Here is a 144179-nt window from a genome sequence, read left to right as displayed (position 1 = left end):
CTGGCACTCCCTTCCTTTCTTCCCCACCACGACCACGTACCCGAGCTTCCTGCCCGCCCGGCCGAGCTGCTCCAGCGTCTGCTCCGGCGATGCCGTCGTCACGAACCGCTTCTCCTTGCTCCTCCTGCTCTCGCCGAACATCCCGGACAGATCGAGCCACTGCGACGTGGATATGATGTCGAACGCGTTCACTGACGGCGCCCGGAACGCCAGCGCGCGCTCCGGCTGGCTGTCGAGGAGGCCGTCAAGGTGAGAGTCGAGGCTGAGGGAGCGCTTGACGAACCATGGGTGCGTCCCCGCCAGAGCCTCTACGGCGACGCGGGTTTCCGGGTTCGGGTCGAGCAGGCGGTGCAGCAGTCGGCTCGTTGGCGGGGACACCCACGGCGGAACCACGTACTGCCGGCGGCACGCCTTCCGGCACATATCGGGGATATTAGCGTCGTCGAAGGGCAGGCGGCCGGCGACGAGGACGAAGAGCGTGACTCCGCAGGACCACGCGTCGGCCTTGGCGCCGTCGTATGCCTTGTTGCAGAGCACCTCCGGCGCGGCGTAGGCCGCCGTGCCGCAGGCGGTGTGGAGGCGGCCGTCCTCCCGGAACGAGTCTGGGAGCGCCGAGAGGCCGAAGTCGGAGACCTTGAGGTTGCCGGCGCCGTCGAGGAGGAGGTTCTGCGGCTTCAGGTCGCGGTGCGTCACGCCGCGCGCGTGGCAGTGGGCGAGCGCCACCGTGAGCTGCACGAACACGCGCCGCGCGGCCTTCTCCGAAAACCGGTGGCTTGGCAGAGCGGCGAGCCTGGACTGAAGGTCGCCGCGGGGGGCGAGCTCCATGACGAGGTAGATGCTGGCGCGAGTGGCGAGCACCTCGTGGAGGCGGAGCACTCCCGGGTGGCGAAGCCGGCGCATGGCCTCCACCTCCTGGAGCACGCGAGGCGCCATGCCCTCCGTGCCCATCACCTCCGCCTTGTCGATCACCTTCACCGCCACAGGCTCGCCGCCGGTAACCGTGTGCGCGAGATAGACCTTGGCGAACGTGCCGCGGCCGAGCAGACGCCCGAGCTCGTACTTGCCCAGCAGCGGCGTGCCCCTGCTCTTCTTGCTCGTGCCGTTCATGGCGTACGCCCACACGCAGAGGGGCACGTACGTGCAGCTTAGCTCGAAATCTAAGAACACCTCAAGGTTTGCTACGAAGTAACAAATGTATGTTTGTGGGTGTAGTAGCATTAGGTGACGGTGTTGGGTTTTATATGGCTGAGTGAGTTGGCTGGCTGTGTAGTTGTTTAGATAACGACTAGGGTTTATGGCTTTGTTAACCATGGTTAATTCTAGAGTAAAATACACCACAAGTCCTAAAACTATTCGGAGGGTGTCAAGCTAGTCCTCATACTATTTAAAAAATGAGATCTATTGGATCTAGCACCCAGGACATATTTTTATAAAAGAAGCCCACCCGGGTGAGATCGCGGAAATTCGCTCCCGACGGGAGTCGAACCCCAATCTGCAAGGAAGCGCCACTACACCCTTGCCACTAGGCTACTGGCCAGTCCTCATACTATGAAAATGCATATTGGGGTCCTAAAAGTTTTCTAACTGTGTCACCCCATAGTCCTTTCCGTGTTGCATCAGCGTTGACTGCACCGGCTTCTTTTTGCACAATACCCTCCCCCAAATAAAAGGTTATCTCTCTTATCTTTTTCTTTTTAAGAATCAAAGGTTTTCTCTTCTAATTTTGTGGTCATCCCCTTGCACACATCTTCTCCCTTGCCTTCCTCTCCACCTTTGACGGCCACACAGTCCACCTCGGCGCCCAAGTGTTGTAACCATCCTGACGTCTACCTTCGCTACCCAGGTAGGACCGTTTTGCTAGGGACAAAGTGGGGTCCAGACTTCTACGTCGAGGTGGAAGAAGGAGGAATGAGGATGGAGCACGTCTGCTGATTGCTGCCATCGCCGTCCTGTCGCGTATGCCGCCGTCGCCGCGGCCTTCGGGGAAGATAGTCGCCGCCGCGTGGGAAGGGGGTCTGGTGTCGTCGTGTGGGAGAGCAGAATTGGCTGCGACTGGATCGTGCGAGATAATCAGGGAAATGGGATGGCTAGACGACATCCGCGTGAATTTTGAGCAAAGTGGAGGGTCACAAAGTGAGATGACAGGCTTTGGGGGGGTTTGGGAGTGATGGTCGCGCTTCATCCTTGATTTGATCATCCAGGATCTGATCCTCCTCGAGTTAATCTTCCGGGCTCCAATCCTCATTGAGTTCGTCCCTCTGGACGGAGTCGACGGATATTTGGCGTAGATTCATGTCGTCTCCTTGGGACGGCGAGGTTAGGGATTCTCACCATGTGTGTGCTATGGCTAGATCTATTGCGAAACTCACCAAATCGATTCAAGGGTTGAATTGTGACGTTTGCAGCTCCAGTGAACTGGCACTTTGGGGTACATGCATGAAGGCTCCCCCGCTGTCATCGACTAGGTCAGGCCAGCTCTGATAAGGGAGTGGTGGCGGTGGCATGCCAGTGACTTGTTCTAGCGGCGGTAGTGATCGTTCAATGGTCTAGAGACCTTGATGAATTTGTTTATTATGTTTTGAATGTTTTGTACTTCTGGTGAACTTTCATAACTGATGTGGTTCATTTTCACAAATAAATCGTCAACAATATACAAAGTTCAAACAAACTTACACAAAATCAAACCATAGAAAAAGGTCTACAACTGCCCTCTTAACTAGAGTACCAATGTCACACCAGAACAAAATCTATTATCACACAGTGAGCAAGCAAGATTATCAATATATAAAAAGCACAGTGGTCCTTCTCCCACGATCCAGAGACCTCAATCTAGTCACTGAGGTTATAGAAGAAGTTATACATTACAAAAGCTTCCCAAAATGGTTGCGGCAAAAACCCTAACCGCCTGATAACCACAAGTATAGGGGTTGTTTGTAGCCTTTTTTGGTAAGTATGTCGAACCCAACGAGGAGTTAAAGATATAATTAAATATCATGTTCTCTACACACACCAACATTTGCTTTACCTAGAAACAAGTAATAGAACTAGAAGTACTCTGTAGATGTAGTGGGATAAGTTTGCAAGATAATAAAGAATGTGAAAATAGAAGTTAGGTGATGTTTTAACAAAAGAGCAATTAAATTAGAATAGAGAGTGTGGAAAAGTGGTGGTAGGATTTGCGAGATTGTCCTAGGCAATTGATAACAAGATCGGTAATCACCATTGCAATTTTATATGAGGGAGAGGCATGAGCTAACATACTTTTCGTACTTGGATCATATGAACTTATGACTGGACCTCTAGCAAGCATCTGCAACTACTAGATATCATTAAGGTAAACCCAACCATAGCATTAAGTAACAAGTCCCCTTTACTCCCATACGCAACAACCCCCTTACTCGGGTTTAAGTTTCTGTCACTCTCGCAACCCACTATAAGCGAATCATGAACGTATTGCAACATCCTACAATGGGAATCCGGCACATGTGCGCGGCACGAAAGGCACCATAGGACAACACCAAAAATAAAAGACGCAACTCAAACCAATCAAGTTCATCAATCAACCCATAGGACAAAATAAATCTACTTAAACATCATAGGACGGCTACACATCATTAGAGAATAATATATAGCATAAAGCACAATGTTCAAGTAGTGGATACAGTGGTTGCAGCAGAGTGGACCGCTGATAATACATGAGGGAAGGTGATGGAGGTGTTGAGGAAGATGGTGGAGTTACTGGAGTAGATCGCTGCCACGATGGTTCCCCTGGCGGGCGCTCCGGTGCCACCGGGAGAGAGGGGGAGAGATCCCCCTCCTTCTTCTTCTTCCTTGGCCTCCTCGCTAGATGGGAGGAGGGTTTCCCCTGTAGCCCTTGGTTGCCATGGCTCTCGGAGGGCAGGAGGCCCTCCGGGACTGGATCTCTCTCTGTTCTCTTCTATTTCGCGTTCATGTTTTCTGGCCTTTCACCGTTTCTTATATTCCCGGAGATCCGTAACTCCGATTGAGCTGAAATTTTAACACGATTTTTATCCGGATAGTAGCTTCCTTGCGAACGAAGGACGCCTCCAACCAACTTATGGGGTGGCCACAAGCCTGACCGGTGTGCCCTAGGGTAGGGGCCGCGCCGTGTGAGCTTGTGGGCCCCTCGAGCATCATGTCGAGTTGATTTTTTTCCCAAAAATCACATATATTCCAAAAATATCCGTGAAATTTTATCGCGTTTGGACTTCGTTTGATATGGATTTTCTGCGAAATAAAAAACATGCAACAAACAGGAACTGGCACTGTGCACTGGATCAGTATGTTAGTCCAAGAAAATCATATAAATTGTTGCCAAAAGTATGTGAAAGTTGTAAAATATGTTGGGAACGTTGCATGGAAAACAAAAAAATTCTACGCACACGCAATGATCTATCTATGGAGATGCATAGCAACGAGGGGGAGAGTGTGTGTATGTACCCTCGTAGACCGTAAGCGGAAGCATTTAACAACGCGGTTGATGTAGTCGAACTTCTTCTAGCTCCGACCGATCAAGTACCGAACGTACGGCACCTTCAAGTTCTGCACATGTTCAGCTAAGTGACGTCCCTCGCCTTCTTGATCCAGGGGCGCACCAGCCCCTGGTGGCTGGTGCATTTCCCCTCTTGGCCCATTAGGCCCATATCTTTTGCCGGGGGTACCCGGAACCCCTTCCGGTGACCCGATATGTACCTGGTACCCTCTGGAACACTTCCGGTGTCCGAATACTATCGTCCTATATATCAATCTTTACCTTTCAACCATTTCGAGACTCCTCGTCATGTCCGTGATCTCATCCGGGACTCCGAACAACATTCGGTCACCAAATCACATAACTCATATAATACAATATCGTCATCGAACGTTAAGCGTGCGGACCCTACGGGTTCGAGAACTATGTAGACATGACCGAGACACCTCTCTGGTCAATAACCAATAGCGGAACCTGGATGCCCATATTGGCTCCTACATATTCTAGGAAGATCTTTATCGGTCGAACCGTTATGACAACATACGTTATTCCCTTTGTCTATCGGTATGTTACTTGCCCGAGATTCGAACGTCGGTATCTTCATACCTAGTTCGATCTTGTTCCGGTAAGTCTCTTTACTCGTTCCGTAATACATCAACTTGTGATTAACTCCTTAGTCGTTTGCTTGCAAGCTTATGATGTGTATTACCGAGAGGGCCCAGAGATACCTCTGCGATACTCGGAGTGACAAATCCTAATCTCGATCTATGCCAACTCAACAAACACCTACGGAGATACCTGTAGAGCATCTTTATAATCACCCAGTTACGTTGTGGTGTTTGATAGCACACAAGGCATTCCTCCGGCATCCGGGAGTTGCATAATATCATAGTCGAAGGAATATGTATTTGACATGAAGAAAGGAGTAGCAATAAAACTGAACGATCATAATGCTAAGCTAACAGATGGGTCTTGTCCATCACATCATTCTCCTAATGATGTGATCCCGTTATCAAATGACAACTAATGTCCATGGTTAGGAAACCTTAACCATCTTTGATCAATGAGCTATTTAAGTAGAGGCTCACTAGGGACATGGTGTTTGTTTATATATTCACACATATATTTAGGTTTCCGATCAATACAATTCTAGCATGAATAATAAACCTTTATCATGAATAAGGAAATATAAAATAACAACTTTATTATTGCCTCTAGGGCATATTTCCTTCAAAATAATGGCATGAAACAATCAAAAACTATAGATACGACTGAGACGTATCACCGCCCTTCCTAGTCGGCAAGACAACCCGGACCGTCGGATCGACCCATCTAGCTTATTCCTAGTGGTTCGCATGGCAAGGCACGGGCGAAGCGGCACATGCCAAGTTTCGGCCCATACGTCATTTCATTAGGCTGAATATGACATATATGTTCTTCTTATATTATTTTTAGGTGATGACTTTGCTAAAAGGTGCCTGAGGTTCGGTCGATTTCCGGGCGGGACCCTAGTAGACCAATATTTTTGTGAGGAAGCTCTCAAGGTCGGAGAATCTTGCGGGAAAGCCCCTGCACATCCTGAGAATAATTAAGGAACATGGGGCGCACATGCTTTTTGTAGAAAACCCACTGAATATCACCAATGTAGAAGAAAAAGTCCTTGGGAGCCCTGAAATCTTAGGGATTTTTATATCTGTGCCCCTGGTTCCTTAGCTCTACTCATTCACCCCTACGCTCTTAACTTTTGCTCACTTTTCCCCACTCCCTTGTCCGAAACCCTCATAAATGGTCACAACGGAGGATGCCGTCGAGTCAAACCATTGACCGTTAACTTTGACGAGTGGGGCCGCGCTGGACTCCGTCGCCCGTTGGACCTGACGAGTGGGGTCACATTAAGACACGTCAGATGATCTTGTCTAAGGGATCCCCTTGTCTGAACCTCGATCCACTATAGCACCACGCCGCTCTGCCCCCTCCGCCGCTGTCATGCCCTCCAACCACTAACCCCATTTCGCCTCCGCCGTCGTCGTGCCCTCTGCCAGATCTACCCCCACATCCCCCTGGATTTAGTAGCGATGTCGCGGGAGCAGGTTCTCAAGCCCATCGACCATGGAGAGGATTGGGTCAAATCGGCGGCGGATAATTCATGTATTACACCTAGGTAAGCGTTGTTTCCCCTCTAACTGATTTGCTCATTCATAAATTCGGCCCTATTTGACAGCTAGTCGCATGAATCGATCAAATTTTGCTGAATTGTTCCCAACCTAACTGTAATTTTCCCTATTTGAATCAAATAGGATTGATCCTGCGCTTGCTTTCCGGTTGGCGGTTAGGATGGAAGTTAGTGTGATGCGCGGTAGAAAACCACATATGATCACTGGATTTTTCTATCCAAAGGTGGTAGAAACAAGTATGTCGTTCAAAGATTTGCTGTCGGCGCTCCAAAATTCTTCATATGGGTGGAGCCCTGCCAGTGTTGTTGAACTGAAATTTTTCAGCAGTACCAAGCAAAAATTTCTCCCACTAACTTGCGATGAGCATCTTGGATTGCTCTTTACTTTGAATGCTGAAAGACGCTTCGGTAAAATCCTTATCGAGGTGCTTCAGCCACGCAATGAACGTGACAAGGGGAAGGTTGTTGAGAAATCTTCTGTCTCTGCTAATAGCGAGCGCCCCGGCACACCTTGTAGGTCAAAACCAAGCAAAGCTAGTGGTTCTGAAAGTCACAATATGTTTGCTGCCGCTTCTCCTGTCGCTGTTGCAACCATGTAGAGCAAGATGCAGAGCCAGACGAAGAGGTGCCTCGAAATGATGATGAGGATGAGAATATGTTCCCTGATCTTGTTGATATTGTCAGTAAACCAGCAATGGAAGGTGAATATCAGGAGGAACCTATCAGCCGTGCTAGATTTGATGACACTGACGATGAAGAGAGGCAGGAGAACATCGACAGCCTAGTTTTATATGAATATGATGGTGAGGACATTCCAACAATTGAGTGGAACAGGGAAGATCCTCAGCTAGCTATCGGCAGCATATTCCAGTCGATGCTGGACTGTCGTAATGCAGTGTCTACATATTGCATTATCACTAAAAATACATATGTGATTGATAGGAGTGAGCTAACAAGGTTCACTGTTCATTGCCCATATGATAGGTGTAGATGGAGGTTGCATGCATCACATATGTTGAGGAGAAAGTTCATTCAGGTTTGTGTATTTCAGTTTATACTGATTCATTTTATTTTCAGATCATTGTGTAATGTTTTCTAACAATATCCCTATTTTGTTTGGGTCCCATTTTGTTTCAGATAAATAAGAACCCACACCTGCACACTTGTCCACCTGGAGGGGGAGGGGTGAAGGCTAAAACAAAGCTAGCAATGACTAGGTGGGTGGCAGATACAATTTTGGATTGGTTGAGAGAAACACCAACACTTGGTCCAACAGCACTCCATGGGAAGCTATTTGAGAAGTACAAGATTGATATACCTTACATGAGGATTTTCTAGGCTAAGGAAATGGCTCTTGACAGGATTAATGGTCCTTGGAATGAGAGCTTTCAGTTGCTCTACACATCTAAATCTGAAGTGGAAGCTGCTAGTCCAGGGAGTGTTGTAGAGATTGACAAGCATACAGTTACATACAAAATAAAAGGGAAGTCATTTCAGAAGGAGTGCTTCATGAAGGAAATATGCCCTAGAGGCAATAATAAAGTTGTTATTTATATTTCCTTATATCATGATAAATGTTTATTATTCATGCTAGAATTGTATTAACCGGAAACTTAGTACATGTGTGAATACATAGACAAAACTGAGTGTCCCTAGTATGCCTCTACTTGACTAGCTCGTTAATCAAAGATGGTTAAGTTTCCTGACCATAGACATGTGTTGTCATTTGATGAATGGGATCACATCATTAGAGAATGATGTGATGGACAAGACCATCCGTTAGCTTAGCATAATGATCGTTTAGTTTTATTGCTATTGCTTTCTTCATGACTTATACATATTCCTCTAACTATGAGATTATGCAACTCCCGAATACCGGAGGAACACCTTGTGTGCTATCAAATGTCACAACGTAACTGGGTGATTATAAAGATGCTCCTCAGGTGTCTCCGAAGGTGTTTGTTGGGTTGGCATAGATCGAGATTAGGATTTGTCACTCCGTGTATCGGAGAGGTATCTCTGGGGCCTCTCGGTATGCACATCACTATAAGCCTTGCAAGCAATGTGACTAATGAGTTAGTTACGGGATGATGCATTACGGAACAAGTAAAGAGACTTGCCGGTAACGAGATTGAACTAGGTATGAGGATACCGACGATCAAATCTCGGGCAAGTAACATACCGATGACAAAGGGAATGACGTATGTTGTTATGCGGTTTGACCGATAAAGATCTTCGTAGAATATGTAGGAACAAATATGAGCATCCAGGTTCCGCTATTGGTTATTGACCGGAGATGTGTCTCGGTCATGTCTACATAGTTCTCGAACCCGTAGGGTCCGCACGCTTAACGTTCGATGACGATTTGTATTATGAGTTGTGTGTTTTGGTGACCGAAGTTTGTTTGGAGTCCTGGATGAGATCATGGACATGACGAGGAGTCTCGAAATAGTCGAGAGGTAAAGATTCATATATTGGAAGGTAGTATTCGGACATCGGAATGGTTCTGAGTGATTCGGGTATTTTTCCGGAGTAGCGAGGGGTTACTGGAACCCCCCGGGGAAGTGTTGGGCCTTAATGGGCCTAAGGGAGAGAGAGGCAAGCCCGCGGGGGGATGGCGCGCGCCCCCTTCCTAGGGAGTCCGAATAGGACAAGGAGCAGGGGGCGCGGCCCCCCTTTCCCTTTCCCTCTCCCTCTCCTTCCTTTTCCGTCCGGTGGAAGAAAGGTAAAGGGGGGGGAATCCTACTAGGAGTGGAGTCCTAGTAGGACTCCCCCCTTGGCGTGCCCCTCCTGCCCGCCGGCCTCCTCCTCCCCTCCTTTATATACGGGGGCGGGGGGCACCCCAAAGGCACATCAATTGTTCTCTTAGCCCTATGTGGTGCCCCCTCCACAGTTTACGCCCCCGGTCATAGCGTCATAGTGCTTAGGCGAAGCCCTGCGCGGATAAAATTACCATCACCGTCATCACACCGTCGTGCTGACGGAACTCTCCCTCGACTCTCTGCTGGATCAAGAGTTCGAGGGACGTCATCAAGCTGAACGTGTGCTGAACACGGAGGTGTCGTGCATTCGGTGCTTCGATCGGTTGGATTGTGAAGACGTTCGACTACATCAACCGCGTTGACCTGATGCTTTCGCTTTCGGTCTACGAGGGTACATGGACACACTCTCCCCCTCTCGTTGCTATGCATCTCCTAGATAGATCTTGCGTGATCGTAGGATTTTTTTTTGAAATTGCATGCTATGTTCCCCAACACTTTAGGAGGGCTTTTGTTTGTTTCAAGGCTTGTTGGCAGTGGTTTCTTGATGGTTGTAGGCCTTATTTGGCTGTTGATGCAACTGCTTTGAATGGAATGTGGAGAGACAACTAGTGGCAGCTTCTGCAGTTGATGGACACAACTGGCTATTCCCAGTTGCATTTGGTGTGGTGGAAGCAGAGTCTGAGGAAAGTTGGGTCTGGTTTCTGCAGCAGTTGTGCAACCTTATAGGTACACCCCCAGGTTTAGCTATACACACAGATGATTGCAAGGGTTTGGAGACTGTAGTGGAAATTGTATTCCCTGGAGTGGAGCATAGGGAATGTATGCGACACCTAGCACAGAATTTCAGAAACAAATTCAAAGGTAAAGTTTATGATGAGAACTTAAGGCCAGCATCATACACATGCAGTGAGAGGAAGCATGAGCATCATTTGAGAGTGTTGTATGCTCACAATCCTCTAGTGAAGGAGTACCTAGATCCACATCATGGAAAGTTGTGGTCAAGAAGCAGATTCAATGAAATATGCAAAGTAGACTATGTGACCAGTAACCTGGCAGAGTGTTTTAATGCAAAGATCAAGTCATTGAAAGGGCTTCTGATATGGAAAATATTTGATAAGATTCGGCAGATGATCATGATAAAGATGGCTCTTCACAAAAGAATTGCAGAAACAGAATATGTTGGCCATCTTATGCTCCCATCTCTTATTAAGGCATTGCATGCCAAGGCAAGAGGACTGAACATCAAATGCATTCGAGCGGAGACACACGAGGCTGAGGTAACATATACTGACAGTAAAAATAGGGAATGGAGATATCTAGTTAACCTAGCAACTAGGGAATGCAGTTGTATGCAATGGCAGCTCCGTGGGAAGCCATGCATACATGCCCTACATCTGATGGCTGTTATAGGTGGTGAAGATGGTGAAATTGATCAATACATCTCTGAATATTTTTCTGTTGCCAAATTCATGGATGCTTATGCTTCCAATGTGCCTGCACTTTTGGGAAAAGACCAATGGAACATAGTAGATCCAGGGTTCAAACTACATTCTCATGTACCGACTAGACCACCAGGAAGACCAAGGAAGAACAGGATCAGAAGAGGTGAAGAGGGTCGTGTAAAAAGACAGCATAAGTGCAAAAATGTGGAACCCTAGGGCACATTGCTAGGAAATGTACCAATCCAGTGGATGATTCATTTGGAGAAGAGGAACAATGGGCAGCAACAAATGCAGAGGAGAAAGCAGCACTAGAGCAGATTGAAGCTAATACAGAGGAGAATGAAGTAGCAAAGCAGATTGCAGCTAATTCAGAGGAGAATGAAGCAACTGAATTAGCACTGCCGGTAGCTTGGTATGTGTGCAACAACCTTCCCTTTTTATGCATTTCTTCTCTTTCTACCGATTGCTTATAATCTTTTTTGTGTTTGGCCTAGCTCTAGGAAAATTAGAGGAAAAGGAGAGAAAAGGCCAAGAGAGAAAGAATTAAAATATGAAGCCATGGCTTATGAAGGTTTTGAACCCCGTCAACTGGCCGGTGCAAGTTCTCCGTCAGCACCTCGACAGCCACCACCTGAAGTGAAGATCAGAAGGAAGAAGAAAAAGGTGGATATCCCACCTAGGGAAACCAGGAGTAAGGCTGTTAAGCCGTCTCGGAACACAAGGAGTAAGGCAAAGATGTGAACTTCGAACGGTGAATGCAAGTTGTAAACTTTGAACTTTAAGGATTTGTACAAAGGTTTATCCCGCCAATTTGAACAACCGTGAAAAATTGTAAGGTTTAATAATGCTATTCGTATTTGATGTGAAATTTCAGACAAACTTTGAATTTTAGGCAGAATTTGAATTTTAGGCAAAAATTGAATTGGAACCAACACTTGAACTCCGACCTGTAGTGTGTTGTTGCAATATTTGCTGAACTATTGTAAATGTTAGGTGATCAATCCGATCTCTTTTGCATGGTAAAACTTATAGTCATGGGAAATGTGCTCCAAATGTGCTCCGAAGCTAGGGTAAACTGCCCCATTTGTAATCAATTATTTTTTGGACTACTCTAAATGAGCCAAATATTTTTTTATTAACACCTATTCAACCTATATAGTGTAGATTCGAAGTCTCACTATTTATTAAATTAATCTTCATATTTTTACATTTTATGAAAATAATGTGATTTAATAGAAAACCATCAAAAACACGTTTAAAATATGAAAAGGGAAAACTAAGTTCAGATCCTTCTTATTCACTTTGAAATGAAGCTTTGGTGATTCTTTTGATTTTTTTTAATTTTTCAAAAAACCTACCTCCTTTCCTTGAACTCTTTGCAACGTTGTACGTGATAGCTCATATGTGAAGGTTTTTTCATTAAAATGTCCATAGAACAAGTTTATGATTTTTTGTTGTTAACATGTCACATAAGACAACATTGTGCGCAGGTTTTATATTTTTTGATTTTTTTAAATTAATGGTGCTCATTTAACCACGATCATGTGTGGCACCCCGGCTCAGAGCAACCGGTTTACCCTGCATTTCCAGCCCAGAGATCGAGTCTTCTGGCAATAGACAACAACATGGTACAGAAATAACCGCTTTATTGATACTAGCGGGATACATAGGTCTGATATTACATCGAGATGTGAGGCCAAGCGGCACACACGGTGCTGCTGGACAGTATGTACATTATTTAATGAACATGGTTGGGGCCTCGATCACACGAAACTACGCGGCAGCGGAAGAACGACGTAGCGGAACTCCATAGCACAGGGACACCGACGTGGACACGGCCTAGACACGAGATGCGCTCCGATGCGAATCGACTTGCCTGAAAGCTGGCATAACATGCCAGGTCAGTACATTGAATGTACTTGCAAGCTCACAACAAACATAAGCACGATGACAGACAATATCATGATAATTAATCAAGTTAAATTAATGCAAGAAATACTACAGATGCAATGCAGCCAAACGGTGCACCGAGTCACGCGGACTCGCTTACCAGACGGTTACCTCGTAACCAAACGGTGACCACACCGGGGTCACACTTGAAACCAAAAATCCATGAACACCTCGAGTGTTCAAGGTTCACCACGAAACAATGCATCACAACAATCGCTTAGTTTGCAATATTAATTATAAACGTTGATCCATGGTGTGACTTACTCCCGAGTCTTGCCCATAACCGACGGCGCGGCTATCGATAGATTAAATACACTCTGCAGAGGTAGCACTTTACCCACACTACGGAATACCTAGCCTCGCACTCCCATTCGGGTGGAGCAAAATATTCCGACGAAACCCTTCCGTTGTCATGCACTCTCCCGGCCACTCTGACCATCTCCCTCTCAGGACTAGGTCTTGGGTGGCCCGTGTCTACCAAAGACACCAACGGCCACCGTCGTGGCAAAACGGTCCCAAACAGGGACAAGGTACCATAAAAACAAAAACGAGCACACAAGGTTATGTCTGCCTACCGGGCCAGGGTATGCATGCCCATAACCTTCCCTCGCGGGAGGCACCGGTGAGAGGCACAACAAAGGACCGAATCAAGACCTTCCCATTAGGTAAATGTGGTCGCACTGAATTAAAAACCCGATTCAGTGGCACCATGATGTGATCAACATCATATTCAAGTTGAACTTAATCAGGTTTAACTTTGATAAAAACTTTTTATCAAAAACATGATATGAAAAATAATAATTTTCATGCAACTACTCGTCATGCAAAGCAAACAACTCATGTTCATGGATCAAACTTAACCACATAATTACCTTGCAACACTAAAGATCAAAATTCTCTGGTTATAACTCATTTTTATCAGCAAGCAACATTTTTATTAGTTCTTTATTTAAATGAAAATATCACTTAGTAAAATTACTACCATTAATTTCCATAGCAATATGCATAGTGCAAAATCTTACTCTACTTAACCAAACAAGTTCATGGATGCAACCAGTAACTAAAACAAGCATTTCTAACAGAATAAAGTAACTAATAATTTGCCAAAATTATTTACCCATTTTAAATGCAAATAAGAACTCATATTCAAGTAGAAAATCATAGATATTGAAATAACACCATCCAAATGTTGGTGTGGCTTGCCTTAGTGTAGAGGAGGATCACACCCCTCTTGGTTTGCTTCAAGACAAGCTTCTCCTTCTGAAAAATAATTTAAAACCACAAAAATAAATGTCAAAACACATTTTGAAAATCACCAGAAATTCTAGACAGCAAGGAAAAATCCACCTTTTGGTGTGCTGCTGGAGCTTTCTGTAACAAAGACAATGCAAAACGAACCAACTCATTTGGACTTTTGGTTTAGAAATGGTGGCTGGTCAAAGTTTAGTCAAATTTCTGAATTAAATTTGAATAAACAGAAAATCCTGGGGGGTGACGTCGAAGACGTAAAACGGGAGTGCGCCTCCACTCGTACCGCTTCGGGCGCGAGTGGTGATGCTGACACTCGGCCCCACCAGTCAGGAGAGAGGGGGGATCGAGATCAGAGGGGAGGCGGCGGTTCGCCGGAGCTCACGCCAGCGACGAGGGGGTTTGGGGCTAGGCTAGAGGGATAGATTGGAAGCGGGGCTCGCGGCGCACCTGCCCGTACCCGTGGCTTGGCGAGAGGTGGACGGAGCAGCTCGGGGTTGAGCTCGCAAGCTTCGGTGGCGGACGGGGTTCGCCGGAGAGGTTGAAGACGGCGGCTAGAGGCAGCTCCGAGGGCTTGGCGGCCTCCAAGCAGCACCAACAGACCACCAAGGCCCTGCCCAAGCAGTTGCTTGAGCTCGAGAGGACCTGGAGAGCGGGAGCTGGCCTGCGGGGATCGCCGGAGTCCTCGGGTCGGGGCGACGGCCAGAGGCCTGCCTGACCGAACTGCGGTCGTTCTACGTGTTCGTGGTGGTTGTGTGGAGTGGTGCGTGGCCAGGATTCGAGTCGGGGTGGCTTTATATAGCCGGAGCAAGAGGGGGAACGTGTCGCCGCCGGAGTGTTTTGGACACGCGGCGAACGTTGACGAGAAGCTCCAAAGCGAGGGGGCAAGGTGTTGCGTCGACTCAGGGGCTTGCCCACGCTTGCGGACGCGCACAGGAGGCGGTTGGGGTAGCAGACAAGCACACGCGCGCACTGTGGCGTTTTGGCCGCGACGTGCCAGTGCTTGCTGCGGTGGCTCCAGCGTCGGCGAGCGCCAGGGAGGGGTCAAGCTTGATGAGTTGAGGGTTGTGGCGCGGTGCGGCAGTCGGAGGCGAGCGCTGGAACGAGCACGCGCGAAACAGAGAGCAAGGCGCCAGCCAGAGCGCGTCGAGACGCTGCCAGGCGCCATGTCCTCGCGCGGTCACCAAGCTGGCATGGTCAAAACGACGGCCAGGAGTGGCCAAACCTTGTCTACGCGCTCGACCGTGCAGTGTTACGTCTAGGAGAGGTGATGGATCATACCCAGGCCGACCTGACGTGACTCTACCAAGCTGGCAAGTTTCTGGTCAGAAACTTGGTCGCCAAGTTTGGCCACCTTCTAGAAGGCCATTAGGGCTAATCTCCTGGGGTTTAGGGTTTCTTAGGAAGGTGTTTAAGCTCAAGAAAACTCAAGGCCAAAAGCTCAAGGAAAAATGCACTTGCTGTACAAAGTGCATTTCTGGTCCAGAAGTGAAAATATTTTCTACAGAAAAAATATTACAAAAAGTGATGCAATATTTTTGCATGGGAAGGTGTGCCGGGGTCCTAAGAATATTCATGAATTATCTCAGATTTTTCTGAGCAAGAAAAATTGAGGTTGCTTTGGAGCACAAGTTCTGAAGTGAGTTTGAGAGAGGGAAATGAATATTTTTCTTTTAGGAAAAATATTCATTTGATTATTTTGGGAATTTGTTGGAAGAATAATGTAGATATGTCACTTGGGTGAAAGCCAAGTATATGCCCAAGTGACAAGTCCATATGAAGTGATTCAAAAACCAAGTCAAATCAGGGCAAAAACCACGGTGAAAACCAAGTCTGGAAAAAGAGAGAAGGCAAAATCCAGGCTGTCACAAACCTCCCCCACTTAGGATGAATCTCGTCCTCGAGATTCGGTTGCTTGGGAAAACCATTCTGGGTATGCAGTCCTTAAAAATTCCTCTCTTTCCCAGGTTGCTTCTTCTTCGGTGTGATGCTCCCACTGAACCTTGTAAAACCTTATCTCTTTGCTGCGAGTGACCCTTTCTGTCTGATCCAATATTCTGATTGGCTTTTCCTCATAAGTCAAATCCTTAGCCAATTCTACTTCTGCCATATCAGTCCTTTTCTCCGAAGGCGAGATACATTTCCTTAGCTGTGAGATGTGAAACACGTTGTGTACTTCTGATAATTCTGGTGGCAATTCCAACTGGTAGGCAACTGTTCCGACTCTGGCCATGACGGGGAATGGACCGATATATCTGGGTGCCAATTTTCCTCGGGTCTGAAACCTCTTGACTCCTTTCATAGGGGTGACTCGGAGATATACGTACTCTCCGGGTTCGAAGCTGATCTGACAATGTTTGGCATCATAGTAGCTCTTCTGTCGGGATTTGGCCAGTTGCAGTCTATCCCGGATTTCCTTGACTTGCTTCTCTGCTTCAAGCATTAAATCAGTCCCGAAAATACGGTTGTCTCCGGTTTGAGACCAATTCAATGGGGTGTGGCATTTACGGCCATACAGGGCTTCATAGGGTGACATCTTCAAGCTGGCCTGGAAACTGTTGTTGTAGGAAAACTCGGCGTAAGGTAGACAGTCTTCCCACTTGGTTCCTTGGGCTAATGTACATTCCCGGAGCATATCTTCGAGTATTTGATTTACTCGCTCAGTCTGTCCATCTATCTGAGGATGATAAGCCGTGTTGTACTTCAGAGCGGTCCCCAAGGCTTGATGTAGTCGGGACCAAAATGCGGATGTGAATAGAGATCCCCTGTCGGAGGTGATAGTCTTGGGTACTCCATGCAGACTGACGATTCTTGATACATACAGCTGTGCAAGTTGATTTGCATGGTATGTGGTCCGGATGGGCAGGAAGTGTGCCACCTTGGTTAGGGTGTCCACTATGACCCATATCGCGTCGTTTCCTCGATGAGACCTTGGTAATCCGGTGATGAAATCCATGCAAATGTCGTCCCATTTCCATTGGGATACCGGCAGAGGCTGGAGGAGTCCGGCGGGTTTTTGATGTTCCGCCTTCACCTTATTGCACATGTCGCAACAAGCCACAAAGTATGCGATATTGCGGCGGCGGAACTCCCGATCTATTCTGTTCCCCGAAGGTTTTAGGGTATATGGATATATATATAGGCGGAAGAAGTACGTCAGGGGAGCCACGAGGGGCCCATGAGGGTGGAGGGCGCGCCCCCTGCCTCGTGCCTTCCTCGTTGCTTTCTTGACGTGGACTCCAAGTCTCCTGGGTTGCTTTCCTTCCAAAAAGAACTTCTCCAGAAGGTTTCATTCCGTTTCGACTCCGTTTGATATTCCTTTTCTTCGAAACTCTGAAATAGGCAAAAAAACAGCAATTCTGGGCTGGGCCTCCGGTTAATAGGTTAGTCCCAAAAATAATATAGAAGTGAATAATAAAGCCCAATAATGTCCAAAACAGAAGATAATATAGCATGGAGCAATAAAAAATTATAGATACGTTGGAGACGTATCAAGCATCCCCAAGCTTAATTCCTGCTCGTCCTCGAGTAGGTAAATGATAAAAACAGAATTTTTGATGTGGAGTGCTACTTGGCATAATTTCAATGTAATTCTTCTTAATTGTGATATGAATATTCAGATCCGAAAGATTCAAGATAAAAGTTCATATTGACATAAAAATAATAATACTTCAAGCATACTAACTAAGCAATTATGTCTTCTCAAAATAACATGGCCAAAGAAAGTTATCCCTACAAAATCATATAGTCTGGCTATGCTCTATCTTCACCACACAAAATATTTAAATCATGTACAACCCTGATGACAAGCCAAGCAATTGTTTCATACTTTTGACATTTTCAAACTTTTTCAATCTTCACGCAATACATGAGCATGAGCCATGGACATAGCACTATATGTGGAATAGAATGGTGGTTGTGGAGAAGACAAAAAGGAGAAGATAGTCTCACATCAACTAGGCGTATCAACGGGCTATGGAGATGCCCATCAATAGATATCAATGCGAGTGAGTAGGGATTGCCATGCAACGGATGCACTAGAGCTATAAGTATATGAAAGCTCAACAAAAGAAACTAAGTGGGTGTGCATCCAACTTGCTTGCTCACGAAGACCTAGGGCATTTTGAGGAAGCCCATCATTGGAATATAAAAAGCCAAGTTCTATAATGAAAAATTCCCACTAGTATATGAAAGTGACAAAATGAGAGACTCTCTATTATGAAGATCATGGTGCTACTTTGAAGCACAAGTGTGGTAAAAAGGATAGTAACATTGTCCCTTCTCTCTTTTTCTCTCATATTTTTTTTATTTGGGCCTTTTCTCTCTTTTTTATGGCCTCTTCTTTTTTTTAGTCCGGAGTCTCATCCCGACTTGTCGGGGAATCATAGTCTCCATCATCCTTTCCTCACTTGGGACAATGCTCTAAAAATGATGATCATCACACTTTTATTTTCTTACAACTCAACAATTACAACTCAATACTTAGAACAGAATATGACTCTATGTGAATGCCTCCGGCAGTGTACCGGGATATGCAATGAATCAAGTGTGACATGTATGAAAGAATTATGAACGGTGGCTTTGCCACAAATACAATGTCAACTACATGATCATGCAACGCAATATGACAATGATGGAGCGTGTCATAGTAAATGGAATGGTGGAAAGTTGCATGGAAATATATCTCGGAATGGCTATGGAAATGCCATGATAGGTAGGTATGGTGGCTGTTTTGAGGAAGGTATATGATACCGGCGAAAAGTGCATGGTATTAGAGAGGCTAGCAATGGTGGAAGGAAGAAAGTGCGTATAATCCATGGACTCAACATTAGTCATAAAGAACTCATATACTTATTGCAAAAATCTACAAGTTATCAAACCAAAGTATTACGCGCATGCTCCTAGGGGGATAGATTGGTAGGAAAAGACCATCGCTCGTCCCCGACCGCCACTCATAAGGAAGACAATCAATAAATAAATCATGCTCCGACTTCATCACATAATGGTTCACCATACGTGCATGGTACGGGAATCACAAACTTTAACACAAGTATTTCTGAAATTCACAACTACCCAACTAGCATGACTCTAATATTACTACCTCCATATCTCAAAACAATCATCAAGCATCAAACTTCTCTTAGTATTCAACACACTCATAAGAAAGTTTTTACTAGTCTTGAATACCTAGCATATTAGGATTAAGCAAATTACCATGCTATTTAAGACTCTCAAAATAATATAAGTGAAGCATGAGAGTTCATCTATTTCTTCAAAATAAAACCACCATTGTGCTCTAAAAGGATATAAGTGAAGCACTAGAGCAAATGACAAACTACTCCGAAAGATATAAGTGAAGATCAATGAGTAGTCGAATAATTATACAACTATGTGAAGACTCTACCATTTAATAATTTCAGATATTAGTATTTTATTCAAACAGCAAGCAGAGCTAAAGAAAATAAAATGACGCTCCAAGCGAAACACATATCATGTGGTGAATAAAAATATAGCTCCAAGCAAAGTTACCGATGGAAGTAGACGAAAGAGGGGATGCCTTCCGGGGCATCCCCAAGCTTAGGCTCTTGGATATCCTTGAATATTACCTTGGGGTGCTTTGGGCATCCCCAAGCTTAGGATCTTGCCACTCCTTATTCCATAGTCCATCGAATCTTTACCCAAAACTTGAAAACTTCACAACACAAAACTTAACAGAAAATCTCGTGAGCTCCGTTAGCGAAAGAATACAAAACACCACTTCATGGTACTGTAATGAACTAATTATTTATTTATATTGGTGTTAAATCTACTGTATTCCAACTTCTCTATGGTTTATAAACTATTTTACTAGCCATAGATTCATCAAAATAAGCAAATAACACAAAGAAAACAGAATCTGTCAAAAACAGAACAGTCTGTAGTAATCTGTAACTAACGCAAACTTCTGGAACTCCAAAAGTTCTAAAATAAATTGGTGGACCTGAGGAATTTGTCTAGTAATCATCTGCAAAAAGAATCAACTAAATAGCGCTCTCCAGTAAAAGGTTTTAGCTAATCTCGTGAGCGCTAAAGTTTCTGTTTTTTACAGCATGATCATAAAGACTTCACCCAAAGGTTCTACTTGGCACAAACACTAATTAAAACATAAAACCACATCTAAACAGAAGCTAGATGGATTATTTATTCCTAAACAGAACCAAAAAGCAAGAAACTAAAATAAAATTGGGTTGCCTCCCAAACAAGCGCTAACGTTTAACGCCCCTAGCTAGGCATGATGATTTCAATAATGCTCACATAAAAGATAAGAGTTGAAACATAAAGAGAGCATCATGAAACACATGGAAAGCACATTTAAGTATAACCCATTTCCTATGCATAGGGATTTTGTGAGCAAACAACTTATGGGAACAATAATCAACTAGCATAGGAAGGCAAAACAAGCATAACTTCAAAACTTGAAGGACATAGAGAGGAAACTTGATATTATTGCAATTCCTACAAGCATATATTCCTCCCTCATAATAATTTTCAGTAGCATCATGAATGAATTCAACAATATAACCAGCACCTAAAGCATTCTTTTCATGATCTACAAGCATAGAAATATTACTACTCTCCACATAAGCAAATTTATTCTCATCAATAGTAGTGGGAGCAAACTCAACAAAATAACTATCATGTGAAGCATAATACAATTGAAAATTGAAATCATGATGACAAGTTTCATGGTTATCTTTATTCTTTATAGCATACGTGTCATCACAATAATCATCATAAATAGGAGGCATGCTTTCATCATAATAAATTTTCTCATCGAAATTTGGGGGACTAAAAATATCATCTTCATTAAACATAGCATCCCCAAGCTTGTGGCTTTGCATATCATTAGCATCATGGGTATTCAAGGAATTCATACTAACAACATTGCAATCATGCTCATTATTCACATATTTTATGCCTAGCATTCTATGTAATTATTCTTCTAGTACTTGAGCACAATTTTCCTTCCATCATTTTCACGAAAGATATTAAAAAGATGAAGCATATGAGGCACCCTTAATTCCATTTTTTTGTAGTTTTATTTTATAATATAAACTAGTGATAAAACAAGAAACAAAAAGATTCGATCGCAAGATCTAAAGATATACCTTCAAGCACTCACCTCCCCGGCAACAGTGCCAGAAACTGCTTGATGTCTACTACACAACCTTCTTCTTGTAGACGTTGTTGGGCCTCCAAGTGCAGAGGTTTGTAGGACAGTAGCAAATTTCGCTCAAGTGGATGACCTAAGGTTTATCAATCCGTGGGAGGCGTAGGATGAAGATGGTCTCTCTCAAGCAACCCTGCAACCAAATAACAAAGAGTCTCTTGTGTCCCCAACACACCCAATACAATGGTAAATTGTATAGGTGCATTAGTTCGGCGAAGAGATGGTGATACAAGTGCAATATGGATAGTAGATATGGATTTTTGTAATCTGAAAATATAAAAAGCAAGGTAAAAAGCGATAAAAGTGAGCGTAAACGGTATTGCAATGCTAGGAAACAAGGCCTAGGGTTCATACTTTCACTAGTGCAAGTTCTCTCAACAATAATAACATAATTGGATCATATAACTATCCCTCAACATGCAACAAAGAGTCACTCCAAAGTCACTAATAGAGGAGAAAAAACGAAGAGATTATGGTAGGGTACGAAACCACCTCAAAGTTATTCTTTCCAATCAATCCGTTGGGCTATTCCTATAAGTGTCACAAACAGCCCTAGAGGTCGTACTAGAATAACACCTTAAGACACAAATCAACCAAAACCCTAATGTCACCTAGATACTCCATTGTCACCTCAAGTATCCATGGGTATGATTATACGATATGCATCACACAATCTCAGAGTCATCTATTCAACCAACACAAAGAACTTCAAAGAGTGCCCCAAAGTTTCTACCGGAGAATCAAGACGAAAACGTGTGCCAACCCCTATGCATAGGTTCATGGGCGGAACCCGCAAGTTGATCACCAAAACATACATCAAGTGAATCACGTGATATCCCATTGTCACCACAGATACGGACGGCAAGACATACATCAAGTGTTCTCAAATCATTAAAGACTCAATCCGATAAAATTACTTCAAAGGGAAAACTCAATCCATTACAAGAGAGTAGAGGGGGAGAAGCAACATAAGATCCAACTATAGTACCAAAGCTCGCGATACATCAAGATCGTGCCAAATCAAGAACACGAGAGAGAGAGAGATCAAACACATAGCTACTGGTACATACCCTCAGCCTCGAGGGTGAACTACTCCCTCCTCGTCATGGAGAGCGCCGGGATGATGAACATGGCCACCCGTGAGGGTTCCCCCCTCTAGCAGGGTGCCGGAACAGGGTCCCGATTGGTTTTTGGTGGCTACCGAGGCTTGCGGCGGCGGAACTCCCGATCTATTCTGTTCCCCGAAGGTTTTAGGGTGTATGGATATATATAGTCGGAAGAAGTACGTCAGGGGAGCCACGAGGGGCCCACAAGGGTGGAGGGCGCGCCCCCTGCCTCGTGCCTTCCTCATTGCTTTCTTGACGTGGACTCCAAGTCTCCCGGGTTGCTTTCCTTCCAAAAATAACTTCTCCAGAAGGTTTCATTCCGTTTCGACTCCGTTTGATATTCCTTTTCTTCGAAACTCTGAAATAGGCAAAAAAAAACAGCAATTCTGGGCTAGGCCTCCAGTTAATAGGTTAGTCCCAAAAATAATATAAAAGTGAATAATAAAGCCCAATAATGTCCAAAACAGAAGATAATATAGCATGGAGCAATAAAAAATTATAGATACGTTGGAGACGTATCAGATATCTTTCTTCATTCCATCCCACCAAAATATCTGGCGAAGGTCCTCATACATTTTGGTACCACCGGGGTGAATTGAGTATGGTGCTTCATGTGCTTCTGCCAATATTTTCTTCTTCAGACTTTCTTGGTTGGGTACGCAAAGTCTTCCTCGGAACCTTAGCGAACCTTGCTGATCCATAGAGAAATCCGGTGCACGCCCTTGGTGCACCTTCTGAACATATATTTGTAACACCTTATCCTCCGCCTGGGCACTGCGGATTTCTTCTTCGAGAGTAGGGGCAACTTCCAATATATTGGTAAGACGGGCGTCGGTGATCACCAAGTTTAGCTGCATGATTTCTTCATAAAGCTCCGGAGGTAAGGAATCCATTAGAGCATTAAGGTTGGCTGGTTTGCGGCTGAGGGCGTCAGCCACCACATTAGCTTTTCCCGGGTGATAATTTATTCCGAGGTCGTAGTCCTTAACCAACTCGAGCCATCTTCGTTGTCGAAGGTTCAAGTCGGGCTGAGTGAATATATACTTGAGACTTTTATGGTCGGTGAATATCTGGCACTTCTTTCCAATCAGATAATGTCTCCAGATTTTCAAAGCGTGCACCACTGCGGCCAATTCCAAATCATGAGTAGGATAGTTTCCTTCATGTTGGCGCAGTTGGCGAGATGCATAGGCCACCACTTTGCCATCTTGCATGAGTACACACCCCAGTCCTTTTCTGGAGGCGTCGCAGTAAACATCAAAACTGCGGTAGATGTCTGGAAGAGTTAATGTGGGTGCCGATGTCAGCCTGGTTTTTAACTCATTGAAGCTCCGTTCGCAGTCCTCAGTCCATACGAACTTCTTGTCCTTCTTGAGGAGCTCAGTCATTGTCTTGGCGATCTTGGAAAATCCTTCGATAAAACGGCGATAATATCGGGCCAGTCCAAGGAAACTCCGGATTTCTGAGACGGTGGTGGGTGCGGACCAATCAAGTACATCTTTTACCTTGCTTGGGTCCACCGAGATTCCTTCTGCCGAGAGGATATGTCCAAGGAATCCCACTTGCTGGAGCCAAAACTCACATTTGCTGAATTTGGCATAAAGTTGATGATCGCAAAGCCTTTGCAGAACTGCTCGAAGATGCTCCTTATGCTCGTCCTTGCTCTTGGAGTAAATGAGGATGTCGTCAATGAACACCACCACGAATTTGTCCAAGAAGTCCATAAACACCTTGTTCATCATATGCATAAAGAATGCAGGAGCGTTGATGAGGCCGAAGGACATAACGGTGTATTCGTAAAGACCGTACCGAGTGGTGAACGCGGTCTTAGGAATATCTTCCTTCTTTATCTTGAGTTGATGATATCCCGTCCTCAAATCAATCTTTGAGAATACTTTGGCCCCACTGAGTTGATCAAACAGATCATCAATCCTCGGCAGTGGATACTTGTTTTTAATGGTGACGTCATTCAGCTGTCGGTAGTCTACGCACATTCGTAGACTGCCATCCTTTTTGTCCACGAAGATTGCTGGTGATCCCCATGGTGAAGATCTTGGACGAATGTATCCTTTTTGCAGCATCTCATCCAGTTATTTCTTCAATTCCACCAATTTTGAGGAGGGCATCCGATAATATTTCTTATGTATCGGGGTGGTTCCAGGCACTAGGTCAATGGCAAACTCCAATTCTCGGTCTGGTGGCATGCCGGGCAATTCTTCAGGAAATACATCTGGATACTCACTGACCACTGGGATTAATTCCACCTCTTCTGCCATTGCTGCGAAAACCATATCTTTCGTGGGGATGCCCTTGCGGGCATAAAAACTGGTAGTGCGACCTTCCATATTTTTCAGGGTAACTTCTCTGGTCGCACAGTTGATGCAGACTTGGTATTGGGTTAACCAATTCATGCCCAGAATGACATCCAATTTGTTGGAATCGATGATTATCAGCGATGTTGGAAACTTGACGCCCTTGATGTCAATCTCCAAATTTCGGCAGACGAGATTGCTTCTGAGTAGGGATCCCGGGGATTGTACCAGCATGTGTTTTCCCAAAATCGAGCAAGGAAAATTGTTTTGGGAAGCAAAACTCCGCGAAATAAAAGAGTGGGAAGCCCAGAGTCAAATAAAATTATGGCGGGTATGTTGTTAACGAGAAACGTACCAATGACGACTTCCGGGTCCTCTTGGGCTTCGTCTGCAGAGATGTGATGAACTTGCCCTTGGAATATATTGGGGGCGGAATACTGCTCCATGTAGTTGACTTGCGGCTGATATGGAGCTACGTGCTTGGTGTTCTTGGGACAATGTCGTGCGTAGTGTCCGGTTTGACTACAGCTGAAACACGAATTGTTGCGCTGACAATCGTCGCGCACCGGGCTGGTCACGACATTCTTGACTTGTGTAGTAGTCTTGTTGACATTTTGCTGCCAATTGGGTTTGTACTCCACCTGAGTCTGTTGCCAAGTACAAGCCTTTTGCACTGGTTGCATATCCTTCTTTGGCTCGAATTTGCGCTTGTGGTCATTAGTAGCTGGCTTGTTGTCGTGCAGGATCTTGTGTTCCCTCTTGGAAATGAGGGCCTTGTTCACCAGGGTCAGGAAGTCCGGGAAGTCAAACATACTGAGAGTGCACCTGAGATGCTGATTTAGGCCTCGAAGGAACCGGTCGATCTTCCGCTCTTCGGTGGCCACATCATGGAGAGAATAGCGGGCCAGATGGTTGAATTTATTCAGGTACTCGGCGACGGTCATGCTTCCTTGAGTGAGAGCAAGAAATTCGCGTTGCTTGATCTTCATGACTCCGGTGGGAATATGATATTTGCGGAAATGATCCTTGAATTTTGTCCAAGTAATTTCCTCGTCGGCAGGCCATATTGCTTTGGCATTATCCCACCATATAGCGGCAGCTCCTTCGAGATAATGCGTTGCGAAGGGAACCTTGTCTCCTTCGTCTGTGCGAGCAATTTCCAGTTTTCTCTCAATAGTCCTTAGCCAGTCGTCGGCGTCCAAAGGATCAGTAGCATGGCTGAAACTAGGAGGCTTGGTTCGCTGAAAATCTGACAGCTTGGAATGATGGCCATTCTGGTTTCCATTCTGCCCAACCATAACTTGTACACTTTTCAGTATTTCCAGCAGATTGTTGCTCCTTCTTTCTTCAAACATTCGCAAGATCTGCTCGGTGGAAGGCGGTTGTGGCGGTGGAGGCGGAGGTGGCTGGTATGGCTCAGGGGAATGTCCTGCCTGTCTTGCGGAACGACGGACAGGGACATCCTCACCAGCTTGACTGCTGCTGCCTCCACGCGGCATCCTATTTTTTGTTTTCCCAATACATAGCAACCATGATGAGAAAATTCCAAAATGGGGGAAAACCAATGACAAATCCCGAAAGAAAACAGTGAATGAAAACCAAGTCGAATAAAAGAGTCCAACATAATTATACATAGTCCCAATATGAAAGTAAACATCGCAATGGGTCTACTACCCTCGTACATGAAACTACGCATCATGATAAGTGCGATTACAGCCATACATCATGCTCATGACTACCACGATACTCTAACGGTCTACTGCTTGGATGGTGCTGCTGCAGGCTCGTCTCCTGAGCCGGACCTAGATCCTGAACTGATAGTCGAGATCTCCGGGGGAAGAGAGGTACGCTGGCGCTGCCTCAAGGGCTCTCCCTCAGGGGCAGGTGGGGGATGGGATATAAGCATAGGAGCGGCAGGAGTAGCGACAAGAGAAGACCATGCAGCAGGAGCGCTGCGAGGGTTCACCGTCAGAGGGTTAACGGTACCCTGCGAGGTCGTCGGAGGAACGGAGGTGGGAGGAGCAGAAGTTTAGATGACAGCTGGAAGAGGGTTCCTTATACGAGCAGCAGCGAGAGCACGTGAGAGCTCCCGAGCTAACTCGTAGTTAAGGAGATAACTAGCGGTGATGTAGCGTGCAAGGTGGCTAGTGGGACGATTGCATGCCAGATTAATCAAAGGAAAGCGGATACGCCCATTCTCGTGCAGAGATGGGTAGTAGAAAAGACCAGGGTGGGTGTGCATGCGAACCTCATTGTAGCGCAAGTCTACAAGAGCCTCGATAGCAGCAAACTGAACCGCCTGAGATGGCGTAGAAGCAAGACCACCCTTAGACGAACGAGTGTAAGCGCCGGATGGGGAACTGTGGTGTAGAGTGACCTCAGCATAATACTCATACAATGCACCGGCCAGATGCTCGCGATACACCCGATACTCTGGATCAGCACCCTCTGGATAGAGTCGTCGCCACACGTTCTGAAGCAGGTGCGGCGATGTGCATGGAGCTGGCTCAGGATGGTACAAGATCGGTACTGGTGCCATCTACACTCACAAACCATACGGTTAGTAATAACAACAATTAAACATGCATGCAATGCAACAACCAATTTCTATGACTACCGGCACTCAAACGAAGCTATCTACCGTTTTGCTGACGCACTACCGGTCTAGCGTGTCCTACAATCAGCTTGGCTCTGATACCAAGCATTGTGGCACCCCGGCTCAGAGCAACCAGTTTACCCTGCATTTCCAGCCCAGAGATTGAATCTTCTGGCAATACACAACAACATGGTACAGAAATAACTGCTTTATTGATACTAGCGGAATACATAGGTCTGATATTACATCGAGATTCGAGGCCAAGCGGCACACACGGTGCTGCTGGACAGTATGTACATTATTTAATGAACATGGTTAGGGCCTCGATCACACGAAACTACGCGGCAGCGGAAGAACGACGTAGCGGAACTCCATAGCACAGGGACACCGACGTGGACACGGTCTAGACACGAGATGCGCTCCGATGTGAATCGATTTGCCTGAAAGCTGGCATAACATGCCAGGTTAGTACATTGAATGTACTTGCAAGCTCACAACAAACATAAGCACGATGACAGACAATATCATGATAATTAATCAAGTTAAATTAATGCAATAAATACTATAGATGCAATGCAGCCAAACGGTGCACCGAGTCACGCGGACTTGCTTACCAGACGGTTACCTCGTAACCAAACGGTGACCACACCGGGGTCACACCTGAAACCAAAAATCCATGAACACCTCGAGCGTTCAAGGTTCACCACGAAATAATGCATCACAACAATCACTTAGTTTGCAATATTAATTATAAACGTTGATCCATGGTGTGACTTACTCCCGAGTCTTGCCCATAACCGAGGGCGCGGCTATCGATAGATTAAATACACTCTGCAGAGGTAGCGCACTTTACCCACACTACGGAATACCTGGCCTCGCACTCCCATTCGGGTGGAGCAAAATATTCCGACGAAACCCTTCCTTTGTCATGCACTCTCCCCGGCCACTCCGACTATCTCCCTCTCAGGGCTAGGTCTTGGGCGGCCCCGTGTCTACCAAAGACACCAACGGCCACCGTCGTTGCAAAACGGTCCCAAACGGGGACAAGGTACCATAAAAAAAACGAGCACACAAGGTTATGTCTGCCTACCGGGCCAGGGTATGCATGCCCATAACCTTCCCTCGCGGGAGGCACCGGTGAGAGCCACAACAAAGGACCGAATCAAGACCTTCCCATTAGGTAAATGTGGTCGCACTGAATTAAAAACCCGATTCAGTGGCACCATGATGTGATCAACATCATATTCAAGTTGAACTTAATCAGGTTTAACTTTGATAAAAACTTTTTATCAAAAACATGATATGAAAAATAATAATTTTCATGCAACTACTCGTCATGCAAAGCAAACAACTCATGTTCATGGATCAAACTTAACCACATAATTACCTTGCAACACTAAAGATCAAAATTCTTTGGTTATAACTCATTTTTATCAGCAAGCAACATTTTTATTAGTTCTTTATTTAAATGAAAATATCACTTAGTAAAATTACTACCATTAATTTCCATAGCAATATGCATAGTGCAAAATCTTACTCTACTTAACCAAACAAGTTCATGGCATGCAACCAGTAACTAAAACAAGCATTTCTAACAGAATAAAGTAACTAATAATTTACCAAAATTATTTACCCATTTTAAATGCAAATAAGAACTCATATTCAAGTAGAAAATCATAGATATTGAAATAACACCATCCAAATGCTGGTGTGGCTTGCCTTAGTGTAGAGGAGGATCACACCCCTCTTGGTTTGCTTCAAGACAAGCTTCTCCTTCTGAAAAATAATTTAAAACCACAAAAATAAATGTCAAAACACATTTTGAAAATCACCAGAAATTCTAGACAGCAAGGAAAAATCCACCTTTTGGTGTGCTGCTGGAGCTTTCTGTAACAAAGACAATGCAAAACGAACCAACTCATTTGGACTTTTGGTTTAGAAATGGTGGCTGGTCAAAGTTTAGTCAAATTTCTGAATTAAATTTGAATAAACAGAAAATCCTAGGGGGTGACGTCGAAGACGTAAAACGGGAGTGCGCCTCCACTCGTACCGCTTCGGGCGCGAGTGGTGATGCTAACACTCGGCCCCACCAGTCAGGAGAGAGAGGGGGGATCGAGATCAGAGGGGAGGCGGCGCTTCGCCGGAGATCACGCCAGCGACGAGGGGGTTTGGGGCTAGGCTAGAGGGATAGATTGGAAGCGGGGCTCGCGGCGCACCTGCCCGTACCCGTGGCTTGGCGAGAGGTGGACGGAGCAGCTCGGGGTTGAGCTCGCAAGCTTCGGTGGCGGACGGGGTTCGCCGGAGAGGTTGAAGACGGTGGCTAGAGGCAGCTCCGAGGGCTTGGCGGCCTCCAAGCAGAACCAACAGACCACCAAGGCCCTGCCCAAGCAGTTGCCTGAGCTCGAGAGGCCCTGGAGAGCGGCAGCTGGCCTGCGGGGATCGCCGGAGTCCTCGGGTTAGGGCGACGGCCAGAGGCCTGCCCGACCGAACTGCGGTCATTCTACGTGTTCGTGGTGGTTGTGTGGAGTGGTGCGTGGCCAGGATTCGAGTCGGGGTGGCTTTGTATAGCCGGAGCAAGAGGGGGGAACGTGTCGCCGCCGGAGCGTTCTGGACACGCAGCGAACATCGACGAGAAGCTCCAACGCGAGGGGGCAAGTGTTGGGGAACGTAATAATTTCAAACAAATTCCTACGCACACACAGGATCATGGTGATGCATAGCAACGAGAGGGGAGAGTGTTATCCACGTACCCTCGTAGACCGAAAGCGGAAGCGTTAGCACAACGCGGTTGATGTAGTCGTACGTCTTCACGATCCGACCGATCCAAGTACCGAACGTACGGCACCTCCGAGTTCAGCACACGTTCAGCTCGATGACTTCCCGCAAACTCTGATCCAGCAAAGCTTCACGCGAGAGTTCCGTCAGCACGACGGCGTGGTGACGGTGATGATGTTGCTACCGACGCAGGGCTTCGCCTAAGCACCGCTATGATATGACCGAGGTGGAATATAGTGGAGGGGGGCACCGCACACGGCTAAGAGATCAAGAGATCAATTGTTGTGTCTATGTGGTGCCCCTGGCCACGTATATAAAAGAGTGGAGGAGGGGGAGAGGGCCGACCCCTATGGCGTGCCCTGGAGGAGGCCTACTCCCACCGGGAGCAGGATTCCCCCCTTCCAAGTAGTAGGAGTAGGAGTCAAGGAAAGAGAAGAGCCCCTCCCCCTAGTCCAATTCGGACTAGGCCTTGGGGGGCGCAGCCTCTCTTCTCTCTTTCCCCTAAAGCCTAATAAGGCCCATATACTCCCCGGCGAATTCCCGTAACTCTCCGGTACTCCGAAAAATACCCGAATCACTCGGAACCTTTCCGATGTCCGAATATAGTCGTCCAATATATCGATCTTTACGTCTCAACCATTTCGAGACTCCACGTCATGTCCCCGATCTCATCCGGGACTCCGAACTACCTTCGGTACATCAAAACACATAAACTCATAATACAAATCGTCACCGAACGTTAAGCGTGCGGACCCTACGGGTTCGAGAACTATGTAGACATGACCGAGACACGTCTCCGGTCAATAACCAATAGCGGAACCTGGATGCTCATATTGGCTCCTACATATTCTACGAAGATCTTTATCGGTCAAACCGCATAACAACATACGTTGTTCCCTTTGTCATCGGTATGTTACTTGCCCGAGATTCGATCGTCGGTATCTCAATACCTAGTTCAATCTCGTTACCGGCAAGTTTCTTTACTCGTTCCGTAATGCATCATCCCACAACTAACTCATTAGTCACATTGCTTGCAAGGCTTATAGTGATGTGCATTACCGAGAGGGCCCAGAGATACCTCTCCGACAATTGGAGTGACAAATCCTAATCTCGAAATACGCCAACCCAACAAGTACCTTCGGAGACACCTGTAGAGTACCTTTATAATCACCCAGTTACGTTGTGCGTTTGGTAGCACACAAAGTGTTCCTCCGGTAAATGGGAGTTGCATAATCTCATAGTCATAGGAACATGTATAAGTCATGAAGAAAGCAATAGCAACATACTAAACGATCAAGTGCTAAGCTAACGGAATGGGTCAAGTCAATCACATCATTCTCCTAATGATGTGATCCCGTTAATCAAATGACAACTCATGTCTATGGCTAGGAAACATAACCATCTTTGATCAACGAGCTAGTCAAGTAAAGGCATACTAGTGACACTCTGTTTGTCTATGTATTCACACATGTATTATGTTTCCGGTTAATACAATTCTAGCATGAATAATAAACATTTATCATGATATAAGGAAATAAATAATAACTTTATTATTGCCTCTAGGGCATATTTCCTTCAGTCTCCCACTTGCACTAGAGTCGATAATCTAGTTCACATCGCCATGTGATTTAACATCAATAGTTCACATCTTTATGTGGTTAACACCCATAGTTCACATCGATATCTGACCAACACCCAAAGGGTTTACTAGTCAGTAATCTAGTTCACATCGCTATGTGATTAACACCCAAAGAGTACTAAGGTGTGATCATGTTTTGCTTGTGAGATAATTTTAGTCAACGGGTCTGTCACATTCAGATCCGTAAGTATTTTGCAAATTCTATGTCTACAATGCTCTGGACAGAGCTACTCTAGCTAATAGCTCCCACTTTCAATATGTATCCAGATTGAGACTTAGAGTCATCTGGATCAGTGTCAAAAACTTGCATCGACGTAACCCTTTACGACGAACCTTTTGTCACCTCCATAATCGAGAAACATATCCTTATTCCACTAAGGATAATTTTGACCGCTGTCCAGTGATCTACTCCTAGCTCACTATTGTACTCCCTTACCAAACTCAGTGGTAGGGTATACAATAGATCGGGTACACAATATGGCATACTTTGTAGAACCTATGGCTGAGGCATAGGGAATGACTTTCATTCTCTTTCTATCTTCTGTCGTGGTCGGGCTTTGAGTCTTACTCAATTTCACACATCGTAACACAGGCAAGAACTATTTCTTTGACTGTTCCATTTTGAACTACTTCAAAATCTTGTCAAGGTATGTACTCATTGAAAAAACTTATCAAGCATCTTGATCTATCTCTATAGATCTTGATGCTCAATATGTAAGCAGCTTCACCGAGGTCTTTCTTTGAAAAAACTCCTTTCGAATACTCCTTTATGCTTTCCAGAAAATTCTACATTATTTCTGATCAACAATATGTCATTCACATATACTTAGCAGAAATGATGTAGTGCTCCCACTCACTTTCTTGTAAATACAGGCTTCACCGCAAGTCTGTATAAAACTATATGCTTTTATCAACTCATCAAAGCGTATATTCCAACTCCGAGATGCTTGCACCAGTCCATAGATGGATCGCTGGAGCTTGCACATTTTGTTAGCACTTTTAGGATCGACAAAACTTTCTGGTTGCATCATATACAACTCTTCTTTAAGAAATTCATTAAGGAATGTAGTTTTGATATCCATTTGCCAGATTTCATAAAATGTGGCAATTTGCTAACATGATTCGGACAGACTTAAGCATCGCTACGAGTGAGAAAATCTCATCGTAGTCAACACCTTGAACTTTGTCAAAAACCTTTTCCGACAACTCTAGCTTTGTAGATAGTAACACTACTATCAACGTCCGTCTTCCTCTTGAAGATCCATTTATTTTCTATGGCTTGCCGATCATCGGGCAAGTCAACCAAAGTCCACACTTTGTTCTCATACATGGATCCCATCTCAGATTTCATGGCCTCAAGCCATTTCGCGGAATCTGTGCTCATCATCGCTTCCTCATAGTTCGTAGGTTCGTCATGGTCAAGTAACATGACCTCCAGAACAGGATTACCGTACCACTCTGGTGCGGACCTCACTCTGGTTGACCTACAAGGTTCGGTAGTAACTTGATCTGAAGATACATGATCATCATCATTAGCTTCCTCACTAATTGGTGTAGGAGTCACAGGAACAGATTTCTATGATGAACTACTTTCCAATAAGGGAGCAGGTATAGCTACCTCATCAAGTTCTACTTTCCTCCCACTCACTTCTTTCGAGAGAAACTCCTTCTCTAGAAAGGATCCATTTTTAGCAACGAATGTCTTGCCTTCGGATCTGTGATAGAAGGTGTACCCAACAGCCTCCTTTGGGTATCCTATGAAGACACATTTTTCCGATTTGGGTTTGAGCTTATCAGGATGAAACTTTTTCACATAAGTATCGCAACCAAAAACTTTAAGAAACGACAACTTTGGTTTCTTGCCAAACCACAGTTCATATAGTGTCGTCTCAACGGATTTAGATGGTGCCCTATTTAACGTGAATGCAGCTGTCTCTAATGCATAACCCCAAAATGATAGTGGTAAGAAACATCATAGATTGCACTATATCCAATAAAGTACAGTTATGACGTTCGGACACACCATTATGCTGTGGTGTTCCAGGTGGCGTGAGTTGCGAAAACTATTCCGCATTGTTTCAAATGAAGACCAAACTCGTAACTCAAATATTCTCCTCCACGATCAGATCATAGAAACTTTATTTTCTTGTTACGATGATTTTCCACTTCACTCTGAAATTATATGAACTTTTCAAATGTTTCAGACTTATATTTCATCAAGTAGATATACCCATATCTGCTCAAATCATCTGTGAAGGTCAGAAAATAACGATACCCGCCGCGAGCCTCAACGCTTATCGAATCGCATACATCAGTATGTATTATTTCCAACAAGTCAGTTTCTCGCTCCATTGTTCCGGAGAACGGAGTCTTAGTCATCTTGCCCATAAGGCATGGTTCGCAAGCATCAAGTGATTCATAATCAAGTGATTCCAAAAGCCCATCAGCATGGAGTTTCTTTATGCGCTTTACACCAATATGACCTAAACGGCAGTGACACAAATAAGTTGCACTATCATTATTAACTTTGCATCTTTTGGCTTCAATATTATGAATATGTGTATCACTACGATCGAGATCCAACAAACCATTTTCATTGGGTGTATGACCATAGAAGGTTTTATTCATGTAAGCAGAACAACAATTATTCTCTTAAATGAATAACCGTATTGCACTAAACATGATCAAATCATATTCATGCTCAACGCAAACACCAAATAACACTTATTTAGGTTCAACACTAATCCCGAAAGTATAGGGAGTGTGCGATGATGATCATATCAATCTTGGAACCACTTCCAACACACATCGTCACTACACCCTTAACTAGTCTCTGTTCATTCTACAACTCCTGTTTCGAGTTACTAATCTTAGCAACTGAACTAGTATCAAATACTAAGGGGTTGCTATAAACACTAGTAAAGTACACATCAATAACATGTATATCAAATATACCTTTGTTCACTATGCCATCCTTCTTATCCGCCAAGTATCTAGGGCAGTTCCACTTCTGGTGACCAGTCCCTTTGCAGTAGAAGCACTTAGTCTCAGGCTTAGGTCCAGACTTGGGCTTCTTCACTTGAGCAGCAACTCGCTTGCCGTTCTTCTTGAAGTTCCCCTTCTTCCCTTTGCCCTTTTCTTGAAACTAGTGGTCTTGTCAACCATCAACCCTTGATGTTTTTCTTGATTTCTACCTTCGTCGATTTCAGCATCACGAAGAGCTTGGGAATCGTTTCCGTTATCCCTTGCATATTATAGTTCATCACGAAGTTCTAGTAACTTGGTGATAGTGACTAGAGAACTCTGTCAATCACTATCTTATCTGGAAGATTAAATCCCACTTGATTCAAGTGATTGTAGTACTCAGGCATTCTGAGCACATGCTCACTAGCTGAGCAATTCTCCTCCATCTTGTAGGCAAAGTACTGTCAGAGGTCTCATACCTCTCGACACGGGCATGAGTATGAAATACCAATTTCAACTCTTGGAACATCTTATATGCTCTGTGGCGTTCAAAACATTTTTGAAGTCCTGGTTCTAAGCCGTAAAGCATGGTGCACTAAACTATCAAGTAGTTATCATACCGAGCTTTGTCAAACGTTCATAACGTCTGCATCTGCTCCTGCAATAGGTCTGTCACCTAGCGGTGCATCGAGGACATAATTCTTCTGTGCAGCAATGAAGATAATCCTCAGATCACGGATCCAATCCGCATCATTGCTACTAACATCTTTCAACTTAGTTTTCTCTAGGAACATATCAAAAATAAAACAAGGGAGCTACACGCGAGCTATTGATCTACAACATAGATATTCTAATACTACCAGGACTAAGATCATGATAAATTAAAGTTCAATTAATCATATTACTTAAGAACTCCCACTTAGATAGACATCTCTCTAATCATCTAAGTGATCACGTGATCCAAATCAACTAAACCATAACCGATCATCACATGAAATGGAGTAGTTTTGAATGGTGAACATCACTATGTTGATCATATCTACTATATGATTCACGCTCGACCTTTCGGTCTCAGTGTTCCGAGGCCATATCTGCATATGCTAGGCTCGTCAAGTTTAACCCGAGTATTCTGCATGTGCAAAACTGGCTTGCACCGTTGTAGATGAACGTAGAGCTTATCACACTCGATCATCACATGGTGTCTCGGCACGACGAACTTTGGCAATGGTGCATACTCAGGGAGAACACTTTTTATCTTGAAATTTAGTGAGAGATCATCTTATAATGCTACCATCAATCAAAGCAGAATAAGATGCATAAAGGATAAACATCACATGCAATCAATATAAGTGATATGATATGGCCATCATCATCTTGTGCTTGTGATCTCCATCTCCGAAGCACTGTCATGATCACCATCATCACCGGTGCGACACCTTGATCTCCATCGTAGCATCGTTGTCGTCTCGCCAACTATTGCTTCTATGACTATTGCTACCGCTTAGTGATAAAGTAAAGCAATTACAGGGCGATTGCATTGCATACAATGAACCGACAACCATATCGCTCCCGCCAGTTGCCGATAACTCGGTTACAAAACATGATCATCTCATACAATAAAATATAGCATCATGCCTTGACCATATCACATCACAACATGCCCTGCAAAAACAAGTTAGACGTCCTCTACTTTGTTGTTGCAAGTTTTACATGGCTGCTATGGGCTGAGCAAGAACCGTTCTTACCTACGCATCAAAACCACAACGATTCGTCAAGTTAGTGTTGTTTTAACCTTCTCAAGGACCGGACATAGCCACACTTGGTTCAACTAAAGTTGGAGAAACTGACACCCGCCAGCCACCTGTGTGCAAAGCACGTCGGTAGAACCAGTCTCGCGTAAGCGTACGCGTAATGTCGGTCCGGGCCGCTTCATCCAACAATACCGCCGAACCAAAGTATGACATGCTGGTAAACAGTATGACTTGTATCGCCCACAACTCACTTGTGTTCTACTCGTGCATAAACATCTACACATAAAACCAGGCTCTGATACCACTGTTGGGGAACGTAGTAATTTAAAAAAAATTCCTACGCACACACAGGATCATGGTGATGCATAGCAACGAGAGGGGAGAGTGTTGTCCACGTACCCTCGTAGACCAAAAGCGGAAGCGTTAGCACAACGCAGTTGATATAGTCGTACGTCTTCACGATCCGACCGATCCAAGTACCGAACGTACGGCACCTCCGAGTTCAGCACACGTTCAGCTTGATGACATCCCGCGAACTCCGATCCAGCAGAGCTTCACGGGATAGTTCTGTCAGCACGACAGCGTGGTGACGGTGATGATGTTGCTACTGACGCAGGGCTTCGCCTAAGCACCGCTACGAGATGAACGAGGTGGAATATAGTGGAGGGCGGCACCGCACATGGCTAAGAGATCAAGAGATCAATTGTTGTGTCTATGGGGTGCCCCCTAGCCACGTATATAAAAGAGTGGAGGAGGGGGGAGAGGGCCGGCCCCTATGGCGCGCCCTGGAGGAGTCCTACTCCCACTGGGAGTAGGATCCCCCCCCCTTCCAAGTAGTAGGAGTAGGAGTCAAGGAAAGGGAAGAGAGAAGAGAAGGAAGGAGGGGGCGCAGCCCCTCCCCCTAGTCCAATTCGGACTAGGCCTTGGGGGGCGCGCAACCTCTCTTCTCTCTTTCCCCTAAAGCCCAATAAGGCCCATATACTCCCCGGCGAATTCCCGTAACTCTCCGGTACTCCGAAAAATACCCGAATTACTTGGAACCTTTCCGATGTCCGAATATAGTTGTCCAATATATCGATCTTTACGTCTCGACCATTTCGAGACTCCTCTTCATGTCCCCAATCTCATCCGGGACTCCGAACTACCTTCGGTACATCAACACACATAAACTCATAATACAAATCGTCACGAATGTTAAGCGTGCGGACCCTATGGGTTCGAGAACTATGTAGACATGACCGAGACACGTCTCCCGTCAATAACCAATAGCGGAACCTGGATGCTCATATTGGCTCCTACATATTCTACGAAGATCTTTATCGGTCAAACCGCATAACAACATACGTTGTTCCCTTTGTCATCGGTATGTTACTTGCCCGAGATTCGATTGTCGGTATCTCAATACCTAGTTCAATCTCGTTACCGGCAAGTTTCTTTACTCGTTCCGTAATGCATCATCACGCAACTAACTCATTAGTCACATTGCTTGCAAGGCTTATAGTGATGTGCATTACCAAGAGGGCCCAGAGATACCTCTCCGACAATTGGAGTGACAAATCCTAATCTCGAAATACGCCAACCCAACAAGTACCTTCGGAGACACCTGTAGAGTACCTTTATAATCACCAAGTTACGTTGTGCGTTTGGTAGCACACAAAGTGTTCCTCTGGTAAACGGGAGTTGCATAATCTCATAGTCATAGGAACATGTATAAGTCATGAAGAAAGCAATAGCAACATACTAAACGATCAAGTGTTAAGCTAACGGAATGGGTCAAGTCAATCACATCATTCTCCTAATGATGTGATCCCGTTAATCAAATGACAACTCATGTCTATGGCTAGGAAACATAACCATCTTTGATCAACGAGCTAGTCAAGTACAGGCATACTAGTGACACTCTGTTTATCTATGTATTCACACATGTACCATGTTTCCGGTTAATACAATTCTAGCATGAATAATAAACATTTATCATGATATAAGGAAATAAATAATAACTTTATTATTGCCTCTAGGGCATATTTCCTTCAGCAAGGTGATCTGTCGACTCAGGGGCTTGCCCACGCTTGCGGACGCGCACAGGAGGCGGTTGGGGAAGCAGACAAGCACACGCGCGCACTGTGGCGTTTTGGCCGCGACGTGCCAGTGCTTGCTGCGGCGGCTCCGGCGTCGACGAGCGCCAGGGAGGGGTCAAGCTTGATGAGTCGAGGGTTTTGGCACGGTGCGGCAGTCGGAGGCGAGAGCTGGAACAAGCACGCGCGAAACAGAGAGCAAGGCGCCAGCCAGAGCGCGTCGAGACGCTGCCAGGCGTCGTGTCCTCGCGCGGTCACCAAACTGGCATGGTCAAAACGACAGCCAGGAGCGGCCAAACCTTGTCTATGCGCTCGACCGTGCAGCGTTACGTCTAGGAGAGGTGATGGATCATACCCAGGCCGACCTGACGTGACTCTACCAAGCTGGCAAGTTTCTGGTCAGAAACTTGGTCGCCAAGTTTGGCCACCTTCTAGAAGGCCATTAGGGCTAATATCCTGGGGTTTAGAGTTTCTTAGGAAGGTGTTTAAGCTCAAGAAAACTCAAGGCCAAAAGCTCAAGGAAAAATGCACTTGCTGTACAAAGTGCATTTCTGGTCCAGAAGTGAAAAGATTTTCTACAGCAAAAATATTACAAAAAGTGATGCAATATTTTTGCATGGGAAGGTGTGCCAGGGTCCTAAGAATATTCATGAATTATCTCAGATTTTTCTGAGCAAGAAAAACTGAGGTTGCTTTGGAGCACAAGTTCTGAAGTGAGTTTCAGAGAGGGAAATGAATATTTTTCTTTTAGGAAAAATATTCATTTGATTATTTTGGGATTTGTTGGAAGAATAATGTATATAGGTCACTTGGGTGAAAGCCAAGGATATGCCCAAGTGACAATTCCATATGAAGTGATTCAAAAACCATGTCAAATCAGGGCAAAAACCACGGTGAAAACCAAGTCCGGAAAAAGAGAGAAGGCAAGTCCGAAAAAAGAGAGAAGGCAAAATTCAGGCTGTCACATCATGCCAGCTAGATTTTTTTTAAATGACCGTAGACCAAGTTTAGTATTTTTCCTCGGTAGTGTGTCTTATAAAACCACAATTCGCGAAGGTTTCATATTTTTTGGATTTTTTTTAAATTAGTTATGCTCAGTCAAACACTAGATAACCCCGTTGACCAACTCAAAACCCCTCTAAACCCCGCGGGGTTTCGCCTAACCCTAGCTCTGAACATCAGCCGTCTGATCATACCCAAGCGCCCAGCGACAGCCCTCAGATATGGTCTTCTAGAAGGAATTCTGAGGCCAGGCTGTGTGCAGGCTCCGCGCCGTTGGATCACCAGGATGGCTCCGCATCGTTGGATCCTTTGGCGATCCGCGAGAGGCAATCCGCGAGACGTTGGTTGTGCTCGCCCACCATTGCCTCCCCTATCTTCTTCTTCTGCGGCGACCAGAGGAGCCACTCGTCTGCTTCTTCTTCTCCGGCGACTAGATATGTCGAGCTCCACTTCAGCCTCCCGCCCCTCGTGGCCCCAGTATGGTCCAGTGCCCATGGAGCGATGCCCTGACTGCCCATGCACCGTGCCACTGAAAAGGTTGACTTCGAGGGAGGACAAGAATGGCAACTTTGGGCGCGAGTTCGTGAAATGCGAGAGCAAGCCAGAGGGGCAGGTTAGATCTCATGATTTTTCTTTGACCCTTTCTTTTTCTCTTTGCTTCTAATTCTTTTTTGTGGATCTGAGATTTAGGGTTCATGATTTCGTTTCAGATCGTGAAGAAATGCACACATTTTGAATGGATGGATGACTACGTTCAGAGGCTTCAATGGGAGGGCTTGCTTCAATTCAATGGGGCCGCAACCTGGGAGGTCAATCTGCCGTCAGCCACTCGGAATTTGGTCTCTAAAAGTGCTGCTCCGACAGTTGGGGATGAGGATCTGAAGGGGGAATTAAAGAAGATGAACAAGAACTTGAGGCAGATGATTCAGTTGAACAAGCAGGCGAATCTGATAGCTTTAGGATTTTATTTTTGTATAGTTGCTCTAGGATTTGCTTACGTGCTGGTCATCACTCGTTAGAGATGTTACTTGTGTCATGTCATGTGTTCTATGATTTGCTGAAGGGTTTGTGGATCATGTGCTCTCTATCTCTATCTCCATATCTGAATCTCTGTAGGTGTTAGTTTTTGACACTTTCAGTTTCGTCAGACAACACCGAGTGCAAGAGAAAAAAAACGTAGTTATTGGGCCCAAAATGAAACCAAGCTCTGGTTGGGCCGTCGCATTGCGTTGACTGTCGAAAGCCCACAAAGATTAAAGAGGCCTAGAAAAATAGTGCATGCGATGGCTCTGTTTTTCGTCTATTTTTTTGGCTTAATTGTTTTGATTGCACCTACAGAGATTGAGTGCATGTTTGTTACATTACAAGAATAGGTTACATCGTTTGAAATTACACAACAATTGATATTGCCACCAAGAGCCACCAACAAGTAAACAATGGGCTACCCTTCAAAAATTATTTCCCAAACTATTTTCATCCCGCCAAATGGCCACAAACTATTCAAAAATTAGCTTCTTTTTGTTCATACAATATAGGTATCCTACAATATATATGGGCACCAATAATTCAAAAAGTTTAGCTTCTTCCTCTTATTTTCAACATCAACATGGCTCATCTTTCCAGCTTTAATTTCCTTTTTGACACCTCAACTAGTCCATTAGCGGCCCGTGCCAAAACTTGGAACCAATAAAACCTATAATATAAGGGCCAACATTAATTTCATCATGCCAAATGGCCACAAACTATTCAAAAATTACCTTGCTTTTGTTCATACAATATATGGAATAGGGCCACCAACAATTCAAAAAAATAGCTTTTCTCCTTCTTCTTTTCAACATCAACATGGCTCATTTTTCTAGCTTTAGTTTCCTTTTTGACGTATCAACTAGTCCATTATCCACGCGTGCGAAAACTTGATCCCAAAATATAAGGGCCTACTATAAATGGGCCATTTAAACTTGACCTACACAACATGAATATAACAAGACGAATGGGCTACCCTCCAACAATTTTTACAAGGCTAACCCCAAAACTTGCTGGTTTTCTTTGAGGGGTACCCTTTCATTGATTGATTTAGCAGAAGGGCTCGTCTACGGCACGATATCCATCTAGTGATATCTCACGTCAAATAAGATAGAAATAGCAAGCAAAACACAGATAACCAACGACATATCAAATAAGGATAGCAAGCATAACATAGTTCTTAGGGGATAACACGATAGAGATAACATGATAGAGAGGTACCAGACCTATGCTTCAGCCATAGGCTCTATCATGTATGCAATGTTGTGTACCAGACCTGATGTGTGCCTTGCTATTAGTTTAGCAGGGAGGTACCAAAGTAATCCAGGAGTGGATCACTGGACAGCGGTCAAGAACATCCTGAAATACCTGAAAAGGACTAAGGATATGTTTCGCGTTTATGGAGGTGACAAAGAGCTCATCCTAAATGGTTACGTCGATGCAAGCTTTGACACTGATCCGGATGATTCAAAATCGCAAACCGGATACGTGTTTATATTGAACGGTCGAGCTGTCAATTGGTACAGTTCTAAACAAAGCGTCGTGGCGGGATCTACGTGTGAAGCGGAGTACATAGCTGCTTCGGAAGCAGCAAATGAAGGAGTCTGGATGAAGGAGTTCATATCCGATCTAGGTGTCATACCTAGTGCATCGGGTCCAATGAAAATAATTTGTGACAATACTGGTGCAATTGCCTTGGCAAAGGAATCCAGATTTCACAAGAGAACCAAGCACATCAAGAGACGCTTCAATTCCATCCGGGACCAAGCCCAGATGGGAGACATAGAGATTTGCAAGATACATACAGATCTGCATGTTGCAGACCCGTTGACTAAGCCTCTTCCATGAGCAAAACATGATCAGCACCAAGACTCCATGGGTGTTAGAATCATTACTGTGTAATCTAGATTATTGACTCTAGTGCAAGTGGGAGACTGAAGGAAATATGCCCTAGAGGCAATAATAAAGTTATTATTTATTTCCTCATATCGTGATAAATGTTTATTATTCATGCTAGAATTGTATTAACCGAAAACATAATAGGATTTGTCACTCCGATAAATGAGTTGGCGTATTTCGAGATTAGGATTTGTCACTCCGATTGTCAGAGAGGTATCTCTGGGCCCTCTCGGTAATACACATCACTATAAGCCTTGCAAGCAATGTGACTAATGAGTTAGTTACAGGATGATGCATTACATAACGAGTAAAGAGACTTTCCGGTAACGAGATTGAACTAGGTATTGAGATACCGACGATCAAATCTCGGGCAAGTAACATACCGATGACAAAGGGAACAACGCATGTTGTTATGCGGTTTGACCGATAAAGATCTTCATAGAATATGTGGGAACCAATATGAGCATCCAGGTTCTGCTATTGGTTATTGACCGGAAACGTGTCTCGGTCATGTCTACATAGTTCTCGAACCCGTAGGGTCCGCACGCTTAAAGTTTGGTGACGGTCGGTATTATGAGTTTTTGTGTTTTGATGTACCGAAGGTAGTTTGGAGTACCGGATATGATCACGGACATGACGAGGAGTCTCGAAATGGTCGAGACATAAAGATCGATATATTGGACGGCTATATTCAGACATCGGAAGTGTTCCGGGTGGTTTCGGAGAAAACCGGAGTGCCGGAGGGTTACCGGAAACCCCCCCCCCCCCCGGGAGAAATAGTGGGCCTTATGGGCCTTAGTGGAGAGAGAGAGGGCTGGCCTAGGGCAGGCCGCGCGCCCCTCCCCATCTGGTCCACATTGGACTAGGAGAGGGGGGCGGCGCCCCCTTTCCTTCTCCCTCTCCCCCTTCCTTTCCCCCTCCTAGTAGGAGTAGGAAAGAGGGGAGTCCTACTCCTACTAGGAGGAGGACTCCTCCTCCTGGCGCGCCCTACAGGGCCGGTCGACCTCCCCCTTGCTCCTTTATATACGGGGGCAGGGGGCACCTCTAGACTCACAAGTTGATCTGTTGATCTCTCTTAGCCGTGTGCGGTGCCCCCTCCACCATATTCCACCTCGGTCATGTCATAGCGGTGCTTAGGCAAAGCCCTGCGTCAGTAGCAACATCATCACCGTCATCACGCCGTCGTGCTGACGGAACTCTCCCATGAAGCTCTACTGGATCGGAGTTCGCGGGACGTCATCGAGCTGAACGTGTGCTGAACTCGGAGGTGCCGTACGTTCGGTACTTGGATCGGTCGGATCATGAAGACGTACGACTACATCAACCGCGTTGTGCTAACGCTTCCGCTTTCGGTCTACGAGGGTACGTGGACAACACTCTCCCCTCTCGTTGCTATGCATCGCCATGATCTTGCGTGTGCATAGGAATTTTTTTTGAAATTACTACGTTTCCCAACAGTGGTATCAGAGCTAGGTTTATGCGTAGATGTTATATGCACGAGTAGAACACAAGTGAGTTGTGGGCGATACAAGTCATACTGCTTACCAGCATGTCATACTTTGGTTCGGCGATATTGTTGGATGAAGCGGCCCGGACCTACATTACGCGTACGCTTACGTGAGACTGGTTCTACCGACGTGCTTTGCACACAGGTGGCTGGCGGGTGTCTGTTTCTCCAACTTTAGTTGAACCGAGTGTGGCTACGCCCGGTCCTTGTGAAGGTTAAAACATCACTAACTTGATGAAATATCGTTGTGGTTTTGATGCGTAGGTAAGAACGGTTCTTGCTAAGCCCATAGCAGCCACGTAAAACTTGCAACAACAAAGTAGAGGACGTCTAACTTGTTTTTGCAGGGCATGCTGTGATGTGATATGGTCAAGACATGATGCTAAATTTTATTGTATGAGATGATCATGTTTTGTAACCGAGTTATCAACAACTGGCAGGAGCCATATGGTTGTCGCTTTATTGTATGCAATGCAATCGCCCTGTAATTGTTTTACTTTATCACTAAGCAGTAGCGATAGTCGTAGAAGCAATAGTTGGTGAGACGACAACGATGCTATGATGGAGATCAAGGTGTCGCGCCGGTGACGATGGTGATCATGACGGTGCTTTGGAGATGGAGATCAAAGGCACAAGATGATGATGGCCATATCATATCACTTATATTGATTGCATGTGATGTTTATCTTTTATGCATCTTATTTTGCTTAGATCGACGGTAGCATTATAAAATGATCTCTCACTAAATTTCAAGGTATAAGTGTTCTCCCTGAGTATGCACCGTTGCTAGAGTTCTTCGTGCTGAGACACCACGTGATGACCGGGTGTGATAAGCTCTATGTTCACATACAACGGGTGCAAGCCAGTTTTGCACACGCAGAATACTCGGGTTAAACTTGACGAGCCTAGCATATACAGATATGGCCTCGGAACACTGGAGACCGAAAGGTCGAGCGTGAATCATATAGTAGATATGATCAACATAGTGATGTTCACCATTGAAAACTACTCCATCTCATGTGATGATCGGACATGGTTTAGTTGATTTGGATCACGTGATCACTTAGATGATTAGAGGGATGTCTATCTAAGTGGGAGTTCTTAAGTAATATGATTAATTGAACTTTAATTTATCATGAACTTAGTACCTGATAGTATTTTGCATGTCTATGTTGTTGTAGATAGATGCCCGTGCTGTTGTTCCGTTGAATTTTAATGCGTTCCTTGAGAAAGCAAAGTTGAAAGATGATGGTAGCAATTACACGGACTGCACAGAAGAATTACGTCCTGGAAGAACCGCTGGGTGCCAGGCCTGCTGCAGATGCAACTAACGACGTTAAGAACGTCTGGCAGAGCAAAGCTGATGACTACTCGATAGTTCAGTGTGCCATGCTTTACGGCTTAGAACCGGGACTTCAACGACGTTTTGAACATCATGGAGCATATGAGATGTTCCAGGAGTTGAAGTTAATATTTCAAGCAAATGCCCAGATTGAGAGATATGAAGTCTCCAATAAGTTCTATAGCTGTAAGATGGAGGAGAATAGTTCTGACAGTGAACATATACTCAAAATGTCTGGGTATAACAATCACTTGATTCAGTTGGGAGTTAATCTTCCGAATAATAGTGTCATTGACAGAATTCTTCAATCACTGCCACCAAGCTACAAGAGCTTCGTGATGAACTATAATATGCAAGGGATTGATAAGACAATTCCCGAGCTCTTCGCAATGCTAAAAGCGCGGAGGTAGAAATCAAGAAGGAGCATCAAGTGTTGATGGTCAACAAGACCACCAGTTTCAAGAAAAAGGGTAAAGGGAAGAAGAAGGGGAACTTCAAGAAGAACGGCAAACAAGTTGCTGCTCAGGAGAAGAAACCCAAGTCTGGACCTAAGCCTGAGACTGAGTGCTTCTACTGCAAGCAGACTGGTCACTGGAAGCGGAACTGCCCCAAGTATTTGGCGGATAAGAAGGATGGCAAGGTGAACAAAGGTATATGTGATATACATGTTATTGATGTGTACCTTACTAATGCTCGCAGTAGCACCTGGGTATTTGATATTGGTTCTGTTGCTAATATTTGCAACTCGAAACAGGGGCTAAGGATTAAGCGAAGATTGGCTAAGGACGAGGTGACGATGTGCGTGGGAAATGGTTCCAGAGTCAATGTGATCGCTGTCGGCACGCTACCTCTACATCTACCTTCGGGATTAGTTTTAGACCTAAATAATTATTATTTGGTGCCAGCGTTGAGCATGAACATTATATCTGGATATTGTTTGATGCGAGACGGTTATTCATTTAAATCAGAGAATAATGGTTGTTCTATTTATATGAGTAATATCTTTTATGGTCATGCACCCTTGAAGAGTGGTCTATTTATATTGAATCTCGATAGTAGTGATACACATATTCATAATATTGAAGCCAAAAGATGCAGAGTTGATAATGATAGTGCAACTTATTTGTGGCACTGCCGTTTAGGTCATATTAGTGTAAAGCGCATGAAGAAACTCCATACTGATGGACTTTTGGAATCACTTGGTACTTGCGAACCATGCCTCATGGGCAAGATGACTAAAACGCCGTTCTCCGGAACAATGAAGCGAGCAACAGATTTGTTGGAGATCATACATACTGATGTATGTGGTCCGATGAATATTGAAGCTCGCGGCGGGTATCGTTATTTTCTTACCTTCATAGATGATTTGAGCATATATGGTTATATCTACTTAATGAAACATAAATCTGAAACATTTGAAAATTTCAAAGAATTTCAGAGTGAAGTGGAAAATCATCGTAACAAGAAAATAAAATTTCTACGATCTGATCGTGGAGGAGAATATTTGAGTTACGAGTTTGGTCTTCATTTGAAACAATGCGGAATAGTTTCGCAACTCACGCCACCCGGAACACCACAACGTAATGGTGTGTCCGAACGTCATAATCGTACTTTACTAGATATGGTGCAATCTATGATGTCTCTTACTGATTTACCGCTATCGTTTTGGGGTTATGCTTTAGAGATGGCTGCATTCACGTTAAATAGGGCACCATCGAAATCCGTTGAGACGATGCCTTATGAATTGTGGTTTGGCAAGAAACCAAAGTTGTCGTTTCTTAAAGTTTGGGGCTGCGATGCTTATGTGAAAAAGCTTCAACCTGATACGCTCGAACCCAAATCGGAGAAATGTGTCTTCATAGGATACCCAAAGGAAACTATTGGGTACACCTTCTATGACAGATCCGAAGGCAAGACATTTGTTGCTAAGAATGGATCCTTTCTAGACAAGGAGTTTCTCTCAAAAGAAGTGAGTGGGAGGAAAGTAGAACTTGATGAGGTAACTATACCTGCTCCCTTATTGGAAAGTAATTCATCACAGAAACCGGTTCCTGTGACATCTACACCAATTAGTGAGGAAGCTAATGATATTGATCATGAAACTTCAGATCAAGTTACTACCGAACCTCGTAGGTCAACCAGAGTAAGATCCGCACCAGAGTGGTACGGTAATCCTATTCTGGAGGTCATGTTACTTGACCAAGGCGAACCTACGAACTGTGAAGAAGCGATGGTGAGCCCAGATTCCGCAAAATGGCTTGAGGCCATGAAATCTGAGATGGGATCCATGTATGAGAACAAAGTGTGGACTTTGGTTGACTTGCCCAATGATCGGCAAGCCGTTGAGAATAAATGGATCTTCAAGAAGAAGACTGACGCTGACAGTAATGTTACTGTTTACAAAGCTCGACTTGTTGCAAAAGGTTTTCGACAAGTTCAAGGGGTTGACTATGATGAGACTTTCTCACCCGTAGCGATGCTTAAGTCTGTCCAAATCATGTTAGCAATTGCCGCATTTTTTGATTATGAAATTTGGCAAATGGATGTCAAAACTACATTCCTGAATGGATTTCTGGAAGAAGAGTTGTATATGATGCAACCAGAAGGTTTTGTCGATGCAAAGGGAGCTAACAAAGTGTGCAAGCTCCAGCGATCCATTTATGGACTGGTGCAAGCCTCTCGGAGTTGGAATAAACGTTTTGATAGTGTGATCAAAGCATATGGTTTTATACAGACTTTTGGAGAAGCCTGTATTTACAAGAAAGTGAGTGGGAACTCTGTAGCATTTCTAATATTATATGTGGATGACATATTGCTGATTAGAAATGATATAGAATTTCTGGATAGCATAAAAGGATATTTGAATAAGAGTTTTTCAATGAAAGACCTCGGTGAAGCTGCTTATATATTGGGCATCAAGATCTATAGAGATAGATCAAGACGCTTAATTGGACTTTCACAAAGCACATACCTTGACAAAGTTTTGAAGAAGTTCAAAATGGATCAAGCAAAGAAAGGGTTCTTGCCTGTGTTACAAGGTGTGAAGTAGATAGAGAGAAAATGAAAGATGTTCCCTATGCTTCAGCCATAGGCTCTATCATGTATGCAATGCTGTGTACCAGACCTGATGTGTGCCTTGCTATTAGTTTAGCAGGGAGGTACCAAAGTAATCCAGGAGTGGATCACTGGACAGCGGTCAAGAACATCCTAAAATACCTGAAAAGGACTAAGGATATGTTTCTCGTTTATGGAGGTGACAAAGAGCTCATCGTAAATGGTTAAATCGATGCAAGCTTTCACACTGATCCGGACGATTCAAAATCGCAAACCGGTTACGTGTTTATATTGAACGGTGGAGCTGTCAGTTGGTGTAGTTCTAAACAAAGCGTCATGGCGGGATCTACGTGTGATGCGGAGTACATAGCTGCTTCGGAAGCAGCGAATGAAGGAGTCTGGATGAAGGAGTTCATATCCGATCTAGGTGTCATACCTAGTGCATCGAGTCCAATGAAAATATTTTGTGACAATACTGGTGCAATTGCCTTGGCAAAGGAATCCAGATTTCACAAGAGAACCAAGCACATCAAGAGACGCTTCAATTCCATCCGGGACCAAGTCCAGGTGGGAGACATAGAGATTTGCAAGATACATACGGATCTGAATGTTGCAGACCCGTTGACTAAGCCTCTTCCACGAGCAAAACATGATCAGCACCAAGACTCCATGGGTGTTAGAATCATTACTGTGTATAATCTAGATTATTGACTCTAGTGCAAGTGGGAGACTGAAGGAAATATGCCCTAGAGGCAATAATAAAGTTATTATTTATTTCCTCATATCATGATAAATGTTTATTATTCATGCTAGAATTGTATTAACCGGAAACATAATACATGTGTGAATACATAGACAAACATAGTGTCACTAGTATGCCTCTACTTGACTAGCTCGTTGATCAAAGATGGTTTAGTTTCCTAACCATAGACATGAGTTGTCATTTGATTAACGAGATCACATCATTAGGAGAATGATGTGATTGACTTGACCCATTCCGTTAGCTTAGCACTTGATCGTTTAGTATGTTGCTATTGCTTTCTTCATGACTTATACATGTTCCTATGACTATGAGATTATGCAACTCCCGTTTACTGGAGGAACACTTTGTGTGCTACCAAACATCACAACGTAACTGGGTGATTATAAAGGTGCTCTACAGGTGTCTCCGAAGGTACTTGTTGAGTTGGCGTATTTCGAGATTAGGATTTGTCACTCCGATTGTCAGAGAGGTATCTCTGGGCCCTCTCGGTAATACACATCACTATAAGCCTTGCAAGCAATGTGACTAATGAGTTAGTTACAGGATGATGCATTACATAACGAGTAAAGAGACTTTCCGGTAACGAGATTGAACTAGGTATTGAGATACCGACGATCAAATCTCGGGCAAGTAACATACCGATGACAAAGGGAACAACGTATGTTGTTATGCGGTTTGACCGATAAAGATCTTCGTAGAATATGTGGGAACCAATATGAGCATCCAAGTTCCGCTATTGATTATTGACCGGAAACGTGTCTCGGTCATGTCTACATAGTTCTCGAACCCGTAGGGTCCGCACGCTTAAAGTTTGGTGACGATCGGTATTATGAGTTTTTGTGTTTTGATATACCGAAGGTAGTTCGGAGTCCCGGATATGATCACGAACATGACGGGGAGTCTCGAAATGGTCGAGACGTAAAGATCGATATATTGGACGGCTATATTCAGACACCGGAAGTGTTCCGGGTGGTTTCGGAGAAAACGGGAGTGCCGGAGGGTTACCGGAACCCCCCCCCCCCCCCCGGGGAGAAATAGTGGTCCTTATGGGCCTTAGTGGAGAGAGAGAGGGCTGGCCTAGGGTAGGCCACGCGCCCCTCCCCCTCTGGTCCGAATTGGACTAGGAGAGGGGGGGGCGGCGCCCCCCTTTCCTTCTCCCTCTCCCCCTTCCTTTCCCCCTCCTAGTAGGAGTAGGAAAGAGGGGAGTCCTACTCCTACTAGGAGGAGGACTCCTCCTCCTGGCGCGCCCTACAGGGCTGTCCGGCCTCCCCCCTTGCTCCTTTATATACAGGGGCAGGGGGCACCTCTAGACACACAAGTTGATCTGTTGATCTCTCTTAGCCGTGTGCGGTGCCCCCCTCCACCATATTCCACCTCGGTCATATCGTAGCGGTGCTTAGGCGAAGCCCTGCGTCGGTAGCAACATCATCACCGTCATCACGCTGTCGTGCTGACGGAACTCTACCGTGAAGCTCTGCTGGATCGGAGTTCGCGGGACGTCATCGAGCTGAACGTGTGCTGAACTCGGAGGTGCCGTACATTCGGTACTTGGATCGGTCGGATCGTGAAGACATACGACTACATCAACCGCGTTGTGCTAACGCTTCCGCTTTCGGTCTACGAGGGTACGTGGACAATACTCTCCCCTCTCGTTGCTATGCATCACCATGATCTTGCGTGTGCGTAGGAATTTTTTTGGAATTACTATGTTCCCCAATAGTAGCCCGCACCGAGGAACCGCTGGGCAAACTCCTTTCCACCCCTCCAGCGTGAGAACGCCCACACGCGGAGCGTCGTCTCCACGACGACATCGGCGGGATACCGCCTCTCCGGCACGGTCGGTGGGAGCTCGAAGGTGGGGCCGTTGTACTGCATCCTCGGTTGGCTTTGAGAGTGCTCTGGATTTGGGTGAAGAAGAGAAGGGAGCGGCGCAAATGGATGTGTGAAGAATAGGTGGTGGGGTGGGTGGCTTAAATAGAGAAAGGGGAAGGGAAGGGGAGTGGCACCGGCCGCGCTTTGGATTTGCTACGTTCAAACGAGCGGCGTCGATCGATATGCCACTTTAATTGCCACGTTGAATACATGCGAGTGGATCGAAAAGTCTGAAATGATGCTCTACATCGAGGAGACAAGCGTGCGAGATGAGACGAACCAGTGGCAGCGACCGTCCCTGTGTCCGTGGCAGCTCGCGTGCAGAAAAAGGCCGGTCAACGTCCGTGGCGGCTCGCGTGCAGAAAGAGGCCGGCCAGCGCATCGTGGCGGCGGGCATCAGCGCATGTAGGCAGGCTAGTTACGTGCATGCATATAAGGCTATCTGGACAGGTTGTGCATGCATAGCAGGCTCATGTCGTTGTGGCGCGCGCAGGGCCCAACAGTCTAACCACGGCCCAACAGGCGAACAGCGGCACCGTCTGACGTGGCCCCAATTGTCAGGTCCAACGGGCGACACAGTCCAGCGCAGCCCCACTCGTCAGAGTTAACGGTCAAAGCACTGACCCGACGGCATCCACCGTTTGTGACCATTTCTGAGGGTTTCAGACAAGAGAGTGGGGAAAAGTGAGCAAAAGTTAAGAACGTGGCGATGAATGAGTATGGCTAAGGAAGCAGGGCACAGATATAAAAATCCCAAAATCTTATTAGCACCCCAAAAAATTGATAATTGAAGAAAGGCCAACATATCCTTAAAAACTCCCTGCAAAATGGTAGAATTTTTCTAAAAAGGAAGGAAGCTCCACAAAAACTTCATGTTAAAAATACATCCTACCACCCGGGGGTAGTTGTCCTCATGTCTCATATACTATCATGTGGTAGTATATATACTACTTTATCATTTTAAGTATGTTCATATCCTATATTTAAGATATTTCAAAGTAAGCTATACGGAAAAAAAATGCATGTGAGTCCATATTTTTCTGTATATTTTGAAAACACCTTCATATTTGTATGTATAAAATAATATACTAAAATAATAGTACATACTACCCAAAAGATAGGATATATGCTGACCAAATATTCTTATATGCTACGTACTACACGTACATACTCTCGATTTTGACAGACTACATAGAAAACTCACATGAGGATAACTACCAAATGACCGAAAAAATGAGAGAAAAATATCTACCACCTCATAAAAATGTGGGGATATTCCAAATCCCATTCAAATAAAAATCATGAAAAACAAAAACGACAAGTAACGGTACAGCCTAACTGGGTTGGCCCATGATAGCAAAGCCTGTGCGCCATCCCGACAATCTTCGCTCTGCGAGGAGTGGGGACACTATTAGAGATGAGACCCCCAATTCGACGCAGAGAGCATCAAATAGCAGGGTTGATGCACAGAAGTGTTTGGGCAGGCTGGCCCACTACACGTTGTCAAGAGCTCTAGCGATTTTCTTTCGCTTCAGTTTCCTCTTTGGTTTTTCTAGATGGTTTTCTTACCAAACAATCTTATTGATTTGTTCGATTAATTTTTCATTATTTCCAAGATAAAACTGTGCGTGAATTTCTAAAAACACTTGTGCATTTAAAAAATGTTCAGACAATATAAAAATGAATTTTCAGAAGAAACAAAAACAATATTTTAAAAATAACGTTTTAAATGTGTTCATCTATTCCAATAAAATGTTTCACACATTTTTAAAAAATCATGAAATTAGAAGTATTCACAAATTGTAAAATACCAATAGCAAATGTTCTCGAGCTTTAAAAAATGTTCATCCATTCAAAAAATATTTTCAATAATTTTAGTAGATGTTATAAAAACTTTTAAAAAATCATGAACTCAAAATATTCATGCATTTAAAAAATGTTCTCAACATTGTAGAAATGTTCACGTAACCCAAAAATAATTATGTGTAAAAAAATAAAAGATCTGTTTCAAAAAGTTTTAACTGCTTAGAAAAATGCTAACAAATTTAAACAAAAGCATACGAAAATTAAACATTTATAAAATAAAAATAAATGTAAAACAAAGAAATAAAATAAACTAGTGAGAAAACCAATAAAAAATCGATGAGCAGTAACGTTATCATACGATCTGGGAAATTTTGCCCATCGGTCGCTCCTACTGGGCCTGGGTCATGACGCAACTCTCTGTGCGTACCCTTTGATGCAGGGGTGAGGCTATACCTCGCGTGTAGCGAGGTGAACGTCGCGCTCGCTTATAATACACAGCTCACTGCTTATTAGCCGGGCCTATTCCAGCGACAGCAGCATCCTGTTTCGTTATTTCGCAAAACAAATTACTTGAATTTTCAAAAGCGTTCATCCCGCGTTTAAAAATATTCATGCAGTGTAAAAAAATGTTCATACCACTTCTAAAATTATTTACTACCATCCAAAAAGGTCATGTATTTAAAAATGTTCAGGCGTTTCAAAAGATGATCACGCCATTTTTATAAAAATGTTTATACAATGTAAAAAAATTGTGTAATTTTAAAAAAGATTTGTATGATTCAAAAAGAGTTCCTACATGTGTTTAAAAAATTTCTTATGTTAATAAAACGTACAAAAATCATGTAATTTATAAAAATATTTCATACCTTCAAGAAAGGTTCAAGGTGTATTTGAAAAATGTTTAGCATGTATTCAAAAAATGTTCAAAAACATTTATTTGAAAATTTGTCATCATAAATTTGAAAAAAATACATGTATACAAAAGTTGTACCACGTGTATTAAAAAAGACATGTATCGGAAAAGAAAAAAAGAAAAGGGAAAAAAAGAGAAATGTTTTTTCTGCAAACATGCAAGTTTTTTTGCGAGAAACTTCCAATCTATTCATCAATTGGTAGTACAAAGAACACCAGAAGTAAAAATTACATCCATGTTCGTAGACCACCTAGCGACGACTATCAGCACTGGAGCGAGCCGACGTGCGCCTCCGTCATCGCCCCTCCATCATCAGAGCGAGGCAAACCTTGTTGTAGTAGACAATCAGAAAGTCGTCGCGCTAAGGCCCCATAAGACCAGCACACCAGAACAACAACCACCATTAATTAAGATAAGCGTGGATCGAAAGAATCCAACCTGCAGCCACTGTTAATTAAGATAAGCATGGATCGAAAGAATCCAACCTGCAGACATGCGGACGTAGACGAATGAACACTGAATCCAAACGGATCCACCGAAGACAAACTCCAACCGAATCCCGTGAGATCCGCTAGAGAAACACCTCCACACACCCACTGACGATGCTAGAAGCACCACCGGAATGAAAGCTAGGCGGGGAGAACCTTATTCTAACTTCAGAAAGTCGTCGCAGTCTCGTCTTCTTGAGCATGGCACAAATCCTAACAAAACTGAGCAAAGCACCTAAAAACGGAGCCCTCCTGCCGGCAAGGGGCGGGATCCACCGCGCCTATATGTTCCTAGGACCGTAGGAGATGAGGCGGACCAGCAGCAGCACTGGCGAGTCGGACGAACGAAGGGTTACACACGTCCTCTTGCCTCTGTACTCTAGTTGACCAGCAAACATGCAATCTTTATTATGTCGTCACAATATTTCCAGGGAAGAAAATAAAATCACCAGATTGGCCTAGGTAAGCATCTCTTAGAGCCTAAGATAGCCATCTTTGTGGCCGAAGTTAACCGAAACTAACACTCTGGGAATCGCTCCGCTCCACAACTTCACTCCTGAAGCGAGCGGAACTGTAGTTGAAAATCACGCAGCTGCAGTTTCCTCGCTCCGCAGATTCCGGGAGTTGGTGGATTGACGAACAAGGCATAAGACAAGCCCACCCAAACGTGATTGTTCCTTGTTTGCGAGCTAGAGTTCCAAATCAGCTTCTATGTTCCCCTAAAAAAATCAATTTCTATGTTCTGAGTACACGTGGGCATATCTCTGGCCGAGCTGGGCTTCGAGCCACGCTAAAAAAAGCCCCGTGCTGAAAACCTAGGCCCGAACCTGGCCCGGTCTGGTAGGAGCTAGGGCCCTACCGGATCTAGGGCGTAGGTTGTAGGGGAAGGAGGGGGAAGGGCAAGGGCTGGTGCGCGGCGGCCGGCGGCGTGGCGCCGTCCTTGCGACGAGAGCAGCGGCGGCGAAGGCAGGAGGCGGCTAGGGTTTAGGTCTCCCGGCTCCCTAAGGGAAGCCGAGCAAATATTGATTGCTTCTTACTTGATTATATTGATACATCTCCTCTCCTTATATAGAGAGGTTTACTTGACTCCTAAGCAAACGATCCTAATATGATAAGATAATTGGGCTAAGCCCCTAATTAAGATACTTGGGCCATAACCCACTGGGCTAAGCCCCTATGCCGGTCATAACACTTCTCCCCGCCTGCACAAATAGCTCGTCCTCGAGCTGTAAGGTGGGGAAGCGCTTGCTGAACTCCTCGAGGTGATCAACCAGCGTCAAACACCTTCGCGACTGCTGGGGCGGCAAGGTCGGCGGCGACGGCGTCCTCCGGAATGTAGTCTGCAACCTCCAGGTAGAAGAGTCGCGGGCAGGCGTGGCCGGGCGTGTAGGGCTCGTCGCAGTTGAAGCACAACCCTTGGCGGCGACGCTCGAGTAGCTCGGCCGAGGTGAGCCGGCGAAACGGGCGCGCCGCGGTCGCGGCGAGGGGTGTCGCGGAAGCCTGAACAGTCCGACCCGGAGCGGGATCTGGCCAGGTTAGCGACCCAGTGGCCCGGGACGGTGACTCCTGCTGGACGGCCACCGCGCGGCGCTCGAACGCGCGGGCGTAGTACATGGCCGTCTGGATATCCTGGGGTCCCTGAAGCTCGACGTCCACGCGGATGTGATCCGGAAGTCCGCCGACAAAGAGGTCGGCCCGCTGCTGCGCCATCACGCCCGACGCGTGGCATGCCAAGACCTGGAAACGGCCGGCGAAGTCCTAAACCGTGGAGGTGAAGGGAAGGCGTCCTAGCTCCGCCAGGCGGCTCCCGCGGATCGAGGGCCCAAAACGAAGTAGGCAGAGCTCGCGGAAGCGCTCCCAAGGGGGCATGCTGCCCTCGTCCTGCTCGAGGGCGTAGTACCAGGTCTGGGCTGCACCGCGGAGGTGGTAGGATGCCAGCCAAGTGCGCTCCGACGCGAGCGTGCGCTGTCCACGGAAAAACTGCTCACACTGGTTGAGCCAGTTAAGCGGGTCCTCCGTGCCGTCATAAGTGGCGAAGTCGATCTTGGCGAACCATGGCGGCGTTTGGGTCGGCGCGCCATGGCCGGCCGGCTCGGCGGTGCGGAGCAGTGATGATGACGGCGCCCGGTCAACGGTGGGGAGACCGTCATAGGCCCCCGCGGAGCCGGACGAGGCCCCAGACTGCAGCGTGGGTACCGGTGGGTCCCCGGCCTCCGTGTAAACTGGCGGTGGCGACGTCCCGGTTAGCCAGGTCGGGATCTGGGACGGTGACGGTGGAAACCGGACCTGCTGGATCGGGAGGCCTCCCGGTGTGGACTGGCCTAGTCCGGAGCTGGGCGGCGGCGGTGGAAGCTGGACCGGCACGGGCAGCGCGGTCGGCGCGGCTGGGGCCGGCGCGGGCCAGTGCAGCCACTGCGGCGCTGGGGCGGGCGCGGAAGGCGCGGATGGCGCCGCGAGAATCGGCCCGGGCCACTGTGGCCAGGACGGCACTGGGGCGGGCGGCGGCTGGAACGACGGATGGGCCCCGGCGATCACCGCGGGTACCGAGTACCAGGGCAGGTGCAGCAGGGGCGGAGGCGGCCCGCTGGGGTGCCCCGCCTGGAATGGCGGCAGCGGTGGCCCGCCCATTGCAGGCACGCCCTGGGACGGCCACGGCAGCGCGGGGTGGCCGTAGGCGGCGGTAGTCGCAGCCGGCGGAGGTGCGGGCGGCCCGGCCAGGTACAGATGGATGCCCTAGACGGCCGTCACGAGATCCCGTAAGATGCTGGTGACTTCTTCCGGCGTGAAAACGGCGGTTGTCGGCGCAGCGGAGGTGACCGGGGCCGGCGGCGTGGGGGAACCAGCGGTGGTGACGGTGACCGGGGCCGGGGGCGGTGGGGAACCGGCGGTGGGGAACCGGCGGTGGTCAGCGGTGCGGTGGTGATGATTGGCAGCGGCGGCGTTGGCGTTGACGAAGACATGATCGAGCCCGAGTCTCTGGATACCAAATTGGTAGGAGCTAGGGCCCTACCGGATCTAGGGTGTAGGTTGTAGGGGAAGGAGGGGGAAGGGCGACGGCTGGTGCGCGGCGGCCGGCGGCGTGGCGCCGTTCTTGCGACGGGAGCAGCGGCGCCGAAGGCAGGAGGCGGCTAGGGTTTAGGTCTCCCGGCTCCCTAAGAAAAGCCGAGCAAATATTGATTGCTTCTTACTTGATTAGATTGATACATCTCCTCTCCTTATATAGAGAGGTTTACTTGACTCCTAAGCAAATGATCCTAATATGATAAGATAATTGGGCTAAGCCCCTAATTAAGATACTTGGGCCATAACCCACTGGGCTAAGCCCCTATGCCGGTCATAACACGGTCCGACTGTCGGGCCTACTAAAATCAGGCCTGAGCCCAGAAAAACCCGACATGGCACGGTCGGCCCGGCCCGACCACATCTAAAATCTTTTTTTGCAAGCCCGAGCCCGGCCCGATCTATCCGTCGGGCTCAATTTTCAGGCATGAGCCCGGCCCGATGGCACGCTCGGGCTCAGCCCGGACCGGGATTTTCGGGCCAGACTGCCCATGGCCAGGTATAGTTCTGAGTATGAATGTAACTAGTAAACATGCCCGTGCGTTGCAATGGGAAAAAATCACACTCGTAACACTACTCAAGAGTCAAGATCCACGTGGCCCACATCCTCTATTTCAAACTGATGCCCCACCCGTGTAATTGCTCATCCTCCTTCCACCTTCGTCAGTGGCTGCGGTGTCAGCACCTGATCACAATGCGCCCGAACATGGTCAGTGCCAAGGCGACAAGTTCAGACACCGCACGACACACATGTCGTTGAACCACACCAACGCAATGGAATATTTAAATCTTTAAAACTATAATCTCATTGAGCTAGACATGAGGGCCAACCTCCGTGAGCTACACCCTGCACCTGGTCCATATATACACCGCCCCTCATTCCGTCCTCTCGCTTTTGACTTAATGTTGCAGACTTGTTTCATTGGACCATCCTCATGTATCCCTTACGGAAATGTCTTGTGCTTCACAATTGAGTAAACACCACATTCCGAGTCCTCCTCCTTGTACCTCAGACCACTATGGACGATTACATCTCGCCACCGAGCAGCAGGAGAGGTCGACGGTGAGGGAACCCTTCCGAGCCGCCACCCTCGATCCACATCTAGCTACTCGTTCCCATCCGGTTCGTCACCAACCCAATCAGCAGCAATGATAATAGCAAAATGGTTAAAATGTTGAAAGCAGTAAATCTGAGGGCTGTAGAGGTGGACGGTGAGGGCTAGCCATTTCCTCGCTTTCGATTCCGACTTGATGTGGGTAGTATTGTATGTTCACACTGATAACGTAAACATGATCAATTCATGTACATGACAAAAACTCAAGGACTTGCATTACAGTTTTAGGAACTTGGAAATAGAAGAAAATAAAAATAAGATAAATAAAATGGTCGGGAATAGAGAGAGAACCAACTTTTCTTCGGTCATTCATTCTGTGTACGTGTGGATCTACATGTGTGTCGCATATCTCGTTTATGGCGGCAATAATTGCTTCGGGTGCTTGCCTGAAGATTAGAGAAAGCGGCTCAATGATAAACGGATAATGCCACATTGCAGTCTTGTATGCTGATGTGCGTGGCCCATGAATACATTCTTGTGGAAATCATTATTGGGTTCCATTATGGTCCTGGGGAATTTCACAGCAAACAAGTATGAATGACAGGCAGTGTAAAGCAGATGGTTTTTTTAAGAAAAAGGATACAGTCGTATGGAATAATATCGATGCAGAGAACAAAAAAAATACTCCTTGGAATAATCAACAATATAGTGAATGTAGGAGTATTTAGGAGAACAACTAATGCAAACTGCACAATATGTGATAAGTGTGTACATCAGAGCAGGATAATCAGCAGAGATGGAAAGTATAGCATAGACAATAACGTGAGAAAGGGCTAGACAAATAGTTGACAATAGCATAGACATTTTTTTGCTGTCTCACTCTTTGTTTCAGTCACTGCTGCTACTTGGTCCAAATAGTTTACATGATTGCTGACAGTTTTCAAATTATATAAACAAAAGAAGAAAAGGGCTAGAATGTACATAAGGCAGACTGCATAATATGTATGAAAAGATACATAAAGAAAAATTATTCAAGAGAATATAAATTGGTATCTCTGGTCAACAACAGAAATATTTGACAGGACTCTAAAATGGGCTGAAAGCACTCATAGGATATGTATGAGAAAATTTGTCGAAGTATATCTATAGTGCTTTTAGGCCTATATGTTCATTAGTACAGTACAGTATAGTTTGGTCAAGTTAGGATCATGACATGGATGATATTGTCACAAAAAAGAAAGGAACAGAGAAAGAAAAGGCCAAGAACTTTCTATTACCTTGTAATTATGTGTGCTGCCTTTGTTATTTGATCCAAAGACTGTATATGAATGCTCACAATTTCAGAACTGCGTGGAAAATAAAGAAAATGAAAGATGTTCAGAATCCGTATCAGTCAACTATTTGCAGCTGATGGCTTGGAAAAAGAAGAGGTGTATAAAGAAAGATGCAAGAAAATGCAAAAGGAAAGGAGATCCGTGGCTATCAGTTTGTAAGCTCATATAACAAAATAAAGTAAACAGATAAACTGGATCCATGGTTAGCCAATATATGTAGCCAAAGATCTGAAAAACCAGTACCTTTGATCTATTGTAGCATCAGTGGCGCTTGCTCGGAGCGCAGAACAGTGTGCTCTGGTTCATAGAAGATATCCATGAAAGAGTTAGAAAAACCTGGAACAACTTGGCTAATACAGATAGTAAGACGGTAACTATGGTAGTAGATGGATAGGTGTAGCCAGCCACATATATGTCTATAGATTGACAGGTGCAAATGGGCTCAATCTGAAAGTCGTGTAAAGAGACCATCCAAAGAAATTAAGGAAACAGCCATGAGAATAAGAAAGAGAGCCACCAAAATCCATAACCTGAATTTTTTATGCAGCGCTGAGAGACGTGAACTATTGGACCATTCTAACCAAAAGTTACTTAAGCAAACTTTGCAACCGAATGAAGCTGCTGTACTGAAACTTTGAACATCTGCACTTCGGCCACAACAGGTTCTCTTGCAACAAATAAGAATTCCAATTATTTAATAGAATGTGATACAAAATAGAAGAGGTAAAAAGACCTATGTTGCAAAATGAGGAAGATTACCACTGTAAGAATCCCAACTAATTAAAATTATATTAGGGAAGATATGTGTTGTAAAATGAGGAAGATATATATTCTGCCTTGCTGGGCCAATACCTTGTAATTTCATAGTGCAACAAAATTGTCACAAAGAGATGCCGTAACTGAAAAGGAGTAGCCCATACAATAGCTACTTCGAAAATCTTGACTAAGCCCCAGGCTTGTGCCATAAAGGACAACATTATAACATCTCACATCCTCAAAGCAAGTGCACCTGTGACTACCATGAGTAACATCCAATGGGAAAAAGCTCACCAGACGTACATGGTAGATACAACCAATTCGACCACCTAATTTTTGTTTCCTCCGCCTTCTAGTCCATACTCTGGAACTATCCCAGGTCCACTCCGTAGGGTAATTAGTGTTCTTATAGCGAGTATGTTCAGAGGACCGTAGAGAAAAACAGGTTCATATTGATTGACTGATTAATTGACTCTGTACAGCCCCTCACAAATTATACACAAACAAGATCGACAAAATCCGGAGCCGACCCTCAAGTAAGCTAGCTAGGTTCTGGGCTTAGTTCTGAAGTGCATAGTACTGTGCTACATCACATTACAGGGAGACGATGATACCAGCAGGAGGAAATTGAGTATCCTGAACTGTAACAGAACAGCTCCAAGACCACAAACCGTCGATACATCAAGATCTTTATTTTACCATCTCTAAATAAATCTCTGAACACACAAAAAGCTTTGAGATATTTATGTTAGCCTGTCTAAATTACAGATTTATTTGAGTAATAAAAAGAAGAGCACAAAAAGGAAAGAAGACAAGGATAAATATCAGCACATTCACAAGAAGCTAGGAGTAGTATGGATTGACATATAGGTAGGTCTAGCCAACATAAATTCTGATAAACTTACTCATCTCCTCCCAAATATATGTGAAGACTTCAGGACAAGGCAACATGATTTAAAAGACAGCAGTGCATATCACACACATACATATATATAAGCTATGAGGGCAGCAATACATGATTTTACTGACCTATTCCAGACCTATTCTCGGCTTGGATTTAGACTAAGAATTTAGAGAGAATATGACTCTGAGTAGGAAGAAGCCATGAGGGAAAAAAAATGTTGCCTCCAGTCTAGTAAGTAATTCTTAATCCAAATTTACTGATTGGATGACCTTAATAGATGTAAATCTCAATAAAATACACTGAATAACAGATGACACAGGCACACAGCACAAACGGAACCAAGGGAAACTCGGTTTTTTCTGACAATTAAGGGTAGCATGTTGTGTAAGAAAACAGACAATCAGATCCTCTTGGCTACAGCACAAACAAATTCATTCCAATTTGTTAATCAAGGCAAAACCTGCGGGAACCTGAACATTTTTTCAGTTACAAATATATTTAGGTGCATAAGAGATACTAAAACTGCGAATTGTGTAGGGTAATTAGTCTTACGAATCACTCGGGGAAAAAAGTCTTAAGATCACTTGCCAACATTAGAATGATAAAAATCATGCCGGATGGAGAGCTGTGACTATATAGAGGGCAGTGTGTCATGATTTTTGGATATGATCATTTGCTCAAGACGCAGCCCCTCAGAAATATCCCTTGTGGCTATGTCCTACATCACAATTCAGATCACAAGAAAAGACGGACTGAAAAATGTCAGCTTATTGATATTGATATAATTCGTTGAGCAAACAGCAAAGTACATATATACCTACAGTACAAAATCAAGTACTGTCCATAATCTCAGTCAGGCTAAACTAAAGTCGTATTAACAGAAATTCTAACTTCTTCCATTAATTTTTGCAAAACATAAATCTATTTGGACTCAAAATCATGAAACAGCAGAACTGTTAGAGAACAGAATCAGAGACAGAGCCAGGGGACAAAAACAGTATGTAAAACAGGGGATTCCATCCAGTGAATATCAAGGGGATACATACCTCTGGTGTAGCCGAGGCAGGCGAAATTGGACGGTTGGACGGATGTTCTTGTTCCTCCGGCGAACTCGGCACTTGTTCCTCCGGCGAACTTGGTGCCGACATTGGACGTTTCGTCAAAAATTGCAATTTGGACTGGCTTTGATGGAGCTTATGGTCCAAGGACACAACCTGATGGAGATTCGGGCCGAGGACCCCTCCTTCTTATAGCAAGCAACTGAAATCTGGGTCGGGCACTCCACTGCTTGGTGTTGGACAAGGATACGGCCTTCAATTGTCCATCCAAATCACGAAACGGGAGCAGTGAGTGGTGGTGGCAGAGGAGCTGATGGCATGCGGCTCGTGCAGCTGCTGGTCGCCTGCGCCGAGGCGGTGGTGTGCCGCGACCGCGCCCAGGCCGCTGCGCTGCTGCGTGAGCTGCAGGTCGGCGCGCCCGTGCACAGCACGGCGTTCCAGCGTGTCGCGTCGTGCTCGTGCAGGGCCTGGCGGACAGGCTGGCCCTGGCGCACCCGCCGGCGTTGGGTCCGGCCAGCATGGCGTTCTGCCTCCCGCGGTCGTCGTGCCTCGATGGGGCGCTCGCCGTGGCGTACGAGCTGTGCCCGCCCCTCAATCTGAACTGCTCCGCCGCGCTGCCCCACAATCTCTCTTACTCCGCCGCGCCGCGCCGCCCCTCAACCTCTCCTGCTCCGCCGCGCCGCGCCGCCCCTCACCTTCTCCTGCTCCCCCGCGGCAAGAAAGGAAGAAGGAGCGTCTGGATAAGACGCAGGGGTTTGTTCGTAAAAAGCGAACCGTTTTTACACATGTAGAAGAGGGACTGCTGGTTGTATTACTGAAAAACACAAGGGGGTTTTAGCAAAAGCGAGACGACGGTGAGCACGCGGGCAGAAGCGATAAACGATTTATTATTATTAGGGAAAGATTACACGTGTTTCTACAAAAAAACGCCACAGGATGCTCTGTATATAAAAAAAAAGGCGCCACAGGAGCACCGAGGCGATCGGCTGGTGGTCCATCGCCGCCATCTCTCGGTGGCCGGATCCTCCCTCGCGGCGGCGCTGGCACGTGCTTGGCTCCTAACCAGCGGTCTCATTGTCTCATCCATCGTCGTTGCTTAGTTCCCCTGTTTTTTTTTTCTGTTCGAACTTCCAACGCTGAACCAAGCATCCAATTCATTGTCTAGTAGCAGGAACGGAGTAGCGGGCTGGTGGCAAGTTGAAGCAACGATCGATCACCAGAGGCGCGTGGATCGGCCCAGGTAGAACGCACAGGTACGCATACGATCTAGTGGTATGGTGTGGATTCGTTTCTCGCGCGGACGCCTCCGAGGTGTTCGATGGAATGCCTCTGCTGCGGCTTCTTCTCAACTTCGTGGGCTCCTTGTGATCGATTCATATCAAATTGGTGCTTGAGTATACTCGTATCTCGCGGCCTCTAATCAAGCAGGATGATAATTTTTTTTGTTTGGTTGCTGAGAAGGCAATGTCTGCTGACAACTGATACACATTTGTTGAATCCCACACCTGGGTCCTTCCATTTCTTACAATAACACGGTTGGTAGTAGTCTGGTACAATATCTCAAATGCAAATTAGTTCTTCCCCTTTTTGTTATGTTTGACAAATCTTTGCCTTGCCTCAGAAATAGAAACGTTTGAACTGCTAAGTTCTGGGCCACAAAAAAACCCGTAACATGTTGTATACACAATTTGAGATGAATGTGCAAATGTCATAATTTATTCTCTCTTTGCCTTTTTGCCGGTAGGTTACAACCTTTGTATACAACTACGCATACTAAGCAAGGCAAAGAGTTGGCCAAACTAGGAGTTTAACAGCGATTGCATACTTACTGCTAACAAACACTTACGAGGTATAATTTCCCTAACATGAATATTATATGGTAAAAAAATGTCCATCGCATGTACTGCAGTTTCACCACGTACGCGTAAAATCTGTCCATCCTCTGTTGTTCAGTCAGGGAGGCTGTTTATGAGGTCACCGCCTTCCTCTGCATATCTTTTCGGCACTTGATACTGAGAAAACTGAAGCTATTTTCAGATTGATGAATCCACTGAGCATCTCTCTAGATCTCATATGTCATACCCACCCGCAGCAGCCTGTTATGAGGGACGCATGTGATCTTCTCTGGTTGCCTGAAGTTCTTCCTCATGAAATTGTAGGCGTAGTCAACTATTATTTTCTTCACTAATCCGGCATTTTGCTCTGCAACCACGTTAGTCTCTCCTAGCAGATGGACAACACCATCATCCATCCCTCTCTGAATAAACTCTATCTCATCCATGCACCTGTTTGGTGGACAAGTAGTGGTTCCATCTGAAAACCTTTTCGGCGACCTTGCATCTTGAACATCAACAGAAGGCTCCATTTTATCTCCTGATTCTTCGATCGCGTTATCTTCCCCTGCAAGGGAATGACTGCTTTCGCTGTAGAATGATTCTTGATGGATGAATTGCTTCAAGTGCCCAATGAGCAAGTTCTCGAACTCTCTTGGACCTTCTACTTTATTGTTGTAACCATAGCGCACCACACATCGGAATACCCTGTATTCTCTTGGCTCCACATACCGAAAGAGGAACCGTTCATTTGTTTCTATATTGCTGATTGGTAAGTACTTTATTGAGATGATCACAAGAACTGAATGGATGGACGGTACTTTTTCTACCAAATGAGGGAGTATGGGTGGGATTCCTTGCACAAGCTCTGAGTACAGAACGCCTATTCCCGGAAACCGAGGAAGGTTTCGCTTCGTTGCCAACTCTGCCACGTAGTTGTTTGACACTTTGTTCTTGAGCTCATATTTGTACCGGTGAACATGAACATAGTGCCATGTGCCCATTATAAGCATCAAAATTGCTGCGAAACCTAGTGGCAAGTAGCCACCTTCTTTAAATTTGTAGAACGCAGACGATAAGTACGTGAGCTCTGCACCACCAAATATTATTGGAAAGAGTGCAATCCATATCAGGCTTGTCTTCCATATCATGGCCATGACCAGTGTGACTAGAAGTGTTGTTATGAACATCACAAAGACGACAGCAATACCTGCAAATACAACAAATATTTTAATAACATACAACTGATACTTTATTACTGAAAATAAAAAACTGGATTTTTATTGTTGCGTCTTTGATTTTATAAGAATAAGTTAAAAGGTCACAATGTCATTGAAATTTAGAAGGATGGAGTAACCTGGTATATTTTTATCAAATTGTTATGCTATGCAGACATTGTCATATCTTACCTAGAAACTAGATAACTGCTGAATTCATAATGTTCATAAGATGATTTCACTCTTTCTGGTTTTGCAGCTTAAGAAGTAACACTAATAGCATATCAGTGAGTAACATACTGCTTGCCAAAATCTAGTCAGACAGTGAAGGGCGACCATCATGGTAAGAGCAACTTCAGTGCATCTGTGTTTTTTATTTGAAGTTGCGCAACATAGGACTACTTACAAAAATTTATAAAGGGGTCAGGTAAAACCAAGAGAAATTTCATGAAGCAGGTGCTTAAGGGAATAACAGAAGCATTATCTATCTCGGTCATATAGCTGAAATGATCCTTAGGTAATGAATTATTTATTCCTTTCTTTATATAGAGTAAAGGCATTCCTTACCATATGCATTGCCGATCTTGTCTGTAGTTTGGAAAATAGCTGTCACAGCTACACATAAGATCATTAATGCATAGTTGATCTCGGGGATGTAGACCTGCCCATGAAACTTATTTGAAGTGTGGGTGACACGAACGCGTGGAAAGCATCCAAGAATTTGGGACTGGGCAATGATTGCGAAGGCACCAGATATCATAGCCTGGCTTGCAATTATAGCAGCCGCCACGGCCACCACAAATGTTGGCCAATATAATGGTCCTGATAACAAAAATGTGACTTCACTGTTAAATGCTAATCTTTCAGTGCCTAACTCGTGCCATTTCTTAGCTGGTCCTTTTATATACTCACCTGGGATCGATTTGTAGAATGTATCTGCAACGTGTTCAGGGTAGATGCGAAGATACGCAGCTTGCCCCATGTAAGCCAGCAGCACTGATGGGAGTAGAACTACGGAGAAGCCAATCTGTAGTGTGATATCTTTTTATATTAAAAAGTGAGTAAATTGAGAAGCATGAATAGGTGATAATAATTTTATTAATCAAGAAAAGTAGTTTTTCACGGTACTGTTTGATATAGCTCAAAAAAGATTTATTTTCCCTTCTCTATGTTCATGCATTCAAAATAAAAAATAATGAAAAAGTAAGTATGCCGTTGAGTTGCCTGATTACCTGAATTGCTCTCACATTGAAGTGACCAAGATCAGCAAACATTGCTTCGGTTCCTACACAATATCCATTTCAAAACATTGGAGTAAAGAAGAGACTTCTATTCTTGTTTTCATGATCAATATGTGGCTATATTCCCACGATACTGGGGTGTATTGCGAAGTTATTCATGGGATAAAAATACCTGTGATGCATAAAACAACACCTCCAAGTGAAATCCAGCCCTCCTTCCCGTTTCTTTGGAAATAGTCTATGATGTATTTTGGGTTGAATGCTTTTAGAATTCCAGTGTCATGCTTGATCACATTATAAATTCCAATACCAGCAATTAAGATGAACCATGTCAAGATTACTGGTCCAAATGTGTAACCAACTTTGTCTGTGCCTAACCGTTGAACAAGAAAGAGCGCAATCAGAGTGCCGATCGCAATGCCAGCAATCTGTCCTGTTGATGAGATCAAAAGAGTCAAATAAAATGCCAACATAACATAGTGACATGGATGTGACTTTCTCTGCAAAACAGCGAGATGTGCCTTAATGGCTGGTATACCTTGAGTTAAGGAGTTTGCTGATTGCTTGATTCCACCGACTGCACTAAGCACTGCAACAAAGTAAAATACAAAAAGAATAGCTAGGCAGAAAGCAATCATGCTTTTAAACATATTATAGTGCAAATGGGACATTTTTATTATTTAGTGGCACAATAAGATGCTTTCATGCTATTCTGAATAGTAAATTCCCTCTTTAACCAAATGATAATTATTTAGCATGCGCATAGTTCATAAAATAGTTGTGGATATTATTTCTTCAAAAGTTCATGATATGAGCCTCCACGGACATGATCATGCCTAACTCACCGCCAAGTTCTCAGAAGGACAAAGATGCTACAAATGGACCAATGACACGTGTGAAGGCTATCCAACACAAGGTGCTCCCTTTCCTTGGTGAATGCACTCCTAGAGTTGATAATTGGTTACTGCATAATGTGTGTACTCTATGTGTGCTTAGGGCCGGTCGAATGACTTGGACTGTAAAGGCGCGGGGTCAAACAAGAAGCAAAGGAGAAATAAGTTGGCCTAGAGAAACCAAACATTCCGGACCCCCAACCGAGCAGAGCCCCAGTCTGGATAGTTCGCATACCTGGACAATCCAACCCCCCAACCCTGACTATCCAGTCATACCTAGATGCACCAAAATGGGCTAAGGCCCATGCATACCGTTTTGACCCAAAACTAGTAGTTATGACCTAGTGGCTATAAATACCCCATTCTCCTCTCCATCTCGGACAAACAAATGTGATTAGACATTGGAGCCTTGTGCCTCTTTTCCAAGATCTCCCCATGTGGAGATGATCATGACAAGACCTCCCAGTGTATAGATGAGATCCAACTTGTTAACCCCTTATCCTGGATTTGATTGGATTGATGGACTGGCCAAGTGGATTTGGTTCCAATTTATGAGTTTTTTTGTTTGAGTTTTCTTTCCCAAAGACTTTTACATTTGGTGGTTGTTGTTGGGTGGTTTTTCTTAAGTTTGTTTGGCTAGTTGCCCCCAATTCGTGAAGATTGAGAACCCTCTCATATCAGTTCATGTGTTAACTATCCTTCGCTTGCATGTTATTTTATACGCACTCAAGCGAGATGACCTCGAGGGAGAAAGTAAGCTCACCTGAAATACATGGAGTTAGCACACCATCACCAATAACCATTGAAGTTGCTAGAATAGTCACTAGGAAAAGTATGATCTTCAGTTTTGGGCTGTTTTCCATCTTTTCCTTTATCCAATGAGCCCGCTTGACACTATTCAAAGGGGACTCTAACTTGTAGTGGGTGACCGTTGCATCTTCAACCTGTTGATTGGGTATCAAGCTAATCCTAGCATACCGAGATATCAAGGAATAAAGTGCAAATGTTCCACCTGCAAGGTTGTGAATTCATGAGACATGTTTTACTCTCACATGAATTTTTTTTTTTGCGTGTATATAGTATCTAATTGCTTGTCACGTATTTTGGATTTTCTTGCATGGAATTAAGTGCTTAACGCTCACAACCCTATCATTTTTAATGATTCTTAGGTACTCTATAACATGTTGTCTAAAAACAATATGCAGTGGGATTGTGTGAATATTTATGTTTATTTTGATATATTTTTTAATGTTTGCTCCTATGGTTCTTCTTGGTAATTCACTTCCAAATATTTTTTTTTAATAGGAACACTCGTTGTAACAAAGTCACAATCTTTCGTAGTTCTTAAAATCTTGTGTGTAATCATACAAGTTGTGTTGAGAAGATAAATGGGAGATATTTACTCACCATCACCATTGTCATTAGCTCTCAAGACAATGAAACAATATTTCATCAACGGAAGGAGAGCCAGAGTGTAAATAATCAGGGACGTGACACCAAGGAGGTCGTTTGTATCTTTGATCCCACCAGTAAAGGTGCTAGAAAACACATAGAGCGGTGAAGTTCCCATGTCCCCGTAGACAACACCTAGGCTCTGGAAGGCCAAGTGCAGTGTCGTCGCCCAGCCAACCTGCTTTGCAGTAAAAAAAAGTTGAAGAAAATCCGAACTTGCAAAATATTATACGTGTTCATCTTAAGGAAAGCAGCTATCGTTGTCAAGGTGTTTTTCTTATCAGATCGTCGCCATGGTGGTTGATGCACAGATAGCAGTTGCATTGTTATTGTCGCCGTGTTAAAAAAGTTCATGCATTTTAAAAGAAGTTCATAGACTTGAAAAAACTTGTTCATGCACGTATGGATATATGTACATATTTTCAAAAAGAAGTAAGTAAATAAAAACATACAAGAAAATAGTAAAACATAAAAATGCAAAAAAGAAAACAAAAAGGACATGAGAAAGTGAAGAAGAAAAATAAAAAGACAAAAATGAACACATATAAGATACTCCCTCCATTCCATAATTCTTGGTGTGGTTAATGGAGGGAATAGAATAGAAAACAACAGAAAAACGTGTACATGGCCCAGCCCATCCTCATGCACTTCAGCTAAGTGACCGCTATTCTCGCTTGGGGAGTGATAAGTATCAGTTCTGGCATTCATGAATTTGAAGAGAACTGATCATGAATCTGAAAAAATGTTCACAAATTTGAATTTGTTCATAAATCAAAAGTTGTTCATAAATTGCAACATGTTCATACATGTTAAAAGAAAAAAAAAACTGAAGAAAAAACTTCAGTAGAAAACTGAGAAGCCGGTAGAAAATAGAGAAAGGGAAAAAATTCGATGAAGCCTTCCTAAAACTGCCAGAAAGGTTCCCAAAACCGACCCCCAACCCTCGACCGCTTTAGAAAATGGTTTCATAAAACCACTAATGGCATGGCCTACTATAAGCGAACCGTGGGCAAGCGCTACGCTTAACAGTTGCTATAAGCGAAATATAGCATCGGCGATTCTTGCTTAAGGTTGAGAATGGGATTTTCCCCTTCCAATAGGTCGCAAGGAGCAGGAGAAGGAAACAGAAAGAGCAACCAAAGGAAATGGCGACACCATTCTATAGATCGCCTGGTTTTTGTTGGGTTTTTTAGAGGAATCGGATGGAACGGTGGGGCAAGGGGGCTGGTATTTTTCCTTTCGGGAGAAACCAAGTCTACGGGCTATGCGACATTTGATTTGCTAGGATCAAGGATGGGAGTACGACTTGGGAGCAGGCAAGCCGCGTCCAGCCCTCCCATGTCCCATCCCCTCGGCTGAGAAAAACTCCACCAAAACTCTCTTTATGCGACAATGGCGCACATATGTTGTGTCACTTGTCATCACCGAAGCAGCTTGTGAGTAACTTTGCAAGTGGTGCCACTTTACTAGTGATTTTGTTTTCTTTTTCCCATGGATTTAGTAGCCAAAGGGATTTCGGCTCATGTGGAAGCCCTTCCAGCCCAATAAATTACGAAGAGGCATCGGAGGCGACTTAGGATTTTCCATAAGATACATTGGACTTTTTGAAAAATTCGAGAAGACCCAAGAGTTTTTGCAAATAAGTGAGGTTCATGAATTGAGAAATTTTTAGAAATTTAAAAATTATTCATGAAGTAAAAAAAATGTTCACAAAGTTTATTTTGTAAAATGTTCATAATATGTTCATGGATTTTTAAAACACTTGCAATTTTTAGAAGTGTTCATAAGTGAAAAAATATATTTTTTATGTATTAAAAAGTGGAAATATCAAAAAATAGAAAATGAAAGAACAAAATAGAAAAATAAGTAAGGTGAACGGATAAACCGAAAATGAAACAAAACATAATAGAGAAAAATCAATCAAATATCAGGAAGAGACACTCCGTACGATAAACCTGATGAAGATGAAGCAAGGAAGACACTATGTTTGTTATATACGAAGGAAGTGGCCTAGTTTTTATTTTTTTGAGACATATATAAGAAGTGGCATAGTTGATCCGAGACAAATGTACGTGGGAGCTTTTGGATGTGCCAAACAATTATACAGCGGCGGAGCTATGTTGAGGCCTAATACAGTTACTTTTAGCAGTCTTCCTTGATAAACTGTGCTATAGTGCATACTGTTATCCCTGTGTGTGAGGAGTTCTTGGTTGCGGTTTATCTAGAAAAGAGACAGGACCTGCAAATACTGATGCCGATCCCTGGCTTGGCTGTCGGAAAGCGAAGGCTTGTTGCCGGCCCATTCAAAGAAGCGGTTCGAAAGAACAGACCTTGGCGGCGTGGCTTTGGCCACCCGGAATCCTTTCAGCCTCCATATGCAGGGAGTCGAATCCCTGCAGCCTCCCCGGCGACGGCGCCTTCACCGTCCCAGAGGCAGAGTTTCCAGCACCCCTGTCGGCAGCGCCATTGCCGCTCGCTTTCAGAGGCACCGCCATCCTCGAGGTATGAGTGAGGATCTCTCGCACACTGGCCCGATGATGAGTTGCTTTTGGAGGCACGGGACGCGCTGCGAGCAGAGTCCCAGCACAGCGCTGCAAGCAGCAGCGCCAGGTACACTCCAGAGCCAGGGGAAGAAGAGGACAAGGTGGCCTTGCTGCTGCTACAAGGAGACTCCACTGTCAATCACCTGTCAGAGCTAAGGTTTCTAGGAACATTCGCGGCCGTCCCTACCTCGGATCACCCGAGAATCCATGGCGAATGTGCGCGCGCGATGCGGTACTACGGCGACGGCGACGGCCACCGGTCGTAGGCGCGCACGTAGCAGCCGTGCGCTTGCCCTTTGCAACCGTAGTCGCGTATACGAACGGCCCGCACGGATGATTACATAGGTCGATCGACCCTTGTGCTCAGCCGGCAGAGAGGATCGCACCTATTTCTGCCAATTTGCTCGGATCATTTGACAAGAACAAACAATGAAAATTGATTCAATCTCACTCCGTTGTACTCTGAACAGGCACGCCAAGGGCAGGAGGCAGAGGAGTTTCTTAACACAAAGCTTTTTTTACCGGTGCCTGGATGTACCGGCAACCAGCTAGCCAATCAGCACATGACACCACATCAAGCACTCATATACGGGAGGTGTATTTCACTCATTTTTCTAGATGTGCATGCACTGTATTTTCTGCACTAGGACCCACCATATGTCAGATGAAGGACACATGCATGCGTGACCATCTCTTGCTGACACACAAGCACTTATGAAGCAAGCATACATTTTGTTTTCGCTTTGACAATTTCAATCACGCATATCTTTTAATCTATAGTTTTTATTTTTAAAACTTTTTTTTATATTTGAACTCCCAGGGTCAAGACCTTTACAACAAGATCATTCTTGGATATATTTGAAACATGTTTAAATTTCAACGTTTGAATTCACTTATTTCGTTCAATCTATTAATTCCGTGTGGGAAATTTGTTTTTCATTTTAGTGAATTTATTTTGAAATGAGCTAAACTTGTATTGAGTGAAATTAGAAATGAGATAAAATAATTTTGAAATTAGTTTTGTAATGGATGAAATATAGTATTTCAATAGAATTTTTGAGTGAAATATTTTTAAACGTGTGAAATATGTTTATTGAAATGATTGAAATCAATTTTTATATGAGTGAAATATCAGTTTCGCAAGCGCACAGTGAAATTAGTTTTCAAATATATCTTTTGTAATGAGTGAAAAAAGTATTTTGAAACGAGTGAAATATAGTATTTCAATTGAATGAGTGTAATGTGTTTTCTGGAATGAGTGAAATTAATGTGTTTTTTATTGAAATAATTTGACTGAAACTGAAAAATTAAATTTGTGAGGATGAGTAAACAAATATTCAAAAGAAACCTATTTCAAAAGAAATAGCAAGAACAAACCTATTTCGTAAGAAATATGTGAAATAAACCTATTTTATAAGAAATGTGGTGAAATATATTTAGTGAAATGATTGAAATCAATTTTTATATGAGTGAAATATCAGTTTCGCAAGCGCGCAGTGAAATTAGTTTTGAAATATATCTTTTGTAATGGGTGGACAAGGTTTTTTTAAAACAAGTGAAACATAGTTTTTTCAATTTAGTGAGTGTAATGTGTTTTCTGAATGAATGAAATCTATCTTTTCGTAAATGAGTGTAATGTGTTTTCTAAAATGAGTGAAATCTATCATTTGTAAATGATTGTAATGTGTTTTCTGAATCTAGTGAAATGTGAAACTGATTGGAAGGTTTTCCGAAATTAGATAAATGTGAAACTGACTGAAATGCTTTCTCTAAAATAGGTGAAATGGTAAAGTTCAAACTAGCCAAAGTGCATCCAAGATTGATCTAGTTTTAAATGTCTTGTCGCGCTGAATTAAAAAATATAAAAAAAATTCAAAACTGGATATTTAGTTCAAAAGTTATCAACCTTTTAAAATGTGGCATGAAAAATAAAATGCAAGTATTTAGTATGTGCATGCAGCTCGTTCATCTGCTTTCTCTCTCTCTCACCCTGCCACCTGACAAAAGGTACTGATGTGGACCCGTCCAACCTTGTATATGTGTTTGTATAAGATTCGTATTGCTAAAAAGGAGAAACAAAAGCATAGTGGGGTCTACCAGCCACACCAATCTCAAAGCACCATTTGTGGTAGATTCTCCACCGGTAGAAAAACTTATTCGAGTTTCTTAAGGCCTCGTTTCGTAGAGCTGGATTGGGGAGGTTTGAGGAGGTGGGATTTCAGGGGATTGGTTGAATCCCTTCCTTCTACCCAATCCCCTCAAAACCCCTTGACTCCCCAAAACCTCTTCATCTACAATCCTATTTGTTTAAAATTTCTGTTTGATAGACAAGTTTTGTCATATTCACATAACATGATGTAGAACAACGGCGGAGCTATGTGCACTTCTGGGGGGCTGTGCCCCCCCCCCCCCCCCCACCCCCAAAAGATTAGTGAAAACACTGAAGATTTTTTCTTCTAGGGGCTAAGATTAAAGGAAAAAGTAGTCATTAGCCCCCCCAACAGCCATATTTCCTTCTCTGCCCCCCTGTTGTTCTCGCTAGCTCTGCCACTGATGTAGAACATTTAAAAATCCAATCTTTCACAGCAACAACAGTTCAACACAGCACAACATAATTTCGCAACAAATAGAATGCAGCACAAGTACTTCCGGAATAGCTCAAGATTAGTTATACTTTTGCAGACAAATATATCCATCTTTTGGTGTCGTTATCATCTAGCTTTGAGAACCTGAGAGGAATTTATCCATCCAACTTGTTTATTGTTGCTTCTTTTGGTGCTTGAGAACCTGATGAAACAAAAAGAGATGAATATTAGAGTGCCTTCAGAAAAACTGTTACAACAAATAGCTTTGTTAGATAAACATTAGTTCTATTTACAAAGGGAGTAAAATGTAACTTAATGCTAAAGAAGGGACAAAATGGAAGACTGTGCCGTGGATCAACCCTGAACAGGCTAACATGTTGTTGTAGAATGTAACTTATTTTTTGTATAGATATGCGTGTATAGCATCATTTCTTCCCTGGGGTAACAAACTCCTCTCTCTTCTTTTAATTACCTTGATTGATAGCAACTATACAAAATGGGATATTGCGAAAAGCACGGCCGGCACCTTGTTTGCCTATTTGGCAACCTTTGAACATCTACAGCCGGATACAACAAATCCAACCTCTCACTCCATGGACAGTGATCGGTCACATTCAAATAATCTCTTCCACATCCAGATACCTCAATTAAGAAACCTCAAATTCATACTATTACATGCAACGTGAAATCCACTCTAAGCGGATCTCGTCCGGCTCCGCCGCGGCCATGTCCACCGGCCGACTATGCCCCTCGAAGTGTTGCTCCGATCGCCGGTGAGGTAGAGTAGGACATGGGACACGCACCGGCTCATGGGACTCAAGGCGCCGCCGTCTCCCATGCCCTACTCTTCCTCGTCAGAGTCCGGAGCCCTGATGGTGCCGGTCGACGTGAGGTCGATGATGGATATGTTGTGGGAGGAGCCGCCGACGTCCACCACTTTGTTTCTTTTACGATTGCCATTCTTTTGCATTGGTTTCTTTGGTTTTCTATTTTCTTTGTTTTCATTTCTTGCTTTTATTGGGTTTCTTTGTTTTTCTATTTTCAGCGGTTTCTTTTTTGCCCAACACATGTAAACTTTTTTCAGTGCACATTCGACATTTTTCGTGTACATTAGAAAAAAAATTATATACATGTTTAGCATTTTGAAAAACATGATTAATATTTTTCGAAAAACTTGTATTTTTTACCTTTATTTTTTCTATACACATTGAACATTTTTTTGTATATGTCTAATACATTATTTAATATTTTTTAAATACAAGATTAACATTTTTTAAATACACGATCAACATTTTCTATACACATTTAGCATTTGCAAATTTTTGATCAACATTTTTCAAATATAATATTAAAAAAATTCTAATATATCATCAATACTTTTTTATATACACATTATATATTTTTCAAATGCTTTATTAATATTTTTGAAATATTTGTGTAATATTTTTACAAATCCTTGATTAAAAAAGTTAAATACATGATCAACTTTGTTCACACATATTTTATATTTTTGTATACATGAGAAACACTTTCTATATGCACATTTGACATTCTCAAATGCTTGCTTAATATTTTTTCAAATATTTTATGTAAAGTGTTTTTTGTAATAGATTTATTTAGAATATTTGAAAGTATAGACAAAAGTTAAGAAAACGAGGAGAAAACAACAAAATAATGAGGCTGTGGCCTCTCGCGCCTTGGGCCGGCTCATCTCGCGAGGCTTCCCTACGTCTCGCACTAATCGAGATATAGTGTCGCGCACAGGAGCAACCTCAAAAAAAGAAAAAGAAAAAAAGGCGCCACACGAGCACCGGCGATTGGCTGGTGGCTCCTCGCCGCCATGGCGCCATCTCTCGGTGGCCGGATCCTCCCTCGCGGCGGCGCTGGCGCGTGCTTGGCTCCTGACCAGCGGTCTCTTCTCCTCACCCGCCGTCCTTGACTCGTTTCCCCTTTTCATCCGTTCCAACTTCCAACGCTGACCCAAGCATCCTTTCCTTGCGAATTATCGCATAACAGGATGAATGGAGTGGCGGACTGGTGGCAAGTGGAAGCAGCGATCGGTCTCTATATGCTTGTGGATTCGCCCAGGTGGACTGGAATGCATAGGTACGGATACGATCTCGCAGTATTTGCTTCCAGCGACAAATGCCTCCGAGATGTTTGATGGAATGCCTGCCGGGACCTCTTCCCAACTTCGTGGGCTATTTGGGATGGATTCACGTCGAATTAGTTCTGTGCACAAATCCGATGCTTTCTTGTACTCGTATCTCACGGTCTCCCCTGCTGATTTCGGACCTCAGATCAAGCAGGGTGATAATTTTTTGACTTGTTTGTTGAGAAGATAATGCCTGGTCATAATTGATGCACATTTATTTAATCCACACTTGGGCCTGTATATTTCTTACAATCACACAGTCGGTAGGAGGATACAGGATACTGGTAGTCTGGTACAGTAGCTCAAATGCGCAATTAGTTCTTCCTCATTTTGTCATGTTTGGCAAATCTGCTGCCTTGCATCAGAAATAGAGGCGTTCGATGTGCCAAGTGCTGGGCCACATACAATTCGTAACATGTTAATAAACAATTCGAGATGAATGCACACAAGTCATACTTTATTATTTGTTTAACTTTTGCCGGTAGGTTACAATCTTTGTGTACAACTGCACATACTAAGATTTTGAGTTTTCCACAATAAGGCAAAGAGTTGGCCAAACTAGGGGTTTGACAGCTATGCATACTTACTGCTAACAAACACTTATACAGTAGAATTTCCCTAACAAAAAAAATATTATATGGTAAATACATATTGCATGTACTGTAGTTTCACCACTTGTACGCATAAAATCTCTCCATCCTCTGCTGTTCAGTCAAGGAGGCTGTTCCTCTGCATATCCTTTCTGCACTTGGTACTGAGAAAACTGAAGCTATTGTCAATTTGATCAATCCACTGAGCATCTCTCTAGATCTCGTATGTCATTCCCACCCGCAGCAGCCTGTTATGAGGGACACATGTGATCTTCTCTGGTTGCCTGAAGTTCTTCCTCATGAAATTGTAGGCGTAGTCAACTATTATTTTCTTCACCAAACCGGCATTTTGCTCCGCCACCACATTAGTTTCTCCCAGCAGATGGACAACACCATCATCCATCCCTCTCTGAATAAACTCTATCTCATCCATTAACCCGTTCACTGGGCTAGCAGTGATTCCATCTAAAAACCTTTTCGGCAACCTTGCATCTTGAACTTCAATAGAAGGCTCCATTGCATCTCCTGATTCTTCGAATGCATTATCTTCTCCTTCAAGGGAATGACTACTTTCGCTGTAGAGTGATTCTTGATGGATGAATTGCTTCAAGTTCCCAATAAGCAAGTTCTCGAACTCTCTTGGATCTTCTACTTTATTGTTGTAACCATAGCGCACCACACATCGGAATACCCTGTATTCTCTTGGCTCCACGTATCGGAAGAGGAACCGCTCATTTGTTTCTATATTGCTGATTGGTAAGTACTTTATTGAGGTAATCACAAGAACTGAATGGATGGAAGGTACTTTTTCTACCAAATGGGGCAGTATGGGTGGGATTCCTTGCACAAGCTCAGAGTACAGAACGCCTATTCCTGGCAACCTAGCAAGATTTCTCCTTGTTGCCAAATCTGCCACATAGTTGTTTGACACTTTGTTCTTGAGCTCGTATTTGTACCGATGAACATGAACATAGTGCCATGTGCCCATTATAAGCATCAAAATTGCTGCAAAACCTAGTGGCAAGTAGCCACCTTCTACAAATTTGTAGAATGCTGAGGATAAGTACACGAGCTCTGCGCCGCCAAATATTATTGGAAAGAGTGCAATCCACAGCAGACTTGTCTTCCATATCATGGCCATTACCAGTGTGACTAGAAGTGTTGTTATGAACATCACAAAGACGACAGCGATACCTGCATATATGATGATTAAATTATTATCATAAAACTGATACATTATTACTGAAAGTAACAAAGTGAATTTCGAATGTGGATAATACTTGTTAGTTGTTACTTCTTTGATTTTATAAGAATAAGTTGGCAGGTCATGATGCCATTGGAATTTGGAAGAATGTACCAATCTGTTATATTTTCATTAATTGATCATGCTATGCAGACATTATCACATCTTACATACAAACTTTTATATTCTTGCTGAATTCCATAATTATCATATGATGATTTCACTCTTTCTGGATTTGGCAGCTTAAGCAGCAATGGCAATATAGCATATTAGCGAGTAACGGACTACTTGCCGACAATCTGGGCAAATAGATGAGGGAACACATGATGTTATGAGCAACTTCAGTGCATCTATGTTTATATTGAAATTTGAGGTGAAGACTGTTTAAGAGAAGTTGCATGAAACAGTTGTGTAAGGGAATAATAGAAGCATGAGATATCTCAATCTTATAGCAGAAATTATCTTCAGGTAATGAATAATTTACAACTTTCTTTATATAGAGTTGAGGATTTTTCTTACCATATGCATTGCCAATCTTGTCTGTAGTTTGGAAAATAGCTGTCACAGCTACACATAAGATCATTAATGCATAGTTGATCTCAGGGATGTAGACCTGCCCATGATACTTTTTTGAGGTGTGAGTGACACGAACCCGTGGAAAGCAACCAAGAACTTGGGACTGAGCAATGATTGCAAAGGCACCAGAAATCATAGCTTGGCTTGCAATTATAGCAGCAGCCACGGCCACCACAAATGTTGGCCAATATAATGGACCTGTGACAAAATAAATGAGTTTGTTGTTAAATATTAATCTTTAAGTGCCTAATTCATTCCATTTCTTAGCTGATCCTCTTATGATCTCACCTGGGATTGATTTGTAGAATGTATCTGCAACATCTTCAGGGTGGATGCGAAGATATGCAGCCTGTCCCATGTAAGCAAGCAATACTGATGGGAGCAGAACTGCAGAAAAGCCAATCTGCATTGCAATAAAATTTATATTAATTGTCTAAGTGGAGTAAATGGAAAAGCATGAATAAAATTAATTACAAATTCATTGATCGAGGAAAGTATTTTTTCATAATACTGTTTTATATAACTCAAAAGGATTTATTTTCCATAAGCATGACTGCACAGGGTTTATTCCCTCTCCAGCCACCCTTTCTGTGCACGCACTCAAAATCAAAATAATGAAAAGGCTAATTATTCAGATGAGTTGCTTGATTACCTGAATTGCTCTCACATTGAAGTGACCAAGGTCAGCAAACATTGCTTCGGTTCCTATTCCACAAAAGACACAATATCCATTTTCAAGACTTTTGAATAAATAAGGAACATTTATTCTTTTTTCAAGATCAATGCAGCATCTTGTGGGCCTATTCTATTAGTTGACATCTTAGGGTGATCAATTGCAAAGTTCTGTATTGAACTCATGACATGAAAATACCTGTAATGCATAAGATAACACCTCCAAGCGAAATCCAGCCGTCCTTCCCATTTCTTTGGAAATATTCCACTATGTATTGTGGGTTGAATGCTTTCAGAATTCCAGTATCATGTTTGATCAAATTATAAATTCCAATGCCGGCAATTAAGATGAACCATATAAAGATTACTGGGCCAAATGTGTAACCAACTTTGTCTGTGCCAAAGCGCTGGACAAGAAAGAGGGCGATCAGAATGCCGATTGCGATGCCAGCAATTTGTCCTGTTGATGAGATCAAAAGAGTCAAATAAAACTGGCACCCTAAGATAGTGACATGGACGTATCTTTCGCTGCTAAACAGAGGGATGCATCCTAATGATCGGTATACCTTGAGTTAACGACTTTGCTGATTGCTTGATTCCCGTAACTGCACTAAGCACTGCAACATAGTAAAATGCCAAAAAACTTTGTTAGTTAAGCTGAAAGCAATCATGCTTATAAATATATTACACTGCAAATTGGGCGTTTTGTCTTCTAGCAGAACAATAAGTTGCTTTAATACTATAATCTGAATGGTAATTTCTCTGTTTCATATTTTATCCTTAATAATGTTTAGCATGAGCATGTGTTCAATTAGTTCATAAAGTAGATATGACACATTATTTGTTCAAGTGTCCACATGTTTTAACTATCCGTTGCATGGCAGGTTATTTTATACTGACGGAGATGAGCTTAAGAAAGAAAGGATGATCACCTGAAATACATGGAGTTAGCACACCGTCACCAATAACCATTGATGTTGCTAGAATTGTCACTAGGAAAAGTATGACCTTAAATTTCGGGCTGTTTTCCATCTTTTCCTTAATCCAATGAGCCCGCTTGACACGATTCGTAGGGGACTCTAACTTGTAGTGAGAGACTGTTGCATCTTCAGCCTGCTGGTTTGGTATCAAGCTAATCCTAGCATACCGAGATATCAAGGAATAAAGTGCAAATGTTCCGCCTACAAAGGTTGTGAATTCATAAGACATGACAAACTCTCACATGAACAAAATATTGTTTGCATGCATATGGTCTTTTAAGTACTTATCACATGTTTTGGATTTTCCTTTATGGACCTAAGTGCTTAATGCTCAGACCCTAGCACTTTTAATGATTCTTAGTACCCTATAAGATGCTGTCTAAACCTATGCAGTGGGATTGTGGGAATATTTATGCTACTATTTATTTTCTATGCTTTGCTCCTATGGCCATTCGCTTCTTTATATTTTTTAACAGAAACACTGGCTGTCTAATCAGCACAATATTTTCTAATTTTTAAAAGTCTTCTCTGTAAACATGCAATTTCTGTCAAGAAGATAACTGGAAGGTATTTACTTACCATCGCCGTTGTCATTAGCTCTCAAGACAATGAAACAATATTTCATCAATGGAAGGAGAAGTACAGTATAGATTATCAAGGACATGACACCAAGGAGGTCATCTGTGTCCTTGATCCCACCAGTAAAGGTGCTGGAGAACACATAGAGGGGTGAAGTTCCCATGTCCCCATAAACCACACCTAGGCTCTGGAAGGCCAAGTGCAGTGTCGTCGCCCAGCCAACCTGCTTTGCGGTAAGAAAGAGAACAAAATCAGTCAGATTGCAAATACTACATTCACCTCAAGGACAGCAGCTTATTAATATGCTTAGTTGTTTGATTATGCAAGCTTATAAGATGCTAAAGTAGCTAATTAATATGTTGGGTTGTTTGGTTATGCAAACTCATGATGCTAAAGCAGCTGATATGTTTAGTTGCTTCACATAAGTGATAAGTCTACCATGATGGGATGACATCATAAAACATTAGTTACTTTTAGCAGCCTTCCTTGACAAAACTGTGCTGTCTGTAATGTTACAAGTGCAGACTGTTATCTTTCTTTGTGAATTTTTGTTTGCTGTTTTATGAGGAACAGAGGAAGTACCCATCATAACAGGAATCGAGATGGATGCAGTTCCCTTGCTTATATACTGTAAGAAAATGAAGATATCTGTCGAACCGAGGAAGAGAGCAAGGGAAGAACAGACCTTGGCTGCATAGCTGTGGCCACCAGGAATCTTCCCGGCCTCCATATGCAGGGAGTCGAACCTCTGCAGCCTCCTTGGCGGCGACGGCGGCACCTTCACCGATGCAAACGCAGAGCCCGCAGCACCCCCTTCGGCAGCTCCATTGCCGTTTGCCTTCAGAGGCTCAGCCATCGTCAAGGTACGATGATGATCTCTCTCTCACTCTTACCGGCCTCCTGTGTTATTGTTTAACAATGACTTGCTTTTATAGGCACACACCGGGTGGGCCCAGGCATGACAACAGGTTCGTTACTTTTCTTTGCAATCGCGTGTGATACTGTGATCCGAACTTGTCTGTGGTGCTGGGGTATGAACGTGGGATCCTCGTGCTGCAACCAACAGACTTCTCACTGAATGCTGGTGAAGTCAAATATTGTTATCGTTCGCTTTAGTCGGTCTCACCGGAGCCGTCTTTCTACGGCGCAGTTGGGAATCTTGTGATCTTGAACAGTAAGCTAACCAGGGAAGGTGGCTACGGGGGATGGCACGGTGACTTTTCTGCACGAGCTTCTCTTGTCACCTGTGACTTGTGAGCGTAAGTGCCAACTTTGTTTCAGACTTTCAGTACCTGTTTATCTCTGCTTACTTCGTGACAATTGGAAGAATTTGTTTTCTAGCATCATCTCAATGTTGAATATGGTTAGAAAGTTAGGAAATGGCCACTTAGATGGACATCATGAAGTAACCACAGTGTCTCAGATGAAAATAAAGCGGTATAAACACAGATTTAACTGTTCATTGAACTCTGTAATTAATTAGCATATCTGCTGTAATATTTTTATTTTCAGCAAAAAAAACATCTGTTTTAAGTTTTAGCAACATGCTTGCACTGCATTAGCAAATGTTTTACTGTTCTTCTAAGCCTAATTTGGCGACCCATTTAGGAGAGACGTCTCAACCAGAAGCCAGCCACGCGTGTCAGTCATCTCGCCATCAGACCCGTCAAGGGCTTTGAACAGTGTGTAACAGACGGCCCAAATCGGCAGCCAAAACGATTGACCGCCGGTGCCGTGCGTCCGACTCGAGCAGCCATTCTAGGCGAGCGGAAGATGACAAGGCAACAGCAGGCCCGCCCGGTGGTTTCAACTACCTTTCATGCGATGCGATTCTCCCAAGGCGGAAGGCGGGCTTGACCGGATGCACTGACTGACCATGTATCATGTACGCATGCTTTCTCGCGCACGCAGGATCTTCCCGGAGAACGGTCGTCCTTGATGGTGGCATCAAGTGATAGGCCACTTGCCTCACCAAAGCGGCCTAGCTCTTTTGACCGCATGCATGCACATGCGCGTGATCTGATCACATCACAGAGGTACTCTCTTTATCGATTGTCACTCGGCTTTGGCCGCTTCTCCTCCTGCCAAAACTTTCCAGGCTTAGTCTCTAGTGCGTGTCACGCGGGCGGTAGATTAGAGGGAGCAAGTAAACGCCGCAACATCACTGCTGCTGCTATGTTCCACTGCCGCTCTGCCAGCGTAGCTAGTATGTACTAGGTTTTAGTGGTTCATTGGGATGGTAATCAAGTGTACGCGTGAATCTTTCACTTCGATATTTCAGTGGTAAATACATCGTTTTTCAATTTGCTTTTGTAAGGATTGTTTGGCGGTTTCTTGAATGAAAACAGATGAGGGGGGCGCTGGCTGTTTCGATACAAAATTCAACAAGTAAAAATCTTTCTCTTGCTGAATTTTACTTGCCGATGGGCATTTATTTTGCTGGAAAAATCTCATGACGCGATGATCAATGAATGAATGCTCAAAATGCTTTGCTTGGCGGGTTCTTCTTCTTGGTGTTTCGTCACGTATGTATTCAATGACGGCGTGTGTATGATGCCATAGTGGCTATACAGGTTGCGATCATCCTATCCCGCTACAGCCATCTTCCTTGAATCTTGACCCGTCGCCCCACCCCCACTAGCCACTCCCTTGTGAATTGCGATCAAGGAAAGGGTTTTTTTTTCTTTACAATTAATCAAGGAAAGGCCGAAATCATTAGTTGGGACTTAGGGGTACCCCTTCCGAAGATCGCTCCCACCTTCTCTAGTGGTGACAATGACAAGTGGCATACTGTATGTCATTTTACCCGTTTTCGTATATTTGCTTTTTTCAAAAATGTTTTATCTCTTGAACCATGTGTCCAAATCACAAACTGTTTTCATCATTGGATTTCTTGCGTCAAGATCTTTGAAACTAGATCTCATGTTAGTAGGCTTCGATGATTTTTTTTCAAGAATAAAAATAAATAAAAAGAAAAACAGAACACAAAGGCATAGTTGTGCTTTTCCCATTTTTCGAAAAGCACAATGAACGTAAGCTCAGATTTCCCATTTTTCAAGAAGCACAATTGTGCTTCTCGCGAAAGTACAACTTGTGTTTTTCCCTTTTCAAAAAGTACAGCTCTGTTTTTCCTTATTTTCGGGAAGAACAACGGTGCTTCTCGCGAAAGTACAGCTTGTGTTTTTCCCTTTTCAAAAAGTACAGTTGTGTCTTTCCTTATTTCCGGAAAGCACAACTGTGCTTCTCACGGGAGCACAACTTGTGCTTTTCCCATTTCAAAAAACATGATTGAACTTTTTGTGAAAGCATAGGCTGTGATTTTTGCAAAAGCACTGTTGTGTTTTTCCAGTAGCCACGCACTCGGCTGGCCACTAACTTCGCTTGTTCACTGTCTCCTGGTCCCTCGGTTTAGTGTTGACTGGTCGCAGGTAAACGGTTAGCCAATGAGTTTTGGGAAAAGCAAAAAAACCAAGAAAAAATTTCACGGATCTAAAAAAAAAGTTTACCAATGTAGAAAAAGTTCCCGAATTTCGGAAACAAGTTTGCAAATTCAAAAAAAATTCACCGGTTTAAAAATACTTCAGTAATTCAGAAAAAGTTCATGGTGATTTTAAAAATAAAAGTTCAAGGTTTGAAATAATATCATCAATTTTGCAAAAAAAAAATCAAGAATTTTAAAAAAGTTCAAGGATTTGAAAAAAAATCATCGCTTTTGGAAACAAATCATGCATTTGAAAAAAATTCGTTGATTTTTAAAAACATATCACGGTTTCTGAAAAAAGATCACTAGAAAAAGTTCACGGATTTGAAATAATTTCATCATTTTTACAAAAAAAATCCTAATTTGGATAGAGTTCATCTATTTCGAAAAATAAGTCCACAGTCTTTAAAAAGCTCACAAAGTTTCGAAAAAAAGTCCACTACTTCTCAAAAAAAAGTTCACTATTTTGTCATGAAAACTGAAAAAGTTCACGGATTTGAAAAAAAATTCATAAAATTTTGGAAAAAATCACAAAGTTGAAAAAGATTTGCAAATTTAAAAAAATAAAATTTTCAAAATTTAACGCATTTGATAAGATCAGAGAAAGGAAAAACATAAGAGAAAAAATCTGAAGAAAATAGAACAAACACTGGTTCAAAAAAAAAATAACGGAAGCTTCCCAAAACAAGACTACGAGCTTCTGGAAGCTTTCAAAAATCGGGAGGCATCTTCTTCTCACGTGAGCAAACGCTTGATAGGCATTATTCTTGAAGGAAGGGAGTGGGTGTGCGCTGGTTTCCTAGATTGTTGTAAATGGCGCTTAAGGCACCAAATAGACATCACTTTCTCTTTATGATCAACGAAGCCCAAATGGGCCTATTAGGCAGCACTTTCGTTGAAAAGCATTTAGCACACTGCCAAGCCCACTAAATGAGTACTTCAGTGGGCCACTATTTGCGGCACATCCTATTCGATGGGTATGGAACACATACTTCCCCACCGCTAGTTTTCGTAGTTGGGCCTGCCCATCAAAGCGTTTTACATTACCGGTGTTGGGAAGCTTCCATAAGCTCCTGGGCTGGTTTTGGAAATCTTCAGGTTTGTTTTTTTTGTTTTTCCCAGGAGCTTATGGAAGCTTCTCAACACCGGTAATGTAAACTTTTAAAAAAATCATGACTTTTTTTAGAAGTGTGAACTTTTAAAAAAGCCACTATTTCCTTTTGGTTTGCCCTTTTACTTGTTTTACTTTTCATAAATTGCTTCTCCAAATTCGCGAACTTTTAAAAAAATCATGACTTTTTTTATAACTGTGAACTATTTCAAATCCACGAAGATTTTTCTGATCTGCAAACTGTTTTCAAATATGTGAACTTTTTTACAAATCCATGATTATTCTTTTCAAATTCACGAACACTTTTCAAAACCGTGAACTATTTTAAAATCTGTGATTTTTTTAAATCCATGATTTGCAAATTAGTGAACATCTTTTCAATTCTGCAAACTTTTCAAAATCAATGAACTTTTTTCAAATCAATGGTTGTTTTAAAATTTATGAACATTTCCAAATTCACGAACATCTTTTCAAATACGTGAACTTTCTAAAGTCTGTAAAAAAAGGTTCAAAATATGTGATTTGCAAAGATGGAAAAAAGGAAGAAAAAAAACAGAACCCGAAGCCATAGTTGTGCTTTTCATATTTTTTGAAAAGCACAACAAGCATAAGCTCCGATCGAAAGCACAGCTTGTGTCTTTCTCTTTTCAAAAAGTATAGTTGTGTTTTTCTTTATTTTTAGACCCATTTCAAAAAACACAGATGTGTTTTTTCTTACTTTCGGGAAGCACAACTGTACGGAAAAGTACGAGCGCATGCTGTTATTTTCACATAGATGCATTTCCCAAATAAATGCCACCTACAAAAATCAAGCCAAAGCAAGAAAAAATCCCAAAGAATGCATGCAGGAAATATACAAAATCCCAAGGTTGCATCCAGAGCGTGACACGCAGCGGTGGCTAAGTGCACCACTCGACATGCTCTCTCGAGAAAAGGATTTTCATTTAAGCACTGCTATGCACACAACACTATACACACAAGGCACAACATTCAAATCAGGTCGCCCATGCATGGCAACAAGACGGCACCACATAACTAGATGTGCCTTCGAGCAATAGTCGTACACAGCTATTCATCGTGCGCATAGCACTTTCGTTATGCTGCAACTAGAGTCCTCCTAAATGGCGCTCCAGAAGAAGTGGCGCTCACGCAGCCCGGCCCAACGCACTCGGTCGCTCGGCTCGTCACTTCGGCTGGCCACTTCCTTCGCTTGTTCACGGTCTCCTGGTCGCTCGGTTCCTTGTTGACTAGCCGCGGCTGACCGGTCAACCATTGACAGATCAGCCAATGACTTTTGGAAAAAGCTTAAAAGACAAAGAAAAAAGTTCACCAATGCAGAAAAAAATCCGAATTTCGGAAAAAATTCGCAAATTCAAAAAAAATCACGGATTTAAAAATAGTTTATGAATTCGAAAAAAGTTGACGACGATTTAAAAAACAAAATTTCATGGATTTGAAATAATATCATCGATTTCGCAAAAAATCATAAATTTGAAAAAAAAATATCATGCATTTGGATAAAGTTCATCAATTTTGAAAAATAAATCTTAGATTTGAAAAAAGATCACTAGACAATGTCACAGATTTGAAATAAGTTCACTGATTTTGCAAAAAAAAAATCATATTTTGGATAAAGTGCATCTATTTTGAAAAATAAGTTCACAAATTTTCAAAAAAAATCATTGTTTTTTGTAAAAATTGAAAATGTTCACAGATTTGCAAAATAATCATGAAATTTAAGAAAAATCACAAAGTTGACACACATTCACAAATTGGAAAAAAAGACTTCAATTTTTTTAAAAAAAATCACACATTTGATAAGATCAGAGAAAAATACAAATGAAAAAAGAAAAGAAAAAACAGAAGAAAATAGAACAAACACTGGTTCGAAAAAAAAAGATTGGAAGCTTCCCAAAACTGGACTATGAGCTTCTAAAAGAAAACCGGGAGGAATCTTCTTCTTTGTGAGCGAACGCTTGATGGGCAGAGCTTTATTCTTGAAGGAATGGATGGAGGGGGTGTGCGCTGGTTTGCAGGATTGCTTGTAAATGGCGGTAAAGACACCAGCAGAAAACTAAGCTTCTTGATATCACTTTCTCTTTATGATCAACGAAGCCCAAATGGGCATATTAGGCAACACTTTCGTGAAAAGCATTTAGCACACTGCCAAGCCTACCAAATGAGTACTTCAGTGGGCCACTATCTGTGGCACATCCTATTCGGCGCGTATGGAGCACATAATTCCCCGCCGCTAGTTTTCGTAGTTGGGCCGGCCCATCTAACTGTTTTACATTCGCGGTGTTGGGAAGCTACCACAAGCTCCTGGGCTAGTTTTGGAAATCTTCAGGTCTGTTTTCTAAGACAGTTTTTTCACTATATTTTATCCTTTTGGTTTGCCCTTGTACTTGCTTTACTTTTGATGAATTGGTTTTCCAAATCCACAAACTTAAAAAAAATTGTGACTTTTTTAGATCCGTGAACCTTTTAAAATCCATGAAAAAATTTCAAATCCACAAACTTTTCCCAATTATGTGAACTTTTTTACAAATCCTTGATATTTCTTTTCAAATTCAAGAACATTTTTCAAAATCCGTGAACTGTTTTAATATCTATGATTTTTTTCAAATCCACTCTTTGAGTCATGAACATTTTTTCAATGTGTGATTCTTTTCAAATCCCCAAAGTTTTTAAAATCAATGAACTTTATTCAAGATTTTTTCAAAATTGTGAACATGTCACAAACAGCTTTTCAAATACATGAACTTTCTAAAATCTGTAAAAAAAGATTCAAAATCCGTGACTCTTTTCAAATTCATGAACTTATCTCAAAATTGCGAATTTTGTTCGTGAATTTTCTTTTTTTTAGTGGAAGAATTTTTTATAAGTATATATAAATACCGGTGGCCATACGGAAAAAAATAGCGAACCTCGTGAGGGAGCTAGAGCTAGCAAGGCACGAGAGAAGCTATTGGGCTGCGGCCCGCGAGTGATTGCCATTCGCGCCATCAAGACAAATGGGCCATTAAGACAGCAAGGGTGTTAGTGCCCTCAATACCCTTACCTTGTATGCTGATAGGGCTACTGGGCCAGAGCGTTCTTGCAGCAGATAATTTTTAACGAACTTCTTCTTTTCTTAATCTCCTTCTAGATTTCTAAAAAGAAGCTCATTCCATTGGCCCCATTAGTGCTTTCTTTGGATGATCACATTTAGTTCTGATTATTAGGACGATACGAGTGGTGTCTTTTCCCCATAATCTATTGGAGCACCGATCAAGTGCTGCCAAGTTATGGTTATAACTTCCCATCCCTAGCTCTATCATTGCATCCACTACCTCCTAATGAACCGAATTTTTCATGCTCTCAAAGAGGATTATCTCCATATTAGGTAAACCAATAAAAGACCATGCTTTAATTCCCATCCTCTACCAATAAAAAAAAAACTTGGCTTCCCACAAGTGACCGAACCCGGACAATCCGAACGTGTAAATTACGGCTGGCCTCGCTCCACCAAAACCATCTGAGGATATGCTCGTTGCTCATGGTTGTCCCTTTCGACCAGGATGTCACCACAAAAAAGGGAATTATATTTGTGTCTCCTGCTAGTAGTTAACTATACTCGTCGCGGCCGACCCCACAGGAAATGAAATATGCCGCAATTGGTAGTGGAATTCCGAAGGACAAATTGTTTGTGCCTCTTGTCTTTTACAAGTGGACGGGCTCTAGTTGTTCTTTCCCTCTCGCCGAAGGCAACCAGCTCGCTAATAATTCCATTTCCCTTTCGGTACATTTTGTTCTTCGTTTTCGCGCACGTGACGATTCCGAGGATGGTGCATCTAGCTAGAGGTTAGAGGGGATAATCGCAAATTAATTAATTGATTGATTAAAAGTTGATGGCGAGTCGGCAACCATATGATCGTCGTCGTCTGAGCTGTGTTTGACTCCATTTGACTATACCTCATATATACATGAAATCCTCCATCTCATATACAGGTAGATGTACGCGTAGAAGACTTCGTAGCCCCGTACGGGGACGTGTTTGACTATCCGTATACGTGCTCTCATGCCTGCTGCGCTCCTGTTGACAAATAAACAGGCAGTGCGTGCGCGCCATGTAATCTTACCAAGTCAGCTTAAGTACTAAAGGTGTTCTAAAATGCAAAGAAAAAAGCTTAACTAGTGAAGGCGGTCTATCTCGCTCATCTTCATGTGCAAGCGTGAAGTAAAAGTCAAGACTTGAGCAACAAGGGTTATCTGATGCTCCAATTTCAAGTATCCTTGATCCAACTGATTTCACATATGATATGGGCAGTAGTTCAGTGATTAGGCAACGATGACGGGGACATAATACGGTCACGTGGATGCCAAGGGGGCGCCAACCTGTCAAAGTCGAAACACTGTAAGCGGGTACGTATTAACTCCAATCCTACTTATAGTTTCAACCTGTCAAAGTCGAAACACTGTAAGCGGGTACGTATAAACTTCCAATCCTACTTGCAGTTTGAACTTTTCAGCAGCTTTGCCTTCCTTTTTCTTACAATTCAAACTCTGAGACCGATCGTGCAGCTAAGCTTACTCACATATCAACCAGGAGGACTACGACTAGTCCTCTCCTCCGGTGAGGTGCGGGAGTAGCTAGTGCACACTAGTTTAGTTGAGGAGCGACGTCAAAGGATGGACCGATATCTCTCTCTCTCTCTCTCAATTAGCACCCGTCAATGCCAGGGCTTAACTGCGACGGGCGACCGAACCAAACCAGCCATCATCCCCCATCCGCCATCCGCTTGGAAAAGGAAAATCCTGCCTCGATCGTCCCCGGTCTAGCATAAAATACTGGAGAAAGCAAGAAGAATTTGAGTGAAAGAGAAAAAAGGCGAGGAAGGTAATGGCGACAGGAACCCGAGACTGGGGAATTAGGGGCTGCATCGACGGGGACAGATTGATTTGATTCATTGTTGATTAGTGGTGGGACAGCACCAAACATGGAGTGCACGCGAGCACAAGCTCGATTGGTTTTCAATCGACTGAAAAAACAATCGCATGGCCGGCCGCGACAAAAAGGCGGTCAGAGGCTAGTGGTGGCTTGGTCAAACCGCAAGGACGTGGTAGTGCGATATTTTTGTTAAGGGGAACACGGATGATATTTTTGTTAAGGGGTACTAGACGGATGCACAGTACGGACAGTCTGTTGTTGGCTGTGAACTGTGAAGTTCAGTGGGAAGCACTGGTGCAGGTTTGGTGTCCATGTCTCTTCATGTTGGCAAGGACTACAGCTTCATTTCTGTAGTTAGTAGGCCTGTAGACGAAAGAAAAGCATGGTTTGTACTCCTAGTACTCTAGATGAGCAGCGATCGTAACAGTGCAGCTCCGCAGATTAAGGATGAACATGGTGTGCGTTGTCCTGTCTGCAAAACGGGAAGCGGCCCCGCACGGTTAGTGGAGCTGACTTCTCTCAAGGAATCTTGATCCAGCGTTCCTAGCCAAATTTTCGGGTTCTTTTTAGAGCATCTACAAATCGAACGGATCAAATCCGGCCCAAAATGTTTGCGGGGCGCGTCAATGCTTGTCTGCCTTTAAATGTCCTCCTTTGTAACTCTAATCCTTATTTTCAAAACCTCATACCAGTGCAAACACATACACATCGATTACCTAACAATGAACACCGCAACACAAATAACATTTATTCGTTCATAAAGATACATTGTTCAAACATAAATTTATTCGGAGTTCATAACTAAAACATAAAATCCATTCGTATTTTAGCATGGATTCATTTATGCTCCACAAGATCTGCATTTGTTGATCTTAAAGTTGTCAATGCATCTCTAAAAGTACGCAACATGCTCTGTATCTTGTTTCGGGAGGCGGACCTATATTCCAGGCTTCTCAAATCATGTGTGTAGGCTCACGTTCATCCACCATAATCGTGTTGTGTAAGATTACACAGCATGTTATCAGCCTTCAAAGTGTCTTCGGTTTTGACATAATTGCAGCTCCATGAACTGGAGCACTCCGAATGGCCTCTCGGTATCCTTTCTAGCACCCTTTTGCATTTGCGCAAACAGAGATTGTTTCCTACCTCAGGTCTCGGATATAGTCTTCACAAACGCCGTCCACTGAGGATAGATACCATCAGAAAGATAGTATCCAGTTTTAAAGTTGTGCCCGTTGACGGTGTAGTTCCACGCCGGGGCATCCCCACCATAAAGTCTCTTGAAAAATGAGATCGCTAGAGCATATTGATGTCATTATGAGAACCACACCTATTAAAAAAGCATGGCAAATCCATAAGTCCTTTGATGCCACTTTTTCAAATTATGATGGTAGCCTTTTTGGTGTTACTTTGGTAATGCGTGCGCAAACCTTTCCGGCCTGTTTTTTCATTGGCAATGTATGCAATCAACTAAGCCAAAGATACATGCAACACCTCTTGATGCTTCAATTGCCAAAAAAATGGTGTCCCCAACAATTTGTTCTCTCAGCTACTCCGGTCCAAACACCACTAGTAGAAAACAGGGCTTTGGTTCAGTCACGAACCGGGACCCATGGGGTCATTCGTCCCGGTTCGATAGCCCAGGGGGCCGGCCGGGGCCTTGTGGGCATTGGTCCCGGTTCATGGCGACCCATTTGTCCCGGTTCTAGGCACGAACCGGGACCAATGTGCCTCGCTCCTGGCCCACAACCATTGGTCCCGGTTCTTGACTTGAACCGGGACAGATGGCTGGGCTTTAGTCCCGGTTTCAGCCACGAACCGGGACAAATGAGCTGCCTATATATACCCCATCGCCACAGCAGAGCACTCCACAGTGCTCTATTTTTTCTGGCCGGTGAGGGGAGGGCATTTGGGTGCTCTAGTTCACCTCCTATGCACATGAGGTGTTCGATGAAATGTCTGAGCCACACTAGTTAATCTTTCTCCTCTCGAAACTCGAACACCGAGCTTCATTTTCCCCGAGATTTGTCCAGGTTTAGCGGTCCGTCACGTCCCGTCCCCGTCTTCACCGCCGTCGATCGCCCGCGCCGATCTCGTCGCCGGCACCACCGTGGTGAGCCTCTTGTTCTTATCTTCTTTCTGAAAGAAAAAAAATTCTTACTTCAGATAGATACTTGTCTAATTTTCTTACTTTTATTATTCCTTGTTATTATATAGTGCGATGGTTTTGGTATCCACCCCCGTCGGCCCTCGTCATGTCTATGATTCGGATGTGGTATATATTATCTTTTTATAACTATTTGGTTCATTTATTGTTTATGACAATTATGCCGACCAACGTGACATATATTTTATTTATCTAGGAGGTGGTTGAACCGGAAATTCCAACCGACCCTATTGTCGAGAGGTTAAATTTAGTTGAAGAAGAAAACAATTACTTGAAGGAAAAAATAAAAAAATTGAGGAGGAGAAGATGATATTGGAGTTGCATGTTGCGGATGTCGTCGATGATCACAAGATCAAGATGGATGCAATGCGGTTGAAGATTAGAAAGATTAGAAAATATGCCATTCATACCGAGGCTTGGTATAATTATGCAGTTGGATCAATTGTTACCTTGGTTGCGATTATGATCGTATTTCTTGTTGCATTGAAATGTTTTACATAATTTCAATGTATGGTTTAATTAGATGCTCTGGAGAGCTATATATGTTGTTCAATGAGAACTATGTATGTACTTTGGTTTTAATGTGATGATGAACTTCTATTAATTTGGTCACTTATCAATTTCAGGGTCTCACAGCTCAAAATAGTCAGTAAATGCATGAAAAATAACAAATGAAGTCAGAAAGGGTTGAAAATTGATGATGTGGCTTTGAATGGTGCATTTTGAACACAGAAAAACTTTGGAGTTCAAATAAGTTAAAAAAATAAATCCCTTTGTAACAGACGAGTTTCCGTATGAAACCCTGATACTTCGAAAGAGATTGTCCGTTTTGTACACGAAGTGCATCCAGTTATTGCCGTAACGCTCTCTACTTTCTTGCACATGCTATGTGGGTCAAATGATGATACCATGCCAACTTTCAACCCTTTCAGAGTTCATTTGAAATGCTTTTCAATTTCAGGGTCTTATAGCTCAAAATAATCAGTAAATGCATGAAAAATAACAAATGAAGTCAGAAAGGGTTGAAAATTGATGATGTGGCTTTGAATGGTGCATTTTGAACACAGAAAAACTCTGGAGTTCGAATAACTTAAAAAAAAATGAAATCCCTTTGTAACACACGAGTTTCCGTATGAAACCCTGATACTTCGAAAGAGATTAACCGTTTTGTACACGAAGTGCATCCAGTTTTTGCCGTAACCCTCTCTACTTTCTTGCACATGCTATGTGGGTCAAATGATGATACCATGCCAACTTTCAACCTTTTAAGAGTTCATTTGAAATGCTTTTCAATTTCAGGGTCTTATAGCTCAAAATAATCAATAAATGCATCAAAAATAACAAATGATGTCGGGAAGGGTTGAAAATTGATGATGTGGCTTTGAATGGTGCATTTTGAACACAGAAAAACTCTGGAGTTCAAATAAGTTAAAAAAATGAAATCCCTTTGTAACAGACGAGTTTCCGTATGAAACCCTGATACTTCGAAAGAGATTGTCCGTTTTGTACACGAAGTGCATCCAGTTTTTGCCCTAACCCTCTCTACTTTCTTGCACATGCTATGTGGGTCAAATGATGATACCATGCCAACTTTCAACCTTTTCAGAGTTCATTTGAAATGCTTTTCAATTTCACGGTCTTATAGCTCAGAATAATCAGTAAATGCATGAAAAATGGTGCATGAAAAATAACAAATAAAATAAATAAGTAACTAGAAACAAAATAATATAAACTTTAATAAAATATATAAGTAGAAACAAAATAAAATAAACTTTAATAGCATTAATAAAATTTATGAAACTAAAATTATCAAAGTATTTTCTGTTCAAAACATTATAAGCAACCTCTAGTATTATTGAAACTAAAATTATATAAAATTGATGCAACTAAAATTATCGAAGTATTTTCTGTTCAAAATCATTAAAAGCAAAAAGAATTTTCATAAAGAACTTTTTATGTTAGAAACTTTAATAGCAAAAAAAATTATCATAAAGTAAAATAAATAGTAATTAGAAACAAAATAAAATAAAATAAATAAGTTTTTTGTTGTAAGTAGAAACAAAACAAAATAAATAAAGCAAAAAAGAAAACAAAAACAGGCAAAAAAATATGCCACCTACTGGGCCACCACGGCCTGAATATGATTAGAAACCCAACGATGGGCCAGGATTCAGGCCCGCAGAAGGCCCAGTAGGCCCATCAAGCATAGCAGTGACAATTAGGCCCGTAAGCCTGCAATGGAGAGGAGCTCGAGACGGGTGCGGCAGTGGGGCTTATAAACCACTGCGCGCCCCTCTCAACTAGCGAGGTGGGACTAAACTTTCGACGCGGGCGCAGCAGCACAGGGCCTTTGGTCCCGGTTGGTGGCACCAACCGGGACCAAAGGCCGCCGCTTCCCGCCCTTTGGGCTGCCGAAAACTGACCTTTGGTCACGGTTGGTGGCTCCAACCGGGACTAAAGGTAGCATTCGTCCCGGTTGCTGCCACGAACCGGTACCAATGCTCTGTGTATATAAGCTGGACTTGTGAAAATTTCACAACTTCACCGTTAGTTCGTGCCCGACGCCCCGGCGCTGCTCCTCGTCGCCATCACCATCATCGGCCCTGCCTCCGTCGCCGTCGCCGCGCCGGCCCTACCTCCGATTCCATCGCCGTGCCGCCCCTGCCCACGACCACGCCGTCGCCGCGCCGGCCCCTGCCCCGCGCCCGAGCCCCTTCCCGCGGCCCGCCCCCGCGCGCCGTCGCCATCGCCAGGCGCCCCCGCTGTGAGCCGCCGCGCCGGTCCGGCTCTGTTTTTATTTTGTATTAGATTAATTTTTTGTTCATATATATAAAATGTATATTTGTATGTATGTGGCTATATGTAAGTTCAGAGCATGTTTTTTATTATATTAATTTCTTATTAGATTTATTACATTAATTTTTTTCATGATTGGTACATGAAAACCTGCAGAGAGTCTGGGGGGATGAATACTTTGACGTTGTTCGTTAAAGAGGAGCATGACCTCGTTGGAATTGATCTGTTACATGTTCCATTTGAAGAGTTCTTTCAGTTTTTCAATCAAATGGCCCTCGATAAATTAACGGTCACTTGCTACTTTCTGTAAGTAGTACTATTTCTGTCATTAAGTCTCTATATATAGGTCAGCTCTTTCATTGCATGTATTTATAATTATCCTCGCTATATTATATATGGAGATTGAAGATCGCCGAATTGAAGAAAAGACAAATCGTGGATATTGGGTTCATTAACACAAATCTCATAGATGCAAATGAGGTTAAATTTCATGCCAAAGATACCGAGGCCAACTTGCTACGATCGTTGGTAATAAATGAAAACAAAGATATAATACTCTTTCCTTACAACTTCAAGTGAGTGTTACTGTCTTGTGCATATTCGGTTTCCCTTATTAGTCCAGGTTATAGTAATGTAATTAATGAGTTATGCATGCGTGCGCAGGTTCCACTATATATTCTCCAAGAGATTAAGCTTGAGCAGGGACTAGTAACCGTCTTAGACTCGAGACGAAAAGATCCTAAGGAGTATGCGGACATGACTGAAATGCTCGAGAAGTAAGTTAAATCGATCATTATCGCACCATATCAGCAACTTTGTTCATTTCCTGATATCAAGTAATTGTTTTCTTTGTCTGGCAGGGTTTGGACAAAATTCACCAAAAAAGCTCCAGGGCTGCCGAAGAAGCTGCAATTTGGGGCACTCTTTGAAGTTCTTTGTGTTCAGTGACCAACTTGCGGGTTCAGTGACCTTGTGAACTTATGCATAGGGGTTGGCACACGTTTTTGTCTTGACTTTCCGGTAGAAACTTTGGGGCACTCTTTGAAGTTCTTTGTGTTGGTTGAATAGATGAATCTAGGATTGTGTGATGCATATCGTATAATCATACCCACGGATACTTGAGGTGACATTGGAGTATCTAGGTGACATTAGGGTTTTGGTTGATTTGTGTCTTAAGGTGTTATTCTAGTACGAACTCTATGATAGATCGAACGAAAAGAATACTTCGTGTTATTTTACTACGGACTCTTGAATAGATTGATCAGAAAGGATAATTTTGAGGTGGTTTCGTACCCTACAATAATCTCTTCGTTTGTTCTCCGCTATTAGTGACTTTGGAGTGACTCTTTGTTGCATGTTGAGGGATAGTTATATGATCCAATTATGTTATTATTGTTGAGAGAACTTGCACTAGTGAAAGTATGAACCTTAGGCCTTGTTTTCTAGCATTGCAATACCGTTTACGCTCACTTTTACCACTTGTTACCTTGCTGTTTTTATATTTTCAGATTACAAAAACATATATCTACCATCCATATTGCACTTGTATCACCATCTCTTCGCCGAACTAGTGCACCTATACAATTTACCATTGTATTGGGTGTGTTGGGGACACAAGAGACTCTTTGTTATTTGGTTGCAGGGTTGCTTGAGAGAGACCATCTTCATCCTACGCCTCCCACGGATTGATAAACCTTAATTCATCCACTTGAGGAAAATTTGCTACTGTCCTACAAACCTCCGCACTTGGAGGCCCAACAACGTCTACAAGAAGAAGGTTGTGTAGTAGACATCACATGTGCTTATCTGTGGTGACAATGGGATATTCACGTGATCTACTTGATGTATGTTTTGATGATCAACTTGCGGGTTCTGTGACCTTGAGAACTTATGCATAGGGGTTGGCACACGTTTTCGTCTTGACTCTCCGGTAGAAACTTTGGGGCACTCTTTGAAGTTCTTTGTGTTGGTTTGAATAGATGAATCTGAGATTGTGTGATTCATATCGTATAATCGAACCCGCGGATACTTGTGGTGACATTGGAGTATCTAGGTGACATTAGGGTTTTGGTTGATGTGTATCTTAAGGTGTTATTTTAGTACGAACTCTAGGGCTGTTTGTGACACTTATAGGAATAGCCCAATAGATCGACCAGAAAGAATAACTTTGAGGTGGTTTCGTACCCTACAATAATCTCTTCATTTGTTCTCCGCTATTAGTGACTTTAGAGTGACTCTTTGTTGCATGTTGAGGGATTGTCATATGATCTAATTATGTTATCATTGTTGAGAGAACTTACACTAGTGAAAGTATGAACCCTAGGCCTTGTTTTCAAGCATTGCAATACCGTCTTCGCTCACTTTTGTTACTTGCTACCTTGTTGTTTTATTAATTTCAGATTACAAAAACCTATATCTATCATCCATATTACACTTGTATCACCATCTCTTCGCCGAACTAGTGCACCTATACAATTTACCATTGTATTGGGTGTGTTGGGGACACAAGAGACTCTTTGTTATTTGGTTGCAGGATTGTTTGAGAGAGACCATCTTCATCGTACGCCTCCCACGGATTGATAAATCTTAGGTCATCCACTTGAGGGAAATTTGCTACTGTCCTACAAAACTCTCCGCTTGGAGGCCCTACACAAGTCTACAAGAAGAAGGTTGCCTAGTAGACATCAGGTGTATGTCTGGAGGAGTTGGGCATACAAGGGGTGTCATTTCGTGGTGGCACAAACAGCGGTGTCGGGTTGAGGCCTCTGATGGCGGCGTAATGGGTTGGGGATAGCTGCGTGGATATGGTGGCGATGGTGCGGATGAGACAGAAGAGAGGAGAGGAAGAGGACAAGTCAGGCTAGCTTGGGGACGATTTGAAGATATTTGTATGGATCGCTTCCAGCAATTCGATGTGATGAACGCGTCCGAGTGCGTTCAGGCCTCCCCATATCCACCCCATATATGGGCGGGGAATCAGAGGTGTTGGACAGTCCGAAGTTTGGGTTGGGTATAGGGTGTCCGGTTGTATGGCAATTTCATGACCCGCCTGTTTTGAGGGGTCCGGTTGTAGATGCTCCTACGGAGTGCAGAAATCTTATCTCCTTGTGACTCCTGGAAAAAAACCTAGGATACCTTGTGACGGTGTCCTGGTTTAGGGGGTGCGCAGCACGTCGGCCTTGTTGGGGAACGTAGTAATTTCAAAAAAATTCCTACGCACACACAGGATCATGGTGATGCATAGCAACGAGAGGGGAGAGTGTAGTCCACGTACCCTCGTAGACCGAAAGCGGAAGCGTTAGCACAACGCGGTTGATGTAGTCGTATGTCTTCACGATCCGACCGATCCAAGTACCGAACGTACGGCACCTCCGAGTTCAGCACACGTTCAGCTCGATGATGTCCCGCGAACTCCGATCCAGCAGAGCTTCACGGGAGAGTTCCATCAGCACGACGGCGTGGTGACGGTGATGATGATGCTACCGACGCAGGGCTTTGCCTAAGCACCGCTACGATATGATCGAGGTGGAATATGGTGGAGGGGGCACCGCACACGGCTAAGAGATCAAGAGATCAATTGTTGTGTGTAGAGGTGCCCCCTGCACCCGTATTTAAAGGACCAGGGGGAGGAGGCGGCCGGCCAGGGGAGGGCGCGCCAAGGAGGAGTCCTACTCCCACCGGGAGTAGGACTCCCTCTTTTCCTAGTTGGAGTAGGAGGGGGAAAGGAAGGGAAGGAGAGAGGGGGAAGGAAAGGGGCGCCGCCCCCCCTCCTTGTCCAATTCGGACTAGAGGGGGAGGGGGCGCGCGGCCAGCCCTAGCCGCCCCTCCTCTTCTCCACTAAGGCCCATCTCGGCCCATTAAACTCCCCGGGGGGTTCCGGTAACCACCCGGTACTTCGGTGTATGTCTGAAACTCCCCGAAACCATTCCGAAGTCCGAACATAGTCGTACAATATATCGATCTTTACGTCTCGACCATTTCGAGACTCCTTGTCATGTCCATGATCACATCCGGGACTCTGAACAACCTTCGGTACATCAAAAACACAAAAACTCATAATACAATCGTCACCGAAACTTTAAGCGTGCGGACCCTACGGGTTCGAGAACAATGTAGACATGACCGAGACACATCTCCGGTCAATAACCAATAGCGGAACCTGGATGCTCATATTGGCTCCTACATATTCTACGAAGATATTTATCGGTCAAACCGCATAACAACATACGTTGTTCCCTTTGTCATCGGTATGTTACTTGCCCGAGATTCGATCGTCGGTATCTCAATACCTAGTTCAATATCGTTACCGGCAAGTCTCTTTACTCGTTCCGTAATACATCATCTCGCAACTAACTCATTAGTTACAATGCTTGCAAGGCTTATAGTGATGTGCATTATCGAGTGGGCCCTGAGATACCTCTCCGACAATCGGAGTGACAAATCCTAATCTCGAAATACGCCAACCCAACAAGTACCTTCGGAGACACCTGTAGAGCACCTTTATAATCACCCAGTTACGTTGTGAAGTTTGGTAGCACACAAAGTGTTCCTCCGGTAAACGGGAGTTGCATAATCTCATAGTCATAGGAACATGTATAAGTCATGAAGAAAGCAATACCAACATATTAAACGATCAAGTGCTAAGCTAACGGAATGGGTCAAGTCAATCACATCATTCTCCTAATGATGTGATCCCATTAATCAAATGACAACTCATGTCAATGGCCAGGAAACATAACCATCTTTGATTAATGAGCTAGTCAAGTAGAGGCATACTAGTGACACTTTGTTTGTCTATGTATTCACACATGTATCATGTTTCCGGTTAATACAATTCTAGCCTGAATAATAAACATTTATCATGATATAAAGAAATAAATAATAACTTTATTATTGCCTCTAGGGCATATTTCCTTCAGTCTCCCACTTGAAGTAGAGTCAATAATCTAGATTACACAGTAATGATTCTAACACCCATGGAGCCTTGGTGTTGATCATGTTTTGCTCGTGGAAGAGGCTTAGTCAATGGGTCTGCAACATTCAGATCCGTATGTATCTTGCGAATCTCTATGTCTCCCACCTGGACTTGGTCCCGGATGGAATTGAAGCGTCTTTTGATGTGCTTGGTCCTCTTGTGAAATCTGGATTCCTTTGCCAAGGCAATTGCACCAGTATTGTCACAGAAGATTTTCATTGGACCCGATGCACTAGGTATGACACCTAGATCGGATATGAACTCCTTGATCCAGACTCCTTCATTTGCTGCTTCCGAAGCAGCTATGTACTCCGCTTCACACGTAGATCCCGCCACGACGCTTTGTTTAGAACTGCACCAACTGACAGCTCCACCGTTCAATATAAACACGTATCCGGTTTGCGATTTAGAATCGTCTGAATCAGTGTCAAAGCTTGCATCAACGTAACCATTTACGATGAGCTCTTTGTCACCTCCATAAACGAGAAACATATCCTTAGTCCTTTTCAGGTATTTCAGGATGTTCTTGACCCCTGTCCAGTGATCCACTCCTGGATTACTTTGGTACCTCCCTGCTAAACTTATAGCAAGGCACACATCAGGTCTGGTACACAGCATTGCATACATGATAGAGCCTATGGCTGAAGCATAGGGAACACCTTTCATTTCCTCTCTATCTTCTGCAGTGGTCGGGCATTGAGTCTTACTCAACTTCACACCTTGTAACACAGGCAAGAACCCTTTCTTTGCTTGATCCATTTTGAACTTCTTCAAAACTTTGTCAAAGTATGTCCTTTGTGAAAGTCCAATTAAGCGTCTTGATCTATCTCCATAGATCTTGATGCCCAATATGTAAGCAGCTTCACGAGGTCTTTCATTGAAAAACTCTTATTCAAGTATCCTTTTATGCTATCCAGAAATTCTATATTATTTCCAATCAACAATATGTCATCCACATATAAGATTAGAAATGCTACAGAGCTCCCACTCACTTTCTTGTAAATACAGGCTTCTCCAAAAGTCTGTATAAAACCATATGCTTTGATCACACTATCAAAGCGTTTATTCCAACTCCGAGAGGCTTGCACTAGTCCATAAATGGATCGCTGGAGCTTGCACACTTTGTTAGCTCCCTTTGGATCGATAAAACCTTCAGGTTGCATCATATACAACTCTTCTTCCAGAAATCCATTCAGGAATGCAGTCTTTACATCCATTTGCCAAATTTCATAATCATAAAATGCAGCAATTGCTAAGATGATTCGGACGGACTTAAGCATCGCTATGGGTGAGAAGGTCTCATCGTAGTCAATCCCTTGAACTTGTCGAAAACCTTTCGCAACAAGTCGAGCTTTATAGACAGTAACATTACCGTCAGCGTCTGTCTTCTTCTTGAAGATCCTTTTATTCTCAATTGCTTGCCGATCATCGGGCAAGTCAACCAAAGTCCACACTTTGTTCTCATACATGGATCCCATCTTAGATTTCATGGCCTCAAGCCATTTTGCGGAATCTGGGCTCACCATCGCTTCTTCATAGTTCGTAGGTTTGTCATGGTCTAGTAACATGACCTCCAGAACAGGATTACCTACCACTCTGGTGCGGATCTTACTCTGGTTGACCTACGAGGTTCTGTAGTAACTTGATCTGAAGCTTCATGATCATCATCATTAGCTTCCTCACTAATTGGTGTAGGTGTCACAGGAACCGGTTTCTGTGATGAACTACTTTCCAATAAGGGAGCAGGTACAGTTACCTCATCAAGTTCTACTTTCCTCCCACTCACTTCTTCCGAGAGAAACTCCTTCTTTAGAAAGTATCCATTTTTGGCAACGAATGTTTTGCCTTCGGATCTGTGATAGAAGGTGTACCCAACAGTTTCCTTTGGGTATCCTATGAAGACACATTTCTCCGATTTGGGTTCGAGCTTATCAGGTTGAAGCTTTTTCACATAAGCATCGCAGCCCCAAACTTTAAGAAATGACAACTTTGGTTTCTTGCTAAACCACAGTTCATTAGGTGTCGTCTCAACGGATTTTGATGGCGCCCTATTTAACGTGAATGCAACTGTCTCTAGAGCATAACCCCAAAACGATAGCGGTAAATCAGTAAGAGACATCATAGATCGCACCATATCTAGTAAAGTACGATTACGACGTTCTGACACACCATTACGCTGTGGTGTTCCGGGTGGCGTGAGTTGCGAAACTATTCCGCATTGTTTCAAATGTAGACCAAACTTGTAACTCAAATATTCTCCTCCACGACCAGATCGTAGAAACTTTATTTTCTTGTTACGATGATTTTCAACTTCACTCTGAAATTCTTTGAACTTTTCAAATGTTTTAGACTTATGTTTCATTAAGTAGATATACCCATATCTGCTTAAATCATCTGTGAAGGTGAGAAAATAATGATACCAGCCGCGAGCTCCAACATTCATTGGACCACATACATCAGTATGTATGATCTCCAACAAATCAGTTGCTCGCTCCATGGTTCCGGAGAACGGCGTTTTAGTCATCTTGCCCATGAGGCACGGTTCGCAAGTACCAAGTGATTCATAATAAAGTGATTCCAAAAGTCCATCAGCATGGAGTTTCTTCATGCGCTTTACACCAATATGACCCAAACGACAGTGCCACAAATAAGTTGCACTATCATTATCAACTCTGCATCTTTTGGCTTCAACATTATGAATATGTGTATCACTACTTTCAAGATTCAACAAAAATAGACCACTCTTCAAGGGTGCATGACCATAAAAGATGTTACTCATATAAATAGAACGACCATTATTATCAGATTTAAATGAATAACCGTCTCGCATCAAACAAGATCCAGATATAATGTTCATGCTCAACGCTGGCACCAAATAGCAATTATTCAGGTCTAAAACTAATCCCGAAGGTAGATGTAGAGGTAGCGTGCCGACGGCGATCACATCGACTTTGGAACCATTTACCACGCGCATCGTCACCTCGTCCTTAGCCAGTGTTCGCTTAATCCGTAGTCCCTGTTTCGAGTTGCAAATAGTAGCAACAGAACCAGTATCAAATACCCAGGTGCTACTGCGAGCTCTGGTAAGGTACACATCAATAACATGTATATCACATATACCTTTGTTCACCTTGCCATCCTTCTTATCCGCCAAATACTTGGGGCAGTTCCGCTTCCAGTGACCAGTCTGCTTGCAGTAGAAGCACTCAGTCTCAGGCTTAGGACCAGACTTGGGTTTCTTCTCTTGAGCAGCAACTTGTTTGCTGTTCTTCTTGAAGTTCCCCTTCTTCTTCCCTTTACCCTTTTTCTTGAAACTGGTGGTCTTATTGACCATCAACACTTGATGCTCCTTCTTGATTTCTACCTCCGCAGCCTTTAGCATTGCGAAGAGCTCGGGAATTGTCTTATCCATCCCTTGCATATTATAGTTCATCACGAAGCTCTTGTAGCTTGGTGGCAGTGATTGAAGAATTCTGTCAATGACACTATCATCCGGAAGATTAACTCTCAGTTGAATCAAGTGATTGTTATACCCAGACATTTTGAGTATATGTTCACTGACAGAACTATTCTCCTCCATCTTGCAGCTGTTGAACTTATTGGAGACTTCATATCTCTCAATCCGGGCATTTGCTTGAAATATTAACTTCAACTCCTGGAACATCTCATATGCTCCATGACGTGCAAAACGTCGTTGAAGCCCCTGTCCTAAGCCGTAAAGCATGGCACACTGAACTATTGAGTAGTCATCAGCTTTGCTCTGCCAGACGTTCTTAACGTCGTCAGTTGCATCTGCAGCGGGCCTGGAACCCAGCAGTGCTTCCAGGACGTAATTCTTCTGTGCAGCAATGAGGATAATCCTCAAGTTACGACCCAGTCCGTGTAATTGCTACCATCATCTTTCAACTTTGCTTTCTCAAGGAACACATTAAAATTTAACGGAACAACAGCACGGGCCATCTATCAACAAACAACATAGACAAGCAAAATACTATCAGGTACTAAGTTCATGATAAATTTAAGTTTAATTAATCATATTATTTAAGAACTCCCACTTAGATAGATATCCCTCTAATCATCTAAGTGATCACGTGATCCAAATCAACTAAACCATGTCCGATCATCACGTGAGATGGAGTAGTTTTCAATGGTGAACATCACTATGTTGATCATATCTACTATATGATTCACGCTCGACCTTTCGGTCTTAGTGTTCCGAGGCCATATCTGCATATGCTAGGCTCGTCAAGTTTAACCCGAGTATTCTGCGTGTGCAAAACTGGCTTGCACCCGTTGTAGATGAACGTAGAGCTTATCACACCCGATCATCACGTGGTGTCTCGGCACGACGAACTTTGGCAACGGTGCATACTCAGGGAGAACACTTTTATCTTGAAATTTAGTGAGAGATCATCTTATAATGCTACCGTCAATCAAAGCAGAATAAGATGCATAAAGGATAAACATCACATGCAATCAATATAAGTGATATGATATGGCCATCATCATCTTGTGCTTGTGATCTCCATCTCTGAAGCATCGTCATGATCACCATCGTCACCGGCGCGACACCTTGATCTCCATCGTAGCATCGCTGTCGTCTCGCCAACTGTTGCTTCTACGACTATCGCTACCGCTTAGTGATAAAGTAAAGCATTACAGGGCGATTGCATTGCATACAATAAAGCGACAACCATATGGCTCCTGCCAGTTGCCGATAACTCGGTTACAAAACATGATCATCTCATACAATAAAATATAGCATCATGTCTTGACCATATCACATCACAACATGCCCTGCAAAAACAAGTTAGACGTCCTCTACTTTGTTGTTGCAAGTTTTACGTGGCTGCTACGGGCTGAGCAAGAACCGTTCTTACCTACGCATCAAATCCACAACGATAGTTCGTCAAGTTAGTGATGTTTTAACCTTTTCAAGGACAGGGCGTAGCCACACTCGGTTCAACTAAAGTTGGAGAAACTGACACCCGCCAACCACCTGTGTGCAAAGCACGTCGGTAGAACCAGTCTCGCGTAAGCGTACGCGTAATGTCGGTACGGGCCGCTTCATCCAACAATACCGCCGAACCAAAGTATGACATGCTGGTAAGCAGTATGACTTGTATCGACCACAACTCACATGTGTTCTACTCGTGCATATAACTTCTACGCGTAAAACCTGGCTCTGATGCCACTGTTGGGGAACGTAGTAATTTCAAAAAAATTCCTACGCACACACAGGATCATGGTGATGCATAGCAACGAGAGGGGAGAGTGTAGTCCACGTACCCTCATAGACCGAAAGCGGAAGCGTTAGCACAACGCAGTTGATGTAGTCGTACGTCTTCACGATCCGACTGATCCAAGTACCGAACGTACGGCACCTTCGAGTTCAGCACACGTTCTGCTCGATGACGTCCCGCGAACTCCGATCTAGAAGAGCTTCACGGGAGAGTTCCGTCAGCACGACAGCGTGGTGACGGTGATGATGATGCTACCGACGCAGGGCTTCACCTAAGCACCGCTACGATATGATCGAGGTGGAATATGGTGGAGGGGGGCACCGCACATGGCTAAGAGATCAAGAGATCACTTATTATGTCTAGAGGTGCCCCCCTGCCCCCGTATATAAAGGACCAGGGGGAGGAGGCGGCCGGCCAGGGGAGGGCGCGCTAGGGAGGAGTCCTACTCCCACCGGGAGTAGGACTCCCTCTTTTCCTAGTTGGAGTAGGAGGGGGAAAGGAAGGGAAGGAGAGAGGGGGAAGGAAAGGGTGTGCCGCCCCCCTCCTTGTCCAATTCGGACTAGAGGGGGAGGGGACGTGCGGCCAGCCCTAGCTGCCCCTCCTCTTCTCCACTAAGGCCCATCTTGGCCCATTACACTCCCCGGGGGGTTACGTACTCCGGTATATGTCCGAAACTCCCCGAAACCATTCTGGTGTCCGAACATAGTCGTCCAATATATCGATCTTTACGTCTCGACCATTTCGAGACTCCTCGTCATGTCCATGATCACATCCAGGACTCCGAACAACCTTTGGTACATCAAAAACACAAAAACTCATAATACAATCGTCACCGAAACTTTAAGCGTGCGGACCCTACGGGTTCGAGAACAATGTAGACATGACCGAGACACGTCTCCGGTCAATAACCAATAGCGGAACCTGGATGCTCATATTGGCTCCTACATATTCTACGAAGATCTTTATCGGTCAAACCGCATAACAACATACGTTGTTCCCTTTGTCATCGGTATGTTACTTGCCCGAGATTCGATCGTCGCTATCTCAATACCTAGTTCAATATCGTTACCGGCAAGTCTCTTTACTCGTTCCGTAATACATCATCTCGCAACTAACTGATTAGTTACAATGCTTGCAAGGCTTATAGTGATGTGCATTACCGAGTGGGCCCTGAGATACCTCTCCGACAATCGGAGTGACAAATCCTAATCTCGAAATACGCCAACCCAACAAGTACCTTCGGAGACACCTGCACAGCACCTTTATAATCACCCAGTTACGTTGTGACGTTTGGTAGCACACAAAGTGTTCCTCCGGTAAACGGGAGTTGCATAATCTCATAGTCATAGGAACATGTATAAGTCACGAAGAAAGCAATACCAACATACTAAACGATCAAGTGCTAAGCTAACGGAATGGGTCAAGTCAATCACATCATTCTCCTAATGATGTGATCCCATTAATCAAATGACAACTCATGTCTATGGCCAGGAAACATAACCGTCTTTGATTAACGAGCTAGTAAAGTAGAGGCATACTAGTGACACTTTGTTTGTCTATGTATTCACACATGTATCATGTTTCTGGTTAATACAATTCTAGCATGAATAATAAACATTTATCATGATATAAGGAAATAAATAATAACTTTATCATTGCCTCTAGGGCATATTTCCTTCAGGCCTACCATTCATGGGCAGGGCCAAGGATCCACCGACAACTGAAGAATGGGGCACACATGCCCTGGCCCTCGGTGTACTCAAGATGAAATCATCTTAAGACTTGGCATACACTTCAAGGCGTATTTGAATGATTGGCACGTTATACTGAGTTGTAGCTGACATACTTATGACTGTAAATACCCCCGGTGCCCATATAAGCCGAGGGGTTTAGTTCATAGAGAGACATGGAACCTTAGACGTTAGAACTCATCCATATGATCTCGAGGTAGATCATCATGTACCCTTGCTATCCGCGGCTTGAGGTTGAACAAGGCAAGTCGTGTTAACGTTGTATGCCAAATGGCGTTGTACCAGCCCCTTTTGTTCTTCTTGTGTGATGCCGATACACCTCTTCACGGTGTGTCCTGAAAAGAAAAAATGTCGTCCGCTCCAATCCAATGCTTTCCCCCACCTCTTGGCACAAGATCATCGAGGTGGAGGAGAACCGTCCCCACGAAGGTTCTCCTCCACCTCTTTGCACGAGATCACCAAAGGCGGGGAGCACCGATCCCACAAAGATTCTCCCCACCTCATGGCACCAGATGAGATTGCCGAAGATGAGGAGAACAGATCCCACGAAGAAGTTGACTTTCTCTAAAAGAATATTGGTATCTCGTTTGTCCCGGGATCTAGCATTCCTAACCAAAATTTCTGGATCCTTTACCGAGCGCAGAAATCATATCGGATTACCTCGTGACTCCCGAAAGAAGAACCCCAAGATACCTTGCTGCCAAACACACACTTTGTCGTGGAATAGTCATGGCAAATGTCCTCGTGAAAGGACTTAGTCGTGGAGCCATCGCAACTAGGAAGCTTAAAGGGGTTAAAGCGGGACAAAGAACACGAGGGTTATACTGGTTCGGCCCCTTACGGTGAAGGTAAAAGCCTACTCCAGTTGAGGTGGAATTACTAGGGTTTCGATGACCAAGGAGCGAATCCGCTATGCCTGGCTACCGATTTGATGTTACTTGCCCTAAGCCGCCGGCGGGTCGTCCCCTTATATACACGGGTTGACGCCCCGCGGCCTACAGAGTCCCGGCCGGCTCATAAACAGTGTCCGGCTCGGTGACTAGTTAATCTTGCATTACAACACAAGTCATGCCATTACGGCGGTTTATCACTACGGGCCTTAAGTCGCCTACGGGCTTTAGGCCCTTTATTGAACCGCCATCTTCAAGCTTGATATTGGGCTTCATATGATGAATTGCCATAGCGTAACCCGGCCCCTCCTGGGCGGGTTACACTAGTAGTTATATCCCCAACATTAGGCCCCAGATTGATTTGAACTGGTTCATGTCAATCTTCAATACCTTAAGAAAAAGCCTTCTGGCTTCTGTCTGTGCAAAAGTTATAACCCGCCATGTCGTCATCTTCTGGATTCATGATAACCCGCCATGACGTCATCTTCCATTAAATTCATTTTTTATTCTGTCATATCACAACGGATCCTTATCTTAATGACCATCCCGAAAATCGAGGCGTCGGAGTAGCTGGATAACCACGTCTGGCCTCCTCGTTTCTCGCGCCCTCTGTGTCAGTCTTTTCCTTATAAATAAGCACGACCTTTAGGTATTTCTTCATTCTCCCCCTTTCTGTCGTCTTCCTCCTCTCGCGACTCCGCTGCTGCTCGAGCTCCGCCGCAGCAGAGCACCTCATCTTCGTCGATCTTGGCCGCTGCATCAACCTGAATCGACCAGAGAACGGCGGCGATCCTCCGCAGTAGATCTACAGCTGTAAGTCTTCACCTTCCCGCACTTCAGATCTGCATTTAGGGTTGTCAAGTTCTTCCGTGTTCTTCATGGTTCGTCATCGTTTCTTCGTGGTTCCTCCACCGCGGCTTCTTCTGATCCAAAAAGAACATATAACTTGTGCGGTAACCGTTTCGCATCCATTTCAGATGCTAGTAGATTCCTTTCTCTAGTTCAGAGGCCTCATTAGAACTCTCACACTCATCTGTACCTTTTTTAGGTCTAGAATATTTTCTTTTCTGAATGACCGTTTGATCCAAAATAACAGCTTCAATCTGCGAAACTTGTTTGTGTGACACTTAGGCAAAAAACTGTATCTGTTAGCCATGGCGACTCTTATCGCCGGCTTAAAGAGGCAATGCTCAATGAATAATCCTGATCACTCATAGTGGATTTAAATAATTTAATTGCTACTGTTTCCCATGGCGGCTTAAACAATCTGACACAATTAGCCATATATCATTAGGCCCCTTCATAAGCCGCCATCTTGAATATGAATTGAAATATTTTCTCTGGCTTAAATTTGAGCCAGAAATTTTTATTTTGTCATAGGCTTCCATCCTTCATAATGCCGCCCAAGGCTCCCAAAGCACCCGTCACATGCAACTGGGTTAGATCCACCGTCACTGATAGCATCTTAAACGATTTTGTGAAGACTGGTCATCTGCCAAAGAAAGAGATCATGTCTTATCGTGCTCCTGACTCGTCAGAAGAAAAGCCTCAACCCAAGGATGGGGAAGTTGTCATTTTTACTGATCACATGAACCGGGGATTTGCTCCACCCGGCTCAAAAAATTTCAGAGACGTCTTGCACTTTTTGACCTGCGACCTCAAGACATCGGACCCAATTCCGTGTCAAACATCTGCAATTTCCAAGTATTCTGTGAGGTGTACCTTGGAGAAGAACCCAACTTACTACTCTTTAGAGAGTTATTTTATTTGGACCGTCAAAACGAATGTGCCCATGGGCCCAGCTTGGAGCTTGGCGGAATCTCAATCCAGCGACGTAGAGACTGTCTCTTCCCTTATGCCGAGCCGCCGAGTCACCCTAAAGATTGGAACCAGACATGGTTCTACTGTCAAGACACTTCTCCGGCTAATGAGAACCCTTTGCCCGGCTTTCGCGCCCTGCGCCTGGAGTCAACTCACCCCTTACCAGATAAATTATCTCCGGCTGAACGTCAAACACTTGCCCCCACCATAAACAAGATCAAAGCTCTTCTGGGAAACGGCCTAAACGACATTGACTTGGTCCGGGTTTGGATTTCCTGGCGGGTGATTCCTTCGAGCCGCCGCCCCGGCTTGATGTGCGATTACACAGACCAGAAAAATGATCCTCTACGGCACAGTCCTGACGACTTACCTGAGGATGTCGTTGATGACGTGACCAAGTCTCTTCCGAACGAGAGCCTGGCAGATTGCGGGAAAGCGGGCTTAAGTCCTTTCTGCAAGGCTAACCCGGCTCCAGCGGTAAACCATTAACTTGAGCATCTTACTTTCCACCTTGATAATTTCATCTTTACTCAAAAACTCTTGCTATATTTTACAGGCTGATGATAAATTCTGGAAGGTCAAGTATGACCATGAGGCTGCAAAGAAAGCCAGAAAGGCCAAGAAAGCCGCCAGGAAAGCCGCTGCCCGTAAGAAGGGGAACAAAACTAGCGCCTCAGATATGTTTCATCTGGACGATACCTCCGAGTCAGAGATAAATCTTGACTCTTTAGGCTCCTTCTTTAACCATCTTATTGACACTGATTATCAGCAGGAGGATACAGGAGCAAGTCATGCAGTAATTGAAGAGGTAACTATAATTTCCTCCGACTCCAAGCCTTTGCCGAGACAGAAAGTCCGAAGGGTAACCCGGAAAGTAAGATTTTCACATCCTTTAGCTTATCAAGATCCTCAATTTCTTTTGAAGCGACAGATTCACGAGAGTCGGAGGTAGACCCGGACCAGTAAAGATGCGGACCTCTCCTCCGGCTTACCCGATGTAACAAGAAAACGCCGGACTGAGGCTATCTCTGATTATATTCTTTGTATCCTTTGGCGGGTTTCACTCGTCAACCACTCAATTCTTCTGACTCAAACTATCAGGGAACTTCACCTTCCTCCGGAGAATCAATGCAGTCCAGCATGCCGGCTTTCAAAACTGCTCCAGGGTAATGATAATCTGTTTATCTTGTGCTTATCTTACTCATGTTTTTGTACTGACCCTTTAATTTTCAGTTTACAAGTAAAGCCCAGCAACAGGACAAAGAGAAGTAAGCCGGCCGAAGAGCCAATCTTTGCTGAACCGGAGCTCAGAACGGCTGCTCCTGATACTTCCGCTCATGAGCCGCCGTCTGAACCAGCCCATGATACTCCAACTCTCACCACTGATCCGTCCGTCGAACAAGCTATGGAAGGTTCTGAGAACCCGGAGAACCCTAGCCCGGCCAAGGCGGATGACCCGGACGTCGAAATCATCCGGACTGACTTCGTTGAACCGGGGAGACCCACCGCGCTGGCCAAGTGCTCCGCCAAAGAAGAACTTCTGGAACGCCGCAAAACCCGGCTGGATGTCACTGATTATGCTCATCTGAGTATTGGAGAAATCGTCTCTGGTTATGTAAACCAAGTGCACAACAGCCGGGATCCGGAAATTGATATGGTGAAACAAATACACCAAAAATCTGAGGTATAACTCTTGTTGCTTGTTCCTTAGTTATCCTTACGATGCCAGCCCCCAAGTCTATTACTTATGATGACATATGTTGTAGACTTAACACCAGCTTAGTAATCACTGCAAAAAAACCGGCTTATCCGGTAGCACCCAATGGCCGGGTCAGACAGCATATTTGAACCGGTCTTCACCGTATTTTAACCAAGTACTTGAACAACAATATGCACTAGCCCCCAAGTGTGAAGTACCTTTGCCTGCAAAGTGCTTGGGACTTATTTCCATTAACCGCCACTGTAAATAGAGCTCTTTAGCATACATTAGCCCCCAAGTGCCAAGTATCTTTGCTTGCAAAGTGCTTGGGACTTAATGTTGCATTATGATAACCCTAACTGTAACCCGGAATTTATACAGGCCGCCATTAAGCAATTTGAATCGGAGATCTCTGACTTGAAGAATCGCCTGAAAACTCAAGAGAGTGAAACCCAAAAGGCGAATTCCAAGTTTGAATTCAGTGTATCCGCACAAGAGAAATTGAAAAAGAAGTTTGAAGCAGAGAGAAAGGCTTGGGCGGACGAAAAGACCGCTTTGCTCAACCGGGCTGAACAAGCGAAGGCCACTCTTGCAGAAACAACCGCCGAGTTATCCGGCTCAAAACACCATGTATCTCAGATGGTCTCAACAATCTTTGGTAAGTTACCATGTAAGTGTTATCTAGTTTAAATCCTTTACAACAAGCATCTCAATTGTCATCAGCTCACCTGACTTTGTAATGCAGGCCCCAGGAGTTCCAATCTCGACCAAAGCATGCTGACAAAGCTGAAGGCCGTTTATACCCTGGTGGAACAACTCTACACCGGGTCACAACGTGCCTTAGCCGTCGTGGCTCTGTCAAATGAAGTTCCCACTCGTCTGGCAGATGTGCTAAGACGGCTTGCCGTGCTACCTCAACGATTCCAGGAATTGAGACGAGCTTCTGCAAGAGCCGGAGCCATAGCCGCTTTAAGCCGGACCAAGGCGTGGCTACCGGAGCTAGACCCGGCCGACATCGCCCTTGGGTATCCCAGCATGAAGGAGGACGGCACCCCATTTAACCAGAAGGATTTCGCCGCTTGCGTGAAGGACATACGCCCTGTGGCCACTCTGATCGGTAATGACACGGATCTTACCAAATACCAACCGGGTTATGACGCCGAGAATCAGAGAATTCCAACACCACATTATGAAGCAATCAGTCTGATCCCTCGAACTCGTAAGTATACCTTCGCCCCTGAAGTTGATCCGGCCGGGTTAATTGATGATGAAGCTGAATTTGAAGCCTTGAGTGGCATTGACTAGAAATCACCAACCTTCCAGGACAAGGAAACAGCCGGAGGAGCAGAAAGGGATGAACCGGAAGCCTTAGCCCAACAACACCTTTGATCCCTCAGGCGGCTCATATTTATGTCTTGATAAAAAACAATGCTTCACTATTTGGACTCGGGGAGTCATGTAATAGAGTAGGAAAACACTTATTTTTGTCGTGCCATCGCGCACTTGTGTGGCGCTCAACACTGTTTAAGCCGCCCTCTTATATTCCCCCGGGTTATGCTTGATCCTCTGCTTTCCTTACGTTTAAAGAGCTGCTGTAAATTGTCCTGCATATAAAACAAATCACAAGTCCCTTGGCGGCTTACCGCATGGAGGGTCATATATCTGTGATCCTTCGATTACACTGCCGGTTTATGTGACCCAAAAGAAAAAATGAGGGTGAGAACCCAACTCTGTAATATGATGTTTATTATGTGCGATCAACTTTATTGATCAAGGTTAAGCCGGTGGAATAGAAACCACCCTTGAACACTTTAGACATGATCAAAAGAACTTCAAATAAAATCCAAAAAATTGTTTGCAAAAAGAGACTTCAAAAATTTGGAGGCTTCTGATTCGAATACGACCAGAAAACCGTCCCAAAGGGGTTAAGCTAAGATTCGAATACGATCATATAGCCCCCAGTGGCTTTGGCGTTGCCGATCAAGAGGGTACCGACAGCTATGTCCTCTTTGGTTCGAATACGACTATGTTTGAACAGGAAGCCCCCAAATGACCTTGAGAGTTGTTTAACGACGCTGATTCGAATACGATCCACGTCGGTTCCCAAAGGGGGTTGAGCTATGATTCAAATATGACCAAGAAACTCCCCAGTGAGCTCGGCAGTGTGCCGATCAAAAGGGTATCGACAGCTATGTTCTCTTTGGTTCGAATACGACCTATGTTTGAACAGGAAGCCCCCTAGTGATCATGTGATATTATAATGAAAATAACAATGACACATTTACCTTTGAGGGGAAAAAAGGACAGAGGTCCTGCGTTATTATTTATCATAATATATACATTGTCACGGAAGTATGTACATTATGAGAGCCTGTGGCTCAAGTGTAATAAGGCCGAAGATGAGCGATATTCCACGGCCGGCGGGTCTCCTCCTCCGACTTACGTGAATCTTTGTGCTCTCGAACATCGATGAGGTAGTATGACCCATTGTGCAAGTTCTTGCTGGCCACAAAGGGCCCTTCCCAAGGTGGGGATAACTTGTGTGCATCTGTTTGATCCTGGATGAGCCGGAGCACCAAGTCACCTTCCTGAAAGGTTCTGGACTTAACCCGGCGGCTGTGATAGCGGCGCAGGTCTTGTTGGTAAATCGCCGAGCGAGCTGCTGCTACGTGACGCTGTTCGTCCAACAAGTCAAGAGCATCCCGACGCGCTTGTTCATTGTCCGCCTCAACATAAGCCGCCACACGAGGCGAGTCATGACGGATGTCGCTAGGGAGAACCTCCTCGGCTCCGTAAACCATGAAGAAAGGCGTATAACCCGTAGACCTATTGGGAGTAGTATTGATGCTCCATATCACAGAGGGTAATTCCTCCACCCAACAACCCGGCGTCCGCTGCAAAGGGACCAAAAGCCGGGGCTTGATCCCTTTCATGATTTCCTGATTGGCTCTCTCAGCTTGACCATTGGATTGGGGGTGAGCCACTGATGAAACATCAAGTCGAATATGCTCTCGTTGACAAAATTCTTCCATGGCGCCTTTAGACAGATCGGTACCATTGTCAGTTATAATGCTGTGTGGAAAACCAAAGCGAAATATCACCTTTTTCATAAACTGAACCGTCGTGGCTGCATCACACTTACTAACTGGCTCTGCCTCAACCCACTTTGTGAACTTGTCAACCGCCACCAAGAGGTGGGTCTTCTTATCCTTGGACCTTTTGAAAGGTCCAACCATATCAAGCCCCCAGACTGCAAACGGCCAAGTGATTGGAATCATCCTCAACTCTTGAGCCGCCATGTGAGCACGTCTTGAGAACTTCTGACAACCGACACATTTAATGACTAAGTCCTCTACATCAGCATGAGCCGTCAGCCAATAAAAACCGTGATGAAAAGCCTTGGCCACAAGGGATTTTGAGCCGGCATGATGGCCACAATCCCCCTCGTGAATCTCACATAAAATTTCTTGACCTTCCTCAGGGGAAACACAACGCTGAAAAGCCCCGGTGACACTGCGATGATGCAACTCGCCATTGGCAATTATCATTGACTTAGACCGCCGGGTTATTTGTCTGGCCAAAGTTTCATCCTCAGGCAATTCTCCCCGGGTCATGTAAGCCAAGTATGGCACTGTCCAATCTGGGATAACATGAAGAGCCGCCACCAACTGTGCTTCTGGGTCCAGAACAGCCAAGTCTTCCTCTGTAGGTAACTTGACAGAAGGGTTATGCAGAATATCCAAGAAAGTATTAGGCGGCACCGGCTTTCACTAAGAGCCCAGCCGGCTTAAGGCATCAGCCGCCTCGTTCTTTCTGCGGTCAATGTGCTCTACTTGGTAACCCTGAAAATGTCCGGCAATGGCATCAACTTCACGGTGATAAGCCGCCATGAGGGGGTCCTTGGAATCCCACTTGCCTGATACTTGTTGAGCCACCAAATCTGAGTCGCCAAAGCACCTTACCCGGCTTAAACTCATCTCCTTAGCCATCCGAAGACCATGGAGCAACGCCTCATACTCAGCTGCATTCTTAGTATAGGGAAACATCAACCGTAGCACATAACGAAATTTGTCACCTCGAGGGGAAGCTAACACGACTCCAGCCCCCGAGCCCTCCAATTTCCTGGACCCGTCGAAGTGAATAGTCCAGTATGTGTTATCCGGTTTCTCTTCAGGCATCTGCAGCTCTGTCCAATCGTTGATGAAATCTACCAATGCTTGCGATTTGATAGTCGTGCGTGGCACATACTTTAGACCATGAGGCCCAAGTTCAATGGCCCACTTAGCGACTCTTCCTGTGGCTTCTCTGTTTTGGATGATATCTCCTAAAGGAGCAGAACTAACCACAGTGATAGGGTGGCCCTGGAAATATTGCTTAAGCTTCCGGATTGCCATGAATACCCCATAAACAAGCTTCTGCCAATGTGGATACCATTGCTTGGACTCAATAAGTACTTCGCTGACGTAGTAAACCGGCCGCTGAACCGGATGTTCCTTACCCGCCTCCTTGCGCTCCACCACAATGGCCACACTGACGGCTCGTGTGTTAGCGGCTACATACAATAATAAGGGCTCCTTATCAACAGGAGCAACAAGAACTGGTGGTTCAGCTAACTGTCTTTTCAAATCCTCAAAGGCGGCGTTGGCAGCATCACTCCAGACAAAGTCATCTGTTTTCTTCATCATCTGATACAGCGGTATGGCCTTTTCGCCCAACCGGCTTATAAACCGACTTAAAGCAGCGATCCTGCCCGCCAGACGCTGGACGTCATTTATGCACGCCGGCTTAGCCAGAGAGGTGGTTGCCTTGATCTTCTCCGGGTTAGCTTCGATGCCTCTGTGAGAAACCAGAAAACCCAAAAGCTTGCCTACAGGAACACCGAAAACACACTTGGCCGGGTTAAGCATCATCTTGTAAACCCGGAGATTACCAAAGGTTTCCCTCAGATCGTCTATCAAGGTCTCCTTCTCTCTGGATTTTACCACAATATCATCCACATAGGCATGAATGTTGCGCCCAATCTGATTATGAAGACAATTCTGTACGCAGCGCTGGTAAGTCGCCTGGGCGCTCTTGAGCCCAAAAGGCATAGACACATAACAGAAGGCTCCAAAGGGAGTAATGAATGCCGTCTTCTCTTGGTCCTTAACTGCCATTTTGATCTGATGGTAACCAGAGTAAGCATCCAGAAAACTCAAACGCTCACAACCCGCCATAGCATCAATAATTTGATCAATACAGGGGAGAGCAAAAGGATCAGCCGAGCAAGCCTTGTTTAAATCCGTATAATCCACACACATACGCCAGGAGCCGTTCTTCTTGAGCATGAGCACCGGGTTAGCTAGCCATTCCGGATGAAAGACTTCAACGATGAACCCGGCCGCCAAGAGCCGGGCTACTTCCTCACCAATGGCTTTCCGCTTCTCCTCGTTAAACCGCCGGAGAAATTGCTTGACCGGCTTAAATTTTGGATCAATATTAAGAGTGTGCTCAGCGAGTTCTCTCGGCACACCCGGCATGTCCGAAGGTTTCCATGCAAAGATGTCCCGGTTCTCACGGATGAACTCGATGAGCGCGCTTTCCTATTTAGGATCCAGATTGGCACTGATGCTGAACTGCTTAGATGAGTCGCCTGGAACAAAGTCAAGAAGCTTAGTCTCATCGGCCGACTTAAATTTCATTACCGGCTCATGCTCCGTGGTCGGCTTTTTCAAAGACGTCATGTCTGCCGGGTCAACATTATCCTTGTAAAACTTTAATTCCTCCGTCGCACAAACAGATTCGGTGTAAGCAGCGTCACCTTCCTCGCACTCCAAAGCTATCTTTCGGCTGCCACGAACCGTAATGGTCCCATTGTGACCCGGGATCTTGAGCTGCAAATATACGTAACACGGCCGTGCCATGAACTTGGCGTAAGCCGGCCGCCCAAATAAAGCATGGTACGGGCTTCTGATCTTGACCACCTCAAAAGTCAGTTTTTCCGCCCTGTAGTTGTACTCATCTCCAAAGGCTACTTCCAGCTCGATCTTACCAACTGGATACGCCGACTTACCGGGCACCACGCCATGGAAAACAGAATTGGACTGGTTGAGGCTTTTATCAGTTAATCCCATACGACGGAAGGTCTCATAATAGAGGATGTTGATGCTACTACCTCCGTCCATGAGTACCTTACTGAATTTATACCCACCAACCTGAGGAGCCACCACCAAGGCCAGGTGACCCGGATTATCAACCCGGGGAGGGTGATCTTCCCTACTCCATACAATCGGCTGCTCAGACCATCGCAAGTAACGTGGAACTGCCGGCTCAACAACATTCACAGCCCTCTTATGAAGCTTCTGGTCTCGCTTGCACAAACTGGTAGTAAACACATGATACTATCCACTATTGAGCTGCTTTGGATGGGTTTGGTATCCCCCCTGCTGCTGTTGATTACCCTGGCCAGATTGCTGGTTAAAACCACCTTGATTACCTTGAGAATTCTGAAAATTAGAATTTGGACCGCCGCCCGGGCCATGAAAGCCGCCGCCACCTGAGTCGCCGCCCTGCCCATTGTTACCGTCGAACATGTTGGAATTCTTGAAAGCTTTCATAATCGCGCAGTCTTTCCATAAATGAGTGGCCGGCTTCTCCCTAGAGCCATGCCTTGGACAGGGCTCATTTAACAATTGCTCAAGCGTCGGGCCTGACCCGCCAGACCGGGGAGGTGGTCTCCCCTTACGTCGGTGATTGTTACCCTGCGCGTTGGTGTTAGCCACAAACTCCATACCATCATCAGCCTTACGTTTATTACCGCCTTGACTCGCCGGGTTATGCTGAGGGCCCTTGCCGTTGCCATTCTTCTTTCCCTTCCCTGTCTTTTCATCATCAGACGCGGGATCCTTGGTACTATCAGAGTCGGCGTACTTGACCAGAGCCGCCATCAGCGTACCCATATCGTTGCAATCGCGCTTGAGCCGCCCAAGCTTCATCTTCAGGGGCGCAAAACGACAATTTTGCTCCAACATTAAGAATGCAGAGCCGGCATCCATCTTATCAGACGAATGTATTATCTCCTTGACCTGGCGTACCCAATGGGTTGTAGACTCGCCTTCTTGCTGCTTGCAGCTAGTCAAATCCACAATTGACATAGATTGCTTACATGTATCTTTGAAGTTTTGGATGAACCGGGCTTTCAGCTCTGCCCATGACCCGATGGAATTAGGTGGCAGTCCCTTCAACCAAGTGTGGGCAGTCCCATCCAACATCATGGTGAAGTATTTGGCCATTGCCGCTTCACGGACCTCCATCAACTCCATAGCCATCTCGTAGCTTTCAATCCATGCTCCGGGCCTTAAGCCATCTCCGGGTCTTAAGCCCATTACTGACCCACCGTCCTCAAGCTTGGTACTGGGCTTCACGTGATGATCATTATGATGTAACCCGGCCCCTCCTGGGCGGGTGACTCTAATGGTTATATCCTCAACATTAGGCCCCAGATTGATTTGAACCGGTTCATGTCAATCTTCAATCCCTTTAAGAGAAAATCGTCCGGCTTCTGCTTGTGCGAAGGTTATAACCCGCCATGACGTCATCTTCTGGATTACTAGTAACCCTCCATGACGTCATCTTCCATTAAACTCATTTTTTTATTCTGTCATATCCCAACGGATCTTATCTTAATAACCATCCCGAGAATCGAGGCGTTTCTGCGGCAAGATAATCATGTCTCCAGCCTCCTCATTTCTCGCGCCCATTTATGAGCCGTCCCTTATAAATAGGCCCGGCCCATAGGCCTTCGTCACTTCTCGATCCCTCGTCTTCTTCCTCTGACGCCCCAGAGCTCGAGCTCCACCGCCGCCGCCGCGCCCCTTGTCTTCCTCAACCTCGGCCGCTGCATCACCCTGAACTGGTCCAGAGAAACGGCGGCAACCTCCGCAGCTCATCAGCGCCAGTAAGTTCTTGCCACTCCATACAGTAGATTCGCATTAGGGTTCTGTCATTCTCCCCTGTTCTTCGTAGTTCATCTCGAGTTCTTTACAGTTCTTCCACCGCGGCCTCTTTTGATCCGGAAAGTAGGATAGAACTCCCGCGGTAGTGGTTTCGCACCCATTTCCCATACTAGCAGATCCCTCTTGCTTGCAAAAAGACCTCATTAGAACTTATGAACTTCTCTGTGCCAGTTTTTAGGTCTATAAATTTTTCCTTTCTAAACGACCGTTTGATCCAAAATAATCCCTGCAATCTGTGAAACTTGTTTGTGCAACACTTAGACAAAAACTGCCTCTGTGAGCCATGGCGGCTCATATCGCCGGCTTAAAAGAGGCCATGCTCTGTGAAATTTCCGGCTTACTCATAATAGAGTTAAATAACTTAAATTGCTCATAATACCCACGGCGGCTTAAATAACCTGACACAATTAGTCATATATCATTAGGCCCCTTCATGAACCGCCGTCCTGAATACTGAACTGAAATTTTTCTCCGGCTTAAATTTGAACCGGAAATTTTCCTTTGTCATAGGCTTCCATTTTCCACAATGCCGCCCAAGGCTCCCAAGGCACCCATTACGTGCAACTGGGTGAGGTCCAACGTTATTGAAAGAACCTTAGATGACTTTGTAAAAACGGGTTACCTGCCCAAAAAGGAGGTCATGTCCTACCGTGCGCCTGACCCGTCCGAAGAGAGACCTCAACCAAAAGATGGAGAGGTTGTTGTATTTGCTGACCACATGAGCCGAGGCTTTGCTCCTCCTGGCTCAAAATTCTTCAGAGATGTTCTGAACTTTTTCGATCTGCGACCTCAAGACATTGGACCCAATTCCGTGTCGAACATTTGTAACTTTCAAGTGTTCTGTGAGGTATATCTTGGAGAGGAACCCATCCTGCTACTCTTTAGGGAGTTATTTTACCTGAACCGCCAGAATGAATGCGCCAACGGGCCTAGCTTGGAACTTGGTGGAATATCAATTCAACGATGGAGGGATTGTCTCTTTCCTTATGCTGAGCCGCCAAGCCACCCAAAGGACTGGAATCAGACATGGTTCTACTGCCAGGATACTTCTCCGGCTGATGAGAACCCTCTGCCCGGCTTTCGCGCCCTGCGTCTGGAGTCAAACCACCCCCTGCCAGACAAATTGTCTCAAGCTGAGCGTCAACCACTTATCCCCACCATCAACAAAATCAAAGCTCTTCTGGGAAACGGCCTTAACGGCGTTGATCTGGTCCGGGTCTGGATTGCTTGGCGGGTGATCCCTCTAAGCCGCCGCCCCGGCTTAATGTGTGATTACACCGGCCGGAAGGATGATCCTCTTCGGCACAGCCCCAACGACTTACCTGAAGACGTCATTGATGACATGACCAAATCCCTTCTGAACAAGAGCTTAGCAGATTGCGGGAGGACCGGCTTAAGTCCATTCTGCAAAGCTAACCCGGCTCCGGCGGTAAGCTACTGATCTGAGCACTTTTCTTTTCATTTTAACAATTTTCGTCTTTAACTTCAAGAAACCTTTGTTGTATTTTTCAGGCTAATGATAAGTTCTGGAAGGTCAGGTATGACCATGAGGCTGCTAAAAAAGCCAGGAAGGCTAAAAAAGCCGCCAGGAGAGCCGCTCCCCGCAAGAAGGGGAGTAAGCCTAGCGCCTCAGACCTGCTTCAGCTGGATGATACCTCCGAGTCATAACCACCTTATCGACACTGAATATCAGCAGGAGGACACCGGAGCGAGTAACCCGGTGACTGAAGAGGTAACTATACTTTCCTCAGAATCGGAGCCCTTGCCAAGGCTGAAAGTCCGAAGAATAACCCGGAAAGTAAGATTTTCACATCCTTTAGCTTATCAAGATCCTCAATTTCTTTTGAAGCGACAGATTCATGAGAGCCGGAGGCACATCCGGACCAACAAGGATGCAGACCTCTCCTCCGGCTTACCTGAAGCATCAAGGAAGCGCCGGACCGACGTTATCTCCAACTTATATCCTTTTCATCCTTTGGCGGGCGTCACTCATCAACCGCTCAATTCTTCTGATTCAAACTATCACGAAACTACACCTTCCTCCGGGGACTCCATGCAATCTAACTTGCCGGCTTTCAAGACCGCACCCGGGTAATGATGATCAGCTTATGTTGTGCTTATCTTACTCATGTTTTTGCACTAACCTTTTGACTTTCAGTGCACAAGCAAAGCTCAGCAAGAGGGCAAAGAAAAGTAACCCGGTCGAAGAGCCGGTCTTGACTGAACCCAACGCCTCTGCCTCTGAGCCGCCGTCCGCACCAGCTCCAGAAACCACCGCTCCAACTGAAGAACAAGCCATGGGGGGTTCTGACAACCCGGAGATTCCCATCCCAGCTCAACCGGCCGATGACCCGGATGTGGTGATTACCCGGACCGAATATGTTGAGCCGGGAAGACCCACTGTGCTGGCTAGATGCTCTGCTAAAGAAGAACTGCTAGAGCGCCGCAAGGCCAGACTGGATATCACAGACTATGCTAACTTGAGCATTGGAGATATTGTTGCTGGTTATATTGGTCAAGTGCACAACAGCCGGGACCTGGAAATTGACATGGTGAAGCAGATACAGCAAAAATCTGAGGTATAATTCCCTTGTTTACTCCATAGTCATCCTTACCATATTAGCCCCCAAGTCTATTACTTCTGACAGAATATGTTGTACACTTAACACCGGCTTACCTGTTAACACTCAAGGGCCGGGTTAAACAGCCTAGGTGAACCGGTCTTTTACCTTATGTTTTAATCAAGTAATGGAGCAACTTTGCCCATTAGCCCCCAAGTGCCAAGCACCTTTGCCTACAGGGTGCTTGGGACTTATTTTCATGAACCGGCACTGTAAATAAAGCTTCTCAGCCTACATTAGCCCTGAAGTGCCAAGTGTCTTTGCTTGCAAAGTGCTTGGGACTTTAATATTGCCTGATAATCACTCAAACTGTAACCCGGAACTTGTACAGGCTGCCTGCAAAAAACTTGAGTCGGAAATCTCTGATCTGAAGACCCGCCTGAAGACTCAGGAAAAGGAGACCCAGAAGGCCAATGCCAAGTTTGAGTTCAGTGTCTCTGCACAAGAAAAACTGAAGAAAAAATTTGAAACAGAAAGAAAATCCTGGGCCGATGAGAAGACTGCCCTACTCAGCCGGGCTGAACAAGCGGAGGCTGCTCTGACTGAAAGAACCGCCGAACTCTCCGGCTTAAAACACCATGTATCGCAGAAGGTCGCCGCAATCTTCGGTAAGTTACTCTGTAAGCTTTTAACAAGTTTACATCATTTACGTCTGATAAGTCCCACCATTGCCATCAGCTCACCTGACTTTGTAATGCAGGTCCCAGGAGTTCCAACCTCAACCAGAACGTGCTGACCAAGCTGAAGGCGGTTTACACTTTGGCGGAGCAACTTTACACCGGGTCACAATGTGCTTTAGCCGTTGTGGCTCTGTCCAATGAAGTTCCCACTCACCTGGCAGATGTACTCAGGCGGCTTGCCGTACTTCCTCAGCGCTTCCAAGAGCTGAGACGGGCTTCTGCAAGAGCCGGAGCCATAGCTGCTCTGAGCCGGGCCAAGGCATTTCTACCGAAGCTAGACCCGGCCGACATCGCTCTTGGATATCCCAGCCTGAGGGTAGACGGCACCCCCTTTGACCAGAAAGACTTTGCCGCCTGTGTGAAGAGCGTTCGCCCGGTGGCCACCTTGATTGGGAATGACACAGACCTTACCAAGTATCAGCCGGGCTATGACGCGGAGAATCAGAGGATCCCAACTCCACGCTATGAAGCAGTCAGCCTGATCCCTCCGACTCGTAAGCATACCTTCGCCCCAGAAGTTGACCCGGCCGGGTTAATTGATGATGAGGCTCAATTTGAAGCTTTGAGCGGCATTGACTGGAAATCATCAACCTTCCAGGTCATGGAAACAGCCGGAGGAGCGGAGAGGGATGAGCTGGAAGCTTCAACCCAACAAGCACCTTGACTACTTAGGCAGCTCATGGTTACGCCTTATAAACAATGCCTCACCTTTTGGACTCGGGGAGTCCTGTAATAGAGTAGGAAAAACAGTTAATTTTGCCGTGCCATCGTGCACGTGTGCAGCGCGTAACTCCGTTGAAGCTGCTCTTTCATGTTCCTCCGGATTATATTTGATCATTTACTTTCCTTAAGCTTGAAGAACTGTCTTTAATTATTCTGCATAGAAAAATAAATCACAAGTCTCTAGACGGCTTACCGCCTGGAGAGTCATATATCTTACATATAACCCGGAATATAAACCAAGGTCATAAAAGACCGGCTCTCAATCATATCTTCGGGATAACCACAATAGCATACCTGCAAGCCTTGCAAGTACACCTCCGGCTTATGTAACCCAAATAATGAGGTTGAGAACGCAACCCCGGTTCATCAGCACCTATAATGCCTATTGTGTGCTATCAACATTATTAATCAAAGTTAAGCCGGCGGAGTAAGAACCGCCCTTGCACACTGTTGATATGATCAAAAGAACTTGTTGCAAACCAAAAGATCAAAACTTAGGGGCTTCTGGTTCGAATACGACCAGAGAACCGTCCCAAAGGGGTTAAGCTTAAGATTCGAATGCGATCATATAGCCCCCAGTGGCTTTGGCGTTGCCTATCAAGAGGGTACCGACAGCTATGTTCTCTTGGGTTCGGATACGACCCATGTTTGAACAAGAAGCCCCCAAATAACCTTAAGAGTTGTTTAACGACGCTGATTCGAATACGATCCACGTCGGTTTCCCAAAGGGGGTTGAGCCATGATTCAAATATGATCAAGAAAAACTCCCCAATGAGCTCGGCAATTTGCCAATCAAGTGGGTATCGACAGCTATGTTCTCTTTGGTTCGAATACGACCTATGTTTGAACAGGAAGCCCCCAGGTGATCATATTGTTAACGGCTAGATTCGAATACGATCGTAAGCCGGATCCACCACCAAGTGACCATGTAATGTTGTAATGGAAATAACACATTTACCTTTGGAGGAGAAAAGGACAGAGGTCCTGCTTTATTATTTATCATAATATATACATGGCTATAGAAATATGTACATTATGAGAGCCGGTGGCTCAAGTGTAATAAGGCCGAAGCTGAGCTATGTTCCACGGCCGACGGGTCTCTTCCTCCGACTTACGTGAATCTTTGTGCTCCCGAACATCGATAAGGTAGTATGACCCGTTGTACAAGTTCTTGCTGACCACAAAGGGCCCTTCCCAAGGCGGGGATAACTTGTGTGCATCTGTTTGATCTTGGATGAGCCGGAGCACCAGATCACCTTCCTGGACGATCCTGGACTTAACCCGGCGGCTGTGATAGCGGCGCAGGTCTTGTTGGTAAATCGCCGAGCGAGCTGCTGCCACATCACGCTGTTCGTCCAACAAGTCAAGAGCATCTTGGCGCGCCCGCTCATTATCTGCCTCAACATAAGCCGCCACTCGAGGCGAGTCATGACGGATGTCGCTAGGGAGGACCGCCTCCGCTCCATAAACCATGAAGAAAGGTGTGTAACCCGTAGACCTGTTAGGAGTAGTATTGATGCTCCATAACACGGAGGGTAACTCCTCCACCCAACAACCCGGCGTCCGTTGCAAAGGGACCAAAAGCCGGGGCTTGATGCCCTTCAAGATTTCCTGATTGGCTCTCTCAGCTTGACCATTGGATTGAGGGTGAGCCACTGATGAAACATCAAGCCGAATATGCTCTCGTTGACAAAACTCCTCCATGGCGCCTTTAGACAGATTGGTACCATTGTCAGTTATAATGCTGTGTGGAAAACCAAAGCGAAATAACACCCTCTTCATGAACTGAACCGCTGTGGCTGCGTCACACTTACTAACTGGCTCTACTTCAACCCACTTTGTGAACTTGTCGACCGCCACCAAGAGGTGGGTCTTCTTATCCTTGGATCTTTTAAAAGGCCCAACCATATCAAGCCCCCAGACCGCAAATGGCCAAGTAATTGGAATCATCCTCAATTCTTGAGCCGGCACATGAGCCCGTCGCGAGAACCTCTGGCAACCGTCACATTTACTGACCAAATCCTCTGCATCAGCATGAGCCGTCAGCCAATAAAAACCATGACGAAAAGCCTTGGCCACAAGGGATATTGAGCCGGCATGATGGCCACAATCCCCCTCATGAATTTCACGTAAAATTTCTTGACCTTCCTCAGGGGAAACACAACGCTGGAAAGTTCCAGTGACACTGCAACGATGCAGCTCGCCATTGATAATTATCATTGACTTAGACCGCTGGGTTATTTGTCTGGCCAAAGTTTCATCCTCAGGCAATTCTCCCCGGGTCATGTAAGCCAAGTATGGTATTGTCCAGTCTGGGGTAATGTGGAGAGCCGCCACCAACTGTGCCTCCGGGTCAGGAACAGCCAAGTCTTCCTCTGTAGGCAACTTAACAGAAGGGTTATGCAAAATGTCCAAGAAAGTATTAGGCGGCACCAGCTTTCGCTGAGAGCCCAGCCGGCTTAATGCATCAGCCGCCTCGTTCTTCCTGCGATCGATGTGCTCTACTTGCTAACCCTGAAAATGTCCGGCAATGGCATCAACTTCACGGCGATAAGCCGCCATGAGAGGGTCCTTGGAATCCCACTTTCTGACACTTGTTGGGCCACTAAATCTGAGTCGCCAAAGCACCTTACCCGGCTCAATCTCATCTCCTTAGCCATCCGAAGACCATGGAGCAAGGCCTCGTACTCAGCCGCATTGTTAGTACAGGGAAACATCAACCGTAGCACATAGCAAAACTTGTCACCTCGAGGGGAAGTTAATACAACTCCAGCCCCTGAGCCTTCCAATTGCCTAGACCCGTCGAAGTGAATAGTCCAGTATGTATTATCCGGCTTCTCTTCAGGCACCTGCAGCTCTGTCCAATCGTTGATGAAATCCACCAATGCTTGAGATTTGATAGCAGTGTGTGGCACGTATTTCAGACCATGAGGCCCAAGTTCTATAGCCCACTTAGCCACTCTTCCTGTGGCTTCTCTGTTTTGGATGATATCTCCCAGGGGAGCAGAACTAACCACAGTGATAGGGTGACCCTGGAAATAATGCTTAAGCTTCCGGCTTGCCATGAATACCCCATAAACAAGCTTCTGCCAATGTGGATACCGTTGCTTGGACTCAATGAGTACTTCGCTGACGTAGTAAACCGGCCGCTGAACCGGATACTCCTTACCTGCTTCCTTACGCTCCACCACCACAGCCACACTGACAGCTCGTGTGTTAGCGGCTACATACAGCAATAAGGGCTCCTTGTCAACAGGAGCAGCAAGGACTGGGGGCTCAGCCAGCTGTCTCTTCAAATCCTCAAAAGCAGCATTAGCAGCATCATTCCAGATAAAGTCATCTGTTTTCTTCATCAACTAGTACAGTGGCATGGCCTTTTCACCCAAACGGCTTATAAACCGGCTCAAGGCAGCGATGCGGCCCGCCAGACGCTGGACATCGTTTATGCACGCCGGCTTAGCCAGAGAGGTGATTGCTTTGATATTTTCCGGGTTAGCTTCAATGCCTCTGTGAGAAACCAGAAAACCCAAGAGCTTGCCTGCGGGAACACCAAAAACACACTTGGCCGGGTTAAGCATCATCTTGTAAACCCGGAGATTGTCAAAGGTTTCTTTAAGATCATCTACCAAGGTCTCCTTCTCCCTGGACTTAACCACAATATCATCCACATAGGCATGAACGTTGCGCCCAATCTGGTTATGAAGACAATTCTGCACACAACGCTGGTAAGTCGCCTGTGCACTCTTGAGTCCAAAAGGCATAGACACATAACAGAAGGCTCCAAAGGGAGTGATGAACGCCGTCTTCTCCTGGTCCTTAACTGCCATTTTAATCTGATGGTATCCAGAATAAGCATCCAAAAAACTTAAGCGCTCACAACCCGCCGTAGCATCAATAATCTGATCAATACGGGGGAGAGCAAAAGGATTAGCCGGACAAGCCTTGTTTAAATCCGTGTAGTCCACACACATCCGCCAGGTGCCGTTCTTCTTGAGCACGAGCACCGGGTTAGCTAACCATTCTGGATGAAAAAATTCAACAATAAACCTGGCCGCCAAGAGCCGGGCTACTTCCTCACCGATGGCTTTCCGCATCTCCTCATTAAACCGCCGGAGGAATTGCCTGACCGGCTTAAATCTCGGATCAATGTTGAGAGTGTGCTCAGCGAGTTCTCTAGGTACACCTGGCATGTCAGAAGGTTTCCACGCAAAGATGTCCCTGTTCTCACGGGTGAACTCGATGAGCGCGCCTTCCTATTTCGGATCCAGATTGGCACTGATGCTGAACTGCTGAGATGAGTCACCTGGAACAAAGTCAACAAGTTTAGTCTCATCAGCTGATTTAAATTTCATTACCGGCTCATGCTCCGTGGTTGGCTTTTTCAAAGACGTCATATCTGCCGGGTCAACATTATCCTTGTAAAACTTCAACTCCTCTGTGGCACAAACAGATTCCGCGTAAGCCGCGTCACCTTCCTCACACTCCAAGGCTATCTTTCGGCTGCCATGAACCGTAATGGTCCCATTGTGACCCGGCATTTTGAGCTGCAAATACACGTAACACGGTCGTGCCATGAACTTGGCGTAAGCCGGCCGCCTAAATAAAGCATGATACGGACTTCTTATCTTAACCACCTCAAAGGTTAATTTTTCCGCCCTGTAGTTGTACTCATCTCGAAAAGCCACTTCCAGCTCGATCTTACCAACTGGATATGCCGACTTACCAGGCACCACACCATGGAAAACAGTATTGGACTGGCTGAGGTTCTTATCAATCAGCCCCATACGACGGAAGGTCTCATAATAGAGGATGTTGATGCTGCTGCCTCCGTCCATGAGCACTTTAGTGAATTTATATCCCCCCCACCTGAGGAGCCACCACCAGGGCCAGGTGACCCGGATTATCAACCCGGGGAGGGTGATCTTCCCTACTCCACACAATAGGCTACTCAGACCATCTTAAATAGCGTGGAACCGCCGGCTCAACAGCATTCACAGCCCTTTTATGAAGCTTCTGATCTCGCTTGCACAGACTGGTGGTAAACACATGATACTGTCCACCATTGAGCTACTTTGGATTGGTTTGGTATCCCCCCTGCTGCTGCTGCTGATGACCCTGGCCGGGCTGTTGATTAAAGCCCCCTTGAACATTCTGAGAATTGGAATTTGAACCGCCGCCCGGGCCATGAAAGCCGCCACCACCTGAGCCGCCGCCCGGGCCACTGTTGTCATTGAAAGCATTGGAATTTTTAAAGGCCTTCATGATTGCGCAGTCCTTCCATAAATGAGTGGCCGGCTTTTCCCTAGAGCCATGCCTTGGGCAAGGCTCATTCAACAACTGTTCAAGCGTCGGGCCTGACCCGCCGGCTCGGGGAGGTGGTCTAACCTTACGCCGGTGGTTGTTACCCTGTGAATTGGCGTTGTCCACAAACTCCATACTGCCATCAGCCTTACGCTTGTTACCTCCCTGGTTCGCCGGGTTATGCTGGGGGCCCTTGCCATTGCCATTCCGTTTTCCCTTCCCTGTCCTTTCATCATCCGACGCGGGATCCTTGGTACTATCAGAATCGGCGTACTTGACCAGAGCCGCCATCAGCGTACCCATATCATTGCAGTCGCGCTTGAGCCGCCCGAGCTTCATCTTGAGGGGCGCAAAACGACAATTCTGCTCCAACATTAAGACTGCAGAGCCGGCATCCATCTTATCAGATGAATGTATTATCTCCTTGACCCGGCGAACCCAATGGGTTGTAGACTCACCCTCCTGCTGCTTGCAGTTAGTCAAATCCACAATTGACATAGATTGCCTACATGTATCTTTAAAGTTTTGGATGAACCAGGCTTTTAGCTCAGCGCAAGACCCGATAGAGTTAGGCGGCAGTCCCTTCAACCAAGTGCGGGCAGTCCCATCTAACATCATGGTGAAGTACTTGGCCATTGCTGCTTCACTGACCTCCAGCAACTCCATGGCCATCTCGTAACTCTCGATCCATGCTCTGGGTTTTAAATCAGCCGTGTAATTAGGCACCTTCCTAGGCCCTTTGAAATCCTTGGGCAGGCGTTCATTGCGGAGAGCCGGCACCAGAGAAGGGACACCTCCAGTCCTTGTTGGTATACCCGCATCGACAGAAGCCGTCGGATAAGCCGGGGGTGGCTGGTAAGCTGTCAACTGAGGCGCCTGCTCCGCCTCTTGCCGTGCTCTGTCTTGGTCTACCACGTGAAAGGCTCCGTTATGAGCCGGGCCGTGGCCAGGAGGCAAGTCATGGCATCGGACATTGCTTGAGCCGGTCGCTGAGACCATGTGTCTGCTATAACTCGGGCTCCGGCCTAGACGAGGGGTTGAATGAATCCTGTCCCGGCTATAAGAATATGCCTCCTGCTGCGCCAGAGCCGTCTGAAGGAGTTCTCTGACCCGGCGGGTTTCAACCGCCGTTGGAGAGTCGCCATCGATTGGGAGAGGCACCAGTCGCGCCGCCGCGGCGACCATGTTTTCCAACGGGTTGGCATAATGACCCGGTGGTATTGGCACGTACTGAGGCGGGGCAGCGTTCACCCGATGAGGCCCCATCACTTGGGGCTGAATTGACGTTCCAGCCCCGGGCGTCGTGATCTCTGGCGGGTTACTGGGCCCTGCACCAGGCGTGTTGAAGAGGTTTCGAGGATCGTAAACCGGAGGGAGTCGAGATTGGGCCTTTTGATGCCTCCTTCTCATGACCTCATTGGACGCATTCTGATCCATCGTGAGCCGGAAAGACTGTGCCTGAATCAGCTGAGTCTGGGCGTCGAGAGCCGCCCTCTCCGCAGCCATCCTGATCCCTTCCGCCGCCAGATCCTCCTTGGCTTTTTCTAGATCCAACTTTAACTGTGCCACCTCCGCGTCATGCTGAGCTTGATCCGCTGGGGCGACCGTAGCGGTTAACAGGGCCGTCATCTTATCTATGAGATCCATCAGCACCTGAGCCGGCGAGGGCACAGGGCTTCCTACCCCGGCGGCGGGGTTTTGAACAGGTTGTGCGCCAGCCATGAAGATTCCAACCCGGCTCGGCGGCTCGAAGGGGTCCGGAATACTGTTGCCATCGGAACAACCCCTGAGCCTGCCATCTTGAAGTTGGTATAACGAGTCGGTCTCCTCTGTGGATGACTCGCCGTCAGAGCGAGCGGCCGTCTCCTCGCCAGATCCAGATCTTTCAGAGAGTCCTCCATGGACGCATCCCACGAAAGCATGCTTCAAGGCAGGCGGAGTTCGGGCGAGTCGTGCACGCTGAGCCATCTTGATGAGATCGGCGCAGAGGTCCGGCTCAAGGCCCGGCTCACCAATCTTGCCAATAAAGACATGGATTCCGCCGAAGGGGACCCGGTACCCGTACTCGATTGAGCCGGCGTCAGGGCCCCAGTTTGCATCGTCGATGTAGAGCTTGCCGCGACGACTCTTGGTCATCCGGCCCACAGCGTATCCCTTGAGCCCTTCGAAGCTGCCCTTCAAGAACTCAATTCCACCATGCGCTGGCCCCACGGTGGGCGCCAACTGTCGTTGAATTATCACGGCAGATGTCCTCGTGCAAGGACTTAGTCGTGGAGCCATCGCAGCTAGGAAGCTTAAGGGGTTAAGCGGGACAAAGGACACGAGGATTATACTGGTTCGGCCCCTTACAGTGAAGGTAAAAGCCTACGTCCAGTTGAGATTGTATTGATTAGGGTTTCGACGACCAGGAGCTAAACCGCCCTACCTGGTTATCGATTTGATCTTACTTGTCCCTGAACCGCCGCCGGGTCGTCCCTTTATATAGAGAGGTTGACGCCCAGCGGCTCTCAGAGTCCCGGCCGGCTTATAACAGTGTCCGGCTCGGACTCTTAACTATTCTTGCCTTACACTACAAGTTTCACCATAACGGCGGTTTATCACTACGGGCCTTAAGCCATCTCCGGGTCTTAAGCCCATTACTGACCCACCGTCCTCAAGCTTGGTACTGGGCTTCACGTGATGATCATTATGATGTAACCCGGCCCCTCCTGGGCGGGTGACTCTAATGGTTATATCCTCAACACACGGGGAGGCCCCATCACTTGCGGCTGAACCAGCGTTCCAACCCCGGGTGCCGTGATTTCTAGCGGGTTACTAGGCCCTGCACCGGGCGTGTTGAAGAGGTTTCGAGGATCATAAACCGGAGGGAGCCGAGATTGAGCCTTCTGATGCCTCCTTCTCATGACCTCATTGGATGCATTCTGATCCATTGTGAGCCGGAAAGACTACGCCTGAATCAGCTGAGTCTGGGTGTCCAGAGCCGCCCGTTCTGCAGCCATCCTGATTCCTTCCGCTGCCAGATCTTCCTTGGCCTGCGCTATATCCAGCTTTAACTGTGCAACTTCTGCATCATGTTGAGCTTGATCCGCTGGGACGACCGTGGCGGTTAACAGGTCAGTCATCTTATCCGTGAGATCCATCAGCACCTGAGCCGGCGAGTGCACAGGGCCTCCTGCCCCAGCGGCGGAGTTTTGAACAGGTTGCGTGCCGGCCATGAAGATTCCAACCCGGCTTGGCGGCTCAAAAGGGTCCGGAATACTGTCGCCATCGGAACAACCCCCGAGCCTGCCGTCTTGAAGTTGATACAACGAGTCCGTCTCACCTGTGGACGATTCACCATCAGAGCAGATGGCCGTCTCATCGCCAGATCTAGATCCTTCAGAGAGTCCTCCGTGGATGCATCCCACGAAAGCACGCTTCAAGGCAGGCAGAGTCCGGCGGGTCTCGCACGCTGAGCCGTCTCGACGAGGTCGGTGCAGATGTCCGGCTCAGGGCCCGACTCGCCGATCTTGCCAATGAAAATGTGGATTCCGCCGAAGGGGACCCGGTACCCGTACTTGATTGAGCCGGCGTCGGGGCCCCAGCCTGCGTCGTCGATGTAGAGCTTGCCGCGACGACTCTTGGTCATCCGGCCCACAGCGTATCCTTGAGCCCTTCGAAGCTGCCCTTCAAGAACTCAAATCCACCGTGCGTCGGCCCCACGGTGGGCGCCAACTGTCATGGAATAGTCATGGCAGATGTCCTCGTGAAATGACTTAGTCGTGGAGCCATCGCAACTAGGAAGCTTAAAGGGGTTAAAGCGGGACAAAGGACACGAGGGTTATACTGGTTCGGCCCCTTACTGTGAAGGTAAAAGCCTACTCCAGTTGAGGTGGAATTACTAGGGTTTCAATGACCAAGGAGCGAATCCGCTATGCCTGGCTACCGATTTGATGTTACTTGCCCTAAGCCGCCGGCGGGTCGTCCCCTTATATACACGGGTTGACGCCCCGCGGCCTACAGAGTCCCGGCCGGCTCATAAACAGTGTCCGGCTCGGTGACTAGTTAATCTTGCCTTACAACACAAGTCATGCCATTACGGCGGTTTATCACTACGGGCCTTAAGTCGCCTACGGGCTTTAGGTCCTTTATTGAACCGCCATCTTCAAGCTTGATATTGGGCTTCATATGATGAATTGCCATAGCGTAACCCGGCCCCTCCTGGGCGGGTTACAATAGTAGTTATATCCCCAACACACTTAGAGGTAAGTAAACACATGCTTAGAGGTAAGTAAACACACCCTATTCGCGGAGCGAGGTAGGACTAAATTAGTTGCAACGAGTGGACTAAAATTTCTGGATCCTTTACCAAGCGCAGAAATCTTATCGGATTACCTCGTGACTCCCGGAAGAAGAACCCCAAGATACCTTGCTGCCAAACACACACTTAGAGGTAAGTAAACACATGCTTAGAGGTAAGTAAACACACCCTGTTCGCGGAGCGAGGTGGGACTAAATAGTTGCAACGAGTGGACTAAACTTAGCAGCAGCGAGGGTGGGCGAAAAGCGTTGCTGCTAAGTTCAATAGCGGTAAAGCTCTTAGAAAACAAGCGCTACTACTAAACCTACTCTGGCGGCAACGTTGTGGCATTTGTAGTAGTAGCGCCGTTTTTCGCTCACGCGCTATTGCTACGTGGGTAGCAGTCGCGCCGTTTTTTTACACGCGCTACTACTAAGTAGTAGTAGCATCTTATTTTAAACCCGATCTGCTGGTAAGATTCTGTGTATAAGGTTTTCCCTAGTGGTGCTCTGTACTCTGCAAAGTGTGACATAGCTCATAATTCCGATGAATTTAATCCTACATATATGGATATCACAACAATGAATAATCTTTTCCATGCATCCATGGATAACTCCAGCTTGCCAATATCTGGTTGTTGATCAAGAGTGAAGGGACAACTCCGATCTCCAATGAACCTGATAAGTAATGCTCTATATTAGTTGTAGCCTGGAACCCGCATCACCCACCATAAAGCCAATACACATGACGACTTAACTTGTTTCATTCAAACTCAAACATCAAATTATCACAATGTGCCAAGTTTTATCGCAATTGTGGATTTCTGACAATTCCATTATGAACTGATGTCATCGACATCATGTGTCGTTGCAGATTAGAGAGAGGGAGAAGGATCGGGAGAAGAAGATACATGGGTCGCCGACGCTGCTGCCCTGGGTCCAACACTGCTGCCCTTGATCAACACACACCGCCGAGAGAAAGAGACGAGGGATAGAGAGTACGACATGCTGGGAAGCTTGAAGAAGAAGGCGCCACCATGCACCCAGGACTCGGCGTCGGGCGTTTCAAAGTTCAACCCGAACTCCCTGGGGTCAGATCGGGCCCTGACCACCAACACGACGACTTCAGGAAGAGATAGGCCAGAAGATGGGGCGTCGATCCGGGTCGGGGAGAGGGCGGCGGCGCTCGACGGGGACGGGGACGAAGAGATCGGGAACGACAGGGCCATTCCTGATCCCCTCGGCGGCGCTCAACGGGGTGTTTAGTCGAGGGGATCGGGATCGCACGAGGGCAGCCACATTTAGCCGATCGCAAGGAGAGGTGTTTGTGCGGGGTGATTTTTGGGGGGGGGGTGCGTGCGTGGGTGGGGTGGGAGGGACGAAAAATAACCGATCGAAAATAAACCGGATGAAAGTAGTGGGATGAAATAAACCCTGGACGCAATCCACCCAACTGCTCCATTAGGAGTAGAGATGATAGTATCCAATTTTAAAGTTGTGCCCGTTGACGGTGTAGTTGCACGCCGGAGCATCCCCATCATAAAGTCTCTTGAACAAAGGAGATCGCTAGAGCATATCGATGTCATTATAAGAACCACGCCTGTTAGAAAAAGCATGACAAATCCACAAGTCCTTTGATGCCACTTCGTCAATTATGATGGTGGCCTTTTTGGTGTTACTTTGGTAATGCGTGCGCAGACCTTTTGGACCAGTTTTTCATTGGCAATGTATGCAATCAACTAAACCGAAGATACATGCGACACCTCTTGATGCTTCAATTGCCAAAAAAATTGGTGTCCCCAACAATTTTCTCTCTCAGCTGCTCCGGTCCAAACACCTTCATCATGTTGCGGGCAAATTTCACCGTAGTCCCAAGGCATGTGATCTTTCCCATCAAGATTTCAACATCAATGGCATTTACGGCTTTACCATAAGTAACTATCCCGAGAGCAGCCATGCATTTCCCCAAAGGAGAGAAGGAAAGTTGTTTGCAACAGTCCTTTCTGGGCTTGAAGTAGTCATTAGTCTCCTCTAGGACATTCACTAAGCGCGAGAACAACTTTCCGCTCATGCGGTAGCGAAGTCAAAAAAACATCATGGTACGTTAGGTCCACTGTGAAGTAGTCCTTGTAGAGAAGTCGTGCGCCAGCGATCCTATCCCGGGGAACAACTCTCCCATCGTTTATTGAACCCTTGAAGTTTAGAACATGCTCCTCTTGCTTCTCCATTTCTTCTTGGATGCACATTGTCATCATTTCAGTATCTTCATCATTCAAATCCGACGAATCAACTAACTCTCTGTATATGAATTCTTCGAGGTCCTTGTTCCCATAGTCATCATCCGGCGAATTCATCATTTGCCTACCACCGAGCAAAAGAATTAAAAAATTGCTTAGACATTTCATCAAACATACAGAGGGCGAGGTGTATGTCCAGAGGAGCTGGATGTACAGGGCGGCGTTTGGTGGTGGCACAAATGACGGTGTCGTGGATTGGGGCCTCTGATGGCAGTGCAATGGGTTGGGGATGGCGGCGGGGTTCCAGTGGCGACGATGCGGACGAGACAGTTCATATGTGGGCTGGGAATTAGAGGTGCTAGACAGTTCGAACATTTGGGTTGGGTATAGGGTGTCCGGTTGTATGACAATTTCATAACCCGGCTATTTTGACGGGTTCGGTACTAGATGCTCCTACCGACCGTAGAAATCTTATCTCCATGCGATTCCTGAATAAAAAAATCTAAGGTACCTTGTTGCCAAACTCACACTTATAGGCAGATGAGTGTCCCGAGTGAGCAAAGGTTGTGCAGGACCGACGAGAATTCTGCAGGCACCACAAATGAACTCCATCTGTTAGCGAGTGTGCTTCTACTATAGTGGAAGCTGAAGGTGGCGGCCTCATCAGTCTCTATGGTGAGGCTTGGGGTAGTGTCTCGTTTCGATGATGGTTATTGTTTGAGCATGTTTTGGGTGCAATATATATTGTCGTGAATGCCTCTTGGAATACGTTTTGTTCGGGTCTTGGTGGTTTTTGTTGTTCACTCATCGATTTCTAGGCGCATAGTGGGAATGGTATGTTGATCTAGTCGGAACTGAAGTTGTAGTTGTGCTTCCTTGGTTTTATGGTATTGATCATGACACCGTGCTTGAGCTCTATGTACCCTTTCTATTCATTGCTTGAGGGTGAACAAGGTAAGTTGTGTTAACGCGGTGATCTCAAAGGCGTTGTATCAACCACTTGGTTCTTCTTGCGCGATGCCAATACATCTCTCCACAGTGTGTCCTTGAAAGAAAAGAAAAAGTCGGCCACTACTACCCAATGCTCTCCCCCACCCCTGGGCATAAGATCATCGAGGCGGAGGAGAACCAAACCCACAAAGGTTCTCCCCCACCTCTTGGAACCATATCACTAAAGCCTGGTGATCGGCAACTTTACGCTTTCCTGTTCTGTTGTTGTTGTTTCCCTTTTTCCCCTGGACATGCTAGTGATAGAGCGTGATGTAACAAGAGCTTCTGGTTTCATTGGTTAAATGGAACTGGGGGCTGAGCCCTCCTGATGATCTAAAAAAAAGAATCCCGTTCCTCCCGGGATCTAGCATTCTGAACCAAATTTTCTGGATCCTTTAGTGAGTGCAGAAATCTCATCAGATTACCTCGTGACTGCTGGAAGAAAAACCCAAGATACCTTGCTGCCAAACCCATGCTTATGGGTAGATGAGTGTGACACCCGAGTGAGCTCCGGTTGTGCAGGACGGACGGGAACTTCGCAGACGCCACAAATGAGCTCCATCCGTCAGTGGCTGAGTACGAGATATGATGGGCCCGTCCGTAGTCTGGATGCGGACGTATAGGAGGCCGGATTTGTTAAGTCCCGCTGTAGATACTCTTACATGAGCTCACCGCAGATGAGGAGAACCGATCCCACAAAGGAGCTGACTTTCTCTAAAATAATATCGGAATCCCGTTCGTCCCGGGATCTAGCACTCCTAACCAAATTTCCCGGGGTCTTTACCGAGCGCAGAAATCTCATCGGATTACTTCGTGACTCGTGGAAAATAAAAACCAAGATACCTTGCCGCCAAACACAAGCTTATGGGTAGATGAGTGTGACACCCCAGTGAGCTCCGGTTGTGCAGGACGGATGGGAACTTCGCAGACGCCACAAATGAGGTCCATCCGTCAGCGGCCGAGTCCGAGATATGAAGAGCTCGTTCGGATGCGGACGCACAAGAACCGGATTTGTGAAATCCGACTAGAGATGCTCTTACATGAGATCACCGGAGACGAGGAGAATCGGTCCCACAAACGAGCTGACTTTCTCTAAAATAATACCGGAATCCCGTTCGTCCCGGGATCTAGCCCACTCCTAACCAAATTTCCCAGGGTCTTTACCGAGGGCAGAAATCTCATCGGATTACTTCATGACTCCTGGAAAGTAAAAAACCAAGATACCTTGCTGCCAAACACACGCTTATGTGTAGATGAGTGTGACACCCGAGTGTTCTCCAGTTGTGCAAGACGGACGGGAACTTCGCAGACGCCACAAATGAGGTCCATCCGTCAGTGGCCAGGTACGAGATATGAAGAGCTCGTTCGGATGCAAACGCATAAGAACCGGATTTGTGAAGTCTGACTAGAGATGCTCTTACATGAGATCACCGGAGACGAGGAGAACCGGTCCCATAAATGAGCTGACTTTCTCTAAAATAATACCGGAATCCCGTTCGTCCCGGGATCTAGCCCACTCCTAACCAAATTTCCCGGGGTCTTTACCGAGGGCAGAAATCTCATCGGATTACTTCGTGACTCCTGGAAAATAAAAAACCAAGATACCTTGCCGCCAAACACACGCTTATGGGTCGATGAGTGTGACACCCGAGCGAGCTCCGGTTGTGCAGGACGGACGGGAACTTCGCAGACGCCACAAATGAGCTCCATCTGTCAGCGGCCGAGTACGAGATATGAAGAGCTCGTTCGGATGCGGACGTATAAGAACCAGATTTGTCAAGTCCGACTAGAGATTCTCTTACATGAGATCACCGGAGACGAGGAGAACCGGTCCCACAAACAAGCTGACTTTCTCTAAAAGAATACCGGAATCCCGTTCGTCCCGGAATCTAGCCCACTCCTAACCAAATTTCCCGGGTCTTTGCCGAGCGCAAAAATCTCATCGGATTACTTTGTGACTCCTCGAAAATAAAAAAAAACAAGATACCTTGCTGCCAAACACACGCTTATGTGTAGATGAGTGTGACACCCGAGTGTTCTCCAGTTGTGCAAGACGGACGGGAACTTCGCAGATACCACAAATGAGGTCTATCCGTCAGCGGCCAGGTACGAGATATGAAGAGCTCGTTCGGATGCGGACGCATAAGAACCGGATTTGTGAAGTCTGACTAGAGATGCTCTTACATGAGATCACCGGAGACGAGGAGAACCGGTCCCACAAATGAGCTGACTTTCTCTAAAATAATACCGGAATCCCGTTCGTCCCGGGATCTAGCCCACTCCTAACCAAATTTCCCGGGGTCTTTACCGAGGGCAGAAATCTCATCGGATGACTTCGTGACTCCTGGAAAATAAAAAAACCAAGATACCTTGCCGCCAAACACACGCTTATGGGTAGATGAGTGTGACACCCGAGCGAGCTCCGGTTGTGCAGGACGGACGGGAACTTCGCAGACGCCACAAATGAGTTCCATCTGTCAGCGGCCGAGTACGAGATATGAAGAGCTCGTTCGGATGCGGACGTATAAGAACCAGATTTGTCAAGTCCGACTAGAGATTCTCTTACATGAGATCACCGGAGACGAGGAGAACCGGTCCCACAAACAAGCTGACTTTCTCTAAAAGAATACCGGAATCCCGTTCGTCCCGGAATCTAGCCCACTCCTAACCAAATTTCCCGGGTCTTTGCCGAGCGCAAAAAATCTCATCCGATTACTTCGTGACTCCTCGAAAATAAAAAAAACAAGATACCTTGCTGCCAAACAAACGCTTATGGGTAGATGAGTGTGACACCCGAGTGAGCTCCGGTTGTGCAGGACAGACGGGAACTTCACAGACGCCACAAATGAGGTCCATCCGTCAGCGGCCGAGTACGAGATATGAAGAGCTCGTTCGGATGCGGACGTATAAGAACCGGATTTGTGAAGTCCGACTAGAGATGCTCTTACATGAGATCACCGGAGACGAGGAGAACCGGTCCCACAAATGAGCTGGCTTTCTCTAAAATAATATCGGAATCCCGTTCGTCCCGGGATCTAGCCCACTCCTAACCAAATTTCCCGGGGTCTTTACCGAGGGCAGAAATCTCATCGGATTACTTCATGACTCCTGAAAAATAAAAAACCAAGATACCTTGCTGCCAAACCCACGCTTATGGGTAGATGAGTGTGACACCCGAGCGAGCTCCGGTTGTGCAGGACGGACGGGATCTTCGCAGACGCCACAAATGAGGTCCATCCGTCAGCGGCCGAGTACAAGATATGAAGGGCTCGTCCGGATGCGGACGAATAGGAGGCCGGATTTGTTAAGTCCCGCTGTAGATGCTCTTACATGAGCTCACCGCAAACGAGGAGAACCGATCCCACAAACGAGCTGACTTTCTTTAAAAGAATAATATTGGAATCCCGTTCATCCCGGGATCTAGCGTTCCTTGCCAAATTTCCCAGCATCCTTTAACGAGCGCAGCAGAAATCTTATCGAATTACCTCGTGACTCCCGGAAGAACCCCAAGATACCTTGCTGCCAAACACACGCTTACAGAGGTAAACGAGTGACCCGAGTGAGCTCCGGTTGTCGAAGACGGGTGGGAACCCCGGAGGCGCCACAAACGAGCTCCATCCGTCAGCGTCCGAGTGTGCTCTACCACCACCAGAAACACGAAGCAGTGAGTGTTCACAAGGAACCAAACGGCCCCGGAAACAACAAAACCGGAGGAGAGAGTCGAGCCCGATGCCGGGGTTCCATCCAAGCAGAGCGGAACAAAGGAGCAGGCGCCCCTTGACGGCACGCCAAAACCACCACTCACCACCACCGCAAGTGACAGTACACAACAAGGCTTCCTTCGTCCGGTGGTGGTGTCCCGCTACCACTACGAGACTACGAGACGACTCGGCTGTCAATCAGCTGCCGAGTCTAATATAAAGTGTCGACGTCGCCCCGGGCCTTTGCCTTTGCCTTTGCTTGCCTCGGCACGGGAGTCTGATAAGTTTCTGGGAAACTTCGCGGCCGGCCGCTGGCCCATCCCTCGGATCACACGACACGAACAGTCGGCGAATGCGAGCGCGATACGGCGACAGCGACGGCCGCGCGCCGGTCCGGTCGTACGCGCGCACGTAGGCGGAGCAGCCGGTTCCCATTTTTGCAACGTGAGGTGAGGGCCCCATGATGGGTGAATTATTCGGGAGGGAGTAGAAAAAAAAGGGGGGGTGCGGTGCGTGTGAGGGACGACGCGGACGGCAGAGGCCAAGTGGACCAAGGCGGCTACGTGGTTGCGTGCGCGTCGCTCGCACGCACGGGCGAGCGAACGAACGGGTCGCGGTCCGCGCCCGTGGAACGAACGGATGGACGATGGATGGGAACGACGCGAGGAAAGAGGCCGCCACGCCACGATGCCCCCACTTGAGAGGTGGGCGAGAGGGAGGCGGTCAATGACGCGGCCTCTCTGTCTACTTGCTACGGCGTTTCCCACCCTTTGCCGTCCGGGGAAGCAACGGGGCAGCGGCAGCTCGCGTCCAAAAGTCGCATCTCGCATGTGCATCTGCCTGCCCGGGGAAAATCGGGGTCGAACCAACCAACAGCTCACCCTGGCCGTGCCCGGGACCAGGCCAAGGACGAGATGGAATCATGGGATTTCATCCCATCTCATCTCACTGTACTACTACTCGCAACCACCGCCGGCAGGACCGCACCTCCCCGCCCTGATTGCTGCCTGTTTGCTCGAATCCATCGCCCGAAACCTTGGCAACAACAAGCAAAACAAAAGGTTTCCCTTGCATCTGAGGAGGTTCCCCACAACACACACACACCAAAGGCAACATGAAGGAGTTTCTGATCTGAAACAAGGGTGCAAAACTCAGGAGAAATTATTGAATCAACTTGATGCAATTCCATTACATGGTACAGCTGCATAACCAACATGTCTATGTATGTACACACTTTCTTCTTTCTTCTTCCTTCCATTCTCTTTTTTACAAATACAACCATGGTTACATGGCGGTGCGATGAACACGACGATGGCCCAGCACAACTGCACAGGCCATCTTTCATGTTCATCCTGGGAACAAAAGACCGACCCTTCTTAGAACAAGATTAACGCTCATGATATCTACACAACACTTGCTGACACACAAAAAACTACTAACTCGAAAAAAAGGTAAAAATAGAGATCCTCTCTTTGTGTATGCTGCTGATGATGATCATTCTTCTTCTACTACTCTTAATTAAACTTACTTAGTCTTAGGAGACCCTGGCTACCCATCTCATGTTAATTCATCACGTAAACCCGTATGTATGTATATACCACAAGGAACACACGTAGCATATGGTGATACTGCTAGTACACTAGACGTACGTACGTACATACGTACATACGCGGCGGCCGGCGGAAAACTGTACAAGGTCGGTGAGGACGACGGTGGTGGGTGGCTTCTCCCTTGCGGGTCTGCTCGGCTCGGGCTGGGGCTCAGGCTCATGCGCGGGCGGAGAGCACGCGGCCTCCGCCGTTGCTGGCGTGGGAGCCCCGGCAGGCGGCGACGTCGAACCCCTGGATCCTCACCGCCGGCGCGGCGTGCGTGTACGACGGGGCAAAACTGTGGCTATTGCCGCTATTGCTATATGTGGTTGGGGCGTGGTGGTGGTTGCGGCTGTGGTGGTGGAGGTGGTGGTCAAAAACCGCCGCGAGGTTGAATTCCGCGGCGGCGTGGGGGCGCTGGTTGAGCAGGAAGTGGGGGTCGTGGACGAGCGGGTTGTCCGCGCGCGCCGGCGGCGAGCCGCCGAACAGCGCCCAGCCCCCCTCCCCCTCCTCCTCCGACTCGTCGTCCTCCTCCCGCGTTTTGCTCTTCCCTTGTCTCTGCTGCAATAAGAAAGAGATTCTTGTAAGACAAAAATTCGAGAGCAGATCTCTGCCAAGAAACAAAAGAGCATGGAAATTTTCTTCCAAGAAGTGGTTGGGAATCGGGAGGACGGACGGTACCTTTATGCTGCCGGAGGAGGCGTTGAGCAGGAAGGGCGGGGGGCCGAGGATGAGGTCGGCGCTGCAGGGCTGGGCGTGGACCCTGCGGGGCCGGGGCGCGCACAGCACCACCGCCGGCTCCGCCTCCCTGCCGCTCCCGGAGGAGGACGAGGACGACTCGACGAACATCCTCCTCATGGTTCCCGTCGGCATGCTCCTCCCTCTCAAAGATGTGCTCCTATCTTCTAAATCAGGCTCTCTACAGCCAAATATACCTATGCGCCTGGCGTCCACTCGGAATAGAAACGGGATGGATGGAGCGGACGAACTGAAGCAGCGGAGGGGGTGGTTGGTGCGCGTGAAGTAGGCGGGTGGGAATGAAGGGAAGGCGCGGCAATGCGATGCGAGCGGTGCTGACCGCCTCGGCCACCACTGATATACCAACCGCTCCCGCCTGAGTTGGCGCCCGGCTGGGCAGGTGGACCACGTCTCTCGCCCCCATCGCATTATTTTTCTCTGCCTCCATTTTTTATTTTTTATTTTTGCGAAAGGGGGCCCGTTCGTATAATAAATTTATTTATTGCGCACCGCCTTCCTGCTGGCTACCCTAGGCGCGAAACGTTGGCGGTAGGCCAGTAGTGGTGGCGACGTTGGCGCGGTTGCTTGGCGTTGGCGATCGGTGTCCAGCACCAGTGGTACTCAAATCGAAAAATATTATTTTTTTTCTAGCGGCAATGGAGCTGGAAGCCGTCCCGCACCGCACCGCACGCACATGATGTGCCTGGCCGTTCACGTGCGCCGTGTCTCCAGATTGTTCCCCGCGGAACCCAACCCAGCCCACCCCGATTTCTTCCTTCCAGCAATATGCTATGCTTGTGATGATATTTGGCCAGGGGCATCAAATCGTTATCGCGGGGGTGCGACCTCTCCTGTTTTGATTTGTGCGTGTGTTAGCATCAAGAAAGAAATATGCTTGTGATGATATGATACTAGTTGACTCTGCGTGTTATTGTGTCCATAGTAATAGATAAGTTACATGGATTTTCTTGCTGGATCGTTTCCTTTGTTTTTCTTGGCGCATCTTCAATTAATTTTCTCCCGCATCCGTTCGCGGACAGCGGGACCAGTCTGCGGGCATAAATGCGGGAGGTCGACATCCGACACTAGCCGTATACATTTCAAATTCTTTTTCAACAAACCGGATGAAATTTGTGCAATCACGGCCGGATTTCGTACAAACATAACGGATTTCGTAAAAAAAGGCAGATTTTTTTAACTACATTCCGAACATTTAGAAGAAAAAAAGACCCGCCCCTAAACCTATCATACGACGGCGGCCGCCAATGTCCAAGTCCTCCTTCCGTCCTCTCCAAGAGCACCGGCGATAAGACCGATGTAGTGAAGATGCGGTCTCCGGCGGGGAAGAGTAGAACACGGGAGACGGACCGGCCCACATGGGACACCAGGCCCCGCTGCCTACCATACCTACTCATCCTCAGAGGAGTCCGTCGCCAGCCGACGTGAGGTCCATGAGGGAAATGGTGGCGCCTTGGCTATCGTCATCCCATCGGGCCGGTTGATGGTTCGTCGGCGGCGCGTAGGAGGCGCAGCTAGCGATGTTCTTTTTCGTGATCGCCTGCAGCTGCGCCTCC

The 144179-nt window shown here is 45.4% G+C and overlaps 5 protein-coding genes and 3 long non-coding RNA genes across 10 annotated transcripts in view; 3 read left to right on the top strand and 5 right to left on the bottom strand.

Moving 5' to 3' along the window:
- The window catches only part of LOC109757381 (CBL-interacting protein kinase 4-like), a 1504-nt gene extending 296 nt beyond the window's left edge, over positions 1-1208 (bottom strand). The window contains exon 1 of the mRNA XM_020316232.3: positions 1-1208. This exon is cut by the window's left edge and continues 296 nt beyond it. Coding sequence (XP_020171821.1) covers positions 1-1107 — 1107 coding nt within the window. The 5' untranslated portion in view covers positions 1108-1208.
- Positions 1209-58444: 57236 nt separating this feature from the next.
- On the bottom strand, positions 58445-66539 carry LOC109756910 (potassium transporter 5). Of its 3 annotated transcripts, XM_045235157.2 has the most exons (6): positions 65948-66539; positions 62320-65373; positions 60144-61991; positions 59857-59910; positions 59557-59625; positions 58445-58847 (listed from the first exon to the last, which is right to left on the bottom strand). In XM_045235157.2, the coding sequence occupies exons 1-2, from the start codon at positions 66360-66362 to the stop codon at positions 64394-64396; spliced, it is 1395 nt and encodes a 464-aa protein (XP_045091092.1). In that variant the 5' UTR covers positions 66363-66539; the 3' UTR covers positions 58445-58847; positions 59557-59625; positions 59857-59910; positions 60144-61991; positions 62320-64393. The 3 variants fall into 3 exon arrangements, with proteins under 3 accessions (XP_045091092.1, XP_073367214.1, XP_045091091.1); XM_073511113.1 differs by having other exon boundaries at positions 59857-62025; XM_045235156.2 differs by having other exon boundaries at positions 59857-61991.
- Positions 63499-66233, top strand: LOC120976970 (uncharacterized). Its single transcript, XR_005773721.3, has 2 exons — positions 63499-63584; positions 65640-66233. It is a non-coding gene; the product is annotated as an uncharacterized lncRNA (long non-coding RNA).
- On the bottom strand, positions 66392-71461 carry LOC109757076 (potassium transporter 5-like). The gene is made up of 6 exons (XM_045234325.1): positions 71297-71461; positions 68922-69144; positions 67160-67210; positions 66794-67054; positions 66613-66665; positions 66392-66421 (listed from the first exon to the last, which is right to left on the bottom strand). The coding sequence occupies exons 1-6, from the start codon at positions 71459-71461 to the stop codon at positions 66392-66394; spliced, it is 783 nt and encodes a 260-aa protein (XP_045090260.1).
- A 4247-nt stretch (positions 71462-75708) lies between these two features.
- Positions 75709-80349, top strand: LOC109757156 (uncharacterized). Its single transcript, XR_002231466.4, has 4 exons — positions 75709-76005; positions 76111-76200; positions 78325-78550; positions 80215-80349. It is a non-coding gene; the product is annotated as an uncharacterized lncRNA (long non-coding RNA).
- Positions 76686-81808, bottom strand: LOC109757000 (potassium transporter 5). The gene is made up of 9 exons (XM_020315850.2): positions 81575-81808; positions 80890-81112; positions 80263-80511; positions 79897-79947; positions 79530-79790; positions 79311-79363; positions 78947-79061; positions 78602-78856; positions 76686-78033 (listed from the first exon to the last, which is right to left on the bottom strand). The coding sequence occupies exons 1-9, from the start codon at positions 81743-81745 to the stop codon at positions 77054-77056; spliced, it is 2358 nt and encodes a 785-aa protein (XP_020171439.1). The 5' UTR covers positions 81746-81808; the 3' UTR covers positions 76686-77053.
- Positions 81614-83300, top strand: LOC120976969 (uncharacterized). Its single transcript, XR_005773720.1, has 3 exons — positions 81614-81752; positions 81825-82148; positions 82498-83300. It is a non-coding gene; the product is annotated as an uncharacterized lncRNA (long non-coding RNA).
- A 58139-nt stretch (positions 83301-141439) lies between these two features.
- On the bottom strand, positions 141440-142998 carry LOC109757220 (uncharacterized). Its single transcript, XM_020316073.4, has 2 exons — positions 142549-142998; positions 141440-142428 (listed from the first exon to the last, which is right to left on the bottom strand). The coding sequence occupies exons 1-2, from the start codon at positions 142738-142740 to the stop codon at positions 142045-142047; spliced, it is 576 nt and encodes a 191-aa protein (XP_020171662.1). The 5' UTR covers positions 142741-142998; the 3' UTR covers positions 141440-142044.
- Between the last annotated feature and the right edge of the window lie 1181 nt (positions 142999-144179).

This window comes from Aegilops tauschii, chromosome 3, assembly GCF_002575655.3.
Source record: "Aegilops tauschii subsp. strangulata cultivar AL8/78 chromosome 3, Aet v6.0, whole genome shotgun sequence".
NCBI classification, from domain to species: Eukaryota; Viridiplantae; Streptophyta; class Magnoliopsida; order Poales; family Poaceae; genus Aegilops; species Aegilops tauschii.
Note: the sequence above shows the minus strand (reverse complement) of the source record. Positions and strands in the feature narration are given on the sequence as shown.

Excerpts from the sequence above, each read along its gene's own strand:
- LOC109756910 (XM_073511113.1), bottom strand. The coding sequence starts at position 66,362 with ATGGGGCAAGCTGCGTATCTTCGCATCTACCCTGAACACGTTGCAGAT. Across the intron at positions 65,374-65,947 it reads CAAGATCGGCAATGCATATG|GTATTGCTGTCGTCTTTGTG; the intron begins GTAAGGAATGCC and ends TTGTATTTGCAG.
- LOC109757076 (XM_045234325.1), bottom strand. The coding sequence starts at position 71,461 with ATGGCGGTGCCTCTGAAAGCGAGCGGCAATGGCGCTGCCGACAGGGGT. Across the intron at positions 66,666-66,793 it reads TGTTGTTTTATGCATCACAG|GAACCGAAGCAATGTTTGCT; the intron begins GTATTTTTATCC and ends GATATTGTGTAG. Across the intron at positions 66,422-66,612 it reads TCAATGTGAGAGCAATTCAG|ATATCACACTACAGATTGGC; the intron begins GTAATCAGGCAA and ends TAATATAAAAAG.
- LOC109757000 (XM_020315850.2), bottom strand. The coding sequence starts at position 81,745 with ATGGCTGAGCCTCTGAAGGCAAACGGCAATGGAGCTGCCGAAGGGGGT. Across the intron at positions 81,113-81,574 it reads GCCACAGCTATGCAGCCAAG|GTTGGCTGGGCGACGACACT; the intron begins GTCTGTTCTTCC and ends ACCGCAAAGCAG. Across the intron at positions 78,034-78,601 it reads CAAGATTGGCAATGCATATG|GTATCGCTGTCGTCTTTGTG; the intron begins GTAAGAAAAATC and ends TCATATATGCAG.
- LOC109757220 (XM_020316073.4), bottom strand. The coding sequence starts at position 142,740 with ATGCCGACGGGAACCATGAGGAGGATGTTCGTCGAGTCGTCCTCGTCC. Across the intron at positions 142,429-142,548 it reads CCTCCTCCGGCAGCATAAAG|CAGAGACAAGGGAAGAGCAA; the intron begins GTACCGTCCGTC and ends TTCTTATTGCAG.